The sequence below is a fragment of the Pecten maximus genome, chromosome 3 (assembly GCF_902652985.1).
Source record: "Pecten maximus chromosome 3, xPecMax1.1, whole genome shotgun sequence".
Classification (NCBI taxonomy): domain Eukaryota; kingdom Metazoa; phylum Mollusca; class Bivalvia; order Pectinida; family Pectinidae; genus Pecten; species Pecten maximus.
In genome coordinates, this window is record NC_047017.1 from 12,942,249 (window position 1) to 13,086,427 (window position 144,179).

The 144,179-nt window shown below is 35.2% G+C and overlaps 3 protein-coding genes across 19 annotated transcripts; 1 reads left to right on the forward strand and 2 right to left on the reverse strand.

Moving 5' to 3' along the window:
• Positions 1-287: 287 nt before the first annotated feature.
• LOC117324628 lies at positions 288-1,382 on the reverse strand. Its single transcript, XM_033880551.1, has one exon. The coding sequence runs from the start codon at positions 1,380-1,382 to the stop codon at positions 288-290; it is 1,095 nt and encodes a 364-aa protein (XP_033736442.1).
• Positions 1,383-6,931: 5,549 nt separating this feature from the next.
• LOC117323250 (tubulin polyglutamylase TTLL5-like) lies at positions 6,932-72,215 on the reverse strand. 16 transcript variants are annotated; one of them, XM_033878342.1, is made up of 35 exons: positions 72,127-72,215; positions 70,663-70,959; positions 68,921-68,950; positions 66,124-66,236; positions 65,769-65,851; positions 64,142-64,312; positions 63,515-63,581; positions 63,091-63,173; positions 59,481-59,550; positions 58,863-58,947; positions 57,413-57,514; positions 56,603-56,694; positions 56,172-56,279; positions 55,249-55,330; positions 54,937-54,998; positions 53,912-54,000; positions 49,472-49,504; positions 40,199-40,470; positions 40,000-40,062; positions 37,898-37,927; positions 33,998-34,046; positions 33,202-33,304; positions 32,616-33,054; positions 30,467-30,581; positions 29,970-30,116; positions 28,305-28,325; positions 26,019-26,140; positions 25,239-25,522; positions 18,671-18,859; positions 17,967-18,062; positions 16,672-17,437; positions 15,231-15,319; positions 14,867-14,901; positions 13,446-13,493; positions 11,110-11,160 (listed from the first exon to the last, which is right to left on the reverse strand). In XM_033878342.1, exons 2-33 carry the CDS (start codon positions 70,773-70,775, stop codon positions 14,867-14,869), a joined length of 4,203 nt encoding a protein of 1,400 aa, XP_033734233.1. In that variant the 5' UTR covers positions 70,776-70,959; positions 72,127-72,215; the 3' UTR covers positions 11,110-11,160; positions 13,446-13,493. The 16 variants fall into 16 exon arrangements, 14 of the variants coding, with proteins under 14 accessions (XP_033734236.1, XP_033734227.1, XP_033734234.1 ...); XM_033878336.1 differs by lacking the exon at positions 14,867-14,901 and having other exon boundaries at positions 11,046-11,160; XM_033878343.1 differs by lacking the exon at positions 13,446-13,493 and having other exon boundaries at positions 11,047-11,160.
• Positions 72,216-97,589: 25,374 nt separating this feature from the next.
• Positions 97,590-125,005, forward strand: LOC117323252 (homeobox protein Nkx-2.2a-like). Of its 2 annotated transcripts, none has more exons than XM_033878351.1 (3): positions 97,590-97,663; positions 113,811-114,063; positions 123,863-125,005. In XM_033878351.1, exons 2-3 carry the CDS (start codon positions 113,811-113,813, stop codon positions 124,630-124,632), a joined length of 1,023 nt encoding a protein of 340 aa, XP_033734242.1. In that variant the 5' UTR covers positions 97,590-97,663; the 3' UTR covers positions 124,633-125,005. The 2 variants fall into 2 exon arrangements, with proteins under 2 accessions (XP_033734242.1, XP_033734241.1); XM_033878350.1 differs by lacking the exon at positions 97,590-97,663 and adding an exon at positions 99,857-100,018.
• Positions 125,006-144,179: the final 19,174 nt, after the last annotated feature.

Below are 144,179 nucleotides of genomic sequence, written 5' to 3' on the forward strand. Positions count from 1 at the left end.
TGTCAATTGACGGTGTCTCACTTCCTGATGTGTCCCTTGACGGTGTCTGACTTCTCTATGTGTCCTTTGGCGGTAACTCACTTCCTGATGTATCCCTTGACGCTGTCTCACTTCCTTATGTGTCCCTTGACGGTGTCTCCCTTCCTGATGTGTCCCTTGACGGTTTCTCCCTTCCTGATGTGTCTCTTGACGGTGTCTCCCTTCCTGATGTGTCCCCTGACGGTGTCTCCCTTCCTTATGTGTCCCTTGACGGTGTCTCGCTTCTCAATGTGTCCCTTGACGGTGTCTCACTTCCTTATATGTCCCTTGACGATGTCTCCCTTCCTTATGTGTCCCTTGACGGTGTCAGATTTCCTGATGTGTCCCTTGACGGTGTCTGACTCCCTTATGTGTCCCCTGACGGTATCTGACTTCCTGATGTGTCCCTTGATGGTGTCTGACTTCCTGATGTGTCCCTTGACGGTGTCTGCCTTCCTGATGTGTCCCTTGACTGTGTCTCCATTCCTGATGTGTCCCTTGACGGTGTCTCCCTTCCTGATGTGTCCTTTGACGGTGTTTCCCTTCCTGATGTGTCCTTTGATGGTGTCTGACTTTCTTATGTGTCCCTTGACGGTGTCTGACTTCCATATGTGTCCTTTGACGGTGTCTGACTTCCTTATGTGTCCCTTGACGGTGTCTGACTGCCTTATGTGTCGCTTGACTGTGTCTCGCTTCCTGATGTGTCCCTTGACGGTGTCTGACTTCCTGATGTGTCCCTTGATGGTGTCTGACTTCCTGATGTGTCCCTTGACGGTGTCTGACTTCCCTACGTGTCCATTGACGGTGTCTGACTTCCTGATGTGTCCCTTGACGGTGTCTGACTTTCTGATGTGTCCCTTGACGGTGTCTGACTGCCTTATGTGTCGCCTGACGATGTTTCCCTTCCTGATGTGTCCCTTGACGGTGTCTGACTGCCTTATGTGTCGCTTGACGCTGTCTCCCTTCCTGATGTGTCCCATGACGGTGTCTGACTTTCTGATGTGTCCCTTGACGGTGTCTGACTTTCTGATGTGTCCTTTGATGGTGTCTGACTTTCTGATGTGTCCCTTGACGGTGTCTGACTTTCTGATGTGTCCCTTGATGGTGTCTGACTGCCTTATGTGTCCCTTGACGGTGTCTGACTTCCTGATGTGTCCCTTGACGGTGTCTGACTTTCTGATGTGTCCCTTGACGGTGTCTGACTTCCTTATGTCTGCCTTGACACGTGTCTCGTTTTTGCCTTTTAGTTTAATGTTTGCCGTTTTGAGAAAGGCTTCGTGTTCTGTCGGTAGGTCATACCATACTGACATTCCAAAGTGAGAGTTTTTTAGGAGAGTTCGGAGGAGGAAACATTTAGGAGACATAGCGACTAATTGTAGGTCTTATCCATAGACATTAATATATGTGCCGAGTTTAGATAGAAGCTTGGAAAATGTCAATTAGTATAGCGTAGTTAAGTTGGTATTTTTGTTTTGTTTAGTTTAGACATATTTTATTTGAAAACATTTCAAAAGGAATTTTTGGTATTTTTGTTGTTGTGAAGTTATCTTCGATAGACGACTCTTGACTATGGCGATTCGTTTTGGTTACTTATACATGGAATTTGGTTAATTCTGTCTATATCTACTGGGATTTCTTTGACTTCAGTGGCTTTATATCTACTGGAGTTTCTTTTACACTAGTTGCTTTCTATTTATATCTACTGTGTTTTTGTTTTTACTTTAGTTGCTTTCTACTATTTCTACTGGGTTTTTGTTTTTACTCTAGTTGCTTTCTATTTATATCTACTGGGTTTTTGTTTTTACTTTAGTTGCTTTCTACTATTTCTACTGGGTTTTTGTTTTTACTTTAGTTGCTTTCTATTATTTCTACTTGGTTTTTGTTTTTACTCTAGTTGCTTTCTATTTATATCTACTGGGTTTTTGTTTTTACTTTAGTTGCTTTCTACTATTTCTACTGGGTTTTTGTTTTTACTTTAGTTTCTTTCTATCTATTTCTACTTGGTTTTTGTTTTTACTTTAGTTTCTTTCTATCTATTTCTACTTGGTTTTTGTTTTTACTTTAGTTTCTTTCTATCTATTTCTACTTGGTTTTTGTTTATACTTTATTGCGTTCTATTTATTTCTACTGGGTTTTTGCTTTTACTCTAGTTGTTTTCTATTTACATGTATATCTACTGAGATTTCTTTGACATCAGTTGCTTCCTGTTCATTTAGAAATTATTTGCGCATTTATGACTCCTCATGAGTTATGTCACAGACTGGAATCTAAATTTTAGCAAGAACTTTAAGTTTAGTAGTTGTTTAGATGGATAAATAGATAACCTTAGAACCTGTTTACAAGCAAGTAAGTAAGCTTAGTATAGTTGTTGTTTACAAACAAATGTTCCCAATGACCTACTTGTGAGGTAATTGTAAAAAAACAAAACAGTACGAGACCATAATTCACAACTAGAAATTGTTCAAAAGAGAAGGGCAAAATATAAACAAAAATAAATAATGTACATGAATGTTTCTGAGGATAGTACAAGGAGGGGAAAGGCCACACGCTCTGGAATAGTAAGCGTCTTCAAATCTGTCGACGACACCCGCCATACAAATCTAGGTCAAATCCGGGTTTGTCAAAATTTTAAAATAAGAGTTAGGATTGTGACATGGAACTCCTGGGCATATAAACAAGCATCAAATCCGTCTGACTTCATATCGCAAAAGGAAATAGAATATTTCCAAATAAGAGCATGATGTTGACCACAACATGCTCCCATTGTCTTCATCAACCTACATATCTAGTGTTGTTAATTTCTCCGTCAGTAGTGGATTTCGATTAGCGATAATAGGAACAAGCCCTTGAATATCTTAAGTAGGGGATGCAGGGATGTTGCTATCAAGAAAGGGGAAATTAATGATTGGGAAATTGAACTCATCGTGTAGGTTTGTTGTAAGCTGGTTGTCAGACAAGCCTAGTTCTTTTTGTAAGCACGAAATACATGTATATGAATGTATACAGACGAGGAGTAATGACTAGACATATCAGGCACATCCACAAACCTGCCAAGTAAATCTGGAAATGTGGCATTACAGCCGGGGTCAAAGAATACAGACTTATGTTAAGCTCTTTTTTGGATTTTAAGCTGAATTATTCTTTTATTTTGGACCTAATGGATTAAATCTACTCCGATAGTGAAACAAATTGTTTACAATCTGTATGGTACAGTCTGGTTAATCTTACCTCTACTGTATCTTACTCTCAATTTGTTCTGAAAGATGATAATATCTTTGTCTTTTGTAAATGTGACATATAGATATAGATTGGGTACATATGAGTTCTGTGGTACCCCATGTTTTCTGACTGGAGTGCCCGGATGTTGTGCCACCTGGAGCTAACAATATTATGTTCTACTAGCTTTTCCGAATGACAGACAAGTTAAGGCATCCATGAGATAAAGTTACTTTTCCTTTTAATTTATCATAATAGTATGCAGACGTTATGATGTCGTAGGTTCCTACAGCATAGCCTACTAATGAACGATTCCAATATATCGCCCGTGGTTTCTTACTGACGGAAGTTCCCTCTGAGACATAATGAGTGATGACATCTGTTACAGGAATCGCTTACCCGTCTAGAACACCTGTAACCATCTGTTACAGGAATCGTTTACCCGTCTAGAACACCTGTTACCATCTGTCACAGGAACCGTTTACCCGTCTAGAACACCTGTAACCATCTGTCACAGGAATCGTTTACCCGTCTAGAACACCTGTAACCATCTGTCACAGGAATCGTTTACCCGTCTAGAACACCTGTAACCATCTGTCACAGGAATCGTTTACCCGTCTAGAACACCTGTAACCATCTGTCACAGGAATCGTTTACCCGTCTAGAACACCTGTAACCATCTGTCACAGGAATCGTTTACCCGTCTAGAACACCTGTAACCATCTGTCACAGCAATCGTTTACCCGTCTAGAACACCTGTAACCATCTGTCACAGCAATCGTTTACCCGTCTAGAACACCTGTAACCATCTGTCACAGGAATCGTTTACCCGTCTAGAACACCTGTAACCATCTGTCACAGGAATCGTTTACCCGTCTAGAACACCTGTAACCATCTGTCACAGGAATCGTTTACCCGTCTAGAACACCTGTAACCATCTGTTACAGGAATCGTTTACCCGTCTAGAACACCTGTAACCATCTGTCACAGGAATCGTTTACCCGTCTAGAACACCTGTAACCATCTGTCACAGGAATCGTTTACCCGTCTAGAACACCTGTAACCATCTGTTTGTGATCATGATGCCTTCAGTTTGGTTTTCGTTTCTGCTTTGAAAAATACAAAATAATGCAAATCCTATTATTTATTGCATAAATACATCAATTACATAAGATATGTTTTGTAATCAATCATAATCATATATCGTCGTCGTCGTCATCGTAATCATCATCATCATCATCATCACAAATTTATGAATACACTACACTGTAACGTATTAACACAACAGAACTCATATTACCAATCAATGCATCTATTGGACTAGAACTCCTGGTTTTTAAGACGACCTTGACCTACACCAGTCTGTCCCAGGACCTTTATAGATTTCTCTATATCAATGATTCATTAGTGACATTCCATTCGTTGATTAGTGAAATGTTCCAAGCATTAAGTGACATCAGGAACCTGAACTTTAAACCTACAAACACATGTATTTTCTACTTTCAGTGGTATCATTGAATGTTAAACGTGCCTAGCCACACCATGTAAATGTTTTATGTAGAATAAAATATGGTTAGAACTTGTCGATTGAAAAAAAAATCTTAAATGAGGTAAATGCTAATGTGTCTCCTCCTGTCCGGCAACAGGAAGCCGTTTAAAAACTTGCATTGTTGACGTGACGTTGGTAATTAATTCTAGATATTACGCCACGCGTGCAAACTCCGTGTGGTAATAAATCTACTCAGAAGTCATTTCCGACCAGAGTAAGAGTACCCCAACAACTCGGTGTATCTGGAAGTCTAAATATATCCACATAATTCTAGTTTTTGAACCAAGCTTTCTTCCCCTACATCATTAATAACGATCCTAAAATGATGAAGTGTTTTTAATCACAGAGCTTGATCTAAACTTATAATTGCCTTCGATTTTACACTCTACTGTCGACACATGCACGACACTGTATATGGTTTTAATGCATTAAACATTGCACAACACGGCTGAGAATGAAACACCATGCGCTATAGATATTTCACTGGTGATTAACCACACCAAGTAGAATCATAATCTTGAATGGGTAATACAGGACCAATATGGAACCTCAGACAGAACTAGATCGATTGTCAGGCATATGGTGTTAATCGAGTCGATATCAATGACATATTAGCTTGAAAAGTTGTCGATTTCAATTATCATGGTAAAACATTTTACGTTTTTATAATCGAGTATACTATTTATTTTATGTTTGAGGTAGGCCTAGAAGACTTTAGAAATCAATGCCCTCCACTGGAATTGACATTCTCACTTATCTGTATTCGTTTTATTTATGTACTTCTACAGTGCAGCTCTCGCCGCTTTAGACATTTCTTTGTAAGCATCGTTTCCTGTACTAGAAATAATGAGGAGTAAAAGCGTGCATACTTTGTGCTAAATACGTTTAGGTGTAATTTTCACCATAAGAAAGACGACGAACATATTACACAGTATTAGGTCTTAGGGCATGCTGAACACTTACAAGTCAGGAAGGGGAGAGTTAATTGAACAAGTCTAAAACCATACTCTTAGATCGATACCTATTAAGATATGTTTCAAAAGACGGCACCAGGCGAGCTGACCCTTTCATTGCATTACACAGCATTTTTTCTGAATAATGTTTATATATATTACAATGAGCAAAATTAGAATGTTGCACAGGGTTACAGTGAAATAGTCGAGATTTGGCGACGGTATTCTGCCAGAGAGCGAGATGAAATATATATATTTATCGACTGGCTTATCCTTTGTATAGCATCAGTCAGGCTCAATGGAGACAAAAGTGTCAGTCTGTTGTTATGTTTATATGAGACACACGAAATTCCATTTCAAAACAAAACAAAACATGTTTCATATTTATATAATAATTTATTCACTATTTATTGCTAATTTTCTTTTTTCTGCTTCGAAAAGCAAACCATAAAAACTTGCCATCGATCAGAAAATGTCATCGAATCAAGTACACAAATTAGGTGTCATATAACGGCAATTATGATGAGAAAAAGGACGAACATTGGAATGTGCTACTATACCATTTATCATGATTATTCTGTTAACAATAACTATGATTTGAACCGTCATTATTAACTGTTAAGTTCAATTTCTTTCGTAATGCTGCAAAATGTGAACTCTAGCAATAGCTAACATATTTTACAATCGATAAACATTTCCAAAATTTACATTTGCAGAATTTGAATGCTAAATATATATTTTTTCTTCATTTTTTTCAAATATTGTTAAATCCTGACTTAATTTGTACCAGGGTGTATTACAAAATTAACTGTTAAATCCACAATATTGATTCAAATCTTGGTTATTTCAACAGCTCCTGTTGAGCTGTATTATCCTCTGAAAATGACTGAAATATTCACATATATTTTATCTTGATAGCTTATTAGTGGTGCAGACTGTAAATATGTTTGATATAAATCGATGTTACTGTTTCCTGCATTGCATTTAAAGTACGAGCTTGTCAATTTCTCATTTTGTAAAAAAGTTATACTTAACAATTACAAAAGGTCCAGAGGGCCTGCATTGCTGACCTGGATATTTCAGTAATCATGGTAAAATACTCTGAGTTATATTTCAAATATTTCCTATTTTTTCACTGCCTCTCCCAACAATGGTTCAAACTATAGATGGAACAAATCCTGTATTTCTTAAAAAAGAAAAAGAATTTGAATGTTTCTTTTTTTTTTGCAATATTTCCCCAGTTGGGCTTTCTCCCACCCCATGAGTACCACATCCATAGATTATACAACATTAGACCTCATTTGGTCAATAATGCTCCAGATCATATTTCATTAAAACCAATTCGGTTGTTCAGGACTAGTAGCAATTCAAAATATTTAACTCCGTTTCCCCTATTGGTCCCTCCCCTCTTGTCCCAAGGGAACGACATCCTCCATTTCTACATTAGATTTTCCTTACCCAATAATGCTCCAGACGAATTTCATCAAAATGCATGCAGACGCTCAGGAGTAGTAGAGATTTAAAGGATTTACTTCAATTTCTCCTACACTTTTCTGGACTGATTTAAATATGAAAACTTTCACCAAAATTTATATCCATTCTTTAATGACTGAAATTGGATTTTCCGGATGAACGTAATCAAGATCAATGATTCTTGACAATAAACGTGTTATATAACACTTGTATAAACCAGTGTGTTGTAACTAGTACTACACTGTATCACCAAACACTGTAACCATAAATACCACTTACCCTGACGACTATAAACACAGTCATACTATTACTATATCATTGTAAAGCATTTTGATTTGAGATTCATCATTTCTACAACGAAAAATGGTCAAGTTTAAATCAATTTCTTCTTTTTAAATAATATCACCACTAAAATAGTTTATATATGTGTCTAAACTAAAACAATAAGTACAATGTATTTTTTTAATATGTTTTGACAAGGACAAACCTGGATAGCGACAGGAAAGGCGATCACATGGACTGAGATGACAAGAACAAAAAAACATCAGAAACGACTTGTACTAGGGAAGGGTAAGTGTTCTTAGTAACATATGGATTTCAAGTTAGCAAGCCAATCCAATATTGGTCAGGATACATACAGTACCAACATACACAGTAATATGGACATGTCACATGTACACCACTTAAACAATACTATTATATATCACAGATAAATAAAAACAATACTGGACAGACTACAAATTATTTCAGTTTTTTTTTGGCATTGACTTCCAGATAGTTAAAATTTTGAGAAAAGTAATTTCAATTACAGGTTCCCACAGATTTCATACACATGATTTTTGTTGAAATTTCTACAAAAATAATCTGTACAATAATATGTGTTTGTCTCACAATGCATTGGAAATATTAAACTTTATATTGTCATTAGTTATGTCCAAACAGTCCGATACATGATTTCTGTCAGTCCAAAATAGAAACGTTCATAATATAGAGATTGAAATAAGATTGGATATTGAAGTAATGCATCTTAAACTTGAGCAAGTTTCTTCATCAACATCTGGGTGAAATTTTGTTTGAAGTCAGAAACCAACTGTTGTGGTAGAGACTTCCTGTTTGATTACTCTTCAATGTGAGGGGAATGTTCCACCAAAATATATAGGTAAATATACACATACAGTACCGGATAGTTAAAGATAAAAATCTGACCAGATATACAGTAAATAAAAATAAACACATGTCATCAATATAAATATGTGGACGGATTCTATTTGTAACAAGCCTCGAGGTGACACATCTTCACTAAGGGTTACACTGCACTAAGCAGCTTAAAGCAGAGTGCAACCTTTGGTTAGCAAAGATGGAGGTGACCGTGATCATGATAAACTGGGTGACACGTGTCACTGGAGGTGACAGTGATCATGATAAACTGGGTGACACGTGTCACTGGAGGTGACAGTGATCATGATACACTGGGTGACACGTGTCACTGGAGGTGACAGTGATCATGATACACTGTGTGACATGTGTCACTGGAGGTGACAGTGATCATGATACACTGGGTGACATGTGTCACTGGAGGTGATAAACTGGGAGACACGTGTCACCACGTGGCTGTTTCCTGAACATGTAGACATTAAATGGTATATCATTTGATTCAATAGATACATTTTAGCAAAATAATGGCACCATGACAACATAATGTTTTATACATGTCAAATAAATCTTGTAAACCGACATTTACTAAATAAATAGCTTTAATTGATCCTTACAATAATCATTAAGTCACTGTGACCTTGTGGTCCCTATTGTATGTTTGGATTACAGTTTGTATCACATACATGGTCCCTATTGTATGTTTGGATTACAGTTTGTATCACATACATACTTACTACAAAGTACTAAATATATATAACAAGTTATTTGTGAATGTAGAAGATGTTCCCATACATAAGTAAAAATAGTAATGAGACCATTGTAGGTTTCATATTAACATATAAATACAATATAATGGAAATCATAGTGTACTGTTAACGTCGTGAATTAGGTTTAGAAAACTGAATCAAATGTTTTCATTATCTTATACTGTAATGTACACACTTAGGACAGAAAAGCTTGTGATGACAACTCATTGAATCCTAGGTTTTCACTGTTAATTCACACTCCCAATCATACAATACAAATTTGATCTTGATATTCTAAGACTCACCACCACACAAATTCAAGATGTTAGTCTTTTATTAAGACATATTTGATTAGATACTTCCAGTAACTTAGAATTGCATATATGGTTCATTGTGTCATTATATATTAATAACAATAGGGCATTGTTATCTCTTTCACCATTTAACTTTCTTGTTAAGATGCTTTAAATAATGTTTGAGACTCGATCTCTCTAATAATAGATCAAGTATATTCACTAGCGTCATTTATAGATAATCATGTGCCCAATGTGTATATGTAGCATGCTTACAACATCTGTATAAGGTAACACAAAATATCACAGCTCTAAATCATTATCGTGGTAATGGAATGCATTCTATTGAATAGTGTCACGGTCATCAAAATTAGTGTTTAAATTCAACATGTTTCACAAATCACAGCAATTTCTTTAACATGAAGTTCAATGGCGATAAAAATACCCAACTTTTCCTAAACTACTTAGCGTGAAAACAACAAAGCTGTTGCAGGAAAAATATTTCAATATTTTTTCTTGAGTAACTTTAAATTCAACAGATGATAAAATTTCAGCATGTAAAATAAAAACAAATTACCACTTTGTTTTCAGCAATAATAAAACACCAATAGTCACTCAAAGATTTTGAGCATTGTGGTAGACATATTGCCTAGATCACATGACTACATATAAGGACAAGGCATAGGATTGTATTATGTTTTAAAAACCTGCCAATCAAAATTGTCATATAACAAACATGCATCCTTTCAATAATATTGTTATTAATATATAAAGCTATTTTTGTACTTACACCTAAATATCACAGATATGAAGAGTTATTGAATGTTCCACTAACCACTCGACTCCTTCAGTCAATGTGTACAACATGATGGAGTTCACCTGTGCATTTTAAATACATAAGACAGGCCACAGGGATAGCTCAGTGGTCAACTGTATGACTTTATGATGATTGCCATATTAAACAATATGTAAGCATCTTGGACGATTATGAATTTGAGGACACCGTTCTTCAACCTTATATAACTTCCAAAAAAAGATCGGACAATACTAGAATAATTTTGTGTCTGAATATAAAGGGAAATGAGGCAATTGTGGATGGTACATTTGTGTCTCAAACAGTACCTAGAATTGGTGTAATTGTACCTAGAATTGGTGTAACTGTACTTATAATTGGTGTAATTTTACCTAGTATTGGTGTAATTTTACCTAGAATTGGTGTAATTTTACCTAGAATTGGTGTAATTTTACCTAGAATTGGTGTAATTGTACCTAGAATTGGTGTAACTGTACCTAGAATTGGTGTAATTGTACCTAGAATTGGTGTAATTGTACCTAGAATTGGTGTAATTTGTACCTAGAATTGGTGTAACTGTACCTAGAATTGGTGTAATTGTACCTAGAATTGGTGTAATTTTACCTAGAATTGGTGTAATTGTACCTAGAATTGGGTGTAATTTTACCTAGAATTGGTGTAATTTTACCTAGAATTGGCGTAATTGTACCTAGAATTGGTGTAATTGTACCTAGAATTGGTGTAATATTGTGCACTAATATCTATGTTACTAGCAATAAGCTGATAAAGACTTTATATCACAGCCAGAAGTGTGATAACTTCCTGTTAATTATTATAAGCATTTATGTAGATTAATCCTGTAGACTAGGAATTTCTTGGAAGTCCAAGTAGAGTTCTCTCCCTTTAGATGTGATATCACAGTTGTCAACCATAGCCATCATCATACGGTTGAGATCCTACCATCCTGTAAAACACAATCAACATTACTTATTAATCAAATATCAACCATTATTTATACCAAACCCCATATGATTTTCAAAACTAGCATAATTTTCTTCTACACTCCTACATCAAACAATGAGTGGGTATAGCAGTTTTTCAGACTCCAAAACTAGTGGTCAAAGAAAAGTGGAAATTTAGATTTTTGTATGCTAGAACTGTTATTTCAGATTTCTTTACAAAAAGCGGTGTTCATAATTACAACTGTACAAATGAAATTATGTCAAAAGTAAAACTTTAGATTTGAAATATAGAAAAAAGTATGCTAAGGCTAGAAGTGAAAAAAACTCAATAAACATTGGCACATATCGCTCACCTGATCTAAATATAAAGAAGTGAAGACTTTGTTTGAAGATTTAATGCTTGTATTGTAATTTGATTTATTCAATTTGATTTAATTCTAAGTTGATTTTGTAGGTCACAGATGTGAAGTTCGTAATTTTCTCAGTTGTTGTTCAGTCTCTAATACTGAAACCTTTGGACTTTTGTATCCAGAATCAAATATTTGAGGACTTGACCCCTGTTATCCTGACATAGGTCAAGGTCATTCATTTAAATCAACTTGCCCAATATCGTGACCCTGGATCTGTTAATTAGTTATTAAGAGGTCCTTTTAGTAAACACACTTAATCTGACTATGATATCAGGTGAAGGTCACTCATTTGAACAAACTTGGTAGCAATCCCAGCATGCTATACTGGCCTAATACCATGACCAAGCCCGAGTTTCCTCTCGTACTGACACCATGTTCTCATGTTTACTGAGAATTAAGACTTAAAAGGAAAAGATGATACCATGAAATGACGACGGACACACACACCACGACACTACTACATGTAAATCTTAGTTTTACTCTGACCAGGTAAGCTAATTATAATATCACTTTGAAGTATATGTAATGGCAAGAAAATACAAAATATACCTGTGAACTGAAAGGTTCATTAATCAACAAACACAACAAAACAAAATACATAAAATCATTCTGTTATCCAACCCGTCTAAACAGTGTGTGAGGCATGCATGTATATATCCAGAGTGAAACAAATAAATGTCACAGCATTGACTTAACTTGAGGATAATCTAGAGATAACTAACATACTGATTGGGGCAATGCAGCAGTATTTTTACAATTTGGAAACAATAAGAACTATTTCTGATTTTTTTTTCAAATGATTTAAGCTGAAAAAAATACGGTATTCAGTCAGTCAGACAAGGCTTTAAGATTTGCAAGAAAATTAAAATTACACCACATACAATTTTTTTTAAGAAGATTACCAGTAATTAATATAATAATTCAAATAACTGTGCAAGAGCTGACTACTATATAAGAAGACAACACAAACTATATAGGTAAACATGTAAGATATAAATACTTTAGGTATATAAACATGTAAGATATAAATACTTAAGTTCATTGGGTGTTTTATATTTAATGTACTGATTTCAATGGATAATAACAAAGGAAAATATTTTAAAGTAAGACAAATATTTCCAAATTGTAAAAAAAAAAAAATAATAATTTTGTAAATTGTTATTTTCTTCAACTAAGTAGTAACGGGTAGTAGTCTAAGAGTAAAAGACATAGTTAGTATGGTGGATCAATGGGCCCTTCACCTTTCTGATAAATAGAACATCTAATCAAGGAAGCAATTGATGAAGAGAGGAGCTTAGAGATTCTGATAAAAAAGTATTTCTCAACATGATACATGGAGATTCTGCTAAGAAGAGAAGTTGTAGAACAGTATAGATTGTCTCACAAATGTTTGTCAATAAATAAAAAGCTGAAAAACTCTTCAAAAATGTCTAAGAAACCTTAGAAGGTGCATGTCAATATGACTCATCGACCAATAAAATTGTGATATAGATGGAAGATATTTATATATGCTAAAGGTTATCACAGAGGCTGATGATAGAAGATATCAACGTCATCAGAGTGGAGTTACTTGAGGATCAAGTAAGACTGGAAGCCAGGAAACTAGATTGTAAACTAAAAGAACTTGGGACTACAAGTCATCGACAATACTATGGATGAACAGCACAAAAATGGGACAATTACCTGGTGTTTTAAGTTTTAGAGCATATAAAAAATAACCCTTTGGGATACTGTTTAATTTTAACAAGACGTTTTCATTAATGATTATTGGAATATATATGTGGTTAATTCCTGGAGTGCAGTATTGATAGATTTTAGAGAAAAAAGTCTAGAAAAGAAGCTACTGCTACATGTCATTTCACAAAACCCTGAATTACCTAGCCACTCCTGACGGGGCTGTTTTCGGTACATGATGCTATGACGGTCTGAAATTGATAAATTGTCATGTGAAAGTTTTACTTCTTGAGATGAAAAAAAAAAAGGGGGGGGGGGGGGGGAAAGGGTAATATTCTCATTTTTTTTAAATTTTTTTTTAAATAAGTCCATGCCATATTATCAACTCAAAAAAGAAAAGAAAAAAAAGAAATAGAAAAATAAAAAAAAAAATAATAACACAAAATCACAACTAGTATAAGAATGTTTTTCACAGAAGGCAATGCTTCATTTTAAAACAAACTTTTACTAATATTACATCTTATGCAAAAAAGAAAGAAAGAAAAGAATATCAATCAATACATGGCTTACATTATAACTTCAAACATATTTCTCACTTAGAAATTCTTGACCAATTGCCCTAGCCTATACATCTAGGGAAATTGTTTTTTTTCTAGTTAGTTCTTATAATTCAGTTACCTGCCAAATCATCTAAAATGTAACACTAACAAGAGGCCTAAAGGGCCTGTATGGCTCACATGGATATTTCAGTAATATATTAATATGGCGAAATACTCTAATCTAAGTTATATTTCAAATATTTTCCTAAATTTGAACTGCCTCCTGAAATGGTTTAAACTACAGTGGACCAATTCCTGTCATTTTTGAAAAAGGATTTTAGAGGGTTTATAAAAAAAGAAAACATTTTTTTTGGCTGCCACAAGAGTGCCATGTAGTCACATCCTTTGTTTATATGCATCTGATTTGCCAAATGATGCCCCAGACCAAATTTCATCAAAATCTATTTTGTCGTTTAGAACTAAAAGCAATTTAAATGATTAACCTCTATCTTACCATGTGTTTCTTACCAAATTTTGTTAAAATCTATTCTGTACTTTGACCAGTAGTGAGATAAAATGAAGCCTTTTAAAGTTCATATCAAAATGACATCATACTTAATGTAAATCCTACATAATGACATCATACTTAATGACATCATACATAATGACATCATACATAATGACATCATACTTAATGTAAATACTACATAATGACATCATACATAATGACATCATACTTAATGTAAATCCTACATAATGACATCATACTAAATGTAAATCCTACAAGAAATTCAGAAATATGTACAATTAATAATCTAAATTACTTTTTTGTTAAAACTAAATTACACATTTTACCAGCCAATTGCAGGTGGGAGTGAGTTTGAGGCATTTAATATACATTGTGTTAACTACTTACTAAGTCTAGGTTTTCCTAGTAGTTGGGTGTGATGATATGCAGCATTATTTTTATCACATGTCCATAGGGTTAATCTACATGGTTTCTCTATACGTATTTGTACACAGAAAGTCTCATCAAATCTACATTATTCTTATCAAACAAGCAAGTTTTCTAAAACAAATCTTACTTAATATGTCTTTAATGTTGAAGTTATTTTAAGAGCTGAAAGAACAAATGAAAGTTAATTTATTTCAGTCCTTCAAATGTGTAATGAAATTTACGAACAATCAAATTATGAAAGTTACACTGCAGGGAATATTAAGAAAACACTGTTAATTTTTGTTAAAAATCATAATATCAACAGTAACCGATTTCTTCTAAAAGTCACAAAACATTATAATGAATCACTGATGTATGAGAGTAGTGAGTATGGAATTAACTGAAGGTTAAAGATAATCATTTTCATTGAAAATAGATTTATTTCAATGTTTTGATACGTCGAGACTTGTGTGATGAGGGCGCTGTAGACACTAAGGATGATCTAGGAATACCTGAGGATGGGCTCATCTGTCCTGTGTGTATGTCATACTTGAGACTGTTGTGAAAGTTGAAGTTTAGCGATTCTTCAGGTACAGCACTCCTGTCATACACAAACACGGCCAGATATCAATTTAAAATATCTTTGTCATCAGACAACTTTTTCACAGCCTCCTGTACCCATGGATCTACTAACGATCACTATATTGGTATTGTAACAGTTATATTGCAAACAAAATAAGAAGGCAGCAAGCTAGCTTCAACAAAATGTGGTAGGCAAATAGCAAAATTAAATAAAGAGTATATATTAAATTAAACAATGAAATATCAACTTGGCTAACTAAAGATGCTTTTTTCCCTACCATTTCATGCTTTTTTTTGTAATCTACCAGGTATGACAGGCTACCTTACATACTAGTATGAAATACAATATATAGGATTAATTTGAAGTTATTCAAATGAGTTCTTTTATTTTATTCTTATCAAATTGGGAAAAAGAAACCTGATCATCATCAGTTATGCACATATATGTGTGTGAGATTCTGTTTTAAAGAAGCATTAGGATGATTTACTGTTTGCTGTTTAGTGTTAATGTTGAGGTTTGACTGGAGTAGACTGTTCCACAGTGGTTAAAACCCTTCACACTAGCCATCGTCATTATTGGATATTACGTGCGCGTGTAAGTCTCTATACTGACTGACAGTGACAAAGTTTTGTTGGAGTCTAACAGTAGTATTGGGACAATGCTAGGTTATGGGTTTGTGACGGGAAATAAAGAGTGCACACAAAATTAGGTGGACAGACAATTCTAGTATAGGACATTTCCCTCGCATAACTGTAGGTATAGAGAAAAAAGATTAGTGGACATCATCAAACCCAGGGTTACAACATCTATAAAACGTATAAATCAACTGTTACAATATTTGTAGGTTTCTTAAACTTTAAGGGGAAGAACACCCAGGCATAGTAAAACAGGCTACCTGTAGACTAAGTTGTAGTGTAGCACCTCGATACAATCTTCATCTAAATTTCCCTATAAGACACACAATATATCTATTAGCCACTGAACACATTGCCATGTTGTTTTGCTAGCTGATGTATCACTATATAGCAATGAGGACAGTCAAACATACCAATGTTATTTTTCCTCAGCGCCATTTAGGAGACTTACTGCAGAAATTAGAGGATTATATTTCACTTATGATTTTACATTTAATACACACTATGATTTATGTCAAACTAAGTTTATCTTTATGCAAAAGCAAGTCTACTGTTAACAGAAATCCAGTACAATATAAAGACCTGTACAGAGGTATTGGTAATCTGAGGCAAGACATGGAAAGCTGTACACATTTTACTAATACAGAAATCAAAGTATGGTACCAATCATGCATATTCCTGTTAAATAAACCTGCCAAAAAAGAAACAATTTTTCAATCTTAAACAGCTACTGACCTTTGTACACGATGTATGCCTGCCCTGCGTGTGTGTGAGGGTTGTGTGGGCGGTTTAGGAGCATATTTCTGCATGGCACTTTCTACCTCGACAGGTCCAATATGTCGGTAGTGGGGTTTGGGTGGTGCCTTTTGTACACCACTCTCCATGTCTGTGACCTTGGCTGTCTGTCCCTGTAGTGATTTTTGCATGGCATATGCCTGGGCAACCATGGCTTGGTGCTTGGCTTTACTTTGCTCCAACATGGCTTTGCTCTGCTGCTTCAAAGCCTGGTGTTGCTGCACCAATTGAAACTGTTTACTGGACTGTGAGGCCGCGCTATAGTTGCTAGGCAACACACCGGTCACCTGATTGTAAGCCATGGCAAGGTCCCCTTGGTGTGTGCCATCTGTATCCTCTATAAAGCTATTAAAAGTTGCATTGGCATTTCGATTGCGACCAACTATTCCAGCTGACTGGATACGCTGGGCAGGGGCGGGTGGTGGCCGCGACTTCAGGTAATGATCTTCCAAAGATACATATTTGGGCTGGTCTTTGATCTTGTCAGAGCTACCATTTGGGAAAGACTGAGTAGATTTATAAGTACTACTAATGTCACCTGCTGTCATTGGTCTATATGGCTTTGACACCATCCCTGATGGGGGTCGTGACCCCTGAGCATCTAGTCCTATGGCACTTGTGCTATTGTGTGCTGAATACTGACGCGACTGCTGACGAATGGCCAGCTTCTGTAGGGCGTCCTGTATCGCCTGTTCATTGTACGAATCTGTCAATATCATGTAACATTTTATGTTAATACAATTGGAAATGAATCATATATCTGGAAGAACTAAACATATCTTTAAACATACATACATATTCTTTAGACTGCTTAGACTACTTATTTCACTTATAACTTATATACAGTCTAACAAAAAATTCTACCTCTGACCCTAAAGACATATCAGAAATTTGACATAATGAAACATTTGTTTCACAATTTAATAGCAATGTTAAGACTTAGCATTCTCAATCATTATTTACCAAAATATGGAGCTAAATACAATTTCTAAATACAGTATATCACAGAAAAGGCATACAACATCCCCAGCCATTGTTGGATACCCTACAGCAGAGTTCAATACATATGTGTAATAATGCCAATCTTTTGTTTTTTAACCCCTAGTTTTTATATAATTATCTTTTAAGCACATTGTTGATTACAGTGTGTAAAAGTAGTCATATCACACCTGATTAAACAGTTGTGATAGGAAACAGATGAATATATACAATAAATATACAGAGAATGTCCCTACCAACTGTTGGGTCTGTGGTAGAGTAAGCACTCGCTGATGAAGGACGATTCTGTAGTACAGCAGACATCGGTCGTTGACGTGGCCCACTGGATGAGGCTACAATATGATAATATAAAGTTTTAACTCTTACAAAAAATTAATCATCCTTTATCTTTTAATCTTCACTTTTCATTATGATGCAGATAATTATCATTATCTTGTATCTTATCGATGCTAAACAATATTATGACTCGAACAATTTGAATAAAGATCACTTTATATGATATTATTTTTCATATTTTATCAATCTCAAGGAAATTATTATCATGTATAAATTAAATATGCTATTTATATTGATGTCTTATTTAGGAAATATACACTAAATGCAATAAATCTGTAATCTGTGTGGCATTCATATCCACATGAAAATCACCTAAATACAGCTATTATACATAATTATGTTATTTCTTCATCAAACAAATTCCTGACTGTTCCGTTATTCAGAAAGAGAAAATATCATGCTTAGTAAGAAATGAAAATATTTTGAAGTATACTAACTAAAGTTGTAACTTGCATAGTGTCTAAAAATTACATTGTGCATTATATAAAATGTTTGTGATGTATAAAATTTAGCTGTAAACTGAATTCACTAAGTAGAGGCTTTAAGCTGTAAGCACAGACCATAAAAGCTCCCGAGGAGATTGTTGATTTAGCCTCTACTATACCTGGACGCTGACTGGAAGCAGACCGGGGCCTATTTGATGCTCCAAGTTTCTGAGTGTATATCTGGACAGCATTTGCGTAAGACGACTGTGTGGGGGTGTGGTACGTAGATGTACCATTGTGCCCCACGGTGGAGCCTGAGGTGTACGAGGTGCCAGACTTGCTGTCGCCTACATGAGAGGTGCCGCTAACTAAGGAAGCAGATAAAGAAATACTACAGAAACTACAACATTCAGCAAGTTCCCAGATATAACAAAAATTAACCAAGTTCCCAGATATAACAACAAGAGATCCCAGAGGGATCTTGGCGCCCACCATTGAATGATCTTTATAGGTTCCATGTCAGATTGATCTTTTCCCTACTTTTCCCTTCCTCTAAGTCTTACTTATCTGTGTAAATTCAGAAACAGCCCTCTAGTACTTTTCAAACAAGGGGAACCTATATACAGAATTTAAGATTTAGCTATAATGGCTGTCTGTCGGCCATGTTGTTTTCGTATTGGTCCAAATATGCAAAACTAAGCACTGAGGGGAACCTACATATGAAATTTAAAAAAGATCCCTTCAGTACTTTCACAGAAATAGCGATAACAAACTTCAATTGTCAAAATCCGAGATGGCTGCCTGTCGGCCATGTTGTTTTCTGATTAGTCTCAAAATGCAATATGCATAACTAGGCACCGACGGGAACATGCATATGAAATTTTAGAAAGATCCCTTCATTACTTTCTGAGAAATAGCGATAACAAACTTCAATTGTCAAAATCCAAGATGGCTGCCTGTCGGCCATGTTGTTTTCTGATTGGTCTCAAAATGCAATATGCATAACTAGGCACTAAGGGGAACATGCATATGAAATTTCAGAAAGATCTTTATTACTTTTTGAGAAATAGCGATAACAAATTTTAATTGTCAAAATCCAAGATGGCTGCCTGTCAGCAATGTTGTTTTCCTATTGGTCTCAAAATGCAATATGCATAACTAGGCACTGAGGGGAACCTGCATATGAAATTTCAGAAAGATCCCTTCATTACTTTCACAGAAATAGCGATAACAAACTTTAATTGTCAGAATCCAAGATGGCTGCCTGTCGGCCATATTGTTTTCTGATTAGTCTCAAAATGCAATATGCATAACTAGGCACAAAGAGGAACCTGCATATGAAATTTGAGAAAGATCCCTTCAGTACTTTCACAGAAATAGCGATAACAAACTTCAATTGTCAAAATCCAAGATGGCTGCCTGTCGGCCATTTTGTTTTCCGATTGGTCCCAAAATGCAATATGCATAACTAGGCACCAAAGGGAACCTACATATAAAATTTAATAAGAAAGATCCCTTCAGTACTTCCTCAGAAATAGCGATAACAAGCTCCAATTGTCAAAATCCAAGATGGCTGCCTGTCGGCCATGTTGTTTTCCGATTGGTCCCAAAATGCAATATGCATAACTAGGCACCAAAGGGAACCTACATATGAAATTTAATAAGAAAGATCCCTTCAGTACTTCCTCAGAAATAGCGATAACAAGCTCCAATTGTCAAAATCCAAGATGGCTGCCTGTCGGCCATGTTGTTTTCCGATTGGTCCCAAAATGCAATATGCATAACTAGGCACCAAAGGGAACCTACATATGAAATTTGAGAAAGATCCCTTCAGTACTTCCTCAGAAATAGCGATAACAAACTCCAATTGTCAAAATCCAAGATGGCTGCCTGTCGGCCATGTTGTTTTCTGATCGGTCCCAAAATGCAATATGCATAACTAGGCACCAAGGGGAGCCTACATATGAAATTTGAGAAAGATCCCTTCAATACTTTCTCAGAAATAGAGATAACAAACTTCAATTGTCAAAATCCAAGATGGCTGCCTGTCGGCCATGTTGTTTTCCGATCGGTCCCAAAATGCAATATGCACAACTAGGCACCAAGGGGAGCCTACATATGAAATTTGAGAAAGATCCCATCAGTACTTTCTCAGAAATAGCGATAACAAGAATTGTTTACGGACGGAGGGACGGACGGAGGGACGGCCGGACGGACCACGGACCACGGACGCAGGGCGATTTGAATAGCCCACCATCTGATGATGGTGGGCTAAAAATTAACCAAGTTCCCAGATATAACAAAAATTAACTAAAGTTACGTCCAAAAAATTACATTTTGTAATAAACCTGTGTTTACCTATGATTTCACAAGTAATAATTAACTCCCTAAGACATAATATTACATCACTTTTTCCACTTGATATGGGATTATCATTAGGATAATTTACAGGTTAAACTCTTTTGGAATGGAAGAACATGCAGCAAACAATATCAACACTGTCACATTGATCTCGACTCTAACAGAACTGTGGGACAGTCAAGTATCTAACCATACACTGTGACATTAATCTAGACTCTAACAGAACTGTGGGACAGTCAAGTATCTAACCATACACTGTCATATTGATCTACACTCGAACAGAACTGTGGGACAGTCAAGTATCTAACCATACACTGACACATTGATCTAGACTCTAACAGAACTGTGGGACAGTCAAGTATCTAACCATACACCGTGACATTGATCTAGACTCTAACAGAACTGTGGGACAGTCAAGTATCTAACCATACACTGTGACATTGATCTAGACTCTAACAGAACTGTGGGACAGTCAAGTATCTAACCATACACTGTGACATTGATCTAGACTCTAACCGAACTGTGGGACAGTCAAGTATCTAACCATACACTGACACATTGGTCTAGACTCTAACAGAACTGTGGGACAGTCAAGTATCTAACCATACACTGACACATTGATCTAGACTCTAACAGAACTGTGGGACAGTCAAGTATCTAACCATACACTGTGACATTAATCTAGACTCTAACAGAACTGTGGGACAGTCAAGTATCTAACCATACACTGACACATTGGTCTAGACTCTAACAGAACTGTGGGACAGTCAAGTATCTAACCATACACTGTGACATTAATCTAGACTCTAACAGAACTGTGGGACAGTCAAGTATCCAACCATACACGGTGACATTAATCTAGACTCTAACAGAACTGTGGGACAGTCAAGTATCTAACCATACACTGACATTAATCTAGACTCTAACAGAACTGTGGGACAGTCAAGTATCTAACCATACACTGACATTAATCTAGACTCTAACAGAACTGTGGGACAGTCAAGTATCTAACCATACACTGTGACATTGATCTAGACTCTAACAGAACTGTGGGACAGTCATCAAGTATCTAACCATACACTGACATTAATCTAGACTCTAACAGAACTGTGGGACAGTCAAGTATCTAACCATACACTGACATTAATCTAGACTCTAACAGAACTGTGGGACAGTCAAGTATCTAACCATACACTGACATTAATCTAGACTCTAACAGAACTATGTGACAGTCAATTATCTAACCATACACTGACACATTGTCTAGACTCTAACAGAACAGTGAGACAGTCAAGTATCTAGAACTAACAGGGAAAAACACCTAGGTTCTCCTTTATGTGGACAACTAGTTCATCCACTTTACTTAATGTAACATTTCAGACATTGATGGGCCTGCAGCTGTTGATAGACACATTGAGAGTCAAGGCTTTCCAAAATATGATCACTAGCTAGTTCAGCAGGTAAACAAACTCCTAGGTCAGCATCACGCCAAATAATAGTAATCAGCATCTCATAGTATATCCCATAGTATATCCCATAGTATATCTCATAGTATATCCTATAGTATATCTCATAGTATATCCCATAGTATATCTCATAGTATATCTCATAGCATATCCCATAGCATATCCCATAGTATATCTCATAGCATATCCCATAGTATATCTCATAGTATATCTCATAGTATATCTCATTGCATATCTCATTGCATATCTCATAGCATATCCCATAGTATATCTCATAGTATATCTCATAGCATATCCCATAGTATATCTCATAGCATATCTCATAGCATATCCCATAGTATATCTCATAGTATATCTCATAGCATATCCCATAGTATATCTCATAGTATATCTCATAGTATATCTCATAGCATATCCCATAGTATATCCCATAGTATATCTCATAGTATATCCCATAGTATATCTCATAGTATATCATTCGGATCAGTTGTAAAACTTATCAACCTATATTTCAAAATAACTTAAATAAAACAGTGAAACTTGAAATCGTAATTCACTTAAACAATTATTCTTAGTATTACTACAAATACTTTACATACACTACTGGACAATATAATAATGTAATCACCCCGGAAAGGACGAGACAAGACGGAGCACATACAGCTTAAAAAAAAATAATTAAAAACTGCAAAACAACAACTTCACAAACACAGCTGGAGTAGAAGAAATATGTGTACAAGGATTTGGTGATTTATACTCACAAACAGTTGTACAGGAGGAAAGTATGGTTGGTAGGAGTGGACACACTAAACATAGACCAAACCACTAAATACGACACGAAAAATAACAAGACTTGGTCGGGACGATCTCAAGATCATTTCAGGTCAGTTTGAGTTGAATCTCTCTAATGGAACTTGAGAAGAAGTTTGAAAGGTAAAACGTCTACGCCCAGAGAGCGATGACGGAAGAAGCCTGATAGCTTAAGGTCATTATATATATAAACCTAAAAATGGATTATTGACACAGGGTTCAAACTGTAATTCATTGTGAAAAACTCACATACTAAGTTATTAATTGATGTGATAAAGCAGTGGCAAAAAAATATCAGGAAAAAAGGTTGATGACGTTACAATTTTCAAAGGGCCATAACTCCAGCAAAAATAACAAAATAAAAAGGAATTTTACAAATCCACATACTTATAGCTACAAATTGAAGTGGCGAATGCATCATGATCATCATTATTAGTGTGAGCAATGCATCGCAGCCGACAAAATAAAATCTACCACAGTGACTAAATGTTAATCAAATCTACCACTAGATATAAATCAAATCCATATTTACTAAATATCAACAAAATCTATTGTAAAATATCCACAAAATCTATCGTAAAATATCAACAAAATCTATTGTAAAATATCAATCAAAATCTACCACTAAATATAAAACAAATCTACCACTAAATATCAATCAAATCTACCACTAAATATCAATCAATCTACCACTAAATATCAATCAAATCTACCACTAAATATCAATCGATATTCCACTAAATATAAATCAAATCTATCACTAAATATCAATCAATTTACCACTAAATATAAATCAAATCTATCACTAAATATCAATCAAATCTACCACTAAATATAAATCAATCTACCACTAAATATCAATCAATCTACCACTAAATATAAAACAAATCTACCACTAAATATAAAACAAATCTACCACTAAATATAAATCAATCTACCACTAAATATCAATCAAATCTACCACTAAATATCAATCAAATCTACCACTAAATATCAATCAATCTACCACTAAATATCAATGAATCTACCACTAAATATCAATCAAATCTACCACTAAATATAAAACAAATCTACCACTAAATATCAATCAAATCTACCACTAAATATAAAACAAATCTACCACTAAATATCAATCAATTTACTACCAAATATCAATCAATCTACCACTAAATATAAATCAATCTACCACTAAATATCAATCAAATCTATCACTAAATATCAATCAATCTACCACTAAATATAAACCAAATCTACCACTAAATATAAACCAAATCTATCACTAAATATAAATCAAATCTATCATTTTAATAACGTTAACCAAACATACCACTAAATATAAATCAAATCATTTACTAAATATCAACAAAATCTATCACTAAATATCAACAAAATCTACCACTAAATACAAACCAAATCTATCACTAAATATCAATCAAATCTATCACTTTAAAAACGTTAACCATATCTACCACTAAATATAAACAAAATCTACAACTTTAATTAACTAATAAATGCTATCACTCGACATAAATCAAATCTACCACTAAATGTAGATCAAATCTAGATTATCACTAATATGCAAACCAAATCTACCAATAAGTTTATATCCAAACTAACATTGAAATGTATCAAAAACAAAATCTACCACTAACAAGCTAATTCGTAGAATTTATATCCCTCGCTTGTGTGGGGGTAATCATATTGTAGGGGAACTCTTTTTAGGTTAGGTTGGAACATGTAATTTTGACACAATTAGATCTGACGTACCCAAAGCTATTGAACTTGGTTGAGCCCTTGTATAGTGTTTGAAGTGAATTTGCTGGATAATATTTCCACCATTTATTGAGTGAAAAAGCAGCTTTTTTGCAAAAAAATGACATTTTTCGTTAACCAAGGGGTCATAACTCTGCCAAATAACTTTCGCAAAAAGTGGTGATCAAACCCAGCTGAGCAATTAAGGTATTTAATGTTGTTACCAAGTTTCAAGAAAATCTGATAATATTTGTTTCCATTATTGCATGGAAACTTCCAAAAATGACATTTTTCGTTAATCAAGGGGCCATAACCCCTAACGCCCAACTGTAAGAGCTAGATTCTGCAGAGGACGCACCTTCGTTTGACACGCTGTCTCGTCTGTCTTGTGATGTGCTGTCTCGTCTGTCTTGTGATGTACTGTCTCGTCTCTCTCTGGAAGTGCTATCCCTTCGTTTCTGGAGACCTGTATCTGAGGCTGATGTTCCAGCAGCTCGCGGTTGTGTTACAGTACTGGGGCGAGACGCACTGCTCTCTGTACTAGTACCAGCTTTGTTGTTAGCATCACCTCCACCCAGAAATATGCTGGCTGATTTATTGATGCGTGTGTAGGTTGTCAAGACCTCCTCCAGTTCCCCTTCACTGTTAACAAACCATTGACAGGAATATACATTGTATTCTTTAATACATTCAATACTTCTATCATCACAATGTCTCGACTATATCGCTCACCTGGATATCAGCAATATGACAAAAACTCATGTGTAAGTTCAGTAACACACACTTTTCCAGTGTGGGATCTGCCACAACAGTACGGTATCATGCAGTAATGTAATAATAAATGAAAACATGGCTTTCTCATTCTCGACAAAAGAAAATTAATTGAAATTGGTTCACATAGTTCTAAATACTGATTGCAAACATATACCATAATTATATAACTTCACACTGCTGTCATTGTCACTGGTCTGCATACAACCTGTCGCTACAACACTGTATGGGGCATGTTAGATGTATTTATTTCATTGCGAACTAGAATGGTTTTATAAATAAAAGTACAATTAGTTGAAACATTAAGTAGTTCCTATATATACAGACCGCTTACTCAGGACATCAAAGTTCAATCTTGAATACATACCTGGCAATGTTGACAAATTTTTCAAATCGTTTTTCACACAGTGTTTCTCCTCGGGGATGCACCTCAGCTGTTTTACCCTGTTTCTGCTCAGCCAATTTTTTTAACCGAATTTGTTCTGTTTCCTAAACGCAAAGAAGCCATTATCAAAATCATATTTTCAAAAAGTAACAAAAAAACTTTCTTATATTTCATTTTTTCCCTTAGAAATGTTAAGAAGGATAATTATTAGTATAATTATTTATTGGGCAGAAAATGCTTTTAATTCATTACCTTCCCATCATTGTCTCAATCCCACAAATTAAGATATAATGGATTTATCTAATTCTAGCCTTAGGATGAATGGCATCAAGTGAACCAAAAGACTGACCAACAACCCAGGAAAATCCAATGAGCCCAATCATTGTGACACTTAGGACGGACAGACCTTTATATAACCAAGATCAAATTGCTTCAAGTCAGGCAGGCTTCCTGGCAAAATCTCCAAAATATTCACAAATCAATTTGGTAAAAAAAATTTCAGCAGCTGTTCTGTTGAACGTTGAGGACAATGGTAAGACAATGGTAAGACAATGGTAAGACAATAGTAAGACAATGATAAGACAATGGTAAGACAATGGTAAGACAATGAAGACAATGGTAAGACAATGGTAAGACAATGAAGACAATGATAAGACAATGGTAAGACAATGGCAAGACAATAGTAAGACAATGAAGACAATGGTAAGACAATGGTAAGACAATGAAGACAATGGTAAGACAATGGTAAGACAATGGTAAAACAATAGTAAGACAAAGGTAAGACAACGAAGACAATGGTAAGACAATAGAAAGACAATGAAGACAATGGTAAGACAATAGTAAGACAAAGGTAAGACAATGAAGACAATGGTAAGACAATGGTTTAAGCATTGATGTCATTTTTTTTTAGCTTCATCGGGGTATGAAACAAATTTTGTTTGCAAACTGTATGAATCCGCGTAGCGGATTCTTAAAGAAGTTTGCAAACAAAATTTGTTTCATACCCCGATGAAACTAAAAAATAATTGACATCAACGCTTATAATTAATTTTTGAAAATGATTTTCTAATTTAAAACATGTTTTATGTACAATTTTACTGGTTTTAAATGGGATTCTTTTTCTCAAATCAATACGCAACGTCAATTGTTGTATTGTGACGTCACATTTTTCGCGCCATTCTCGGAATTTCTTTCATAGAAGAATGAAAAGAATTTTTCGATCGATCACATTTGAGTATTTAGCATGAAAACAAAGAAAAATTAATTATAAGACAATGAAGACAATAACATATGTTCACCTGACCTTAGCCAGTTAAATAATACTAGCATGTAACACTCAATCGAAACCTGAAGGTCTAGCACCAAACATATCAACAATAATATCCATGTCAAAGTTATACTCAAATCTTATAACAGATAAGTTTGTTTCTAGCCAATCTACATTGTACATATTAATTAATGCATTTCGAACAGGCATCAACTTGAAATTATTTATTGTTACTTTTTGTGAAGCAGTTTAAATTAGCATGTTGAAACAATTCACAAATATTTTTTGTAAGTTGTTCTACGTAACACTGTCAAAGGTAAATTATATTAGAAATGTACATATATACAGCTAAGTGGTACCTCCATTTTATTGGTGATCATATCTAGCATTAATATTTCAGCACTTTTCATGCTTATTTAAAAGTAAAAATTCCACTAATCACAAATTAATTATCACTGTGTTCCAGGCATGTATATGGCTGAGTAGCACTATTTTGTGTAAAACTTCAAAACTGCTGCAAAAATACAAGTCAGTATGCTTACAGTGTCAAGACAGTTCAGAAACACCATCTGTTAGATTTATATAAAGGGAAGGAATGTCAAAGACAACCGTAGCTCAAGTATGTGTTTGTATATGTGGAAACATCAATGATAATAAAAGCAAACATTGAAGGAAGTTTAATGCTGAATATAGGATTAAATATTGGTTCAATGTAGACCTAATTCCACAACTCATTTTTAGTTTAATCATGCATGTGAAATTAAACTTGACAAGATCTGCATGCTTATTGATTATCAGGTTTTGAAAGGATAGTTATTACATAAACAATGAGAAAATTCTATAAACTAAGATTGATATTACTGATATCAGACTGTTTTAAATTCAAAACACATGACATTCAGCGGCTCTCAACCCTAATCCACTGATATTATAGATGAACAGGGAAATCAGTTGTGAAGGGTTATATACTAGCTCTACAGCATACTCCATGCTACTTATACCTGCTTGCTGTGATGAAGTAACTGTAACAGAGGAGTGCACTTAACAGCTCACCAGGGAATACTGAACAGGGAGAGCTTAGGAGAGAGCTCACAACAAAAGTTAACAGTTCATCAGGGAATACTGTACAGGGAGAGCTTAGGAGTGAGCTCATCAGAGCTCACAACAAAAGTTAACAGTTCATCAGAGCTCACAACAAAAGTTAACAGTTCATCAGGGAATATTGTACAGAGAGAGCTCAACAGAACTCACAACAAAAGTTAACAGTTCATCAGGGAATATTGTAGAGAGAGAGCTTAGGAGAGAGCTCACCAGAGCTCACACCAAAAGTTAACAGCTCATCAGTGAATATTGTACAGAGAGAGCTTAGGAGAGAACTCAACAGAGCTCACAACAAAAGTTAACAGCTCTTAGAGAACATTGTACAGAGAGAGCTTAGGAGAAAGCTCAACAGATCTCACAACAAACGCTAACAGCTCTAAGAGAGCATTGTACAAGAGAGCTTAGGAGAAAGCTCAACAGAACTGGCAACTACAGGTGCACTCTTAACATTTCATCAGAGAACATTGTATAGGAGCTCAGGAGGAGCTTAATCATGGAGATTACACCTAGGGGCAAAGACACTAAACAGGAGAGTAGACAAGTACTAACAGCAGATGTAAGAGCACCAGAGAGTATGTTTGATGTGGGTAAATGGACAGAGAGGTCATCTGATGTGGGTAATTGGTAATAGAGGTCATTTGATGTGGTTAATTGGTAAGAGAGGTCATTTGATGTTGGTATAATTGGACACATTTATACAGGAGTACACAGACCTAGATTTATACTGGAGTACACAGACCCAGACTCATACTGGAGTACATAGACCCAGATTTATACTGGAGTATATATACAAACCCAGATTTATATTGGAGTACACATACCCAGATTTATATTGGAGTACACATACCCAGATTTATACTGGAGTACACAAACCCAGATTTATATTGGAGTACACATACCCAGATTTATATTGGAGTACACAGATCCAGATTTATATTGGAGTACACAGACCCAGATTTATACTGGAGTACACAGACCCAGATTCATACTCGAGTACATAGACCCAGATTTATATTGGAGTACACAGACCCAGATTTATATTGGAGTACACAGATCAAGATTTATATTGGAGTACACAGACCCAGAGCTTTATTGGAGTACACAGACCCAGATTTATATTGGAGTACACAGATCCAGATTTATACTGGAGTACATAGACCCAGATTTATATTGGAGTACACAGACCCAGATTTATATTGGAGTACACAGATCCAGATTTATATTGGAGTACACAGATCCAGATTTATATTGGAGTACACAGACCCAGATTTATACTGGATTACACAGACCCAGATTTATATTGGAGTACACAGACCCAGATTTATACTGGAGTACACAGACCCAGATTTATACTGGAGTACACAGACCCAGATTTATACTGGAGTACACAGACCCAGATTTATATTGGGGTATGAAGACCCAATAATCTAATCCCTGAGGTAATTTACAAACAAACCAGAGTTCTTTTAAATAATTATATTCAATCAAACTGCTTAATTAGTCAGAAATCTCTGTGAAGATATAGATAAGGCTGGAGCTAGTAGATCCATTCATGGTATAAATACCTTGTTGTAAATATGTACAAAGTCACCGAGCTGTTTGGCGAGAATTCGGCGTCGATCGTTCAGTGGTAATTTGCGACTCGGTACAATGACCTTGAACTGCTGTTGTAAATTGACAGCAGCTCTTTTCAGGAATCTTAAAACTAAATCCTGAAAAAGATTAAATGATGTGCCTTGAATTGCTGATCAATTCTATAAGATTGAGATATGACTTAAAATCTCTAAAATAAAAAAAACCCCATTAAAATGTAACTGCCAACCAATATAATGTACCTCATATGTCTCCACTTCATATATGGCAGATATTAAATTTTTAACAATTTATAAAAAACTCAATTTCTGCAGAAATTCTCAGGGAGCATTCAAATTGTATGTTGACAAGCAATACATTGTGCATAATGCATATATAATCCAAAAATGAAATTTTAGCTTCCTTATAATCATTGCCCCAGAATCAATGTCTGATATAAAAGTATTACCGATTAATTAATAAACCTTACCATTTGCTCATTAAGAGCATCAATGTCTTCCTGAGAGGTAGGATTGTGTTCTGACACGAGACGTTGTTGAACTCTCACTAGGTACATAGCAAACGCACTGCGGGCCTGTACTTTACTGTAAACACCAAGGTATCATCATTAATAGTTTTATCATGTGTGATAGTGTACATTTAATCATACATGTATAGAGCAGGTCACTGTGTCACTGAGGGCTAGGTTTACTGTGTCACTGAGGGCTAGGGTTACTGTGTCACTGAGGGCTAGGGTTACTGTGTCACTGAGGGCTAGGGTTACTGTGTCACTGAGGGCTAGGGTTACTGTGTCACTGAGGACTAGGGTTACTGTGTCACTGAGGATAGGGTGTTACTGTGTCACAGAGGACTAGGGTTACTGTGTCACAGAGGATAGGGTTACTGTGTCACTGAGGATAGGGGTTACCGTGTCACTGAGGGCTAGGGTTACTGTGTCACTGAGGACTAGGGTTACTGTGTCACTGATGGCTAGGGTTACTGTGTCACTGAGGACTAGGGTTACGTCACTGATGGCTAGGGTTACTGTGTCACTGAGGATAGGGTTACTGTGTCACAGAGGATAGGGTTTACTGTGTCACTGAGGATAGGGTTACCGGTCACTGAGGGCTAGGGTGTGTAAATGAGGGCTAGGGTTACTGTGTCACTGAGGACTAGGGTTACGTCACTGATGGCTAGGGTTACTGTGTCACTGAGGATAGGGTTACTGTGTCACAGAGGATAGGGTTACTGTGTCACTGAGGATAGGGTTACCGTGTCACTGAGGGCTAGGGTTACCGTGTCACTGAGGACTAGGGTTACTGTGTCACTGAGGACTAGGGTTACTGTGTCACTGAGGATAGGGTTACTGTGTCACTGAGGGCTAGGGTTACTGTGTAAATGAGGGCTAGGGCTACTGTGTCACTGAGGGCTAGGGTTACTGTGTCACTGAGGGCTAGGGTTACTGTGTCACTGAAGATAGGGTTACTGTGTCACTGAGGATAGGGTTACTGGGTCACTGAGGGCTAGGGTTACTGTCACTGAGGGCTAGGGTTAATGTTGTCACTGAGGGCTAGGGTTACTGTGTCACACTATTAGGGAGAGATGTATGTGTTGGAGAGGGGTAGCTAGGGAGGAAGATGTTATAGAGGAGGGGGTGTTAGGGAGGTGGATGTCAGGGAGGGAGGATGTCAGGGAGGGGGATGTCAGGGAGGGAGGATGTCAGGGAGGGTGAATGTCAAGGATGGAGGATGTCAGGGAGGGGGATGTCAGGGAGGGAGGATGTCAGGGAGGGTGAATGTCAAGGATGGAGGATGTCAGGGAGGGGGATTTCAGGGAGGGAGGATGTCAGGGAGGGTGAATGTCAAGGATGGAGGATGTCAGGGAGGGGGATGTCAGGGAGGGTGAATGTCAGGGAGGGAAGTTGTCAGGGAGGGGGTGTCAGGGAGGGAGGATGTCAGGGAGGAGGATGTCAGGGAGGGAGGTTGTCAGGGAGGGAGGATGTCAGGGAGGAGGATGTCAGGGAGGGAGGATGTCAGGGAGGGAGGATGTCAGGGAGGGAGGATGAGATTGTCAGGGAGGGAGGATATCCAGGGAGGAGGATGTCAGGGCAAGGAGGGATAGTCAGGGAGGGAGGATGTCCAGGGAGGGGAGTCAGGGAGGAGGATGTCTGAGGGATGATGGCGGGAGGGAGGATGTCAGAGAGGGGGGATGTCAGGGAGGGAGGATGTCAGGGAGGAGGATGTCGGGGAGGGAGGATGTCGGGGAGGAAGGATGTCGGGGAGGGAGAATGTCGGGGAGGGAGGATGTCGGGGAGGGAGGATGTCGGGGAGGGGGGATGTCGGGAGGGAGGATGTCGGGGAGGGAGGATGTCGGGGAGGGAGAATGTCGGGGAGGGAGGATGTCAGGGAGGGAGGATGTCAGGGAGGGAGGATGTCAGGGAGGGAGGATGTCAGGGAGGGAGAATGTCAGGGAGGGAGAATGTCAGGGAGGGAGAATGTCAGGGAGGGAGGATGTCAGGGAGGGTGAATGTTAGAGAGGGGGAAATAAAACCACCATCATTGATTCATTATGTTATGAAATTAGAAATTGAAATTCTGTATTAAATTTGTACACATCATCACATCAAACAAGAGCTGTACCTGAGAGAGCTGCCTTTATGTAGCATCTCCACGACCTTGAACTTAGGTTCTTGAGGGACAGGTGGTTTAGATAGAGTTACTGTAGACTGTGACTCCCCGTCCTTGTCTGGTCCTCGGGAAGGAGCATCTCCTGAACTGATAATGGTAGTTTGGGGTTTGGGGGGTAATCTATCGACTGTTTTACTGGGTTTTGGAGGAGGGTCATCCGGAGAATGAGACACTTGTTTTTTCGATGTTTCTAATGTCTTTGAGTTTTCAGATTCTCCTTCCACAGGGACTCTGTCTATGTGAGACCCAGATTCATATGATGTTACTGTTGTCCTCTGTTCATCCTTTGGACTAGCGTTGTCTGCACCAGCATCTTCCTCCACACCCTCTCCCTCCTCCTCACCCTCACCCTCCTCTGCCACACCCTGGGCTAACTTTGTTTTTGGTTTAGCTAAAACAATAAAATAATCATGCAAGGCAAATATTACAAAATATTAAATAATTTTGAATATCTTCTACCGAACTTAAGACTAATTCAAATTTTAAAGAAAATATAGAAATTAAAATTTAACAAAACTGTAACACATTATACAAATACCTTTACGGTTTTTCCTTTTCCCTTTTCGCCGACTGCGTCCAGTTCCAAGTTTTCGTTCATAGTGCCTTGTTCTTATTATGGCATCTGCATAACACTCCGCTAACTGGTGAAAACAGCACACAAATGTTTTAAACAATTAGTTATATAAAGTCTGACATCGGTCTGCCACACCTTCCTATATGGAGTACATGCTGTACATATATTTACTAATAATAAATAATTTGTCCAATACTTTTGCATTTATGCATCACACAGATGTTCCTAAAACTTCTCTTTTTTAAATGTTTATTTGATCAAGTTATTGTTAAATGAACTATTATATCTCTGACATAGCAGTGCTAATATGTAGTATTAGATATTCATTTTCATGTACTTTTGATGATGTCATATGAAACTTTCCAATCACATGTTTTTATTTTTAAGTACTTATTAAATAAATACTGGTAAGTACATGTACTTAATTACATGTCACTGAACACATACATTAACTTAGATGAATTGATAGAAAGCATTTACTAGTAGTTAGGGTATTGTTATAATTCTATGCATTTTTACAGTAACAGCTTCCATCCAAGTCTTTGATCGGTGGCATTCATTGATTGATATTGCCTATACATGACTGATGACGACAAATAAAAATGATATCACCAACTGAGTTTTAGATCGTTTCACAGGAATTCATTTTGGAATAGTATTAATACTTTTTAATAATAATGTTTCATTAAATTAGCACTCAATTATAATAATACATTTAGTAATTTATCATTAATATCTGTAGGTTTGTTTTCTCACTCACCTCTGCATCTGACTTTCCAGTTGAAAGACCAAGGTGGGCATATGTATTCCTGTAAGGAAAGAAATGTCACATATTTAACAATACTAATTACAAACTAATTGTTTTAAACCAAACTTGATGGATTGACACAAATCCCCTGATAGTAGCTGGCTTGGGTTGTGGATATGTTTGGAATTCAACAAATTCAACTTTCAAAATAATATGTTCAGTATCTGTTACTGTAAGTGCCAATTTCCTTCTCTTTTATGAAAATAGTTTTGTCCAACCATGCACCTTTTATTTACACAGTACATATATGTCAAAGAAAAAATTACCTATAATTTGACACATGAAATTGTTGATTACCACACTTGATAGTTGTATACCAAGCATTCTTCTGGATGTAGTTATTTAACATTTTTGACTGATTTACAAACAGGAGTATTTTAGTAAAATTATTCATATCAATATCACATTATATAACATGAAAAGGAAGGATCAGTAACATATGGTAGACAACACGACAAATACAATGTCTAAAAATAGCTATACAGGTACAAATGTACGTAGGCAGTATCTACGACAGTGGCTATCAGACAGGTGTGATTCAGCATGCTTTTAGTACAAAGTAGATATGTATGATATTATAACAGGAGTGTACTAACGAAGAAACTGATATTGTCAGAGTAGATAATAAATTAAATACTTAATTATGTGAACAACAATCCTTAACTGAGAATACATACTTTACCTATATATCTAATTCCTGCCTTTTTATCCTCTCCTGGTTGGTATATAGCTTTGCTATATTTAGTTTCATTATTTTTTCTGTTATTTAACATTAGGAAGTATCATAATGATTAAATAATTTGAAATTAAAATCTACCATATTGTTCCTGTCAGATTTAACAGAATTATATCAAGTCTATGTAAGCTATGTAATCAACACAAAAGTAGACCTCCAGAATGTCAGAATGAATATCAACAAATAAAGTGACCAAAATTACTATCACTGACTTCTATCCTCTAAAATGCAGATATTGAACCATGCATGCATAAGCACCTGAACACTGCCACCCAACAATAGAAAAGCATGGCCACATGCAGGCTCTATTTATATAACACCACATGGACGATATAACAACGAGGACTTTTGGACACTTCCTTGTTAGCTGCAGGACTGTTCAAACCCCACATTAACTGCGGGACTGTTCAAACCCCACATTAACTGCGGGACTGTTCAAACCCCATATTAACTGCGGGACTGTTCAAACCCCACATTAACTGCGGGACTGTTCAAACCCCACATTAACTGCGGGACTGCTCAAACCCCACATTAACTGTGAGACAGTTCAAACCCCACATCAAATTCGGGACTGTTCAAAACCCACATTAACTGCGAGACTGTTCAAAACCCACATTAACTGCGGGACTGTTTAAACCACAAATTAACTGCGGGACTGTTTAAACCCGACATTAACTGCGGGACTGTTCAAACCCTACATTAATTGCGGGACTGTTCAAACCCCATATTAAATGCGGGACTGTTCAAACCACACATTAACTGCGAACTGTTCAAACCCCACATTAACTGCGGGATTGCTCAAACCCCACATTAACTGCGGGACTGTTCAAACCCCACATCAAATTCGGGACTGTTCAAACCCCACATTAACTGTGAGACTGTTCAAACCACACATCAAATTCGGGACTGTTCAAACCCCACATTAACTGCGAGACTGTTCAAACCACACATCAAATTCGGGACTGTTCAAACCCCACATTAAATGCGGGACTGTTCAAACCCCACATTAACTGCGGGACTGCTCAAACCCCACATTAACTGCGGGACTGTTCAAACCCCACATTAACTGTGGGACTGTTACAAAATCATATTAATTTAGCTGTGTAAGTGTTCTAACCCCACATTACTGAAGAAGTCCTCAAGCCAAAAATTAACTGAAAAGAACCTCTGCAGCTTACAGTTAATTAATCATAGGAAACTCACATTAACTAAAGGACTGTTCAAAGCCTATGTCTATTGACTGAGGAACTGTTCATTGAACTCTACATCCATTGACTGGGGAACTGTTCATTGAACCCTATGTCCATTGACTGGGGAACTCTTCATTGAACCCTATGTCCATTGACTGGGGAACTCTTCATTGAACCCTATGTCCATTGACTGGGGAACTCTTCATTGAACCCTATGTCCATTGACTGGGGAACTCTTCATTGAACCCTATGTCCATTGACTGAGGAACTCTTCATTGGACTCTACATCCATTGACTGGGGAACTCTTCATTGAACCCTATGTCCATTGACTGGGGAACTCTTCATTGAACCCTATGTCTATTGACTGAGGAACTCTTCATTGAACCCTATGTCCATTGACTGGGGAACTCTTCATTGAACCCTATGTCCATTGACTGAGGAACTCTTCATTGGACTCTACATCCATTGACTGGGGAACTGTTCATTGAACCCTATGTCCATTGACTGGGGAACTGTTCATTGAACCCTTTGTCTACTGACTGAGGAACTGTTCATTGAACTCTACATCCATTGACTGGGGAACTGTTCATTGAACCCTATGTCCATTGACTGGGGAACTGTTCATTGAACCCTATGTCCATTCACTGGGGAACTGTTCATTGAACCCTATGTCTATTGACTGAGAAACTGTTCATTGAACTCTACATCCATTGACTGGGGAACTCTTCATTGAACCCTTTGTCCATTGACTGGGGAACTGTTCATTGAACCCTTTGTCTATTGACTGAGGAACTGTTCATTGAACCCTATGTCCATTGACTGGGGAACTGTTCATTGAACCCTATGTCCATTGACTGGGGAACTGTTCATTGAACCCTATGTCCATTGACTGGGGAACTGTTCATTGAACTCTACATCCATTGACTGGGGAACTGTTCATTGAACCCTATGTCCATTGACTGGGGAACTGTTCATTGAACCCTTTGTCTATTGACTGAGGAACTGTTCATTGAACCCTATGTCCATTGACTGGGGAACTGTTCATTGAACCCTTTGTCCATTGACTGAGGAACTGTTCATTGAACTCTACATCCATTGACTGGGGAACTGTTCATTGAACCCTTTGTCCATTGACTGGGGAACTGTTCATTGAACCCTTTGTCCATTGACTGGGGAACTGTTCATTGAACCCTATGTCCATTGACTGGGGAACTGTTCATTGAACCCTTTGTCCATTGACTGGGGAACTGTTCATTGAACTCTACATCCATTGACTGAGGAACTGTTCATTGAACCCTTTGTCCATTGACTGAGGAACTGTTCATTGAACCCTTTGTCCATTGACTGAGGAACTGTTCATTGAACCCTTTGTCCATTGACTGAGGAACTGTTCATTGAACCCTATGTCCATTGACTGAGGACTTGTCCAATTAAATCATGTCCATCTACAGCAGACTCTTCAAGCCCTATGTCCATTAACTGTGGGACTGTTGAAATGAAAGGACTGAAACCACAATCAGATATGTTTAAAGTGTTTATGATTTGTGGGTTGAGTCCTGCAGCTAGAACAGAAAGGCCATATAGTGCATATTAAAAAATATATGTCAATAAACCAATTATAACCATTTTTACTTTTAGTAATTTGTGTGAATAACGTTTGCTGCCACCAAATAACTTTCACCTGAATGAATTGTTTTCAATCCTGTACATGCATTGAGGTTTATTTTCCTAGAGGTAGACATGTGACAATGGTCACTTGTCCATCTCTATAATCATTCCAATACTACCAGCTGTCCTGTCGAAAATGCATTGATATTGTAAAATGTCCTTATATAAAGGCCACCAGGACTAATCTACATCATAAAGACGTGATTACGAGTGGTAAGTGACTGATACACCAGTCCTACAAATGTACCCGTACTTACTTGCAAGATGACCGTAAAATAGGATTTATTCTGAAACAGTTCAGTATCAATCATTTTTCCTTGTCCTGAACACCTGTTTGCTTATATCATTAAGGCTTACATACATTCATAACTTTATTTAAAAGTTTCTTAAAGTGTCATAATTATGGTTGTTACAGAACTACGACATATTGGGCTTTGATATTCTGTAACTGGTGGAGATATATACCCATTCAGCACCCGACCGATGGATCAGATATATACCCATTCAGCACCACTAGGGTTTTACAGTGTCATAATTTTTCCATAATGAAATTTTTCAGAAACCTTTCATGACCAAAGTTCAACCAAAACTGTAAATTATATCTGGTCCCACCCCAGGGGCCTGAGGGGCGGGGCAAAATTGGGTCGGATGGACTGAAATATCAAAATCTTTTACCTCAAGACCTCGATATAGTGGAATCAAATACTCTATAGAAAGAAAGGTTCTTAAGATGCATGCTTTGAAATAATGGATTATATTACTTTGGGTCTCGTGTAAACATTACACTATATACATACTAACAAGAAATCACATCTTTTGAGGATCGTTTGATAAATTGCCTTTGGAAATAATTCAGACTTGGTTAGAATTGTGAGTATGACAGTAGTTTAATTGTATGCACATATTAATTAATGGCCCCAACTGACCCCAGGGACAGACAGGCTGGCCAAAATGTGTCAAATTGACTGAAATAAATATTAGAAATCAGGTTACTGTTAAAGTTCTTGGGCCTCTTGCTGCTTGTCAAAATGTACATGTTAACGTTTGACCTGTATGGCTCTAGACGCTGTTTTCAGGAGCATCTCAGACTGTCAGTCTGTTCACCAACATCCAGCCATTTGTAATGATGGTAGTATATGACTAATATGTCTTTTATTTCATCCAGATTTAAAAATGGTTATGGGTCAAAACTTAATTGTTTATGGATGAACGATGACAAGCACATAGCCAATGACAATCAGTCTAGTTATGTCTGATATAGCTCAGTAGAAATGCTCATAAATTTTACTGCACTGTCAGTAATAAGCCAATAAGAATTCCGTCCCCTACTTAAATACCAGTCCCACCCCTCTACTTGGACATGAGTTCTAACCCCTCCCCTACTAAATACCAGTCCCACCCCTCTACTTGGACATGAGTTCTAACCCCTCCCCTACTAAATACCAGTCCCACCCCTCTACTTGGACATGAGTTCTACCCCCTCCCCTACTAAATACCAGTCCCACCCCTCTACTTGGACATGAGTTCCACCCCCTCCCCTACTAAATACCAGTCCCACCCCTCTACTTGGACATGAGTTCTACCCCCACCCCTACTAAATACCAGTCCCACCCCTCTACTTGGACATGAGTTCCACCTCCTCCCCTACTAAATACCAGTCCCACCCCTCTACTTGGACATGAGTTCTACCCTCACCCCTACTAAATACCAGTCCCACCCCTCTACTTGGACATGAGTTCCACCCCCTTCCCTACTTTGGACATGAGTTCCACCCCCTTCCCTACTAAATACCAGTCCCACCCCTCTACTTGGACATGAGTTCCACCCCCTCCCCTACTTTGAGCAAAGTTCAACCTACAGACAAGTTTCCAACCCTACTTTGAGATAGGTTCCAGCTTTTGATTACTTGTAAGACAATTTCCTCCCCCTTCATTGAAACAGAATTGAAGCATTGGTCTTAATTATGGGCTTATTACAAGATAAAACAGTAATTAATGTATTGATAAAATCTCTTTTACAGTTAATCACATCTGTGATACACTCCACCTTTATAAATTAAGTGTTCATCCATAGAAAAGGGAAACAATCAATTGCTTTATTAAAATTGAGAATTCAATAGAAAAATTTACTTTTAAACTACAAAACAAATATTCATCTATTAAATTGTCAAAAAATAGTTTTATTATTTCTAATCAACTGCTGATAATGAGTTGGAGGTGTATGTGTGGTAGTTGGGACTGGGACCTAACGAAGAAGTCCCATTTTAACTCATTATTTACCTGACCCAGGATACCAGTGAGGGATGTGGTAGATGGTACTGGGACCTAACAAAGAAGTCCCATTTTAACTCTATATTTACCTGGCTCTGGATCCCAGTGAAGCTGTTCCTACAGTTTTAGACTGGCTGGAATTTGTCTTATGTCTGTGAAACAAAAATGATTCTCAATTATTGATTAGGTACATTATTAAAATAAATCTAACATTTTAATGTCTGTATACATATAACTGGTGTAATTCATTAAGTCATCAGTGAAAGAAGGAAAGTTACATAAATATACCTTTCTGGGTAGAGCCGACTATGTAGCATGAAGTTATTGGTGCTAGAATACTGTAGAAATGAAGAATACAGATCCCAGGTGTCTGGAGTAGGGAAGATCCGCACCCAGCCTCCAGACCGGCTCTCCTCCTCCTTCACTCGACGTAAAATCTTGATCTCATCACTAGTGAGACCAGACATGACACCCAGCTTGTCCGGATTTGAGCCTCGTTCCGAGTTCCGTGATGATGACCGAGTGTTATTTGACGAGCCTGCAGACATTGGCCTTTGTTTCTACAATGTGAGTAAAAAATGATCCGAGTTTGTTTCTAATTATTGTCATCTTTTACATCCAATCAAAACCTTCAATATTTCTATCAACCTTACAAGATGGATTTAACATTGAAGCAAGAAAATTATACATAAACTGGACAACAATCATCATGGTTTGCTGCTCCCTATCCAGTTTAATCCCTAATTGTGTTATCATTATCATGAACAAACAGATATTTAACAAGAGGTCCATGGGCCTTAATGGTCATCTGACTTTAACAGAACCTAGCTATAGGTTAGTAGTATTGTAGTATACATACTCAGTAGTAGTATATATATAGTGGTACACAACAATTAATGACACTGTGCAATACTGTATGTTGGCCATTGCATCATCTTTGATTACTGAGAAACCAAAAAATAATAACACCTGGTCTGGACCATATCAGGATCATTTCAGGAAGGTTAGAACTGAATCCCACGGGTGGAACTTGAGAAGAAGTTTGAAATAGGTGTTTTTCAGGAAAACTATGTTTGTGTAATCATGTTACAAAATGGCCACCGTGGCTATCATGTCGAAGACCCCCACTTCCTTAACACCCCAACTAATTTACAGCTCAATGACACTATAATAGTGGAACTGGTACAAAAAGTTTGAAATAGGTTCTTTCAAGATGGCTGCCATCTTGAATATCAGACCTACCCGAAAAGTAACAACATTTGGTGAGTATCATCTCTGGATCATTTCAGACAAGTTAGAGCCCAGTCCCCCTGGTGGAACTTGAGCAGAAATATGAAATGTGAAAAATGTACGCATGATTGACGGTGCACAGCGGATAGCAACGGATGAAGCACAATGGCTATAGGTCATCCTGACCCTACGAGTCAAATGACCTAAAATCAAATAAATCACTAGTCCTAGAAACAACACCAACAACAAATCTTACAAGCAGATAAACAAGTGCAATCAATGATTGCGAAAGCTCACCGGTGGCAGCAATCACACTATGCGTTCATTTTTTATGTATGTATAAGTATGTCATTTTGAAATTGTACGTCACATAATATCACTCCTAGACCTCTAATGGATGTATCAACCAAATTAGAAGGGTGTGGACTTACAAGCTTTTCAAAACTAACCCCCAAAATCTTAAAGTGAGTTTTTGTGTCAAAAAAAGTATGTCCACTAAATAGTAAAATGCCAAAATGCCAATTTTTTCTGCATGATTTGCCACAGCATCACTCCTGAATCTCTAATGAATGTATAAATCAAATTAGAAGGGTGATAGGTGTATACTTTTGGACTTACCCCCAAAATTTTAAAGTGAGTTTTGGTGCACAAAATGGTAAAATGCGAAAAAATCACAATTTTTGTCTGCATGATTTTGCCATAACATCCTTCCTAGATCTCTAATGAATGTATAAACCAATTTAGAAGGGCATGAGAAGTATACGTTTGGACTTACAAACTTTCCAAAAACTGACCCCAAAAACTTTAAAGTGGGTTTTGGTGCCAAAAAAGTTAAGTCCACAAAATGGTAAAATGCGAAAAAATCATGATTTTTATTCTGCATGATTTTGCCATAACATCACTCCTAGACCTCTAATGAATGTATAAACCAACTTAGAAGGGCATGAGGTGTATACTTTTGGACATACAAGCTTTCCAAAAAACTTACTAAAAAAACTTTAAAGTTTTGGGGTGGGACGCCGACGCCGGGGTGACAGCATTAGCTCTTGGTTACTCGTAACCGGTGAGCTAAAAATTATCATTTTTTGTAGCTATCACGAGAGAGGTAACATTTTTTCATCGAATGACATATTCAGGATTAGATATTAATTGTAATTCATGTAATAAGGATTGCAATGCATACAGACATCATTAAACTTCAACAAATTATATCAACATAATAAAAAATAACTTCTTTGATGTCAAATAATTTTAACTTGAAAGATAGTTTCGTCAAGAAGCCTTTAACAATTTTGTTGTAACTACTGTTGCTTTTCCAGAAACTAATCATAGTGAACAAATCTACAGAAAAAACACAGAATGCTGACAATGGCATCAACATTTCACATCCTTCAATCCCTATCACCCACACTTTCTAATAAAAGGCACCAAACTAACCAAAATGCAACAAAAATCTACAAAAATCACATCAAACAAGTAAAAAACAAAAAAAAAAAACAAAGAATAAAACTCTCCACATTACCATAAATAAAAGGTCAGCCAACAAGCAGAAATTAAAGAACAATCTATTGATACATCGATTAAGCAATAATGATCCCTCAGCCCTACAAACATACTCAAACCTGTAATGGACATTAAAATTGCTTCAGAGATTGACAGTCAAGAAAGATGAGGTTAAATAACTTTAACAAGAGATCCCAGAGGGATCTTGGCGCCCACCATTGAATGATCTTCATAGGTTCCATGTCAGATTGATCTTTTCTCTACTTTTCCCTTCCTCTAAGTCTTACTAATCTGTGTAAATTCAGAAACAGTCCTCTAGTACTTTTCAAACAAGGGGAACCTATATATAAAATTTAAGATTTAGCGATAATGGCTGTCGGCCATGTTGTTTTCGGATTGGTCCCAAAATGCAACATTAGGGACCAAAGGGAATCTACATATGAAATTTGAGAAAGATCCCTTCAGTACCTTCTGTAAAATAGCGATAACAAACTTCAATTGTCTAAATCCAAGATGGCTGCCTGTCGGCCATGTTGTTTTCTGTTTGGTCTCAAAATGCAATATGCATAACTAGGCACCAAGGGGAACCTACATATCAAATTTGAGAAAGATCCCTTCACTACTTTCTGAGAATTAGCGATAACAAACTTCGATTGTCAAAATCCAAGATGGCTGCCTGTCGGCCATGTTGTTTTCTGATTGGTCTCAAAATGCAATATGCATAGCTAGGCACCATGGGGTACCTTAATATGAAATTTGAGAAAGATCCCTTCAGTACCTTCTGTAAAATAGCGATAACAAACTTCAATTGTCAAAATCCAAGATGGCTGCCTGTCGGCCATGTTGTTTTCTGATTGGTCTCAAAATGCAATATGCATAGCTAGGCACCAAGGGGAACCTTAATATGAAATTTGAGAAAGATCCCTTCATTACTTTCTGAGAAATAGCGATAACAAACTTCAATTGTCAAAATCCAAGATGGCTTCCTGTCGGCCATGTTGTTTTCCGATTTGTCTCAAAATGCAATATGCATAACAAGGCACCAAGGGAAACCTATATATGAAATTTGAGAAAGATCCCTTTATTACTTTCTGAGAAATATCAATAACAAACTTCAATTGTCAAAATCCAAGATGGCTGCCTGTCGGCCATGTTGTTTTCCAATTGGTATCAAAATGCAATATGCATAACTAAGCACCAGGGAGAACCTATATATGAAATTTGAGAAAGATCCCTTCAGTGCTTTCTAGGAAATAGCGATAACAAACTTCAATTGTCAAAATCCAAGATGGCTGCCTGTCGGCCATGTTGTTTTCCGATTAGTCTCAAAATGCAATATGCATAACTGGACACCAAGGGGAACCTATGTATGAAATTTGAGAAAGATCCCTTCAGTACTTTCTGAGAAATAGCGATAACAAGAATTGTTTATGGACGGACGGACGACGGACCACAGACGCAGGGCGATTTGAATAGTCCACCATCTGATGATGGTGGGCTAAAAAGGAAAAGTAAGACACTATCCGTGACCCCCCTCCCCCGCTCCCTCGACTTGATTGATTCATTGTCCAGGGACTGTTTTGTCATTTTCAGTTTTTAGTAATGTTGACACATCTGATTGTTAGTTTGGTTTATTTTGTTTAAAGTCCTATAAACAGCCGGGGTTGTTTAAGGACGTGCCAGATTTTGGAGTTGGAGGAAAGCCAAAGTACCCGGAGAAAAACTACCGGCCTACGGTCAGTACCAGGCAACTGCCCAACGTTGGATTCAAACTCACCAGAGGTGGAGCGCTAGTGATAAAGTGTCGGGACACCTTAACAACTTGGCCACCACGGCCCCTCATCCGACTGTTAATCTTTGACTTGAAATACAATTATGAACAAACGAATGTAATGAGGAGCCAGTATCTTAATTTCCCCTAGAATATGTGTTATTGTTCAAAAAAGGAAAACCTGAACCAAAGGATCTGTTCTAGGGAAACCTGAACCAAAGGATCTGTTCTAGGGAAACCTGAACCAAAGGATCTGTTCCAGGGAAACCTGGACCAAAGGATCTGTTCCAGGGAACCTGAACCAAAGGATCTGTTCTAGGGAACCAAAGTATCTGTTCCAGGGAACCTGAACCAAGCGCTCTGTTCTAGGGAAACCTGAACCAAAGGACCTGTTCCAGGGAAACCTGAACCAAAGGATCTGTTCCAGGGAAACCTGAACCAAAGGATTTGTTCAAGGAAAACCTGAACCAAAGGATCTGTTCCAGGTAAACCTGAACCAAAGGATCTGTTCTAGGGAAACCTGAACCAAAGGATCTGTTCTAGGAAAACCTGAACCAAAGGATCTGTTCTAGGAAAACCTGAACCAAAGGATCTGTTCCAGGGAAACCTGGACCAAAGGATCTGTTCCAGGGAAACCTAAACTAAAGGATCTGTTCCAGGGAAACATTAACCAAAGGACCTGTTCAAGGGAAACCTGAACCAAAGGATCTGTTCCAGGGAAACTTGAACTAAAGGATCTGTTCCAGGAAAACCTGAACTAAAGGATTTGTTCCAGGGAAACCTGAACCAAAGGATATGTTCTAGGGAAACCTGAACCAAAGGATTTGTTCTAGGAAACCTGAACCAAAGGATCTGTTCCAGGGAAACCTAAACTAAAGGATCTGTTCCAGGGAAACCTGAACCAAAGGACCTGTTCCAGGGAAACCTGAACCAAAGGCTCTGTTCAAGGGAAACCTGAACCAAAAGATCTGTTCCAGGGAAACCTGAACTAAAGGATTTGTTCCAGGGAAACCTGAACCAAAGTATCTGTTCCAGGGAAACCTGAACCGAAGGATCTGTTCCAGGGAACCTGAACCAAAGGATCTGTTCCAGGGAAACTTGAACTAAAGGATCTGTTCCAGGAAAACCTGAACTAAAGGATTTGTTCCAGGGAAACCTGAACCAAAGGATATGTTCTAGGGAAACCTGAACCAAAGGATTTGTTCTAGGAAACCTGAACCAAAGGATCTGTTCCAGGGAAACCTAAACTAAAGGATCTGTTCCAGGGAAACCTGAACCAAAGGACCTGTTCCAGGGAAACCTGAACCAAAGGCTCTGTTCAAGGGAAACCTGAACCAAAAGATCTGTTCCAGGGAAACCTGAACTAAAGGATTTGTTCCAGGGAAACCTGAACCAAAGTATCTGTTCCAGGGAAACCTGAACCGAAGGATCTGTTCCAGGGAACCTGAACCAAAGGATCTGTTCCAGGGAAACCTGAACCAAAGGATCTGTTCCAGGGAACCTGAACCAAAGGATCTGTTCCAGGGAAATCTGAACCAAAGGATCTGTTCCAGGGAACCTGAACCAAAGGATCTGTTCCAGGGAAACCTGAACCAAAGGATCTGTTCCAGGGAACCGGAACCAATGGATCTGTTCCAGGGAACCTGAACCAAAGGATCTGTTCTAGGGAAACCTGAACCAAAGGACCTGTTCCAGGGAAACCTGAACCAAAGGATCTGTTCCAGGGAAACCTGAACCAAAGGATCTGTTCCACGGAAACCTGAACTAAAGGATCTGTTCCAGGGAAACCTGAACCAAAGGATCTGTTCCAGGGAAACCTGAACCAAAGGATCTGTTCCAGGGAAACCTGAACCAAAGGATCTGTTCCAGGGAAACCTGGACCAAAGGATCTGTTCTAGGGAAATCTGAACCAAAGGATCTGTTCTAGGGAACCGGAACCAATGGATCTGTTCCAGGGAACCTGAACCAAAGGATCTGTTCCAGGGAAACCTGAACCAAAGGACCTGTTCCAGGGAAATCTGAACCAAAGGATCTGTTCTAGGGAAATCTGAACCAAAAGATCTGTTCCAGGGAAACCTGAACTAAAGGATTTGTTCCAGGGAAACCTGAACCAAAGGATCTGTTCCAGGGAAACCTGAACCAAAAGATCTGTTCCAGGGAAACCTGAACTAAAGGATTTGTTCCAGGGAAACCTGAACCAAAGGATCTGTTCCAGGGAAACCTGAACCGAAGGATCTGTTCCAGGGAACCTGAACCAAAGGATCTCTTCCAGGAAAACCTGAACCAAAGGATCTGTTCCAGGAAAACCTGAACCAAAGGATCTGCTCCAGGGAAACCTGAACAAAAGGATCTGTTCCAGGGAACCTGAACCAAAGGATCTGTTCTAGGAAACCTGAACTAAAGGATCTGTTCCAGGGAAACCTGAACCAAAGGATCTGTTCCAGGGAAACCTGAACCAAAGGATCTGTTCCAGAGAAACCTGAACCAAAGGATCTGTTCCAGAGAAACCTGAACCAAAGGATCTGTTCTAGGGAAATCTGAACCAAAGAATCTGTTCCAGGGAAACATGAACTAAAGGATCTGTTCTAGGAAAACCTGGTCCAAAGGATCTGTTCCAGGGAAATCTGAACCAAAGGATCTGTTCTAGGGAAACATGAACCAAAGGATCTGTTCCAGGGAAAGCTGAACCAAAGGATCTGTTCCAGGGAACCTGAACTAAAGGATTTGTTCCAGGGAACTCATAGGGAGAAGAAACAAATTATCTATTAAATGTAACCGTGACATTGACCTTCGGCATTTTGCCAATGAAAAGAAGTCTGAAGCAAGCACTCCCAAAAAGAATGTTGGTCCACTTGTACTCATAATAACGTATTGTCTTGAAATGGTGACAAACAGATGGACAGGCAGCTACATACATTGTCCCCTTCTAATCATATAATAATATTTGACACTAGCTCATCCCATATTTGACAGCAATAAAGCATAGCTGTAACAAAAAGTTACAGTGTGTCCATAACAAAAAACAAAGATACAGTAAGTCTGTAAGAGACAACAGAACTGCAGAATCAGGAACATGCATAGCTGTAACAGACAACAATATTACAGCAGGACTGTACAACAGACAACAGAGCGAGATGGCTTGTAAGTACAAACCCGTAAACTCAAAGACGGCTTAGAGTCCTGAAAACAAAAATCATATCACATAAGACAAACTGTAAAGGTTAATGAATACAAAACCAACATCCCAGCAGGCTGAGGTCTGTGTTAATTACTATACAGTATCCCAGCAGGCTGAGGTCTGTGTTAATTGCTATACAGTATCCCAATAGACTGAGGTCTGTGTTAATTACTACTATACAGTATCCCAATAGACTGGTCGAGGCCTGTGTTAATTACTATACAGTATCCCAGTAGACTGAGGTCTGTGTTAATTACTATACAGTATCCCAATAGACTGAGGCCTGTGTTAATTACTATACAGTATCCCAGTAGACTGAGGTCTGTGTTAATTACTATACAGTATCCCAGTAGACTGAGGCCTGTGTTAATTACTATACAGTATCCCAGTAGACTGAGGCCTGTGTTAATTACTATACAGTATCCCAGTAGACTGAGGTCTGTGTTAATTACTATACAGTATCCCAGTAGACTGAGGTCTGTGTTAATTACTATACAGTATCCCAGTAGACTGAGGTCTGTGTTAATTACTATACAGTATCCCAGTAGACTGAGGTCTGTGTTAATTACTATACAGTATCCCAATAGACTGAGGCCTGTGTTAATTACTATACAGTATCCCAGTAGACTGAGGCCTGTGTTAATAACTATACAGTATCCCAGTAGACTGAGGTCTGTGTTATTTACTATACAGTATCACAGTAGACTGAGGTCTGTGTTAATTACTATACAGTATCCCAGTAGACTGAGGCCTGTGTTAATTACTATACAGTATCCCAGCAGGCTGAGGTCTGTGTTAATTACTATACAGTATCCCAGTAGACTGAGGTCTGTGTTAATTGCTATACAGTATATATATCCCAGTAGACTGAGGCCTGTGTTAATTACTATACAGTATCCCAATAGACTGAGGCCTGTGTTAATTACTATACAGTATCCTAGTAGACTGAGGCCTGTGTTAACTACTATACAGTATCCCAATAGACTGAGGCCTGTGTTAATTACTATACAGTATCCCAATAGACTGAGGCCTGTGTTAATTACTATACAGTATCCCAATAGACTGAGGCCTGTGTTAATTACTATACAGTATCCCAATAGACTGAGGCCTGTGTTAATTACTATACAGTATCCCAGTAGACTGAGGTCTGTGTTAATTACTATACAGTATCCCAGTAGACTGAGTTCTGTGTTAATTACTATACAGTATCCCAGTAGACTGAGGCCTGTGTTAATTACTATACAGTATCCCAGTAGACTGAGGCCTGTGTTAATTCCTTGTGTGGTAGGATGATAACCAATGGATATCTGAGTTATCCCTGTGTGGTAGGATGATAACCAATGGATATCTGAGTTATCTTTGTGTGGTAGGATGATAACCAATGGATATCTAGGTAATGTATTACCTCGGGAAGGTTATTAGAGAACATGATACATCGAGGAAGAGAGTGAGTGTTTGAACTTTCATTTATAAAAAAGTTACATTCTAGTAGATTTAGCAAAGAAATTGCTAATTTTAAGACATTTGAATGTCATTGCTTCAATGTTAACTAGTCTACATACGAGGGTTGATTGATATGTTGTGAGCCTCATAAACAATGCTGGCAAAAGTGCATAGATAGTGAAGGGGACAATTTTGAAAAATAATACAATATATCTGGCAAAATTCAAATCCTTCAATATGAAGCTCACAATTTATCAATTAGCCCTCGTATCTTATGTGAGGAAGATTTATCTGAGTAGGTTTCACACTATTTAAAAGATCAATAGATATTGTTTACATTTGTATTCATTGCGGAATATTTTGTAACATGTACAAAATACCTTTCAATTTAATTAATGAGCATGCATACATTCACACTGGGCCATGACAGACTTACCGTAGAAGCAGAAGAAGGTCGGAATCGAGCAGACTGGAAAAAAGGCAGGAGGTGAGAAGTGTAATCTACATGCTTACTAAAGATGATCGTGGGGTACAACCTGGTCAGTGGAAAACCTCTCTAGGATGTTATAAAAGTTGTCACGTTAATTAGGATAGCTAGCTGTATATATATCAGATAAAATTCTTTGTCAAATTAGAATTGTTCTGGACATTAGTATTGGATACAAAACATCCAAATTGTATGTTTCCTGGCTGAACTTTTTTAGGAATTATTCTAAAATTTAATTTTGAATTTGCATTACCTTCATTATGACCTGGATCTACCTGTATCACCAGCTTTAATGTACTGAAGGTCATAACTTTGGGTGGTAAACCACACATGACTGATATTGGATTTTAGTAGTCGACTTGCAGAACTTTTGAAGTATGTGGACACAACAGAGAGGGTTTCCACTGAATTTGTAGATATTTTAGTATGATTGTGAGAAATCTAAATCCGGAATTTTAATGTTACAGAAATAGTTAATAATGTCACGTGAAATTTTGTGAGGTATGAGATAAGAAAACATTGAGACAAGAACATAGTTAGTTACAAATTGTGTATTGGGGTACCAGAGTTAAACAGATTTCCCACAATCTGTACTAATATAGTGAACTCATGCATCAACTACATGCAGCAATATATACGCACAGACATATCTAAATTCTAATATACATTATATACAATTACTACACTGATACAGAATCATGCTCTCAGATATATTGGTCCAGCAGGTCATGCTATGATTGTGTTCATCTGCTTTTATATTTTAGATTTACATTAAAAAGAAATGTCCACATTAGAAATATAAGCTAAGGTCTAAGAACACTTTTCCAGTAATAAATCTACCCCATCCCCAGACTACAGAGAAATACCTCTCTATCAATGATAGGGTTATCACAAATGTCACTTCTACTGGTGGTAGATGTTGTTAAAAATATGTTTTAGATTTATGTGTGGTCCTTTATAGCTGTGTGCAGCTAGCCCTTATCCAGAGAAAAGGTTACCCAAGCGACCTTGCAGTTGAAGTTAAACATAAAAAAACCTCCAAAAAAATTTGTTTCTTCATTTTTTTTCTCTGAAAATGAACGTACCTGAGCACTATAATTTACGGTATATGGATTTTTTTTAAATGTATATAGTAATGATTTATGAACTCTGATAACAAAGAAGACTGCTGATTTATTCTGGAATGTTTCTTTAAACTTCATGCAACAGTTTTCAAATACATTACCCTTAGGAATTATATCTCAGCTGCTACATATGTATAACTGTTGGGCAGAATCTTATATAATCATGGTCACGAAACAATATAGGAGAGAACTTCTAATGACAAAAAAGGGATGTTCTCCAGAGTGAAGAGATCGGACCACTTGTTAAGAACAATCAGTGGGGGTTCATACTAAATAATGATTGATACATGTACTCATAGACACAGCTATCTCCACTGTATCCTTCCCATACATGTCAGATACAGTTAAAACACATAGATATTAATTTGTGGAATACAATAAATAATTCAGTGTGCTTTCTAAAGACATACCGCATTCTCTGAAACCATTTTGCTACATACATACTGACAAGGCGAAGCTGAACTGCTAATGAACTGCTAGTCTGATATTGGCATGCTAACCAGTGTAGATGATTGGGTAAAGAACAGACAGTTATATGCACATTTTAAAGGGAGTAAGATGTTAAGGTTTTCTGGACTATGTGTTTAATACCTTTGCTCGGGATGCTATTTTGGCAGTGACTTCCTGATTTCTTCTGCTTTGCTGAAGTGTCCTCATCATGGGATCGTGACATATGATGCCTGTAATAGTATTACAAATAACCCTACGACTTGTAATATTATTACAAATAATACCTGCAATATCATAATAAACTCATCATGAATCAAACTTTACCAATACTGGTGGTTTGGTAGAACATTTTGAAAGAAAAGCAATCTCTGAAAATTGAACGCATTTAAACAAGAATTAATAGGATTGTTTAAGGAATATACATCTCTCCATTCTTATAAGTTGTATTGTTGTATTTTTATACGAGACTTAGTGAATACAACATGGATACCAAAAACATAATAGGCAGCAAACCGGTAAACCAACAAAACATCCTCTGAGTTAATGAGATGTAACGGAGGTTTTTTACAGCCTGTCCTCACATCTATAACTAGAAATGTCTATAAGACACAAATGCCCCCAACAAATAAGAGGACAGGACTGACACACATGGAGGTATGTCCCAATACCTGTTTCCAGTATATACAGGAGGTATGTCTCAATACCTATTTTCAGTATATACTAGGGGGTATGTCTCAATACCTGTTTTCAGTTTATACAGGAGGTATGTCTCAATACATGTTTTCAGTTTATACAGGGAGGTATGTCTCAATACCTGTTTTCAGTACATACAGAGAGGTATGTCTTAATACCTGTTTTCAGTACATACAGGGAGGTATGTCTCAATACCTGTTTTCAGTACATACAGGGAGGTATGTCTCAATACCTGTTTTCAGTACATACAGGGAGGTATGTCTCAATACCTGTTTTCAGTATATACAGGGAGGTATGTCTTAATACCTGTTTTCAGTACATACAGGGAGGTATGTCTCAATACCTGTTTTCAGTATATACAGGGAGGTATGTCTCAATACATGTTTTCAGTATATACAGGAGGTATTTTAGGTTAATTCTTTCTGCTGTAAGATTAACAGACTTAATTACCTGTAACAGATTCAGTTTTACTCACCTGAAAGACTAAACAGATCACAGATTAAGTTTGTTTTTATCTTCAAATCCAGTGGAGCATCACTGCAAGAGATAAAAACATGAATATAGTATTGTGTAATTAAAGGTCGTCACAGTCAAAGTAAATTACAATTTTCTGATTACTCAGGTATGAAGGAGGAGTCACCATCTTAAAGCAAAGTTAAATGATTTCCTTCCCCATATAATTCAGACCAAATAACATTGAAATCCACTTTGGTGGGAATGAAATCTACCAGAACTTGTAGGCCCTTTAATCTTATATAAGATGTCCTGTACATTAGTCTGAACCTACCAGGCTAAGGATGGAGACAAGTTGACCTCTAGCACCCATGGTTTCATGTTTTCATCGATGAGGACATCAAAACCATATAATTCTGTAACAGACAAAGTAAACAACATACTAAACGTACACCAATGTAACTGTTTATCATTATGTTACAACAATATAACTGTTTATCATTATGTTACAACGAATAGTTACAATATAACTGTTTATCATTATGTTACAACAATATAACTGTTTATCATTATGTAACAACAATATAACTGTTTATCAATATGTTACAACAATATAACTGTTTATCAATATGTTACAACAATATAACTGTTTATCATTATGTTTCCCCCCGGGGACTTCGGATAAATTCAATTTGGTTTAAGCCTTTAGCCATATCGAAACTTTGACAGTTTTTAGCCCCGCCCCTCAGGCCCCTGGGGGGTGGGGACCATATAATTTACAATTTTGGTTTACCTTTAGCCATAGAAGCTTCTTGCCAAATTTCATGGAATTTGGTTTAGGGGTTTTGGAGAAGAAGTTGAAAATGTAAATTGTTTACGGACGCACGACGGACGACGGACGACGCACGACGGACGACGCACGACGCACGACGACGGACAAAGGGGATTAGAATAGGTCACTTGAGACTTTGTCTCAGGTGACCTAAAAAACCTCCAAAAAAATTTGTTTGTTCATTTTTTTCTCTGAAAATGAACGTACCTGAGCACTATAATTTACGGTATATGGATTTTTTTTAAATGTATATAGTAATGATTTATGAACTCTGATAACAAAGAAGACTGCTGATTTATTCTGGAATGTTTCTTTAAACTTCATGCAACAGTTTTCAAATACATTACCCTTAGGAATTATATCTCAGCTGCTACATATGTATAACTGTTGGGCAGAATCTTATATAATCATGGTCACGAAACAATATAGGAGAGAACTTCTAATGACAAAAAAGGGATGTTCTCCAGAGTGAAGAGATCAGACCACTTGTTAAGAACAATCAGTGGGGGTTCATACTAAATAATGATTGATACATGTACTCATAGACACAGCTATCTCCACTGTATCCTTCCCATACATGTCAGATACAGTTAAAACACATAGATATTAATTTGTGGAATACAATAAATAATTCAGTGTGCTTTCTAAAGACATACCGCATTCTCTGAAACCATTTTGCTACATACATACTGACAAGGCGAAGCTGAACTGCTAATGAACTGCTAGTCTGATATTGGCATGCTAACCAGTGTAGATGATTGGGTAAAGAACAGACAGCTATATGCACATTTTAAAGGGAGTAAGATGTTAAGGTTTTCTGGACTATGTGTTTAATACCTTTGCTCGGGATGCTATTTTGGCAGTGACTTCCTGATTTCTTCTGCTTTGCTGAAGTGTCCTCATCATGGGATCGTGACATATGATGCCTGTAATAGTATTACAAATAACCCTACGACTTGTAATATTATTACAAATAATACCTGCAATATCATAATAAACTCATCATGAATCAAACTTTACCAATACTGGTGGTTTGGTAGAACATTTTGAAAGAAAAGCAATCTCTGAAAATTGAACGCATTTAAACAAGAATTAATAGGATTGTTTAAGGAATATACATCTCTCCATTCTTATAAGTTGTATTGTTGTATTTTTATACGAGACTTAGTGAATACAACATGGATACCAAAAACATAATAGGCAGCAAACCGGTAAACCAACAAAACATCCTCTGAGTTAATGAGATGTAACGGAGGTTTTTTACAGCCTGTCCTCACATCTATAACTAGAAATGTCTATAAGACACAAATGCCCCCAACAAATAAGAGGACAGGACTGATACACATGGAGGTATGTCCCAATACCTGTTTCCAGTATACAGGAGGTATGTCTCAATACCTATTTTCAGTATATACTAGGGGGTATGTCTCAATACCTGTTTTCAGTTTATACAGGAGGTATGTCTCAATACATGTTTTCAGTTTATACAGGGAGGTATGTCTCAATACCTGTTTTCAGTACATACAGAGAGGTATGTCTTAATACCTGTTTTCAGTACATACAGGGAGGTATGTCTCAATACCTGTTTTCAGTACATACAGGGAGGTATGTCTCAATACCTGTTTTCAGTACATACAGGGAGGTATGTCTCAATACCTGTTTTCAGTATATACAGGGAGGTATGTCTTAATACCTGTTTTCAGTACATACAGGGAGGTATGTCTCAATACCTGTTTTCAGTATATACAGGGAGGTATGTCTCAATACATGTTTTCAGTATATACAGGAGGTATTTTAGGTTAATTCTTTCTGCTGTAAGATTAACAGACTTAATTACCTGTAACAGATTCAGTTTTACTCACCTGAAAGACTAAACAGATCACAGATTAAGTTTGTTTTTATCTTCAAATCCAGTGGAGCATCACTGCAAGAGATAAAAACATGAATATAGTATTGTGTAATTAAAGGTCGTCACAGTCAAAGTAAATTACAATTTTCTGATTACTCAGGTATGAAGGAGGAGTCACCATCTTAAAGCAAAGTTAAATGATTTCCTTCCCCATATAATTCAGACCAAATAACATTGAAATCCACTTTGGTGGGAATGAAATCTACCAGAACTTGTAGGCCCTTTAATCTTATATAAGATGTCCTGTACATTAGTCTGAACCTACCAGGCTAAGGATGGAGACAAGTTGACCTCTAGCACCCATGGTTTCATGTTTTCATCGATGAGGACATCAAAACCATATAATTCTGTAACAGACAAAGTAAACAACATACTAAACGTACACCAATGTAACTGTTTATCATTATGTTACAACAATATAACTGTTTATCATTATGTTACAACGAATAGTTACAATATAACTGTTTATCATTATGTTACAACAATATAACTGTTTATCATTATGTAACAACAATATAACTGTTTATCAATATGTTACAACAATATAACTGTTTATCAATATGTTACAACAATATAACTGTTTATCATTATGTTACAACAATATAACTGTTTATCAATATGTTACAACAATATAACTGTTTATCAATATGTTACAACAATATAACTGTTTATCATTATGTAACAACAATATAACTGTTTATCAATATGTTACAACAATATAACTGTTTATCAATATGTTACAACAATATAACTGTTTATCATTATGTTACAACAATATAACTGTTTATCAATATGTTACAACAATATAACTGTTTATCAATATGTTACAACAATATAACTGTTTATCATTATGTTACAACAATATAACTGTTTATCAATATGTTACAACAATATAACTGTTTATCAATATGTTACAACAATATAACTGTTTATCATTATGTTACAACAATATAACTGTTTATCATTATGTTAACTTTTAATGTCGATGATATTTGTTAGATGTATCATATTAATGCTATTACTGACTTCATTAAATGTTAATGACTTCTTTGGTTTTTTTTTTACCTTTTCATTACATTTATTTTATCATTAATAGCCTACCAGTCAATAACTAATGTTACCTGTACTTTGTGCAAAACCTTTAAATTTGATATCCAGTGACTTTACAATACGAGCAATAAATCTCACCAAAACAGTTTCCTCTGAACGGCATAAACATCTTACACGCTGTGGCAATGGGTAGTTCTACAGAGAGGATCGCCTTAATGATCACATCTTCTATCCTCATCATTAAAGCTACGGATACAAAATGTACAATGGTTTACATACCTGGACAATTAGGATGATGCAATTTTATTTGGCAAAACAAACATTTTCTATGTATGTACTTAGTAAGATTATCATAATGTAATTCCATTTTTCTCAGACCTGTCTGGTCGTATTTAAAACTTGTCATACAATGTACTGCCGACTTTAGCTAATAATGTAATACCCTGACCAGAAATCAGAGCATGCCAGCAGAAAATACTGAGACATGCATGTTGGACAGAATTTCTGTACAAGGCTGTGACTAAGTGTCAACATAAAGACTTACCTGTAGTGTCATCATAAAGACTTACCTGTTGTGTCACGACCGTGAGATCTGAGGTATCGTAACAAAGCCCCTAGTGACCATTTGTTGCCGTAGTCTTCAACGTCAGGGTCATCATTTCTAACAAATTAACAAAAAGTTGATTCAGTTGATCATTCAAGCAATTGGATTTGACAAAGTCAATTTAATTTGTAACAAAATACGAAATCAACTGGATAACAGAGCTTTCAATTTACTGTAACCTAGTCTTACAGGGACACAACACAAAAACATTAAAACATAATAGAGTACACACTGGAAGTCTTGTTCAGGAAACAATACATCCGTTTTCTTCAGGGAATACTTACCGGACATAATCATCACTTATCTCCAGGGAATACTTACCGGACATAATCATCACTTATCTCCAGACATAATCATCACTTATCTCCAGAGAATAATCATCACTCTTCTCCAGACATAATCATCACTTATCTCCAGACATAATCGTCACTTATCTCCAGACATAATCATCACTTATCTCCAGAGAATAATCATCACTCTTCTCCAGACATAATCATCACTTATCTCCAGACATAATCGTCACTTATCTCCAGACATAATCATCACTTATCTCCAGACATAATCGTCACTTATCTCCAGGGAATACTTACCGGACAGAATCATCATTTTTCTCCGGGGAATACTTACCGGACAGAATCATCGTTTTTCTCCAGGGAATACTTACTGGACAGAATCATCATTTTTCTCCAGGGAATACTTACCGGACATAATCATCACTTTTCTCCAGGGAATACTTACTGGACGTAGGTGTCACTTTTCTCCAAGGAATACTTACCGGACATAATCGTCACTTTTCTTGTTGACACTGTAGTTAGTTAGATGCATACACTGGTTACGTATGTGTCGACCACTCTTCTCGTACTTCACAGTGGCGAACCTTCAAGTAAATCCATCTCACTTTTATAATATTTACAGCATTCCTCAAATTATCATCAGTACTGAATCCAACAATTAACTGATCTGTATAAGATGTTTTTTGGCCCCAAACATATAAGACCATTAACTAATTTGTGCTATAATCTTTGACTAACCCAACAACCATATTTTCCCTGATTTTTAGCTAAACTACAAAATATGATAGCTCGATCAGAAGCCTATATTGTCTGCTTAATGAATCAGTTTCAATCCTTGTTTGTCCAGTCATTGTTTGTCCAGTGTAAAACTCAGTAGTCATTGTTTGTCCAGTGTAAAACTCAAAAGTCATTGTTTGTCCAGTGTAAAACTCAGAAGTCATTGTTTGTCCAGTGTAAAACTCAAAAGTCATTGTTTGTCCAGTGTAAAACTCACCAGTAATTGTTTGTCCAGTGTAAAACTCAAAAGTCATTGTTTGTCCAGTGTAAAACTCAGAAGTCATTGTTTGTCCAGTGTAAAACTCAGTAGTCATTAATGTTTGTCCAGTGTAAAACTCAGTAGTCATTGTTAGTCCAGTGTAAAACTCAAAAGTCATTGTTTGTCCAGTGTAAAACTCACCAGTCATTGTTTGTCCAGTGTAAAACTCACCAGTCATTGTTTGTCCAGTGTAAAACTCACCAGTCATTGTTTGTCCAGTGTAAAACTCAAAAGTCATTGTTTGTCCAGTGTAAAACTCAGAAGTCATTGTTTGTCCAGTGTAAAACTCACCAGTCATTGTTTGTCCAGTGTAAAACTCAGAAGTCAGTGTTTGTCCAGTATAAAACTCAGTAGTCATTGTTTGTCCAGTGTAAAACTCAGAAGTCATTGTTTGTCCAGTATAAAACTCAGTAGTCATTGTTTGTCCAGTGTAAAATGCAGAAGTCATTGTTTGTCCAGTGTAAAACTCAGTCATTGTTTGTCCAGTGTAAAACTCAGAAGTCATTGTTTGTCCAGTGTAAAACTCAGAAGTCATTGTTTGTCCAGTGTAAAACTCAGAAGTCATTGTTTGTCCAGTGTAAAACTCACCAGTAATTGTTTGTCCAGTGTAAAACTCAGTAGTCATTGTTTGTCCAGTGTAAAACTCAGTCATTGTTTGTCCAGTGTAAAACTCAGTAGTCATTGTTTGTCCAGTGTAAAACTCAAAAGTCATTGTTTGTCCAGTGTAAAACTCAAAAGTCATTGTTTTTCCAGTGTAAAACACCAAAGTCATTGTTTGTCCAGTATAAAACACCAAAGTCATTGTTTGTCCAGTGTAAAACACAAAAGTCATTGTTTGCCGAATTTTGTCATCATGTTGTTATATTTCCCATGGTACCGATTGTCAAAGGACTTACCTCGTGAGACCCTCCTCAAATAGGTAGATGACTAGTGGATCATAAGAGGTAACACACACGTACAGTCGTACATCAAACTTAAAACCTGTCAAATCATCAACAAATTTTCAAGTTTTAGAAATATTTTCCGGAGGAACTTACATTATATAATTCTTTCATAATTCCAAACTATGAAATTGAACATTAAAGAAAATATGCCCCTTCATCTTTATATTTTTGAAAAATGTTAACAATTCATCTTTATTTTTTTCAAAAATTTTAACATCTGTTTTTATTATAAATTAGCATACAATGTTTTGATTGGTTGAGTTTCCGTATAAACAAAGTGTATCCACAAAATTTTTTAATAAACCAATATGATAATTTAAATTTAATAGCATGTTAATTAATTATCATATTTTATATATTTAATAAAATGTTAACTACATTTACTACGCAGTAATGATTTTTATGTAACTTTGGCAATAACTTTACACAGACAAAAACAAAGTTCAAATTTGATCAAATCCCCCTTGTCATTTATATAAATATGTACATCAGACATTATTTGTCTTTGATTTACTTACCATCTATATAAATATGTAACATAGACATTATTTGTCTGTTTAATTTACTTACCATCTATAAGAAGAGGCTGATTTAAGTAGCGACACACAATGAGATTCTCATCCAATGGCACCTGGTCCGGCTACAAATCAAAATGATTTGGAGTTGACAAGATGTATTAATTAAGAAGTATATAATCAGATGGCTGTACTGTCAACAAACCTATTGGAGAACGGCACATCTGTAAATTTCCTACCAACCACCGAGTCGTATCTCAGAGCTAAAATTCCTATCAACCATCGAGTCGTATCTCAGAGCTAAAATTCCTACCAACAATTGAGTGGTATCTCAGAGCTAAAATTCCTATCAACCACCGAGTCGTTTCTCAGAGCTAAAATTCCTACCAACCACCGAGTTGTATCTCAGAGCTAAAATTCCTACCAACAGTCGAGTGGTATCTCAGAGCTAAAATTCCTACCAACCACCGAGTCGTATCTCAGAGCTAAAATTCCTACCAACAATTGAGTGGTATCTCTGAGCTAAAATTCCTACCAACAATTGAGTGGTATCTCAGAGCTAAAATTCCTACCAACCACCGAGTCATATCTCAGATCTAAAATTCCTACCAACCATCGAGTCGTATCTCAGAGCTAAAATTCCTACCAACAGTTGAGTGGTATCTCAGAGCTATAATTCCTATCAACCATCGAGTCGTATCTCAGAGCTAAAATTCCTACCAACCACCGAGTGGTATCTCAGAGCTAAAATTCCTACCAACCATCGAGTGGTATCCAAGAGCTAAAATTCCTATCAACCACCGAGTGGTATCTCAGAGCTAAAATTCCTACCAACCATCGAGTCGTATCTCAGAGCTAAAATTCCTACCAACCATCGAGTCGTATCTCAGAGCTGAAATTCCTTCCAACAGTTGAGTGGTATCCTGGAGCTGAAATTCCTACCAACAGTTGAGTGGTATCTCAGAGCTGAAATTCCTACCAACAGTTGAGTGGTATATATATATCTCGGAGCTGAAATTCCTACCAACAGTTGAGTGGTATCTCGGAGCTGAAATTCCTACCAACAGTTGAGTGGTATCTCAGAGCTGAAATTCCTACCAACCATCGAGTGGTATCTCAGAGCTGAAATTCCTACCAACAGTTGAGTGGTATCTCAGAGCTGAAATTCCTACCAACCATCGAGTCGTATCTCAGAGCTAAAATTCCTACCAACAGTTGAGTGGTATCTCAGAGCTGAAATTCCTACCAACCATCGAGTGGTATCTCAGAGCTGAAATTCCTACCAACAGTTGAGTGGTATCTCAGAGCTGAAATTCCTACCAACCACCGAGTGGTATCTCAGAGCTGAAATTCCTACCAACAGTTGAGTGGTATCTCGGAGCTGAAATTCCTACCGACAGTTGAGTGGTATCTCAGAGCTGAAATTCCTACCAACAATTGAGTGGTATCTCAGAGCTGAAATTCCCACCAACAGTTGAGTGGTATCTCGGAGCTGAAATTCCTACCAACAGTTGAGTGGTATCTCAGAGCTGAAATTCCTACCAACAGTTGAGTGGTATCTCAGAGCTGAAATTCCTACCAACAGTTGAGTGGTATCTCGGAGCTGAAATTCCTACCAACAGTTGAGTGGTATCTCAGAGCTGAAATTCCTACCAACAGTTGAGTGGTATCTCAGAGCTGAAATTCCTACCAACAGTTGAGTCGTATCTCAGAGCTGAAATTCCTACCAACCATCGAGTGGTATCTCAGAGCTTAAATTCCTACCAACAGTTGAGTGGTATCTCAGAGCTGAAATTCCTACCAACAGTTGAGTGGTATCTCAGAGCTGAAATTCCTACCAACAGTTGAGTGGTATCTCAGAGCTGAAATTCCTACCAACCGTCGAGTCGTATCTCAGAGCTGAAATTCCTACCAACCATCGAGTGGTATCTCAGAGCTTAAATTCCTACCAACCATCGAGTGGTATCTCAGAGCTAAAATTCCTATCAACCATCGAGTCGTATCTCAGAGCTAAAATTCCTATCAACAATTGAGTGGTATCTCAGAGCTAAAATTCCTACCAACCATCGAGTCGTATCTCAGAGCTGAAATTCCTTCCAACAGTTGAGTGGTATCCTGGAGCTGAAATTCCTACCAACAGTTGAGTGGTATCTCAGAGCTGAAATTCCTACCAACCATCGAGTCGTATCTCAGAGCTGAAATTCCTACCAACAGTTGAGTGGTATATATATATCTCGGAGCTGAAATTCCTACCAACAGTTGAGTGGTATCTCAGAGCTGAAATTCCTACCAACCATCGAGTGGTATCTCAGAGCTGAAATTCCTACCAACAGTTGAGTGGTATCTCAGAGCTGAAATTCCTACCAACCATCGAGTCGTATCTCAGAGCTAAAATTCCTACCAACAGTTGAGTGGTATATATATATCTCGGAGCTGAAATTCCTACCAACAGTTGAGTGGTATCTCAGAGCTGAAATTCCTACCAACCATCGAGTCGTATCTCAGAGCTGAAATTCCTACCAACCATCGAGTGGTATCTCAGAGCTGAAATTCCTACCAACAGTTGAGTGGTATCTCAGAGCTGAAATTCCTACCAACCATCGAGTCGTATCTCAGAGCTGAAATTCCTACCAACAGTTGAGTGGTATCTCGGAGCTGAAATTCCTACCGACAGTTGAGTGGTATCTCAGAGCTGAAATTCCTACCAACAATTGAGTGGTATCTCAGAGCTGAAATTCCTACCAACAGTTGAGTGGTATCTCGGAGCTGAAATTCCTACCAACAGTTGAGTGGTATCTCAGAGCTGAAATTCCTACCAACAGTTGAGTGGTATCTCAGAGCTGAAATTCCTACCAACCATCGAGTCGTATCTCAGAGCTGAAATTCCTACCAACCATCGAGTGGTATCTCAGAGCTTAAATTCCTACCAACAGTTGAGTGGTATCTCAGAGCTGAAATTCCTACCAACAGTTGAGTGGTATCTCAGAGCTGAAATTCCTACCAACAGTTGAGTGGTATCTCAGAGCTGAAATTCCTACCAACCATCGAGTCGTATCTCAGAGCTGAAATTCCTACCAACCATCGAGTGGTATCTCAGAGCTTAAATTCCTACCAACAGTTGAGTGGTATCTCAGAGCTTAAATTCCTACCAACAGTTGAGTGGTATCTCAGAGCTGAAATTCCTACCAACCATCGAGTCGTATCTCAGAGCTGAAATTCCTACCAACCATCGAGTGGTATCTCAGAGCTTAAATTCCTACCAACCATCGAGTGGTATCTCAGAGCTAAAATTCCTATCAACCATCGAGTCGTATCTCAGAGCTAAAATTCCTATCAACAATTGAGTGGTATCTCAGAGCTAAAATTCCTACCAACCACCGAGTCGTATCTCAGAGCTAAAATTTCTATCAACAGTTGAGTGGTATCTCAGAGCTGAAATTCCTATCAACCATTGAGTCGTATCTCAGAGCTGAAATTCCTACCAACAGTTGAGTGGTATCTCAGAGCTAAAATTCCTACCGACAGTTGAGTGGTATCTCAGAGCTGAAATTCCTACCAACAGTTAAGTGGTATCTCAGAGCAGAGCCATACTAACCGGTGTTATAGATAAAGAAGGGAATGTCAACAGATGCGAGCTAGGAGGCACACAAAAGTCAACAACTTACGTGGTTACAAAGAAATACTCCTCTTCCTCTAGAAGATGCTACTGGTTTCACGATCCAGGTACCTTTCTCTCGAAGAAAGGCGGCTAGAATAAACAAAACAAGCTTTGAATGATTGGGCACTAAAAATCTCCATTACTTTTGCATGACCAACTTTTAACATATATTTATGTAGTGTATGAGTACCTGTATGTATACTGGAGTAACGAGAAAAATCTTCAGACACTTATCACAACACATCTCTCCAAAAATGAAATTATTAATACATACTTTGTTACCCCCCTTTATTTTATCTCATTACCTATGAGAAGATACTTGTTAAAACCATCACAGAAATCATAGGACACTTACCACAACAATCTTCAGCTATTTGTATTTCTAATACTTACCACAACAATCTTAAGATATTTATATTTCTAATACTTACCACAAAAATCTTGGTATTCACTTGGCAGTATAAAACTTGATGGCAAAATATCGAAATGTTTCATTCCCTGAAAAGATCAATAAGATATTTAAGATGTTGAGTCCTATTTTAAATTTTTAACCATCTTGATGTTGATTTTGACGGAGATATATTTTCACATTTTAAACATTTACATATTTCTCTTCAAAATGAAAACATTCCTGATATGCTGAGAGTAATCTTGATAAGTAGCATACTGTGTTTTGATATTGAAGGAAACACTTGAAACACTAGATTTGTCACCAGCTGTGTTTTGATATTGAAGGAAACACCTCCCTAAATGTTACTCAATGAACGTAAATCCTCCTTGTAGGAAATCTTTGACTGTAGGTGATTTTCTCTATGCAAATTACAACTATGTACAAACAAAATGTACTTTTTTTCAGAATTTTCATAATATTTTATTATGTTAAATAATTTTACTTCATGTATGAATAAGTTTTATAATGTGAACATTATTTCCTACATATACCAGGTTTGTAAAAGCTTTTTACTTCGGTTAAGTTTTACATAATTTAATGTGAACATTATTTTCTAGATACCCGTAAAAAAGCATTTCAATTGGCTAAGATTTACAGAGTTATCTACCTTTATCTGCTGCATCCGCTGTACATTTTTGTAGAGACGATCTTTTCGTGTCAGTTCATATGAGCGAGGAAAGTGGTTGATTTTCTGAAACTCTGTAAGACTGCGTAGCGTGAAGGGCTTTAGATGACCCCCTGTCCAAATGAAGTTATAGTCAGAGCTGTTGGGGTGTACCTGAAATGACATAGGCATGAATCAAGTCATTACACAATACACAAGATGACCACCTCTGGAATGAAATTATCAAGATTAATTTTAATGCCAAACTCACCATTTTTTGTCCTTTTGGAATAGTTAGGTTGATTACGGTTAAAATTTACATTATTTTCCCTTTTTCTTTTTACTTTTCTTTCATATTTCTTACTTTTTCATACTACATTTGTAATGAAACTTTTGACCTTCGAGTTCTACAATAAAACCTCTCTATCGAGACCAACCAATACATACTAAAGTCTTATATTTTTGACATAGTAATTAGATAGCCATAAAATTGCCAACGACAATTCATAAATTATTCATGTTTAGATAAACATTGACTGCGTCTTATGGAATACAAGAAAATGCTCTCACAGCTAAATATTTAGATCACATTTAAATACAGTGTTTTATAATCTACATCAAATATCTGTGTAATTTCTGTATTCTCTTCATAAACTATGTTTAAATTTCGTACCTTAATCAATGATGGACGCACAAAAATACTTACAATGTTTGATTAGTCAGTAAACAGGTAGCATGATAGAAAGACTGCTTCACTGGTATCAAAGCATATCATTAACCAAAGACTATACACACAGACTGAATGACAAACGTATTTATCGTAACATCACTTAGAAAACTATATATCAACCTCTTTTTACTATAAATGGACGCAAAATGATCAAGCCAATGTGATGTATTGGTCGAAAAATAACAAGAATGAATATACAAGACAAATATTCAATGCTGTAATAAAGTAACAAAAGAATGAGTCGTTTTTTGAGTCTGCACTGGGGAAGGAAAGAAAAACAGGGTATCAAAGTGGTCAACAATAGGCTGAATTCTGATCTGTTAAATCCCTGATCAATAAACAAAAGATCGATAATACCAACCTTCCCTTCCAGGTAGACCAGGTAGATAATTTGTTTATTTGCTCAAATAAACAAACAATCAAACGCTTGACATCAGCAAGCTTTTCATGGCTCGCTGCACACCAGGTAAGTATGACCAAAGGTGACCGGTTGCAAGTATATATGATGTCAATTAACGTTAATTATTGGTATTTTGGACTGTCAAAAGTGGTGATAATATGGAATGGTGAACTGGTCATATTTTTGAAGCGACCAATACAAAGACATATAAAGAAAACATACGGGACTGAAAAAAGTGCCCGTAATAGCGGGGTGGTCGTAATTGTGAGGTGGTCGTCAAGGGAGGTTTTACTGTAGTAATATATGTTACATGCAATTTGTTGGTAGTAAACTATATAATTTTAACAACCCATATAAAACTAGGGAAGGAGAGGATTGCTTTAAAACTAAACTGTAGATTTTACCTACAGAAATAATGCTAATGATAAACTTGAGAACTTTATCTTTCTGAATAATCAAAATAAATATGTGAACATGATCAGAAATAAAGGTAAACTCACCTCATGGAATCCATGGAAGTTAAGGATGGTTCTCACAACTTTACATTCTGAGTTCCCAAATTTATAGGCAAGATGATATCTCTCTGAAGTCAAGATGGATAACGATTAGATGATTTATTTACAGTATCCAGGATCAGGGGACATACTAGACAGTACTTACAGAGACTGAGAGTGGATAAAATTACAGACAGACGACATACATACTGACAGTACTTACAGAGTAGATAAAATTACAATGTATTTACATCAACAATACTTGATGTAATAATAAAATGTAATTAGATGCCAGGTACATCACTACTTGTTAGTGTTAACGTTCCATTTGGACAAATTAAGACATGTACATTGTATTTACCTCCAACTGTTTTCAGGTTGCCTTTCTTGGCTAGCACCATCTCAGGATTAAAGGTGACAACAGGTGTCTTCTTTCCATAGCCTGTCCATTGGATGTTCAACATCTCCTGGTGTCTAAAATTGGAAAGAATTGAAGTTTATATATACAATGTACTTGTGCTTATCTTTCAGGTGCATAGTACATTAATGTGAAAATTATATTCACTTGTTAAAAAGAACCCCTAAAAGTTTGAAAATTAAAACATATCCTATTTTAACAACTGAAGTGGTTATTCTGTTGACAGAAGTACACATTTACTGATACATCCTCATTAAACCAGATAGAATGTTTTTGTCATTAACAAGGCGTCATAATCAACAAGATAGAATGTTTTTTGTCATTAACAAGGCCTCATAATCAACCAGATAGAATGTTTTTGTCATAATCAACCAGATAGAATGTTTTTGTCATTATCAACCAGATAGAATGTTTTTGTCATTATCAACCAGATAGAATGTTTTTGTCATTAACAAGGCCTTATAATTAACAAGATAGAATGTTTTTGTCATAATCAACCAGATAGAATGTTTTTGTCATAATCAACCAGATAGAATGTTTTTGTCATTATCAACCAGATAAAATGTTTTTGTCATTATCAACCAGATAGAATGTTTTTGTCATTAACAAGGCCTCATAATTAACAAGATAGAATGTTTTTTTGTCATTAACAAGGCCTCATAATTAACAAGATATTTATCCTATGGCCAAATATTGTACCCGGATACTAATCCTATGGCATGTTTAGTATCCGGGTACTTATCTTATGGCCTGTTTAGTATCTGGATACTAATCATATGACCTGTTTAGTATCTGGATACTAATCCTATGACCTGTTTAGTATCTGGATACTAATCCTATGACCTGTTTAGTATCTGGATACTAATCACATGGCCTGTTTAGTATCTGGGTACTTATCCTATGGCCTGTTTAGTATCCGGATACTAATCCTATGGCCTGTTTAGTATCTGGATATTTATCCTTTGGCCTGTTTAGTATCCGGGTACTTATCCTTTGGCCTGTTTAGTATCCGGGTACTTATCCTATGGCCTGTTTAGTATCCGGGTACTTATCCTATGGCCTGTTTAGTATCCGGGTACTTATCCTATGGCCTGTTTAGTATCCAGGTACTTATCCTATGGCCTGTTTAGTATCCGGGTACTAATCCTATGGCCTGTTTAGTATCTGGATACTAATCATATGGCCTGTTTAGTATCTGGGTATTTATCCTATGGCCTGTTTAGTATCCGGGTACTTATCCCATGGCCTGTTTAGTATCCCAATACTAATCCTATGGCCCGTTTAGTATCCAGATAATAATCCTATGGCCTGTTTAGTATCCGGGTACTTATACTATGGCATGTTTAGTATCCGGGTACTTATCCCATGGCCTGTTTAGTATCTGGATACTAATCATATGACCTGTTTAGTATCCAGGTACTTATCCTATGGGGGATACAAATCCCACATGACACCTATCTGTACCACTTTGACCGAGATGTCCTGGCATATACTATATCTGTACCACTCTGATGGATGATAGCAATCTAGGTTTGATTGACTACCATTCAAGGGTAGCTCCCCTAAAGGAACAGCCTCCCATTAGTCAAAATTCCCCTCTGAATCTATAAAAGTCCCATTTTGGAGCAAAAAATAACTCTTTTTTTAAACAAAATTTTCCCCTTTATGATTTTCTTACTGCCAATTTTGATGGTTGTAGATACTTAATTTTTTACAATACATGTAGCTATAGTTTATAATATCTGTATACATGTATTTCAATTCAATTATCAAAAATCAAAAATTTTGCTTAAAAATCATGTTAACTGGAATTTACTGTTAGTACTTTTTTTTAAACAAAATAAATATTTGTGAATATATTACTGCATATCACTTACAAATTGGAATAAAAGTATAGAAAAACTGGTAAAAAAGTACCATCATTATATGGAATATGTATTACATGGAGAGGAATTGTTGTCTATATGTGGATGAAACTGAAACAACACTGTCAGCTACACACTAGGAAAGTTGTGATGTTAAGATTTTGTAAAGGATCAATGATACTGAGTTCCGTGACCAGACAATTTATATGTAGTGCTCATAAGGTCAGATATAAGGCAACAGCTATATATGTTATTTTTAACTTTACAACATTTTTTTTGTATCTTAAATTTATTGCTTTTATAAAGATATTACCTGATACATACCATATTTAACCTGTTATTAAGCCCAAGGGGCTAACACATGAATGTTGACTCAAAGAAAGGGAGTAAGCTACAGGACAATGAAATAAGTTTCCTTAACTTTAATATACATGTGTGGACTTATTGTCAGACATGCAGGAGCTTAACAATGAATAAATATGGTGATAGATATAATTAAGATTAGGCATGTGAAAATGATTTGAGATGAACAATTCAATTTTGCTCATGGAACAAAGATCTGATCTAAAATTTGACCCAGTAAGTTTAAATGTATTATTTCATGTCAAGAAAGTGAAATATTGTGTATTATTATACAAAATAAACCGAGTGTTCTTAAACTAGCAAACATGCTACAGAAATACCAAACAATGGAAAATGGTATAGTAGCTACAGCTAGTCTAAATATAGGTCTGCATCACAACAGTATGGGACATTAATATTGTGAAAGAAAGTGGTATACATTGGGTATCTTGAGTCACTCAGAAACAATTCAATCAGAAGACAGATATTGTGTGTCTGAATACAGGTTAATAGTACTAATACATTTAGTATACCTTCCATATCTTAACCGACGGCGATGTCGTCTAGAAAGAAATATTTCATTAGAACACCTTTGAAAAATTAACAATTGAATTGTTGAATTCAGAAAATAATATTCTTCTGATTTAAAAGCAGATCATATTCTTATACATAAGTGAATTAGTATAGATCTAGAATGACACAAAATAATTCATTCATATTAGCATAATGATCATATTACAAAACTTTATCATCACAAGACAAGTTTGTTTTTCTTCCAAGATATCCAATTTAGCAATTTGAATAGTAAGGTGACTGAAAATACCATCCACTGACATGAACTGAATAACAACACCTAGAATTTGGTAACAGGTTGATGTAGAACAGTAATTAATCTATGCTAATTATGTAACTGCCATTTTTTGTGTCTACCACTTCGTACAGACACAGGCTAAATGAATTTTCAGTATAACGCTTATCAATTAAAAGCCCTTAAAATTTATATTTCAGCGAAATGAAACCTGCTCATACCCCATCATTGTTGTCATTTATTATATATATTATTAACAATGATAATTTTGATAATTCAGTGATCCATCTACAACTTATTTTGACTCTCTGAATAGATCTCATGTAGATTTCTCAATGACAGGGAACTCTCATGTAGATTTCTCAATAACAGGGAACTCTCATGTAGATTTCTCACTGACTGGGAACTCTCATGTAGATTTCTCACTGACTAGTACTGGAAACTCTCATGTAGATTTCTCAATGACAGGGAACTCTCATGTAGATTTCTCACTGACTAGTACTGGGAACTCTCATGTAGATTTCTCAATGACAGGGAACTCTCATGTAGATTTCTTACTGACTGGGAACTCTCATGTAGATTTCTCACTGACTAGTACTGGGAACTCTCATGTAGATTTCTCAATGACAGGGAACTCTCATGTAGATTTCTTACTGACTGGGAACTCTCATGTAGATTTCTCACTGACTGGGAACTCTCATGTAGATTTCTCACTGACTGGGAACTATCATGTAGATTTCTCACCGACAGGGAACTCTCATGTAGATTTCTCAATGACAGGGAACTCTCATGTAGATTTCTTACTGACTGGGAACTCTCATGTAGATTTCTCACTGACTGGGAACTCTCATGTAGATTTCTTACTGACAGGGAACTCTCATGTAGATTTCTCACTGACTAGTACTGAAAACTCTCATGTAGATTTCTCACTGACAGGGAACTCTTATGTAGATTTCTCACTGACAGGGAACTCTCATGTAGATTTCTCACTGACAGGGAACTCTCATGTAGATTTCTCACTGACAGGGAAATCTCATGTAGATTTCTCACAGATAATTTGATATGTCACAAGCCTTTAAGCAAGTGGCCTATCAAATCATTGAAAAAGTTTGTCACCAGTAAAAAATCTGTTGATAACAAAACTTTAAAATTATTTTCTGCATCAGACAGTATTTGTTTTCCTGACATGTAATTATCATAAAACATCATAATAGTAATAATTGTGACATCATATATAACTGATGATGTCATAATAGTGTTACAACACATGGTGTTACAATAATTATGACATATCTGTATTTCATTGTATTACATAGAACAGATCAGTTAATAGTAAGATAACTAAGGCATTGGTCCAGTTTAACAATCAAAATTTGTTATCAAATTCATATGACCAAAAACAGTTGGTCATCTTACATGTATATTCTTAAAATGTTCAATTTGCAAAAGTAACACAAGTAAACTTACTCCTCTTCATCAGTTTCATAATCAGAATCTCTTTCACTCCTCTCTTCTCCATCACTTGCTTCTGAGGGAGTCATTGAGCCTCCCCCATCTGGCTCCGGCGGCTTTCCAGGCATTGTTTTTGTTTCACTTTCTGATAAATTTAATATTGTACTGTGCACTAATGCACATTGGAGTCTGCAGGATGAAGACTATGCTGGCCATCTAGAGTACCCTAAGTTAGGTACTTTACTAAATATACTGTAATATTTCTGTATGTATCTCCATTACAGCTTCACATTTTCTCCAGTGGACTTTCAACTGAAAACACAAAACTGTAGCACATGAATATAAGTAATGTTCAAGAGAGTTGAAGTGTAGGGATATACAACATATATTATTAAAGACTATATTAAATAGCATAAATAGTCAAACACACAATTTCTAATGTTTCCAGTTTTTGTGCTATCCCTATTCTTACTAACTACTAGTATTAGTATGTATACTGTACTTACTACTAGTAATAGTATTATAGTATGTACACTGTATGTATTTTCATCAGTTTTATTTTGTAATTTCATGTTTTAATAACTTTATTTATCTTTTTAACAATAACTGATGCTTCCTAATTTAGTGTTTACTAGTAATACAACCTTTTATTTTGATAGGCATTTAATACTTATTAAAAGAACTGGCAGATTTAGATCGATTATAAAAATTTCGGTTTTTCAAAATCTGATTGGAAGACCTGAAAAAAAGCAAAAATATGAAATTGTGCACAATAACACATTTCAATTTGCAATTTAAGAGTCAATTTCAAACATAATTGACATCTCAAACTAATATACACTGATTTTATCAAACAAAACAAACACGAAAAGAGATCCAGACCATTTTTTACGTTTTTCAGTTGTTATGTAATGTGTAATGTACTTTATTATCGCGGGGGGGGGGGGGGGGGGGTTACCGTTTGTACCAACGAAAGAGATTTATTTGTCATTCCAGTCTAGCGTATATTTTTCATTAAGTCTGTCGCAGATGTGCCCTTCAAAAATTCCATAACACCAGACATAAAACACTATCTAAAGCACAAATCCACGCATTTACTGATTTAGTTTACAGTATCCATGGTTTCGCGTCAACTTTTTCTTAACCGGAAATCAATGTAGGGTACTTCCGTTCCGCCAAAACCAAAATATACAAAATAAAGACAGCAGTTCTACATTTGATGCTATTAATGTCATGTGTTTAGGCTACTTCGTCAATCAGACGTCTTTAAACTACACATTTATGAATCGCAAACATAATGAAAATATAGGAATCTGATAAAAAAACATACAATATTCAACATAAGAAACGAGCACCGAGCACTTGCCGACTCCCAACTTTGGTGTCAATGAAAAACTTAAATCTTTGTCTCTAATCACTCTAAATGCAATGGAAACTAAATCTTAAATATAGTATTTACTCAACGGTTCTGAATCATACCTCTTTCAGTAATTCCCCAATCTAATATCTCCTCCGTTATATTTTCAGGTCAGCGAGTTAAGACAGGCGCTGGAAGTAAACTATGGAACTCTGGGTAATGAGAACCGGACATGCCTAAAGAAAAAAACGTACATGATGACTATTCCGGAATATTGGAAATATTATGACGTTGTAGGAGATTGACATCCTGATATCAGATGTGTACCAATTGAACCACATATTCACCTCTATAAGCAAACTGCGATGAAATGGCGATAATATGACCCCTCTTTTTTTTTTTAGAAATACGTTTAAAAAAACTATTTTAATATTATATTCTATACAACAATTTAAACACTGATTGATGATATACACAGATAGCAAATGACTCAAATATGTGTACAGCAATGCAAAAATAGTCTATTTATTTGATAATTCATACATCTTTTTTGAGCAAAAAAATTGAATCGAATTATTTAAGAATTATGGTAAAGAGATATCAAGTTTACATCTTGTGTATTTATCAATACAAGTATAGTCGACTCTGTTCATCCTTTTATTTGGAAGCTTTTATGAAAAATAAGAAAGGCTTTAGAGAAATGTACGACATTTTTGTTTCTAGACTCAAGTTTAATACAAAGTACAATGGTCCAATATATCAAAAAAACTAGTGAAACTGAGCTAATTTTTTTGTTTTTTTTTTTTTTTTTTTTTTACAAATAACAGTGTTTAAAGCAACAATTAAATGATGTCTTGTTGAGATGGCTTCAGTACAGGCTTATACATACAATATTGACAACAAATGACTATATTACACAATATTGGCAACAAATGACTATATTACTAAAATAGATATATTTGGTGATCGTTCTTGAACCTTTTGAAGAAGAAGTTGAAATACTTTTATGTTTGTGAACACGTTAAGAGGCTGTGGATATTACTTGAAATTCGGATATTAAAAAAACTCCATACATGTTTATCTAAATCTGTCAAAAAAGCACATATTGTTTGGAAAATTGTATTTAATATTAATTCAAAATAATATTGGCTGCGGTTCTTATATGATATATTGCACAAGAGGAATTAAAACTCTATCAATATTGGATTTGTAGTGGAGTTTTTTTAATCATTATTTTTTTTAAAAACGATTTCATTATAGTGTAAAATTAAGGTTTATCTTCATGATTTCAAAATTTGGATGTTTTTCATTTATTTTTTTAGATGTAATTAGTATACATTTTATATTAATGATTAATTCTACATTAGGCCTTGATGACTGTAGATTTTTTTCTCAAGTACACTATAATTATGTACATATATTTTAATATTTATTATTTTATCAGACAAAAATGATTTTTAAATTCTATGTATTGTTACTACACTAATATCTGTTAATTTAACCATGAACTCGTTTCATAGTACATAATCAAGAATCAAGAATCAGAAGTTTCGTTTATTCTCATTTATGTTCTGTAAGAGACATATACTATCTACACAACAAGTTATTACATGTACCTGTATGTATAATTGGTACTCTCAGGACATGCCTGTTGTCATGGCCACCTGGGCCGCAAGGCCAAACCCCACCTCACCACCACCTTATGGACCTCCATAACACCTTATCTTGCGAATCATCAAAAAATAATTAATTTTTATATACATTTTTCTTCACCATAACGATATTCAATAAATATAGTTTATATGCTGATTTTCTTTAATTACAAGAAGAGGTAAAACCCCCATTAGTTACACATTTTAAGGTAAAGAACAATTAATCATTTTCTTAATGCAATAGGGAAACACTTAAATGCTGATCAAAATTTATCCCATAATTTTGTTTTTAAACAATATTGAAAAAAAAACTTGTTGGTGTAGAAACTGTAAAAATAAACTTTGGCTTAAGGTCCACATGATCCACATGTGTATATGATATATTTGTTAGCAGGTAACTTTATAGAAGAAAATTACGAAATTACAAATACAAGTGTTGTATAATTCAAGTGTTGTACGACAAGTACAGCTCCAGATACATGAACATGTATACGTGTTATATAAGCTTAAAACTGTTGCCCTCCCTCTCCCCAAGTTTGCCAGTATTTCATAACAAAAATGACATTAATTGTTCCCTCAAGCTATTATCTCATTCTGTGTTACCTGTAACTGATACATGTACCTGGAATCAGATCCAATATGTACCTGCACACGGGTACATGTACTGTTATGATCACTTAATTACCAGTACATTCAAAGGATCTCTTTCTTTACATGCTAGATCAATGTTTAATTAATTTCTTTATGTGTTCAGGTTTCTGACTTTAAACATTGGATGTATACACATAGAATGTACAACATATATTATGGGCTGAATTAAGTTTTAATAAGCATAATATTACATCAAAAATGAAATTATGAATATGCTGCTTAATTTAATCTGAAATTAAACTACAATATAAATCAAATGTATCAAAATGAAAATGTTCAAGTAACGATAATTGTTTTCAAATGTTTTATTATATACTTTCATGTGATGAAAACAAAATTACTAGAATTAAACACGTGAGATATATAACTGATCAATCAATACAAAATATAAAGTACCAAAAGATAAATGAAACTTGGTTTGAACAATTTAACTTAGTTAAATGATTTATAAAGTAAATCATTAACAAGAATAGAAAGGTTGAAATATAACATCAAACTAAACTTCAAAAACCTTTTTAATAACTCTTGAATATAACTGCTAGATAGCCTTATATATACAGTAAAGGTAAAAAAAATCACAGGTAGCCTTGGGTACTGCCCATTACATGTATGGGGATTTTGCTGTTCATCACCTCTTAGGGTGTAGTGCACTACTAGTTTACCTGTAGTTTTAAATGTAGTGCACTACTAGTTTAAACGTAGTGCACTACTAGTTTAAACGTAGTGCACTAGGTGTAAAGGTTAGCTTACACTCAACTGTAGGTATGATTTACATAACCTTATTATACTTACAGTGTGTTAAAGGGGAACAACTCCTGTTTCAAAGTGTAAAGAGAAAACTTGAGGACTATTACAACATGAAAACATATACATCAAAAATAAATATAAGTACACTCTATTCATTCGTAAATGGAGGCCTTTTCAAAATAATTTTGATCAATAGACAGAAAAGTGTCTATAGGTCTCTGCTAACAATGTGTATCTTTATTTTCTCTCTCTATACAATATATGTTAATAGTTCAAGCTTGAAAAAAAACTATATATAGATAAAGCAACACTTAATTTAACAACATCTTTATTCAGAGAAAAATGAATATGAATAAATCCTAAACATCAACATAAGTTTTAAACGGAAATTGTTCTTATTTTCAAAATGTTGTGTTGATAGGAATATCATTGTATCATGTAAAAAGACTTAAATACAAAATGCTTTTGTACATATATGTCTGTGTTACATTCATAACGAACTATGATATTTTATACTTATGTTGTATTTGTTATCCATTCTGTAAGTGGACCCCCGGGTCTGTTGAATTGGAAATAAATAAATAAATAAATAAATAAATAAATCATCAGCCCGCACCTAGGCACCTTCCTCAATCTGTATGGCGTGGGACCAACTTTGGCCGCGGAATATAGCGTTTATAAATATAGTTTGGCTGATGATTTTTATGTTGATGCTTTCCAGCTTCTTTAGTATAGTTTGAAATACACATCGCTTAATTATTTCTGTTTTATCACTAGCCCAAGTTTCCACTGGCCCCGAACCAGATTTCGACAGTTGGACAGAAAAATCACATTTAGTCAACTCCATACATGGTATTAGTGGAGTGTAACATATAATCAGAAGACTTGGAAAAGAGAGTCTGTGACAATGCGAGTTATCTCCCTTTATACATACACAAGTGTAGACAGAAAAATAAAAGTAAAAGGCATAATGGAGTGAGAAACTTATGTAAAATCAGAGATGTATTAAATATACACGTCTGTGATACGTCTATGTTTTGAATATACACCTCTCTGATAAAATCAGGGATATATATACATAATTGGTCATGTAGTAATAACGACAGTACAGACATTTTCGAGGCAATTCTGATCCTTTATCAAGGTACCATATTATATATAACTGTATACGTCTCTGATAAAATCAGTGATGTTTTATACATGTCTGATAACATCTATGCGTATACAACAATCTGAGGGACTGTTGAATGATGGCGTCGTTTCACACCTGTACAACCTGTGGAATCTCTCCTGCTGCTATCTATTATTAGATCGACTAGTTATCATCGACAGCGAACCTTTAAACATTGAGTAATCCTCCACGGCCTTTCATTCGTCAATTGCCAATTCTCATCCCTCCACTAATTGTCACAAAAGGTAAGTTAATTACTACAGAACAGGTATCTTTTTTGTAAACTTGCTCTTTGCTCGCTTCACAAATTAAAAACTGCATCACGCTGAGGAGAGCAGTATACGAGGGACCAGCGCGAACTATGTGTTTAGGTTGGTATGAATGATTAAACTAACAAGTACTACCAATTAATGAAGAGGTGTCAGTTTAGGAGGAAAGGGCACAACCTTAGGACGTCAGGTCTAGCCCTAATGAGAGGGGTCATTTCACCAAGCAACTGACGAGGAAGTTAACAAAATAACCTTATACAAACAATTTAAACAGATCGTAAAATTATTCAAATGCCTTGTTAAAATGGGCGGAGAAATTATACAGCTCCGAGCGACAAACGGCAGGTATAGCGACTAATTTCGTACAGATCCATTCTTCTGGTTTCCAACATCTGTTTATTTTCGAGAGGTTTTCAAGAGTTTTAGAGAAATGTTGAAGTGACGCTCGCGTTAATGTCATTGTTGACTGTTTAACGACCCGGTCTGCCCATATGACCGGTGTTTGCGGCTAACACAACTCAGCTGGAAGCGTTCGGTTCTAGTATGATAAGCTTGCACATAATTTATCAAGTCTAATTATTGAAACACGTTATATCAGAATCGCGCGTAAACAGACGAGTTTAGCTCTAACAGAATCCACAATTTGGTAGGTTCCTTGTTTGTATAATTTTAGATCATTTTAGATACAATGTTTTTGATAAAATTTCACATAATATTTTTCATTACTTGTTACAGTGTCCAATGAACAAGCTTGACATACTTTGGGTAAACGACGGCTTTACTGATAAATTATCAATGGAAATGTATCACGGCAGTCAAATGAATGCTTGAAACGTTTTCAAAAACAGAGTGAAACATATTTCGGAATAGAATATCTTTCAATGCAATTTGGTGTGAAATTGATTACTGTTTAATTTGGGAACTGCAAAGGTCAGGGTGTGTTTTTTTCTGACACCAATGAAAATGTTGTCGGAGAAAAACGGTGATAGGATGAGGGAGTGATGATACGAGTCATTATCACTGCTACACACGTGCATGCAGTCAATACAATGCAAGGAAAATATCTTTCTTTGAATTAAATGAAGTGTAAAAATGTTTACAAAGTATTTGCACCTATTTTCTCGAGTGACTGAGCATGTTTGGACTAAAATGAACATCATTTATAAATCTATTTTTCAAATATCTATCATTGTCATCGATTTCCTCTCATCAATTATCTGAGGCACTTTACTCGATGTGCTCGTAGCGCAAACAAAACGTTGTTCGTCACCGAATACCGATCGTTATTTTACTGAAGAAAACAATATCTCCATGAAACAGTTAACATGGTAACATTTCACGTAAACTATTAATTGGCTAAGAAACAGTTTATATGGTAACATTTCAGGTAAACTATTGATTGGCGAAGAAACAGTTTATATGGTAACATTTCACGTAAACTATTAATTGGCTAAGAAACAGTTTATATGGTAACATTTCACGTAAACTATTGATTGGCTAAGAAACAGTTTACATGGTAACATTTCACATAACCTATTGATTGGCGAAGAAACAGTTTGCATGGTAACATTTCACATAAACTGTTGATTGGCTAAGAAGCAGTTAGCATGGTAACATTTCACGTAAACTATTGATTGGCGAAGAAACAGCTTGCATGGTAACATTTCACATAAACTGTTGATTGGCTAAGAAACAGTTTACATGGTAACATTTCACGTAAACTATTGATTGGTGTATTGTGTGGCCTGACGTTAACAAATAAAATTACGACAATATAGCAAACGTTATTTGGCAAAAAAAAAACAAAAAAAAAAACACGCCAATTGTTGAAATTATGAAGTGAAATTTGGAAAATAGAAATATATTTTGCAAGGTAAAACTTAACTAAATCATATATTTTATTTAAATGAAGAATCTGTACGTAAGAAGAACCCTTTAAACGTAACAAACGTAAAATGAATTGAGCATAACAGTTTTATATGATAAAACATTTATTGTATATATGTAAAAAAAAGTTGAAGTTATCTATTTTAAACCAATGAAACGTAGGGAACATAATGTAAAATTCTCTGATATCAAATGAGTTCATTATTAATTTTGAAAGATTTCATATCTTGTGTTATATTTGAAATTATACTTGATCAATTCTAAATGGATTTGAATGTTAGGTTTTGCACAAAATTGGTTTATTATATAACAACCCTGTTATACACCTGTATAGTCTACCTCTCTATTGTTTTGGTATATTATTTAACAACTCTGTTATACACCTGTATAGTCTACCTCTCTATTGTTTTGGTATATTATTTAACAACTCTGTTATACACCTGTATAGTCTACCTCTCTATTGTTTTGGTATATTATTTAACAACACTGTTATACACCCGTATAGTCTACCTCTCTATTGTTTTGGTATATCATATAACAACCCTGTTTTAGACATGTTTAATCCACGCCTCTATTGTTTTGGTATATTATTTAACAACTCTGTTATACACCTGTATAGTCTACCTCTATATTGTTTTGGTACATTATTTAATAACTCTGTTATACAACTGATTTTTATTTAAACATATTTTATTTGCAAATATTCATTTTTTTAAAAATCTTATAATAGTCCGTCTTCTCATAAATGATTAAATGTACATATGACTGCAAATCAAAAAAAAAAATATAAATAAAAAAAAGATAAAAAGTCACTATGCCCGCACGCATGTCTGTGTAAAATGTATGTTCATATGCAATAGTATTATATACAAAGTATATTGTATAATTAGAATGAAATTCATTAATATTTAACATAGGGAGTTTAAGAAACGAACATGTTTTCAGTCACGACATGTTATGACAGAAATAACCAAGGTATTAGTTAGCATTAAGATAACTAGCTGACATAGTAGAACACATACCGCGTTCCACACATAGGGACTCTCTACACTAGTAGCAGCCCACCATGTAATGTCTATTCTTTCTTTAGTTATGAAAAACACCACTGTTCCTGATTCTGTTATTCCGAGCGTTGGACTCCCTGCTTTTACGGAGGCAGTCCACGGTGTCAACCTAGTACAACAATGCCAAGAATAAATGACTGATTTGATACAAAACATATTAGATAAAACGTTTAGTATGGCTAATAAAGTCTTGGACAGTTTTCGTTATAAGAAAGTGCTTCAGAGCCAAACAATAGCAAATCTGCAGATAATTCAGTTGAATTTAAAACATTCGGTACAAGTTTGTTTCAAGGCATTTCTAGAAACATCAGATAATTGTTTTGGTATATAATTTAACAACCTGGTATATACCTGTACATTCTGCGCCTCTGTTGTTCAGTATAGTTCATATCTTTATTATCTTTTAATCAATTATTTATATGCTGTGTGTATTCTCAATGTATATTCCTTTGGTTAACTACATTATCTTTGTTACAACATGTACAGGCGTCTGCATCTGGTAAGTATTTATAGACAAATTGGTTAGTCTCTACTCTACAAGGTGAAATACTCGAATATCGGACGTTGTATCGACTGTGGAACGGAAGTAGGGTATCTATCTTAGAGCTGTTTTAAAGGGACAGTCTGATTGGTCGACATTTATTGTCGGTATTGTTTTCAGAACTGTCGACCAATCAGATTGCCTGTTGCAAAACTGGTCTAAATAGATAGCCTACTTCCGTTCCACAATCGATACATCGTCTGCTAGCCCGACTCTTTTGGTCCATTATCCCAGTTTTAAATAATTGTGACACGACAAAAGAATAACATTCGTTGATATTCTTAACCAAGGTATGTTACTGAAGTAATATAACGCGTGTAGTTAGTGTTAAAACTAACAGAGGAACACGGTATCTACTGCCGGTATTCTTGTCGTTCGATACTTACCTATCCTACAGTGTAGCGTCATTTCCTACAGTATTTATCTAACAAAATCAAATTATAGCAATAACAAATAGATGCAGTTTATTAAAAACAAAAAACAAAACAAAAACAAAACTGCACCATACAGTTGTTCTGGGTTCCTCGGGATTTTAGGGGACATAGTCGCGAGAAACAATGTTTAAGAAAATTTAAATCGACACGAACATTATACTAAAATTTGGAATGGGATGTACTTATCTCATGATTTAACTTAGTTTATATTTTATATTTATGGACCGATTCTAAAGTATTCTAAAAAATAAGTAAGTTGCATTCAGAATTGAATTAGATAACATTGAACAAAAGCTATGAAACAGTGGCCGACATACACATGTAAGAGGAAATGAAGCCTTACACAATCCTAATGATAAGTGTAGGTTCACTTGAATCGAAAGCGAATCCTGCACCACTTGTGGAAGAAGTTCTTATGGAATAGAGATGGCTTTTTACCACTTGTTGATATCCTGGTTGTTTACAAGTGTAGTATGTAACTGTTTACATAGGTCACCATACCTGTATAGCATAACGTATTTCGTAATGACGGAATTCAACCTATGTCCACTGTTCATTGCAGACCACTAACACTGGTGTGGAAACTTAATGTATAATATATTTAGTTGCATGATAAAATGTCTGAAATTAAGGGCATGCGTTATTGCTTATTTTAAAGTTTTATATTTAATGTTCGACCAATATGTTATAATTAATGTTCGACCAATATGTTATAATTAATGTTCGACCAATATGTTATATTTAATGTTCGACCAATATGTTATAATTAATATTCGACCAATATGTTATAATTAATGTTCGACCAATATGTTATATTTAATGTTCGACCAATATGTTATAATTAATGTTCGACCAATATGCTATAATTAATTTTCGACCAATATGTTATAATTAATGTTCGACCAATATGTTATAATTAATGTTGATTATATTCATTGTCTTTTGTACAATCATTTAAACAAATGCATGTTTATTCGGAATACAAGTTTAATTGTTACTTTTTTATTTTAAGTTCGTATATTAGGTTCTGTTCCTCAGATCTGTATTCTCGTATTTTACTGATATTATAGTGCACTTCTACTATCTCGATAGTGTGATTTATTTCTATAGGTTAATGATGCCTATGAATTAATAATCGTTATCATCAAAGGCATCTTAAAATATGTAAGCCTTTTTATACACACATCTTTTATTTTATGTTATTCCCTGTTTTATAATTTGTATATACTCCATTCATTATTTTGATTCCATATAATCGCGGATCTATGTTCACTGTACGTTATAATTAGGAGTTAAATCCGAAAACAAGTTTTCATTGCATTCAATAGGACTAGTGCTATAAACCATGTGTTATTTTTACGTTGTTTGTCTGTTATTTTTTATGTTAAAAATAACACCTTTATAACATTTCCATTAATCATTTCTAAATATAGGATTTCTCATTTTGCTTTGATTTCATGAAAGTTTCTTTAACTTCTGGTGGAAATATTAAATGAAAGTGTTCCATATGAATAGAATCATATATTTCCTATAAACTTGTTTCAGTGATGTATTTGAAACAAACAAAAATCCATTAATATAGTGGAATATATTTGCTAGGCCGTGGTATTGTTGTCCTTTATTTGCAATGATAGCAACATTTAACATATATTATCACTGTACTGATCAAGTTAAAAAAACACCTGTCTGTATGATATGGATATGTTGATATGGAATAAAATTTGGTAGATGTCATCCAAGAAAAGTTTATTATGACACTCATATGTAACCAGTAGTTAGTAGTTAAATAGTATGATTTTTCAGGTCATTTAATTTAAGTTTATTCTAAAAGATACCAACTGAATCATTATATCATATTAGTTGAGAACACATTAAGTCTTTTAAAATAGTAATCGAATGATTTGTTTAATACCTAATGTTTAAGAGATTATTGAAAAAAAAAAATTAAAAATAAAAAAGCCTAATGAATTGTATTATTGGACAGTAGTTTGAATGTTACTGAAAGCATAGCTATGATCGTGAAATATGTCATATATGACGTTATTCTCTGCACAAGTTTAACTTCTGTAACAAATTGTCTTTACTTCAGAGTATATTTTATTGTTATAATGATTCCATGATTAATGATTTGCTGATGACCAGTGTTTACGTGAATCTTCCGACGTTTTATCTTCGATGTATACAAAACAGTAGTGTGTCACCAGAATAAAGGCGTCAAAACAAATTTTACAGGAAGCAGACATTTCCCAGTATTTCATTTCACTGATAATAACACCATCTATTTATATTAGAACGATATCAAATCGACAAAAAATATTATTCCTTCTAAAAATATCCCCGACATACTATAATGACCATACAACAATAGAAACAATCTTACACAGTTAACAATTATAATAAAACATCTACAGACAACCAATTAACTCACAATTAAGTGGAGTAAAGTCAAGCGTGCATCAAGGCACGTAAATTCTGGCCCAACAAGATATCGGTACAGTGTTAATCCGAGCCGTAGACGTGCTGACGACCCGTATGTAATAAAATACTGTGATGAGTGAAAAACGGTGTACTTTCCATCTTAAAATCGACTGTGCAAATAGTACAGTCAGCCATGATAAATTATCCATGTCATTTTAATAGAACATGTCTATGCTTTTTAACGATAAAGAAGATTTCCTTTTTCTTTCTATCTAATATTTAATCTTAAATATGATATACGTAATCCAGGACAGGTTTCCTCTCCAGTCGCCACTGAACCAACACAGACGAGGATTAAGAAGTTAAGAGCAAGTATTTAACTTGAAGTTGTGAATTTTTGAAAACTTGTTGACACTGTAAATATTGACCAGACGGATGTCGTGGACACGTTTGTTTAGTGTGACCATCAATTTAGTGCGACAGACAACAGCGGGTTAACACTTCTGTTGGAGTCGCGGAGGGATCTCGTACAGAGACATCATGAGTGTGCATCTATTATAGGTCTGATCATCACTCGACAATACCATTACTGATAACCCCTATCCTTAAGGCGTGTGCAATATGTTCTTTAATCAAATAACGCTCAACAAATATGAAATTTCTCCATAAAACTATCAGTTGTACTTCTTTGAAAGGCACCGTGATGACAAGGAGTTATCTTTGTTACGTTTTCCTGTCATTGTTTTCTATTTGTCGTTACAACATTCTTACATTGTTTTAATCCTGACGAATTAGATCACATCACACTGACTTAAGAGATCATTAATTTTCGTCTGGTAGCAACACGAGTCTCTGGGCATTACTGGATGATACGATATCTGTATAATAGTAAGATTATTTCTTTGTTATTAGATTAGTAAACAGGACGGTTTAAAGACAAAAAGACGACTCAATGTATAATATGTTCAAGCTATTTCCTTTCCGTGCAAACAGCACCATCCATTGGATTCTACATTTTGTTAGAAAACTTCCTTTCCACCAGATACTAGTACTAAGTATCTAAACAATGTTTCAACTTCTTTTGATTTTAGGTCAGTGTATGATGATGGGTTCACCCTGTATAATAAAATGTATAGCAAAATAATTGATACATCAAGGGGACAACAGGAGTACCAGGGAAGATAACCAATAATGGGAAAACAGGAGTACCAGGGGAGATAACAATCAAAGGGACAACAACAGTACCAGGGGAGATAACCAATCAAAGGGACAACATGAGTACAAGGGAGATAACAATCAAAGGGACAACAACAGTACAAGGGGAGATAACCAATCAAAGGGACAACAGGAGTACAAGGGAGATAACAATCAAAGGGACAACAGGAGTACCAGGGGAGATAACCAATCAAAGGGGCAACAGCAGTACCAGGGGAGATAACCAATCAAAGGGACAGCAGCAGTACCAGGGGAGATAACAATCAAAGAGACAACAGCAGTACAAGGGGAGATAACCAATCAAAGAGACAACATCAGTACCAGGGGAGATAACCAATCAAAGGGACAATAGGAGTACCAGGGGAGATAACCAATAAGGGGACAACAGCAGTACCAGGGGAGATAATAATCAAAGGGACAACAGCAGTACCAGTGGAGATATCCAATCAAAGAGACAACATCAGTACCAGGGGAGATAACCAATCAAAGGGACAATAGGAGTACCAGGGGAGATAACCAATAAGGGGACAACAGCAGTACCAGGGGAGATAATAATCAAAGGGACAACAACAGTACCAGGGGAGATAACCAATAAGGGGACAACAGCAGTACCAGGGGAGATTATAATCAAAGGGACAACAGCAGTACCAGTGGAGATATCCAATAAGGGGACAACAGGAGTACCAGGGGAGATAACAATCAAAGGGACAACAGCAGTACACGGGGAGATAACCAATCAAAGGGACAACAACAGTACCAGGGGAGATAACAATCAAAGGGATAACAACAGTACACGGGGAGATAACCAATCAAAGGGACAACAGCAGTACCAGGGGAGATAACAATCAAAGGGACAACAGCAGTACCAGTGGAGATAACCAATCAAAGGGACAACAGCAGTACCAGGGGAGATAACCAATAAGGGGACAACAGCAGTACCAGGGGAGATAACCAATCAAAGGGACAACAACAGTACAAGGGGTGATAACCAATCAAAGGGACAACAGCAGTACAAGGGGAGATAACCAATCAAAGGGACAACAGCAGTACCAGGGGAGATAACCAATCAAAGGGACAACAACAGTACCAGGGGAGATAACCAATCAAAGGGACAACAGCAGTTCAAGGGGAAATAACCGCTCAAAGGGACAACATAAGTACAAGGGGAGATAACCAATCAAAGGGACAACAGCAGTACAAGGGGAGATAACCAATTATGGGGCAACATCATTACAAAGGGAGATAACCAATTATGGGGCAACATCATTACAAGGGAAGATTACATGGCCTGAAATTTTAAGTTAATTCTACCTAAACGACAGATTATGAGTGACATAAAGAACGTTCTGTGAGAATTTATAGATTTTATGTCAAAATGATAAGGAGGGTATCACTCAACCATCGGCTATATATCGACCGATGTTCTCGATAGGGCAAATACGTCATTACATACACATATCATTAATTTAGGAGCGTTCGAGTAGGCTGTTTGCTTTTAGCACTTATGGAAATTCAAACATATTGTCTGTTTTAGTGTAAGGAACAATATTAGTCCATTTCCAATACCCGGTTTAAACATTTCTAACCGAAATTACAACAATATAAATGTATTTACACAGACACGCGCCAGTGTTTGCTCGTCCTAACGTTTAAATTTAAATCCATTTTGTCTATAAAACACAGAAACAAACAAATGTATGTAGCGATGCGCGCGCACCATGCATTTAGCTTTACATTAACTAACTAGAAGACACCGATATAATTGGAGCGACACGCTGCTACACTTTTGAGGACAATGAAAGAACTATATACACAAATCAGATTTATTGGAAAAAAATTGGAACAATCAAAATTAACATTTTCATAAAAAATGTAATTAATTGCTTTCATGTAACAATATTGGACGTTACCTAACACTCTACTCAGCTTTTGTTAAATAACACAACTTTATTGACTAACACTTCTCATTATCGACATTAACATCAACAAAGAGGTAGCAGCTTAAAACATGGAAAGGATATCCCAAAAAAATTACCATGGACAGAATATCCTACAAAAAATAACATGGACAGAATATCCCATAAAAAATAACATGGACAGAATATCCCACAAAAAATAACATGGACAGAATATCCAACAAAAAATAACATGGACAGAATATCCTACAAAAAATAACATGGACAGAATATCCTACAAAAAATAACATGGACAGAATATTCTACAAAAAATAACATGGACAGAATATCCTACAAAAATTACCATGCAAAGGATATCCTACAAAAATTAACATGGAAAGGATATACTACAAAAATTACCATGGACAGAATATCCTACAAAAATTACCATGGAAAGGATATACTACAAAAATTACCATGCAAAGGATATCCTACAAAAATTAACATGGAAAGGATATACTACAAAAATTACCATGGACAGAATATCCTACAAAAATTACCATGGAAAGGATATACTACAAAAATTAACATGCAAAGGATATCCTTCAAAAATTAACATGGAAAGGATATACTACAAAAATTACCATGGAAAGGATATCCTACAAAAATTAACATGGAAAGGATATACTACAAAAATTAACATGGACAGAATATTCTACAAAAAATAACATGGACAGAATATCATACAAAAAATAACGTGGACAGAATATCCTACAAAAATTACCATGCAAAGGACATCCTACAAATTAACATGGAAAGGATATACTACAAAAATTACCATGGACAGAATATCCTACAAAAATTACCATGGAAAGGATATACTACAAAAATTACCATGCAAAGGATGTCCTACAAAAATTAACATGGAAAGGATATACTACAAAAATTACCATGGACAGAATATCCTACAAAAATTACCATGGAAAGGATATACTACAAAAATTACCATGCAAAGGATATCCTACAAAAATTAACATGGAAAGGATATACTACAAAAATTACCATGGACAGAATATCCTACAAAAATTACCATGGAAAGGATATACTACAAAGATTAACATGCAAAGGATATCCTTCAAAAATTAACATGGAAAGGATATACTACAAAAATTACCATGGAAAGGATATCCTACAAAAACTAACATGGACAGAATATCCTACAAAAATTAACATGGACAGAATATCCTACAAAAATAACATGGACAGAATATCCTATAAAAAATAACATGGACAGAATATCCTATAAAAAATAACATGGAAAGGATATCCTACAAAAATTAACATGGACAGAATATCCTACAAAAATTACCATGGAAAGGATATCCTACAAACAATTAACATGGACAGAATATCCTACAAAAATTACCATGGAAAGGATATCCTACAAACAATTAACATGGACAGAATATCCTATAAAAATTATCATGGAAAGGATATCCTACAGACAATTAACATGGACAGAATATCCTATAAAAATTAACATGGAAAGGATATCCTACAAAAATTATCTATGGTAAACTTCAAAGTCAGGTAACATTTTATAACGGGGGACCAAATCCTACAAAATATAACGATCACCTTCACAGTCAGGTAACATTTTATAACGGGGGGACCAAATCCTACAAAATATAACGATAGTAACCTTCACAGTCAGGTAACATTTTATAACGGGGGACCAAATCCTACAAAATCTAACGATAGTAACCTTCACAGTCAGGTAACATTTTATAACAGGGGATCATATACTACAAAATCTAACGATCGTAACCTTCACAGTCAGGTAACATTTTATAACGGGGGATCATATACTACAAAATCTAACGATCGTAACCTTCACAGTCAGGTAACATTTTATAACGGGGGACCAAATCCTACAAAATCTAACGATCGTAACCTTCACAGTCAGGTAACATTTTATAACAGGGGATCATATCCTACAAAATCTAACGATCGTAACCTTCACAGTCAGGTAACAGTCTACACCAGAGTAGGGATATTAATCATTAAAGTACATAAATAGACTTTTAAGCTGTGTTTTTATTGACATGGATATTATACCAATTGTAATAGTGCATGTAATACGTAATATAAAATGTACAAGTGTATGTTTATACACATAATTTATTATGATTATGTACATACTAGAATACAAAAATACAATCAAGTAATATGCCTCAATTAAGGAAGTGGTTTTCAATCAACGTGTATACAAGTCACCCGAAGCTAACAACTGGATGCGATTATCTAAGATATAAAGGATAGGTAGCTGGTCTGTTTAACTAGTCATTTATTCAGTTATAAATTCAGCATCCACAATTCTATTGCTTACCGAACCGTACTGACATGTTTCAGAATCAACTAAACAAATTCCAGACTGTTGCAATAAAGAAATTGACAAATCGTCATTTCTATAGAGACCATTGGACATCCCGGGTATATTAGTACATCATAGATGGGCAGTAAACTTAGACTGGCGATAAAATATGTACATTTATGTTGTTACTACCCTGTCTCTCAAATATTATTTATTCAGAACCGCTGTTTATATATCAAAGGGACAACTAATAATGGGGAAAACAAACGGACGTGTATAGTAAAGGGCAACAACTGCATTCCTTTTCCGCTTGATAAAATAATTTGTTAAAAATCAAAATGTAAATTAGCAAGTAAAGACTTTGACATTTTTATGAAAAAGTGGGGTCCTGAATCGATTCAAATTTGGTTTATTTCAATGTTCACATCACTGTCAGCACACAAAAGCAGTCAATTTTGCATTTACAAGACTTTGGGTGAAACTAATCCGACATTGACGGCTTATTTTGAAAATAGAGGGAAATGAGGAACGTATGTTGAATGTTAAAGGACTTGTTTGAATAGTTCTGGAGTAAAACTTTTAAATATTCTCTGTACAAGGTTTTAATCATTAGTTTCCCCTCTGTTCCATTATCAATCCCATTGGACATTCTTATTGTAGCATGGGCCTTATTGTACCAAACCAGATGGCTTTAAAACGTCACATGACAATGGCGGAGGACTGAACATTGACGTTAAATACTTTTTCTGACAGTGTAGCTGAAGAGGTGTTCCGAGGTATTGCTTGCAGTTAATCTGGATTTATTAAGCCGGGGTCAAAACATTATACTAAAGAAATTGTACCAGGAATAATTAATTTCGCATTCGATTTCAATCACCTCTGAGGTACCGCAATAAGTCGAGATGACTTGGAGAGTGAATACATTAACTATAATATCTACAGAGGGTACAGCCTATTTCAGGCCCATTATGGCGGAAAAATGTTTGCCGAAATAAGAATCTTCCAATTAATGCAGGTTTGTTCCCAGTTACCCTGTTTCATTTGTGTGTTTGTTTCGCTTTGTTTTAGTATTCTAGATACTGACAAATGAGCTTCGACCCCTTCCATATAGTCAATATCGTATAAGTATTCCTGTCATTACCCAATTACATGTTATTTACATATTTGTCTAAATAAAATAATCAGATAGAAACGACAGAATCTAGACACAAATTAACGACGTCAGTGGACTACTCACTCTGATGTTTAATAAAACCAAGGGCGTAGCTGCCATGTAAGCATATAAGCCCGGGCACAATTATTTTCCTAAATTTATGTATCAAGAGATTTTTTAACATTCGACGGTTGTTCGTGATACTTCCACTTTTAGTCGTCAGATGTATAAGATACATCAACTCATCCAGATAATTGTGTCGGTGTCGGAGTCTAGTAAACTTTCTATTAGGATGATAATTATGTTTCCGTGAAAATCATGGATGATTCTTCATTAAAAGAAGCTACCAAAACAAAATCAAAACGGCAGTATATAAACATATAGTATTGCTGTTACGACCTGTTTAACTTTAACCTGACCTAATTACCTGTGGTGTGTCAAAAATATCATATCATTGAAATCATTAAAATATCTCTATATACTATAGGTAACTATATAATACATATACTACCGAAACAGTAGTTGTTTATATATTTTCGGTTTCCGTTGTTAATATATCTGGTAGTTTCCATTGTTGATATATTTGGTAGTTTCCGCTGTTGATATATTTGGTAGTTTCCGTTGTTGATATATTTGGTGTTTTCCGTTGTTGATATATTTGGTAGTTTCCGTTGTTGATATATTTGGTGTTTTCCGTTGTTGATGTATTTGGTGGTTTCCGTTGTTGATATATTCGATGGTTTCCGCTGTTGATGTATTTGGTGGTTTCCGTTGTTGATATATTCGATGGTTTCCGTTGTTGATATATTCGATGGTTTCCACTGTTGATGTATTTGGTGATTTCCGTTGTTGATATTTTGCGGATTGTGGAGGTCAATACAACACATCTCAATTTTTGGGATAAGAATACAACATACCCTTATATTTGTGACAACAATACAACATACCCTTATATTTGTGACAACAATACAACATACCCTAATTGATATGACATACCATATTTCTGGGGATGTCAATACGACATACCTCAATGTTAAGGATAACAATATAACATACCATCATTTTAGGATAACAATATAACATGCCCTTTGTTTTGGGATAACAATATAACATACCGTCATTATTGGGATATCAATATACCATACCATCATTATTGGGATATCAATATAACATACTGTCATTATTGGGATATCAATATACCATACCATAATTATTGGGATAACAATATACCATACCGTCATTATTGGGATAACAATATACCATACCGTCATTATTGGGATATCAATATACCATACCATCATTATTGGGATAACAATATAACATACCATCATTTTAGGATATCAATATAACATACCATCATTTTAGGATAACAATATAACATACCATCATTTTAGGGTAACAATATACCATACCGTCATTATTGGGATAACAATATACCATACCGTCATTATTGGGATATCAATATACCATACCATCATTATTGGGATAACAATATAACATACCGTCATTATTGGGATATCAATATAACATACCATCATTTTAGGATAACAATATACCATACCGTCATTATTGGGATAACAATATACCATACCGTCATTATTGGGATATCAATATACCATACCATCATTATTGGGATAACAATATAACATACCGTCATTATTGGGATATCAATATACCATACCGTCATTATTGGGATAACAATATACCATACCGTCATTATTGGGATAACAATATACCATACCGTCATTATTGGGATAACAATATACCATACCGTCATTATTGGGATATCAATATACCATACCATCATTATTGGGATAACAATATAACATACCGTCATTATTGGGATATCAATATACCATACCGTCATTATTGGGATAACAATATACCATACCGTCATTATTGGGATAACAATATACCATACCGTCATTATTGGGATATCAATATACCATACCATCATTATTGGGATATCAATATAACATACCGTCATTATTGGGATATCAATATACCATACCATAATTATTGGGATAACAATATACCATACCGTCATTATTGGGATATCAATATACCATACCATCATTATTGGGATAACAATATAACATACCATCATTTTAGGATAACAATATACCATACCGTCATTATTGGGATAACAATATACCATACCGTCATTATTGGGATATCAATATACCATACCATCATTATTGGGATAACAATATAACATACCGTCATTATTGGGATATCAATATAACATACCATCATTTTAGGATAACAATATACCATACCGTCATTATTGGGATAACAATATACCATACCGTCATTATTGGGATATCAATATACCATACCATCATTATTGGGATAACAATATAACATACCGTCATTATTGGGATATCAATATACCATACCGTCATTATTGGGATAACAATATACCATACCGTCATTATTGGGATAACAATATACCATACCGTCATTATTGGGATATCAATATACCATACCATCATTATTAGGATAACAATATAACATACCATCATTTTAGGATAACAATATACGATACCATCATTATTGGGATAACAATATACCATACCGTCATTATTGGGATAACAATATACCATACCGTCATTATTGGGATATCAATATACCATACCATCATTATTAGGATAACAATATAACATACCATCATTTTAGGATAACAATATACGATACCATCATTATTGGGATAACAATATACCATACTGTCATTATTGGGATAACAATATACCATACCGTCATTATTGGGATAACAATATACCATACCGTCATTATTAGGATAACAATATACCATACCGTCATTATTAGGATAACAATATAACATACCATCATTTTAGGATAACAATATACCATACCGTCATTATTGGGATAACAATATACCATACCGTCATTATTGGGATAACAATATACCATACCGTCATTATTGGGATATCAATATACCATACCATCATTATTGGGATATCAATATAACATACCATCATTTTAGGATAACAATATACCATACCGTCATTATTGGGATAACAATATACCATACCGTCATTATTGGGATATCAATATACCATACCATCATTTTAGGATAACAATATACCATACCATCATTTTAGGATAACAATATAACATCTAGCATAGTGGTCAAGTCACAACACTGCTTAATCATTTTACAATCTATATAGGTAGTTATATAAAATGTATTAAATTAAAGATCTACATTCACCGAATGAAATGTCAGTAAAAGAACATTGGTGGAACATATATAACGAAAATTAGTTGCATGTTATATTAATATTTTACATTAATACATAACTATCACGTTCATAGCTTCAATTTGATTTGCTACTGGGGTTAACTATGATATCTATTCAGATTGCTTTTAGTCAAAACTTTTAGAATAAAGAATAAAATTCTACACCGCAGCAATAATTGCTTCATTTACTTCGTCAGATAAGTGTCCTGATAACAGTATATGGTGTTTAAGTCCATAAGGATTTTTTTTAAGTTTGTCATTGGAGGGTTATTTCTAATTTCTGGAGGTATGGAGTTCCATAATTATACAGCTGACGGTAAGAAAGATGATTTATAATAATATGTTTTTGACTGGACTGATAAGAGCTGATCAGCTTGTCTGGTTCTATAACCATGAAGATCTGAGTGTAAGGAAGGTACAAGGGAACATAGATAGTTTGGTGTTTTATTGTGAAACATTTTGTGAAATTGAACAATTTTATGCTTTTTCCTTCGTTCTGATCATTTTCCCCAACATAAGTCTTTATATAACAGTTATATGTTAACAATTTTGGTAACACCTGTCACTATTCTACCAGCCTCAATTTGAACTTGCTCTAATTTGTCTATTAGATATTTTGGTAGTGCATCCCAAACAATATCGGCATATTCTGGTCTTATGAAAGATATATATAGAGTCTGTAGAGAGTTTTTATCAATAACGTATTTTAATTTCCTAAGTGTACCTAGACGTTTGGAAGTTTTCTTTAAAATGTATTCAATGTGGTCAACCCAGTCAAAATTAGAGGACTAGTATATACCTAGATGCTTATGGATACGACTGTATTGTTGATAACCCAATCATTTGATTTTGGCTAGATCATTATTTATCAGCCGGTTAGTTATAATAGGATTGTCAGTTACCATATAAATGGTAGTATCATCCGCAAAAAGTTTTATTGTACTGTCAATGTCATTAACAATATCATTGATATAAACAAGGAACAGAAGAGGACCTAAAATTGATTCCAACATATGAATACAACATACCAAAATTTTTGGGAAAATAATTGTTAATGATTTATTTTCTGCCGACACAACTTCATGATTGTTAATTTACAGCTATACTACCCCGATAATATTATTACCAAAGTGGTGGCACAATAAAACCATAAAAGTAGAACAGTGATAGACCCATTGACATCACTACGACAAGATGATTTAAATATTAAACACAATTACTGCCATATACTTTGGTACAGTTTTTTACCCTGCCATCAAAAGCTCCTTAAGGTGTCAAACATCGCACATTCATTAGCCAATCAGAATGAAGTATTACATGTTTGAATTCAAGTAACTTGTAAATCGTTTGATCCTTGGCATACTGTTAGTGCTCCTTACTCGTTACCCTGATATGGTGCATAGGCCTTGACAGGAGATATCAGATATCGTGGTAATTCCACGATTCAACTCCATTTTCACTGCTGCTGTTATAAATATATCCGCATGAGATTTAGGAGATCGATATTATTTAAGTCGAAAGACATCATAGCGAGTCCATTTCACTTTTATTGTACTGAGTTACACAGACGTGTAATTTATACGGCGACGTGATAGCAATTTAACTGTTATGTAACATGACTAGACACTGATATGTACTTGGTAAATATATAGAGAGAATAAACAATTCGAAATTGAATTATTGAAAATAAAAAACCAACAAAGACTATTTGAAGATTTTTCTTGTGTTTACAAAATTAAGTTTTATCAATTCCAAACATAATATCGACGTGAAGATGAAAAAGAAGTTTCATTTTTGAATTAAACTCTGCAACCTTACTTATTTTACTAGAACAGTTTTGTCGTGAAAATCAGGTATCGTGGAGAATTTTGAAAATAAGTCAAACAAGAGTTAAAAAGAAATTAGATAAAAAAAAAAACCTTATTGATAGTTCAAAACAGGAGAGAGGGGTCCATAGAAACCCCTAATAGTACAATATTACATAAGTAGGTGTTCCGAAAGGAAACAAGAGTAAAAAAAGGAATCAAGTAGAAACAAACTTATTGGTACTTTAAAACAGGTAGAGGGTCCATAGAAACTCATAATAGTACCGGATTACAGAAGAAGGTGTTCCGAAAGGAAACAAGAGTAAAAAAGGAATCAAGTAGAAACAAACTTATTGGTACTTTAAAACAGGTAGAGGGTCCATAGAAACTTATAATAGTACCAGATTACAGAAGTAGGTGTTCCGAAAGTGGAGGCGTCTTCTCCTTCATCAACGACAGCCGCCATACAAATCAATTTAACACACGATTTAAGATTAACATAAGAACCAACACTTTAAATAAGGAAACAGGTTAAAATGGTGAATAATATTACATAGACATGGGTAAGTTTAGGAGTTAGGAATGGTGAATAAAATTACATAGAAATGGGTAAGTTTAAGAGTTAGGAATGGTGAATAAAATTACATAGAAATGGATAAGGTTAGGAGTTAGGAATAGATCTAGAACTTAACAAAAAATGTTTTTTTTTTTTTTTTATTTCGATCCAGTTGTTCCCTCATAATGTATGACATTATTTATAAATAAAACTATTTACATAATACTTTGATTATTCGCAACAAATCACTTTGTTAGTTTCTCTTAAACACGTGGATCACGTGACTAACTGAGTGTGGGGTTCATTTTATAATCAATTAATACGGTGTATTTCTAGTCACCAAACAAATAAAATAAGAGGAGGATTCCGTTCTCGGGCGATGTTGTATGTTGTCAAGTGTTGAACCATATGTCTCTGTTTACTTGCTATGCGGGTCGGCTACCAGCTCCAGATAACGTGCAATCTGCCTCATCTGTACGATTATGCTGCTGTAGCTGGGTATTAGCACAAATTGATGACGGAATCAATAAGGGCATGATAAAATATTTGTTACATTAACTAGGGGTGAATGAAGCTTCGCTAATACACAAAACCAGACTTGTTTCTCATCGTCAGCACCTATTAGGCCTACCAGATTATATTTTTTATTTCACTCCATTAGACAAATGTCTTGTCCTTAACACAAAACAACAGTCTACTGCAAATAATTATAATAGTGCCCCATCTTAAGTTCACAAAACAAGACCAGCATCTCATCTTAAGTTCACAAAACAAGACTAGTTTCTCATCTTTAACTTACACAAAAAGGCTAGTTTCTCATATTAAGTTTAAGCAACAAGACCAGCATCTCATCTTAAGTTCACAAAACAAGACTAGTTTCTCATCTTTAGCTTACACAAAAAGGCTAGTTTCTCATATTAAGTTTAAGCAACAAGACTAGCTTCTCATCTTAAGTTCACAAAACAAGACTAGCTTCTCATCTTTAGCTCACACAAAAAACCTGGTTTTCTATCATTAGCTCACACAACAAGACCAGCATCTCATCTCAAGTTCACAAAACAAGACTAGCATCTCATCTCAAGTTCACAAAACAAGACCAGCATCTCATCTCAAGTTGACAAAACAAGACTCTAGCTTCTCATCTTTAGCTTACGAAACAAGACTAGCTTGTCATCTTTCACATAATGAGACCATCTTCTTATCTTTTGCTCACAGAACACGACTAGCTTCTCATTTCTAAACTAACACAACAAGACTGGCTCCTCATCTTCAGTTCAACTACCTGTAATATCTTCTCATCGTTACTGAACATCATCGGATAAGGTTCCCCTCATTACTACACGAAACTGGATTATTTGGCCATCCCAACCACAAGTCAGCAGTACAGATTATCACGATTTAACGCCCCCGACATAAGTTACTAGTATTCAAAGGTAATGGTGTTGTAAGGCTTTCTCGAAATTCAAGTATCTGCTGAATCATTTCGGTAACGAAAAATTGTTTATTTAATTCTTCATAATACTTTGTCAAACACACCATTTTCAGAAAAAAGTTACTCTTTATTAAAACCCTAACACTGACAAAAAAAAAAGAAAAAAAAAAAAGGGTTGGTCTAAATATTACACGAAGCGTTCCATGCAGCAAACTTAAATGAATATAGGAGAATATTCCAGTGTGTAATATAGACTACCCAATCAGGATGTCCATGTAGCTTCGTGAATTAAGGTGAAGGATTCAGCTTGATGATATAGACAATTTGTGTCAATAATGTAACTGTTTTTGTCAACCTCTTATTTTATTCTGTATTTCGCTGTTTAGCATTCACACTATCTGTTAAGCTACTGCTATGGTAATTGAGCAATAAATATTAAAAAATAAACATATCCTATTATTAAACTGAGATATCCTAAAAAAGAAAAGAAAAATAAAACAACAAAAAACAAAAAACAAAAACAAAAACAAAAACGAAAAAACAAATAAAGAGAAACAGAAAAGATATTTTCGGTTTTAAAATTCACGTCCAGACCATTTCATTCAAATCTTGAGTATGATGTAAAACAGCGATTTCATCAGCAACCTTAGTTACACGAAATAATGGCTGGTGTTTTATATACAAATTATAACTACAATTTCTGAAAGTATGTTTAATAATTTCCGTTTGAGAGATGACGTATCTGATATAACGGTGATACTTAGTTTGTCGATTTTGATTTACTGGCAAAACCACACATCACGTACATTATCAACCCTACATAGTGTAATATTTTACACACCATATGGCAATCTTTGTTTTATCGATAGGAATTAATGTACAAATGGGGTTTCATCCAGGTTACGGAAATCCAAAATGATAAATGGCTTGGTTACTAAAGAAACATTTCTGTCATGACTGGGTGGTTGTTTCATTTCTATGGTAACGGTATATAGGGTATCCTGACAGAATTGAGGGCCTCTCATTTAACCGAGAACCTAACAGCACTACGCCCTCAACTATATGAAGCATCTCTTCAACCAACTACTCATTAATTCCAATTGAAACCCAAGAGCTCTTCTACATTGAAGGTAAGTCTAGTTTGCTTTATATAAGTATCTGACCCTTGACAGGACCCTTAAGCGACCCCTTGATTTAAGTGTATCGTTCGGTTGTCCTTGTAGAAATCCTTGTATTAGCCCCTCCATTGAAGTGTATTGCTGGGCATCCTTGAAGCCAGTCAATGGGTGCTTTAGCCTCAAGCCCAGTGCCCAGTGATAGCAAGGTAGAGGAGATCTTCAGGTGTAATTAAATAGGAAAAATGTTTAAGGAACAAATAATGATTTCGTATGCATTACAGTCGTTATAGAATCAGTGTATTTTATAATTCATTGTCTTCATTAATGTTCATAACTTCCTGAAATGTGATATTTATCATTGTGGGTATCATTCCTGTTTGTATCAGTTAATATAGAAATACACAAGTGAAATTCATTTCGACAGGTAATTCATTGTAATATCATCAAGCTTTATAGAACTAAACATTGACAGTTATTATTTTTTGATATATATGTCACCCGTCCTTAAAATGACCTTTATTATGTTCAAGCAATACAAAACTAAAACTATATAGATATATAGAAAATATTGTCCTGACGAGAATCTTTGTGTAAAATGAACAAATCATCAATTTTCTTACTTAATTGATGTCATGTTTGATACAAGTGCATAAATATAAAACTCACAACACCATATCAACATCAGGTAACTCATTACATCATTTAAACAACAGGTAACTCACTACACCATATCAACATAAGGTACTCATTACATCATTTAAACATCAGGAAACTCACTACACCATATCAACATAAGGTACTCATTACATCATTTAAACATCAGGAAACTCACTACATCATATCAACATCAGGTAACGCATTACACCATAACAACATTAGGTAACTCATTACACCATAACAACATAAGGTAACTCACTACACCATAACAACATCAGGTAACTCACTACACCATATCAACATCAGGTAACTCATTACGTCATATTAACATCAGGTAACTCATTACATCATTTAAACATCAGGAAACTCACTACAACATGTCAACATAAGGTACTCACTACACCATAACAACATTAGGTAACTCACTACACCATATCAACATCAGGTAACTCATTACATCATATCAACATCAGGTAACTCATTACGTCATATTAACATCAGGTAACTCACTACACCATAACAAACAACATCAGGTAACTCATTACATCATATCAACATCAGGTAACTCATTACACCATATCAACATAAGGTAACTCACTACACCATATCAACATCAGGTAACTCACTACACCATATCAACATAAGGTAACTCACTACACCATATCAATATCAGGTACTCACTACACCATAACAACATCAGGTAACTCATTACACCATATCAACATCAGGTAATTCATTACATTATATCAACATCAGGTACTCACTACATCATATCAACATCAGGTAACTCATTACATCATATCAACATCAGGTAACTCACTACACCATATCAACATTAGGTAACTCACTACACCATATCAACATCAGGTAACTCATTACACCATATCAACATTAGGTAACTCACTACACCATAACAACATCAGGTAACTCATTACACCATATCAACACCAGGTAACTCATTACATCATATCAACATCAGGTAACTCACTACACCATAACAAACAACATCAGGTAACTCATTACATCATATCAACATCAGGTAACTCATTACACCATATCAACAACAGGTAACTCATTACATCATATCAACATCGGGTAACTCATTACACCATATCAACATGGATATAAATACTTCGTTGTTTTAAACGGGCTGATTTTGTGTCCGCACAACTGGACTGAAGAGTTTTAATTTCGTTCTATATCTGACAAAATGTTATTTTTTATTCTGATAAACACAGTGTTGAATCTAAAAATATTCATAAAGATGGCATTATGGTATTAGTAATCAGCACTAGTGTCTCGCATTGAATCTTTTGAATTCTAAATGACACAGCAATATGCTGCCACTGGGCCCAACGTCACACGAGTTACACCATTCGTATGTGTAGACTTATAGACTATATTACCCATTGTAAATAAACGTTATCATTCAGAGCGCTTTCTCCTTGTAAATCTGTATTTCTCTGTCAACATGCGATACATCAAAATGTCAACTGTATTACGGTCTATCCGGGGTGGATTGGGGCGTGTTCTCTGTGCTATCAGTAGAGGGGACTGAGGATGAAAACATTACACTACCCTTTGTAGGGCAGGACATCAAAGGGGGCTGAATGGTATATCTGTTTCATTGATGATAAGAGAGGAAAACGTGCGAAGCCACGGCTTTATCACATAACTCGTGTCGATTTCATTTCAGCGGAATCTATCAAGGTAGGTGTTAAATGCTCCTCCCGCTTAGTTTGTTGATGCTGTGGAATGAAATCGTCAAGACTTCGTGCAATAGAGATATGTACAGTGACGAACAATTTTGGAATGCTTTCACCTATAGCTAATTGATTATATAAAGTTTCAAAAATTCCTATCAGTTCCAAAATAATTGCTGAATTTTACCCATAATTAATTATATAAAAATCATTCATATATATATATATGTTTTAATTCATTGCGAATTATATTTTGTGGTTTAGATGACATGCTCGTAAGAATGAATCCTGTTGATAAATGTATCAATGCAATCATTGAACAGTTAATTAAATAATTATAGGATGATTAAGGATAAATATTTGTTCATTATCAATCCAATTATTTCTGTTTTTAAAGCCGATATGGTTCATAAGTAATAAGAATGTGATAATTATTATGTAAAAGAAAGTGCTGTTAAAAGTTTTTAGTAAAAGCTGCTCTTTGAATCACAATACCATGTGGATAACGTTAGACACATATGTTCGATAATGGTATTCATTTTTACCGCATCTGTTAATTGTTTATTTTAAGAGGATTTCACGTTATGCATCCCGAGTGAAATAAATTAATATTCTACAGGTGAATATTTTACCATGTCAGTATTTTATCTTTTCCCATAATTTTAATTTTTACAAAACTATTGAGTGAGTGTAAAATTAAATTAGGTTAAATTAAAATCTAATTTCAGATTATAACTAATATATGTAATGATGGCTATTTGGTGTGGTATTATTCGTTTTTGACTTTTTTTTTACCAAAGAACGCCTAACGGCTGGGTAAATATTTATACAGTATATATTAAAACCAGGTATATCAAAAAGGGAAAAGAAAGCTGTGTCTTTTTCTGTGAAAAATATTGTAAATAGGACACAAAAAATATAAGTGTTATTAATGAAATAACACCACAAAACAAAACATTTTGTACTGAGTTGTGATACAGTGCAAATACTCACTGGTATATATATATATATATATATATATATATAAAAGAAAAAAAAGAAAAAGAAAAAAAAATGTTAGATCGATATTAATATATTTGGTATTCTGTATCTATATTAATATATTTGGTATTCTGTATCTATATTAATATATTTGGTATTCTGTATCTATATTAATATATTTGGTATTCTGTATCTATATTAATATATTTGGTATTCTGTATCTATATCAATATATTTGGTATTCTGTATCTATATTAATATATTTGGTATTCTGTATCTATAACTGATATATTTGGTATTCTGTATCTATATTAATATATTTGGTATTCTGTATCTATAACTGATATTTTCAATGAAATATAAACTTTTTAAAATTCTTATAAATTCTTATGGTCGAAATAGATTTTGTCTTAGTACCTGCGTTGGCATTAACACTGATGTAAAATCATGTGTGTTATCTAAGATCGTAATGATCCTTACATCTACAAAGTAAGGGACCGGGGCTTTAAGCCCCACAGGAACTCTGTCGCACCAATAGAATCAATGGCGGTGCCGAAAACAGAAAAAAACAAAAATCCTACAAACGGAGACAGATGTCTTGGAAACTTTCATACCAATAATACAGTCAATATTTTGTACTTCAATAAATAATGTTGGAATGAATTCTCTTCAGTTAAATGTTACGACCAACAACAGGGGATGTTAATTATTGGTTCTCCGATTAATAACGATACAAGTAGCCTGACCAATAGTTATATAATTATCAACTAACCTATACTAACTAACCTATACTAACTAACCATTACTAACTAACCTATACTAACTAACACATACTAACTAACCTATACTAACTAACCTATACTAACTAACCATTACTAACTAACATATACTAACTAACATATACTAACTAACCTATACTAACTAACATATACTAACTAACATTTACTTACCTATACAAGCTAACCCATACTAACTAACCTATACTAACTAACTTATACTAGCTAACCCATGCTAACTAACCTATACTTACTAACCTATACTAACTAACTTTTACTAACCTATACTAACTAACCTATACTAGCTCACCTATATTAACTACCCAATACTTACTATCTTACACTAACTAACTAATTCTAACTAACGTATACTAACTAACCTATCCTACTAACTTATACTAAGTAACCCATACAAACTTACCTGCACTAACCTATACTAACCTATACTAATTAACCTGTACTCGCTAGCTATACTAACTAACCTATACTAATTTACCTATACTAACTAACCTATACTAACTTACCTATACTAATTAACCCATACTAACTAACCCATTCAAACTAATCTATACTAATTAACCCATAATAACTAACACATACTACTAATCTATACTCAGAAACCTATACTAACTAGCCTTCACTAACTTACCTATACTAACTGACCTATGCTAACTAACCTTAACTAACTAACTTTTACTTACTATTCTATACTCATTTACTATTATCTAACATGATGATGGAATACCGGTGAAATATTACATCATAAAATGTTTGTAAAAGTAAATACAGATATCTTTTTAGTAACTAATAGGAACGTCAGTGGTAAAACTCCAGAAAAAAAATCATTAAAGTTTTATTCACAATTTCAGAAAATATACTAAAATCTACCAGGTAATTGTTTATAATATCCTAAACCACCTGGAACGACCAAAGACTTCTTGTTTATAATCAAGAAACAAACTACAAATATTGACGTGACTTTTAAACACAATCATGTGGAGAAGCCGTCCCTTAAGCGGTAAGATATCAGCCCATCAAATAAAGTGACAAATCCCACTAAATCACAAAGGCCAATGATTTGGAGGAGTTTGGAAAACATCTGCTCCTCAAATGGCACACTTGTAATGATTTTAGTGGCGTCTACAATGTGACTACTGTGATAAAACACTAAAGATAAAAGTCTTTACGAAGTAGGGTATATCAGGTCATAGGTCAAGATTAAAGAGCTACAAACTACCCCAGAGTGCAGAAGATCCATGTAGACATGATATGCCGTGTTTTTGTATTGATCTTTGTCGTTGGGGAACTTGGCTTGGTGTCTTGACCTTTGACATGGAACCGTTAAACGATATAGCCACATACATTTGTTTCTAGAACTGCAATGGACGCTGTGGTATTCATTTATATCTACATGTCCAAGTCAGATACCGAAGAATTTGAAATTCGGCTTTGTTTAATGAACAGCGTTAAAATAATGACTGCAGTAACTAATACAATACTACAAATGTTAGGGACAACCGCCATCATGCTAGTCACTGACTATCCTATTGGTATATTCATGTGATTCCCACAGACTTGATATTCAAAAGACATAAACAAACCTCAACCCTAACGCTGCAGGGACTCTAGATGATTAAACATTATTACTATATAACCCGGACTACAATGTCATAATCCTAATATCTATAATTACACTTGCAATGACAATGCTACGAGAAGTGTTATTTAAAGGATAAGTAAAAGACAGTTATCTGCAAATGTTTGGAGCAAAGCAATACAAGCCTTAAATAATACATGGAATAACGCTGTAGTGACGTCATCAATATATGACGTCACACGAGTGTATCCTGAGTGAAAAATAACCGAGGCGAAATTCCATGAGGAAACAGTCTGGGTTTCCATTCATGATTATTAGTTATAAAGTATATACAAACTGACAGATTGTTCTCATAAACATAGTGTTATGTTTGATATGACACCTAAATGCTTTTATCATATCAAAGTGTTGTATTCGTTTAAATGAATCCATTATAATGTATATAGTAATGAAGGTCCTATGTATATTTGGATACTACTGATTACTACAGAAATGACGATAAATTATCTGATGAAAATGAAAATGGATGGATCAATATGGTCCTACATTAAGTAGTATACAGTATCTGTTCATATTTAAAACTAATACTGATAATGTTTGAAATCTGGCTTTGCTTCTCGTGGTCACCAAGTACAATATTCCTCTAACACAATGTTTGATAGCCTGTATATTGCATGTCACCTTATTTGTAAAGGATAAGCGAGCAATACTTTATTTGTTTATAAATGACTCACGAATTACAAGCGTACCTAAACCTGACGGGTGCCCAACTCATGACACACTGAAAAGCACATGTCATTGTAAATTTTCCTTCCGTCTTTTATTGTCAAGGCATAAGCCAATATTGCACAAGAAAAAACACCAGTACAAGATTGACGATCTCAATTTCGCTTTTTTCAAAAGAAAGTATAACTATGATTTAATTCTATTTTACATTCAAATAATGGGTATTTCTTATCTCGGACATGCCGAAACTTGGATTTAGAAAATATTTAGTCTAATAAGAAATCGTGTATAGTGCTAGATCTATTCATATGTCTAAGTAATATAATCGTTCAATAAAAAACATTATTTATTTCCTAATAATTCAACAATAAAAAGCAATACATGGTGTTTGGGTATACTGCTCTGGGAAAAACAAGATCCATCGTGTGTTTCTTTAACCAATGACGTACTATAGTACAGGATTTATGTAGACCAGACTTATGATTGAGACTGGATCCTAAAATCAGAATACTGTTGAGGCATCACATATTCTGTGAACTATATCTTTAAATACATTTTTATTCTAAAAGAGAATTACGAAGTTGCATTTTATTTGGATTGAATTGTATCTCTGCAGCAAATGATATTAATGAAATTCCAGATAGGCCGAGTTTTGAATTTCCAGTTTGTTTTCGAATACTGAAGATTTGAACTTTCTTTCCTGTAGTACTTACAAGCGTATTGACGGTTTACTACCAATGTTAACAATAATTCTTCAGATTGGTTTGTTGTCAGCTAGGGTATTATAAGAGTCAATTTTCTTTTTCATTTTTCTACGGTATCTTCTCGGTTTCTATTATTGTATTTCCTTCTGTTTTTTTTTATTTCCTCGGTTCCTATTATTGTATTTCCTTTTTTTTATATATATATTTCCTCGGTTTCTATTATTGTATTTCCTTTTGTTTTTGTATCTCCTCGGTTTCTATTATTGTATTTCCTTTTATTCTTGTATTTCCTCGGTTCCTTTTATTGTATTTCCTTTTATTCTTGTATCTCCTCGGTTTCTATTATTGTATTTCCTTTTGTTCTTGTATCTCCTCGGTTTCTATTATTGTATTTCCTTTTATTCTTGTATTTCCTCGGTTCCTTTTATTGTATTTCCTTTTATTCTTGTATCTCCTCGGTTCCTATTATTGTATTTCCTTTTATTCTTGTATTTCCTCGGTTCCTATTATTGTATTTCCTTTTGTTCTTGTATTTCCTCGGTTCCTATTATTGTATTTCCTTTTGTTCTTGTATTTCCTCGGTTCCTATTATTGTATTTCCTTTTATTCTTGTATCTCCTCGGTTTCTATTATTGTATTTCCTTTTGTTCTTGTATCTCCTCGGTTTCTATTATTGTATTTCCTTTTGTTCTTGTATCTCCTCGGTTCCTATTATTGTATTTCCTTTTGTTCTTGTATTTCCTCGGTTTCTATTATTGTATTTCCTTTTGTTCTTGTATCTCCTCGGTTTCTATTATTGTATTTCCTTTTATTCTTGTATTTCCTCGGTTCCTATTATTGTATTTCCTTTTATTCTTGTATCTTCTCGGTTTCTATTATTGTATTTCCCTTTGTTCTTGTATTTCCTCGGTTCCTATTATTGTATTTCCTTTTGTTCTTGTATCTCCTCAGTTCCTATTATTGTATTTTCTTTTATTCTTGTATTTCCTCGGTTCCTATTATTGTATTTCCTTTTGTTGTTGGTATCTTCTCGGTTTCTATGATTGTATTTTCTTTTATTCTTGTATTTCCTCGGTTTCTATTATTGTATTTCCTTTTGTTTTGTATCTTCTCAGCTTCTATTATTGTATTTCATTAATGTTATGATAACTCAGTTCCTTTTGTTGTCCTTCCATTTGTTTCGCTTTTTGCTCGGTTTCTATTGCTGTATTTGCTTTCTTTGTGACTCCTCGGTTTCTGTTGTTTTAATCAATATTGAGTTGCTGGTGTCTACACTAGTATAAACCATCAGGAATTGTCTTGTTACCACGAAGAGGGTCTTATACAGCTTACAAACTATATCTGCAGTTTTACAAACAAAAATTTTCTCAAGAAGACATCTCGACATGTGTGTGAAAAGTGTACTGGGAGGGGAAAATATTTGTAGGTGTTTTAGTAAACGTGTCAATAGCAAGGCTGATAAACCAATACCCATTTGATAGCCCCGCGTGTTTGTTCATGGTAAAGGTAAACGTCCCTGCCGAACAGATGGTGTCATATTCCAATTTCGGCGTCGTCTGCCGGTAAAGTTTATAATGAGATATTTGCTAATCATAAAACTATGGCATTATATGGTTGTAAATGGATGATAGATTTATAACAGACTATCACCGCTGGTTAACTGTATCCTGCTTTGTTTGTCCCGTACCTGTAAAGACTATACTGTCCGATAAAAACTTGATGACGGAGCGTGTAGCCATGACCGAAACAAAAAAAGTTACGACATACCTTGGTAACCAACCAAAGAATCAGAGGACACTTCAAAGGGGTGTCTATAGTAATGTAGTAGGTTCGTCATGAAGCTTATCTATAATAGAAACGATTTAAAAGCTTAGTGTGGTTAAACGGGTGTATGAAGAAGATTTCACTGAGTTTGTGACGGATCAGTATGGGGTATATTTGTTAATCTCAGAAAATACAGTAAGGCTTTTATGGATAAGCAATACTTTCTCACCAAAAGGTCGCATACAAGGCTTCCAGGTGAAGACATGATTCTCAATAGCAGGACACGGACTTGATCTAACACTATCTGTCATTTTACTTTTCGTTTTGTTTTTGTACATATATTTATTGAACTATTACTTCACGCTTTTACTCTTCAAATTTTGTACATGCATCTGTATATAAAATATATAGTTTTAGTATAAAATGTCGTTTGGTATTCTGAGTTCATGATAATGTGCATCCATTCGAGGCTAGCAATGTATAATGAAGGATCTCACTTGAAATATGTTTTTCACTAATTCTTGATGGGATTTAATGTTGCATAATGTATTTATATACGGATTTCTTATACATATAAAAATGTGACGATAAATGTACCCATTTCGATACATAGCCTCCATGAAAGTGACAGGCAGTGACAGCCTCTGTACCTACAGGCTATGCCAGTATTACATGTATGTAGAGACCAGTGTGGACTTGTATAAAGCTGTCTCTTAAATGCTTAATTAGTATATTTATCGACACGCTACTAAACGGAGCCGTGTTAGTCATAGTAATCCAGGACCTAAAGCGATAATTTCATTGTTTCTCAACATGACTTTATATAAGTATCATTATAATCCGGGAATCAATCAAAGCGTTATTTGTACCTACTGAGATATTTTTATACGAAGTTGGGTCAATCTGTCATGTCCACATTTTGTGTTAATGTTTAAACATCACAATTTGGTTTCACCATTTTAAATATCAGTTTCGCTGTTAAACATAAACGTTATTATACTTGATAACCTATGACATGGTGAATGAACAAAATACACTTAAATATACAGTTCTTACCCATGTTGTGTTCTTTACCAATAGACATCAAAATATCTTACTTATTATATATACTTATCAGTGTCTGCGTCAATTAAAGACATTCTCCTTGATGTTATTTATTCGTTAATACACATTTTATTTAATTTGACGGACGACGTTGAGACGGCTGTCACATGTGACTTTTACGGACGACGTTGAGACGGCTGTCACGTGTGACTTCGAGGGTCGACGTTGAGACGGCTGTCACATGTCACTTTGACGGACGACGTTGAGACGGCTGTCACGTGTGACTTTGACGGACGACGTTGAGACGGCTGTCACATGTAACTTTGACGGACGACGTTGAGACGGCTGTCACATGTAACTTTGACGGACGACGTTGAGACGGCTGTCACATGTGACTTTTACGGACGACGTTGAGACGGCTGTCACATGTCACTTTGATGGACGACGTTGAGACGGCTGTCACATGTGACTTTTACGGACGACGTTGAGACGGCTCTCATGTGTTACTTTGACGGACGACGTTGAGACAGCTGTCACATGTGACTTTGACGGACGACGTTGAGATCGCTGTCACGTGTGACTTTGACGGACGACGTTGAGACGGTTGTCACGTGTTACTTTGGCGGACGACGTTGAGACGGCTGTCACATGTGACTTTCACGGATGACGTTGAGACAGCTGTCACGTGTGACTTTGACGGACGACGTTGAGACAGCTGTCACGTGTGACTTTCACGGACGACGTTGAGACAGCTGTCACGTGTGGATTTGACGGACGACGTTGAGACAGCTGTCACGTGTGACTGACGGACGACATTGAGACGGGTGTCACGTGTTACTTTGACGGACGACGTTGAGACGGCTGTCACATGTGACTTTGACGGACGACGTTGAGACGGCTGTCACATGTGACTTTGACGGACGACATCTAGACTGGTTTCAGTATTGACCTTTGTTTTGGCTTCAGTTTATAAAACATCTATGCCGCTATTCCTTCTAATTTTAACATTTTCTAATTTTGTTGTTGACTTATTGGTCATTTTAGTGCTACAATGAAAGAAAAAAATTCATATAATTTGGAGAATCCATCACTTCTTGTGACTACGCTTGTATTATATAATGACATCCGTCCATTCCGTCTGATGGATCGATGTATGAGCTAATACAAACCTTTGTAGACTACTTAGTATTTAATTTCAATCGCTTATCTCATTTACTTAATACGAGTGCTATAAAACTCTAGATAATAGTTATTGACCTGTCTCAGGCCAAACAGCGGTAAGATAACGTTTTACCACGCTATTTACACACAGTCAGTTTCCCGTATGATGATAACATGTTAAATTGTGAACTTGTTTCAATAAATAACATAATACTCCTGACCTGTTGGAAGTCGATAGCTACACTCCGACAGGGTGATTTCTGAGCACAACATGAATGAGGAATCTGTATATTGTTATTGATCAGGTTTTCCAGTAATTAAAGGTTCAATGTGGCCTTAGTTCTATGACTGTACAACGTACATTTATTTTGTATCTTCGAATAAGAACAAATATCAATGTTACCTGAAAAAGTACAACTTCAACTGATAAAGATCATTTGCTATACCATTCGCCCATTTATTTGTTAAACTACTATATACAAACATATGCATACACACTGTGTTGAAAAAGAGTGTGCACTTATTTCAAGCATGAAAATATCTGTTATTATTAATCTTCTGTCACGGTTTTCGTATAAACGGTAGCAGTAAATTTGAATCTCCATAAAAAAAACAGGCACATGTTGACCCTATAAACTCCATAATGATTCCTAGATACATGTAAAATACCTACAGTTTATTTATGTAATGTCACCAATATATTATCATTGTCAGTGCATAAATACGATTATATTTATTCAACGCTATAAATCATAATATTTTTACAAATAAGCGTATTGATGAATTTGCGCACTTATAGCGCGGCGTAACACTTTAGACAGAATCGGGGATACACATTACTATAGTATGGGACCTTAGACACAGAATCGGGGATACACATTACTATAGTATGGGACCTTAGACACAGAATCGGGGATACACATTACTATAGTATGGGACCTTAGACACAGAATCGGGGATACACATTACTATAGTATGGGACCTTAGACACAGAATCGGGGATACACATTACTATAGTATGGGACCTTAGACACAGAATCGGGGATACACATTACTATAGTATGGGACCTTAGACACAGAATCGGGGATACACATTACTATAGTATGGGACCTTAGACACAGAATCGGGGATACACATTACTATAGTATGGGACCTTAGACACAGAATCGGGGATACACATTACTATAGTATGGGACCTTAGACACAGAATCGGGGATACACATTACTATAGTATGGGACCTTAGACACAGAATCGGGGATACACATTACTATAGTATGGGACCTTAGACACAGAATCGGGGATACAAATTACTATAGTATGGGACCTTAGACACAGAATCGGGGATACACATTACTATAGTATGGGACCTTAGACACAGATTCGGGGATACAAATTACTATAGTATGGGACCTTAGACACAGAATCGGGGATACAAATTACTATAGTATGGGACCTTAGACACAGAATCGGGGATACACATAACTATAGTATGGGACCTTAGACACAGAATCGGGGATACACATTACTATAGTATGGGACCTTAGACACAGAATCGGGGATACAAATTACTATAGTATGGGACCTTAGACACAGAATCGGGGATACACATAACTATAGTATGGGACCTTAGACACAGAATCGGGGATACACATTACTATAGTATGGGACCTTAGACACAGAATCGGGGATACAAATTACTATAGTATGGGACTTTAAAAACAGAATCGGGGATACACATTACTATAGTATGGGACCTTAGACACAGAATCGGGGATACAAATTACTATAGTATGGGACCTTAGACACAGAATCGGGGATACAAATTACTATAGTATGGGACCTTAAAAACAGAATCGGGGATACACATTACTATAGTATGGGACCTTAGACACAGAATCGGGGATACAAATTACTATAGTATGGGACCTTAGACACAGAATCGGGGATACAAATTACTATAGTATGGGACCTTAAAAACAGAATCGGGGATACACATTACTATAGTATGGGACCTTAGACACAGAATCGGGGATACAAATTACTATAGTATGGGACCTTAGACACAGATTCGGGGATACAAATTACTATAGTATGGGACCTTAGACACAGATTCGGGGATACAAATTACTATAGTATGGGACCTTAGACACAGAATCGGGGATACACATTACTATAGTATGGGACCTTAGACACAGAATCGGGGATACACAGTACTATAGTATGGGACCTTAGACACAGAATCGGGGATACAAATTACTATAGTATGGGACCTTAGACACAGAATCGGGGATACACAGTACTATAGTATGGGACCTTAGACACAGAATCGGGGATACACATTACTATAGTATGGGACCTTAGACACAGAATCGGGGATACACATTACTATAGTATGGGACCTTAAAAACAGAATCGGGGATACAAATTACTATAGTATGGGACCTTAGACACAGAATCGGGGATACACAGTACTATAGTATGGGACCTTAGACACAGAATCGGGGATACAAATTACTATAGTATGGGACCTTAGACACAGAATCGGGGATACACATTACTATAGTGTGGGACCTTAGACACAGAATCGGGGATACACATTACTATAGTATGGGACCTTAGACACAGAATCGGGGATACAAATTACTATAGTATGGGACGTTTTTATTCATGTGTACACCATCGAATTTTATTATACATACATTTTTGTAAAAGTTGTTTACAGAAAACGGAAATGAATATTGATTAAAAAAAAACATGTTTCAAGTCTCAAATATGAAGCATATTTCGTGTTCGAGGAAATCTACAGTATTGGTAATTATATTTGTTTTGTGATATAACATCCATGACAATCACACATACAGTGTTTAATAATTACATATACAGTGTTTAATAATTACATATACAGTGTATAATTACATATACAGTGTTTAATAATTACATATACAGTGTATAATTAAATATAAAGTGTTTAATTACATATACAGTGTTTAATTACATATACAGTGTTTAGTAAATTACATATAAAGTGTTTAATTACATACATTTACAGTGTTTAATTACTTACACATACACTGTATAATTACTTACACATACAGTGTTTAATTACATACATATACAGTGTTTAATTACTTACATATACAGTGTTTAATTACTTACATATACGGTGTTTAATTACTTACATATACAGTGTTTAGTTACATACATACAGTGTTTAATTACTTACATATACAGTTTTTAATTACTTACACATACAGTGTTTTATTACACATACAGTGTTTTATTACACATACACTGTTTAGTTACTTACACATAGAGTGTTTAATTACTTACATATACAGTGTTTAATTACTTACATATACAGTGTTTAATTACTTACATATACAGTGTTTAATTACTTACACATACAGTGTTTTATTACACATACAGTGTTTAATTACTTACATATACAGTGTTTAATTACTTACACATACAGTGTTTAATTACTTACATATACAGTGTTTAATTACTTACATATACAGTGTTTAATTACTTACATATACAGTGTTTAATTACTTACACATACAGTGTTTAATTACTTACATATACAGTGTTTAATTACCTATACATACAGTGTTTAATTACTTATATATACAGTGTTTAATTACATACACATACAGTGTTTAATTACACATACAGTATTTAATTACTTACACATAGAGTGTTTAATTACTTACAAATAGAGTGTTTAATTACTTACATATAAATTGTTTAATTACATACACATAAAGTGTTTAATTACTTACACATACAGTGTTTAATTACATACACATAAAGTGTTTAATTACATACACATACAGTGTTTAATTACTTCCATTTCCGACTTTGATTTCTAGTGTACTTCACTAAATAATGCTAACCTGAGGATTCCGTCACTATTTTATCTCTTAATTGTTTTGTTACTTCTATCTGATATAACAGGCATACTTTATCTGATTCTTTTCTGGCCTCCCGTATATGCATCTCCAACATGACCTTTGTAGTGCTATAATAATATGTGTCCACTCCATTGACTTCATTGATATGACTGTAGATCAGATTCTACAGCCGTATAGCATCTCGTTAACACACATCTCTTCTTCTCTAGTACACAGCCAACTTGTTGTTGACACCCTGTATGTACAAACACTCACAAGTTAGCTAACCTGCCTCTCCACCTGATAGTGATAACTTCCCAATTGCATTGTTTAAATTATCAGCTTGACTGAAAGTAAAGCTGTTCTACTTGAAGCTAAAGGATGGAATATCCACTCGACATAGAGTGTAGTGTACACCCGTTATTCTATGTAATAAGTATCAATCTGTTGGAGTCTTTTAGTGTATTTGATAAGCTTGTTTCATTGCCCCAGTCCTAAGCTAACATTCGAAGTGGTCTTTGAAGTACCCGTGAAGTGGCCATGCCTATCTCAATACATTTGATATTTGTTTTCTTTTCATTTATACAATTCAGAGAGGACATATACACAAGCCTACTAATTATTGGTTTGTCCAGCTTTAAATGTGTCTTTGTGTCATTAAGCCAAGTGGTACCACTGAAAATAATTGTTTGAAAAAGTGCGCTGTTTATCGGAAAATTAGTTGTACATTGATTCTGGTCTAACTCCTTCGCTGTCCTGTCAAGTATGTGTACGATCTCTCATGGACTCCCATCGATTTTACGCTTAGTCTGGACACGCCCCCCTTGTTTACAATGATAACACTGGTAGGCGTGTCCTATCTTAGACCCACCAATCATCTTTGCAGGAGATACGGGTAGTGGATCAAATGTGGTCTCTGCTCTCGATAAAGGCTCACCTTCCCTAATTCTACCTTCTTAATTGTTTTGAAAATAGATCTTTGTGTGAAGATGTCATTCCGAAGTTGACAGCTGAAACCATTACGCTTACACGAGTTCTTAATTCAATGCGAGGATTGCTGAGAGGCAATTTCGAGGCTTTAAGTGGCCAGTTTACATGTTTGAGTGTGCACGGATTTATAATCTTAGCATAAAATCAATTTTCACACTTAGATGGACTCACATCTACAAGAAATGAACGGAGGGGCTAAATCAAGCAGTAGCTTTTCCGTGAAGGACATACTGGATCTACCTAAAGGGAAGTCCGTCCTCAGTACCGGGGGCCCTACTACAGTCAGCAGCGCCACCCTACTGTCCATCCCGACGGTGCCGGAAGTACCGGATCTCCCCTCGGTCACTGGATACTATGACAACGATAACCCATATACACGCTGGCTCCAAACAAATGAACACATGCATTATACTAGTAAGTATGATATTTTAAAGAAGTGATACTGAAATTTCTCATATGATAAAAGTTATGACAAGGGGAAATTGTGCAAAGTAAAACATGTGAATACATATTTCAAGTCACAGATAACGACACGGAAATTGTTCAAATATTAAATCCTCAGAAATCATTCGCGCTAAAAAAAAACAAACAAACAAACAAACAAACAAAAAACAAACAAAAAAAGTTGTTATTAATTTATTGAAAATAAGTAAATTTGTTTCGAAACGATGAAAGCAAACAATAAAATGTAATTTATTAAGTATGTTCTTTTCATTGCTGAAACAATGCACCTTTTCGATTATCTATGGGATTGTCTAGAACTCATGAGTTAATAAAATATAATCATATATATAAAAGCCACCAGCAACATCTTTGCTGCTTCCTAGTTAAAATTTGAGCAAAACATGAAAGCAGCGTTGAACAACACAACAATAAAATTAACCGGGTCCGACTATCTATAGAACAATGTCCTTTCTCACTGAAATATTCTGTTAAACGTACTCCACTTGTCATTTCTTGTAGTGACCCTCCAGTGATATATAACCTAGTATTAGATCGGAAGATTACCCCAGACACTAATAACTCTATACAATATAGTTAATAAAACGAATTGATTAAATATCACCTTGTTAAGTGATGTTTTACATAATCAAGTGCTATGAGGGCTAATGATGCTGTAGTTGTGTGTATGGATTATAGAAATATCACAAAAAAATTAGGGTATGCTTATATCACCTATACACATTTTAGGCCAAGAAGCGTTCATAATGTCAAAAGTGAAATAGTTGTATACTTCATCTGAAAAGTTTGTAGTATGCTCCTCAAGGACAAGGTAAAGTGTTTAAGAATCAAGACATGACTTTGTTTGTCGAAGATTTATTTGGAGTCTATCGCCATTAATCAGGATCTGATATCACAGGATTTATAATCGCCTAGTATTTACTGTAGGATTGGGCGCTATCTCAGGGAGGCAAGAAAGTAAATACCACAGTGTCATACAATATATGTATTGGTAACATTATCTGTTTTCTCGAATCTTTCATGAAAATGTAAGTATACAATACATTAAAATGTCATTAATTAACTTTTTGTTTAATGATATTGATGATAGATGTTATTTCATTTGAGTTGATAAACGAGCGAAAATAAAAGCACATGGATACATTTCCCTGTCTTTAATTGACAAGAAGTCGTAGGTATATTTTAGGTTCTATCAGTAATACACAAGTAGGATAATACTGAGAGCCTGTTATAACTGTGTAAGTGTAATTAACTTAGCTAGTGTTGACTTAGACCATTTGTAAACAATACCGATGTGTTTACGAGACTGTTTGTAGATTTATACCTGTAGCGACCTCAAGATACCTTTTCTGTCCTTCTGAGCTTGAGCATGTTTAACCTAGTTTTCTAAATGTGATATTTCAAAGTCACAAAAATATTCATGGTAGTTATATGACATCAGTATTGTACCTTATTATTGCAGAAATGATCTTATTTAGTCAATTAGTTTTCTCATAGAAATGGTTTTGTTAGGGTAACATTCCTTAAACAAGCGAAAATGACTTAAAAGATATAAAAAGATAACTTTCGAAAACGATTATTTTGTCTATTTCAAAAGAGGGTATTTTACAACATCTGATTAATGATTATATTTATTTACAATATCTTAATAGTGAATATATGTTTGAAAATAAATGTAAGGAAGGGTATTGGTATCAAACGAAGACCTCGACATTAGAAGAAAACAACACTTACATTATAGTTTACAAGCTAAGGCCTATTAGTATTTTGTTAGTGAAGACCAATGAAGAAACGATGTATGACAGTCGTCTATTTCATTTACATTTTTTATTTAACAAATAAACTTCACAAAATATTTTATAGGACGACTTTCACGGGAACTTCATTATCAAAACTAGTATGGTCCATTTCCGACTATCAGTTGATAATGCTGCTGACTTAAATACTTTATATATTTGTACGTTTGCCTAAAACAATTTTATGAATGATGCTCTATTATCTAAATTGGCTATAGATCTGTATCTTTGTGTTAAATAACACACCGAAAATGTCGTGTTCACAGAATGATTCTGCATGTAAAGAAATTATCACTTATTATATGTCTACTAGTATGTATTTTGTTAACCCTCTCTGACATAATAAAAATTATATAAATGATTAATACTGTAGATTCCTGTTGATACAATAAAAAAAAATCTTTTTATATACTAAAACTTCACTCAAGCGTAAAATATCACGTATCGCGTTATAATTATGTAATCAACACCTTTGTTGATTGTTTTCCCTTTATGACTCCAATTTTTACTTATGCCAAACCAGATTCTATTGTTTACCCCTTATCATGAATGAGTTAAAGATTTAATTTAAATGTTACTGAAGATAAAGAAACACAATTTAAATATGGTATACACACGTCTTCAATCAATACATTTCAACATTATAAAATAAAAATGTATATGAATATATAGAAGATAAGAAAACTTCACTAAATCAAAAAAAAAAAATAAAAGTGAAGTTCAAGAAATTATAAAAACTCGAGTTAGCATCAGCTTTACAATGTGTATAAATACATATGATATACAATAAAATCAATAATAGATTAAAAGTACATTACAAATTTTCAAGTAACAAAGACAAAGAACAGTAGATAAGTCGATACCTTGTACATATTTTCTAGTGTGACAGTGGTTTTAACATACGTGTGTAATTAGGCCATATTATATTATCAATATACTGGTATATAGTTATCATATGTCTAGCCTCCTCAGGAGGGGAAGTGTTTCACCGCCACGAGGAGCAATGCTGATATCGGTACTTGTCACCCATTACAAATGTATGTCTCTAATTGGGCAATGAATTAGGGATTTAATTCAAATAAAGGAGTTATATTTCACGCATATAAAATATTTGCATTTCATGTTTTCACAAAGGAAAGAAATAGGCGGAGTACATGAGAAGGGAACATCGCTGTTTGATAAGAGCATATTTCGACATTGAGAGACCACCCATATTATATGATCGGTAAACAGACATGTAGTATGAGCGGACAACCTCTATTTAAAAGAGGTCATTTTAAACTTCTTTATTTTTAGCGACGAAACAATTTGAAATCTCAACTGCAAATATTTGAAAACATTGAGGGATTGTTGGTCTCAAAGATTGGCAAACAATTCCCTTCCATGAAATATGTTTACACTACTGTTAAAATTGCATAGATAATTTAAACTGAGCTGTTAAATTGTTTTTAATATCATTTAAGTTATTTATCGAAAAAAAGTATTTCGTGAAATAAATCATATATATTTCAATACAGAAACAAGTTTTAAATGATATATAAAATGTTAATAATTCAGAAACGTTTCTTTAAAGTGTGTTAAATGGTTACGTTTTCCTTTTGAAGTACTTGATGGTATTGTTGGTGATTTACACAGTGATATAACCATCACTTTATTCAGTACATTTATAGATTTTATATAAATTGTATTTGCTTTTACTCTCACATCACCGATAAGACATGATGATGTAGTTTTTATATACTGATCGTACCTTCATTCTATGATATCTTTGTCAATGTATATCTTTGTGTGATTTGATCAAAGCCAGCTGTCTCATCATATGTTCATGTAACTTACAACCAAACCAACATAATCAAATACCCAATTATGATAATACAGACATATATAGTTATTCATTATACAGACACATGATCTTATGATTATACATATGTATATAGCATATTATGATAATATATATGTATATAGTATATTATGATTATATATATGTATATAGTATATTATGATTATATATATGTATATAGTATATTATGATTATACATATGTATATAGTATATTATGATTATACATATGTATATAGTATATTATGATTTTATATATGTATAGAGTATGTATTATACAAAAGAACAGTGTATATAGTATGTGTTATACATATATGTATATACTATTATACAGACGTTTATAGTTTATAATAAAAATAAGTACATATACAGAGTATATATGGTATACAAATACATATATATATATCGTATATAGATATACAGATATATGTCGTATATTATTATACCGATTTATCTATTATATAATTATACAGATAGATATATATCATATTATTATACAGATGAATACGATAATATAGTATATAATTATTAAGAAGGATATAGTATATGCTACCTGTCATCTTCTACAACAAAACTTTGAAAAATATTGGCCGCTGAATAAATAAGTGAAAGAAATATGATAAAATGTTTTGAAATTCAAAATGAGTAAAACTCCTGATACGAATTTTAATGATAATGAAATTTAAACACCCGTTAAAATGTTCGAGTAAAAGGATTTGCCAAGTATTGCTGTTCTGTGTGGGAATTATAAACAGTATTTACTAGATAATCGGTCACATAGTTTTACCATGCTGGGTTAATAAGCTTTCCTCGCGTGACCTTCGTATTAGCGCTTAACTGTCGACTCTTTATGTTAGAGGACGGATTACTCCCCGAGGGAGGTATTGTAATCAAGAAAAGGATTTCTATTGTTTGTATGCTAATTTGCAAACATCATACATTTTAAGAATAATTAATTTATAATAATTAGAATGAGTAGTTTCTTAAAATTATCATGACATCATTCCTTTTATTTCTATAAAACATATACATTCAGGTATCACTTTTGAAGATAATTTAGTTATTTGTCGAATCACAACCCAAAATCGTATTTCTATAAAACAAATATATATTTATGTATCACCTTTAAAGATTATCTAGATATTGTATGTCGAATAACAACCAAATTGTATGATACATCTGTTGAGAATCAGTGAATCTAAGGACCTAATGTTTATAGGTCGAGAAAGGGACAACTAGGGAAAGTTAGGATGTTTTGATAATGTCAGAAGAATATAATGGTATACTAAGTCTCTGAATGATCAAAAGACTTATTAAAAAACAACTTAACATATATGTAATGAATTGTCTAGCTTCGGATGTCTATGGAAATACAAAGTTTACCACGTAAAGCCAAAATAGAAATCGCCCTATTAGAACTGTCCATCCACATGAAACTTCAAAGTTGTTTTTTATTTAAAGTGTTGAATAATTTGGGTTGTATGGTATTTGTTGAGCAGTATGCCTATATAAGGGGGAACGGTGTACCAACATTGTACTGAGACCGATTACATTACCGCCGATTAAATCACAATGAACACTTCGTAATAAAACTTCTCATCAGGGTTGAATCTTGTAGTAATCATTTCAAGTATGAACAATTCGTTCATTCCTGTATAACACTTAATTCTGAACAAAATGAAACTCCTCGTAATCAATTTTTGTACTTTTGTTATCTTGAAATTTAGTTTCCACATGTGTATCGCTACAATCTGTTACATCGTATTACTTTCATGCTCATATTTTACTCTTTATATATTTTCTATCATTATTTGCTTTTCTATTTTCCATTTCCGTTTTTTTTCTATAATTTCCCTTCCTTTGTTTTCAATTCCTTCTCACAAATCCGCTGTTATTTACAATAATCTTGTTTGTTTTTTAATTATCTTTTCCGTTCCCCCGTTATTTGTCATCCTTACTTTTTCTCTTCATTCAATTCTTTCGTTTATTTTTTTTCTACCCTATTTTTACTCTTCTTTCCATTCCTTCGTTTATTTTTACTGTTTTTTTCTCTTCTTTCCTTTCCCTCGTTTATTTCTTACTGCCTTTTTACCCTTTTTCTATTCCCTCTGTTTTCTATGCTTATTTGTTCCTCTATCTTTCATTCCCTCGTTACTTTCTATACTCACATTTACTCTTCTTTCCATTTCCTTCGTTTTCTAAACTTGTTTTTTTCTCTCTCCATTTTTTTCATTTTAACCATTATTTTTCTCTGTAGTTATTTTTCCTCTCCCCCCTCCCATTGCTTTGTTAATTTCTATACTTTGTTTTCCCCTTTTTTTCTACATTCCCCTACTTCCTATATTTATTTTCCTTTTTTTCCCCATTCCAATTTTTTGTCGATGTTAATTTTGTTTCTACTGTTTTTATCTCAACTTCATTTTCAGTTATTTTTTTCTCTATTTTCCATTCCCTTGTTATTCCTAACCATTTTATCCCTCTACTTTCCATCTTTCGTTATTTTCTGTGTTTATTTTCCCCTCTAATCGCATTCCCCTTTATTTTCTATCTTTTTCCCTCTAATATCCTTTATCTTATTTATTTTCCTCTAATTTCCATTCTCTCAGTAATTTTCTGTTTATTTTCTCCCATTACTCGCATTCCTCTTTTATTTTCTATCCTTTTTTCCCTTTTAATTTCATGATCTCGTTAATTTTCCTTTTGTTTCCATTCCCCCTATATTTTCTGTTTTTCATTCCTCTAATTTCCATTATCTCGTTAGTTTTCCTCTAATTTCCATTCTCCCTATATTTTCTATCCTTTTTTTCCCTCTAATTTCCATTCTCCCTATATTTTCTATCTTTTTTTCCCTCTAATTTCCATTCCCCCTTTATTTTCTATCCTTTTCCCTCTTATTACCATTCTCTCGTTAGTTTTCCTCTTGTTTCCATTCCCCCTTTATTTTCTATCCTTTTCCCTCTTATTACCATTCTCTCGTTAGTTTTCCTCTTGTTTCCATTCCCCCTTTATTCTATATGCTTTATTCTATATGCTTTATTTTATATGCTTTATTTTATATGCTTTATTTTCTTCTTTCTTCATTGATACTTTGTTCTTCATGTGGCATTGCATTTTCTATCGAGTTTGTTCCATTTTTTTCATTTTGTATTTTCATGACGATAGCGTTGTTAATCACATGGTATAAGATAAGATCATTATACTAATTAATAATTAACATAATTCGATCATTTTGTTTTGTTTCCCTAACTACTTCATGCGGACTATATAACGAACAGAAATAACAAAGATAATATGTGCCATATCATTTTTAATTAACTTAATGTTTGTTTTCTTCATCCATTGTATCAGACCCAGTGTTCTGCTCCCTGTCTAACTATACCAACACAGGGTCGCCTCTAGTCGTCAGAATCACGTTTTTCAATACGTCGACATTTATGATGCCCGAGTTAGACCTGAATAATTCGGTTTTAATTGATCTGTCACTTTCGTAAGACTTCCCGGTGCGAGATAAATTTACCTCATGATAAGAAAATGAAAACATGCACTTATCAGTCCAATATCTAATAGAATTTTTATAAATATTTTCTCGGCAATGGTTAAAATCAAAGTTAGTTGACGACACAAACTACTGATAAAGCCAACTTGTATGCTTTAGACGATCAAACAGAACGTGGAAACTGATTTCAAATGACGTTACGGTACTGATCAACGGATGTGTGATGATTTTACGGGCAATTATGTTCGCCAAAGAGAAAACCTTGAGTTCCCTGATGGTCATCTCTAATATGAATTCATATTAACAGCCATACTTTATGTGAGCGCACTTTCAAGCTGCTATCGTTGCTAATGGGAAAGCTGTGAGAGGTTTTCCGTTAAATGATCAAGATGTTTTCAGAATGATATTTGACGTCCACACTGATCGGAACGGAAACCATTATAAAGCGAACCATGAAATCAATTAACCGTGAAATGTGAATAATTTAAATTCATTTTCTGATAAAATCCCAACTTTAATCATACTTGTTACTCAATAACGTAATTTGATGAATGTGATACCTGTGATGTCAATAGTATTGTTTGAAGTTAGTTTTCCAACATCCTCAGTATTTACATGTGTTAATGACTGTGACCTGTAGCGTCATTTGTGATAATGGCGAAAAAAAATCCAGCATGTAGTCACGTGTTGGTTTGTAGAAATGATTTGGGTTATGACATAAAAAAAAAAGGGTTAAAGAATAAGACTGGCCACGGAGATCGAGATCTAAAGGGTATTTTTGAAAGACGTTTGGAGATAAATATGGTATTATTAGACACATATTTCCTGATAAAGATATGCAGCAGACTCCAGGCGGACGGAGAGAATTCGAGATATGCGGGGTTTACAATACATTACTATCCTATGATTTTATAATTCTAATTAGTGATATCGTTTGGTATAAACTTAATTAATGATATCGTTTGGTATATACTAATTAATGATATCGTTTGGTATATACTAATTAATGATATCGTTTGGTATATACTGAATTAGTGATATCATTTGGTATATACTGAATTAGTGATATCATTTGGTATATACTGAATTAGTGATATCGTTTGGTATATACTGAATTAGTGATATCGTTTGGTATATACTGAATTAGTGATATCGTTTGGTATATACTGAATTAGTGATATCAATTGGTATATACTGAATTAGTTATACTAATTAATGATATCGTTTGGTATATACTGAATTAGTGATATCGTTTGGTATATACTGAATTAGTGATATCATTTGGTATATACTGAATTAGTGATATCGTTTGGTATGTACTGAATTAGTGATATCGTCTGGTATATACTGAATTAGTGATATCGTTTGGTATATACTGAATTAGTGATATCGTTTGGTATATACTGAATTAGTGATATCGTTTGGTATATACTGAATTAGTGATATCGTTTGGTACATACTGAATTAGTGATATCGTTTGGTATATACTGAATTAGTGATATCGTTTGGTATATACTGAATTAGTGATATCGTTTGGTATATACTGAATTAGTGATATCGTTTGGTATAAACTGAATTAGTGATATCGTTTGGTATATACTGAATTAGTGATATCGTTTGGTATATACTGAATTAGTGATATCGTTTGGTATAAACTGAATTAGTGATATCGTTTGGTATATACTGAATTAGTTATACTAATTAGTGATATCGTTTGGTATGTACTGAATTAGTTATACTTATTAGTGATATCGTCGGTATATACTGAATTAGTGATATCGTTTGGGATATAATGAATTAGTGATATCGTTTGGTATATACTGAATTAGTGATATCATTTGGTATATACTGAATTAGTGATATCGTCTGGCATATACTGAATTAGTGATATCATTTGGTATATACTGAATTAGTGATATCGTCTGGTATATACTGAATTAGTGATATCGTTTGATACGCTGTACATGCTAACATTAAATTGGGGGAAATTGTAACAAATATTTGACACACAAGAGCATTAATCAAAATCTCATGAAAATATCTAATGCTATATATTGGAGTAGGACATTTATGACAGTACTAAAGTGTTGAATGCAGATGCAAACACCGACTTTCCCCCTGGCGATGATTACTATATGAACAATCCTCTATATAACCTTTCATATTTTTCGCTATCAATAATTTTTTACTCTATATTCTCTTAGAATAAATACCTGTAGTACTCCTATACAATACTGATGTCATTATCGAAAATGACAGACAGCAACACTTGTGTCCAGGGTTGTACCTGTTCCCATTAGTACTGGAATCTCCAGTCAAAGTCTATCGTTAATGTGTACGACACATTTTGATGAAGTAAGAAAACATTAATATCTAACAGAGAAAGTGGTGTTAGGTGGTCGAATTCACCAATTTAATTAAACTGACCGTCTGTAAATACGAACCGTGGCCAAAGGTCTAAGTGTGATCGTTCTTCTATTGTCGACTGACCGCCATAGGTTAGAGGAGTCGGTGTTGTGTGAGGTTTGAAGATAGAAGTGTGTCCATGTCATGACTTGATTAACTTATACAGCCCCTGGGCGGTATTATCTTTACTGATCTGTGTTGATTTCCATCACCAGGTTTACCTCACATGAATTCGCCCAGCGACTCGAATCACTCCAGCGATGTGTCCACGACAGAGAACCATTCTACTGTACATAATGACATTACAGCCGTGAAATCGGAATTAAACAGTTCTGAGGACTGCGACAAACTTAGTGACAATGATGGTGATGATTCGCCAGGTTCCCATAACAATGATGGCCAAAAGAAGAGGAAACGAAGGGTGCTATTTTCTAAGGCTCAGACTTATGAACTAGAAAGGAGATTTCGTCAACAGAGGTACCTGAGCGCACCAGAGCGGGAACATTTAGCTAGTATAATTAGGCTAACGCCAGTTCAGGTAAAAATATGGTTTCAGAATCACAGGTACAAGCTGAAGAGATCTCGACAAGAAAAAGGTTTAGATCTGAATCCATTACCGTCCCCGAGACGTGTGGCTGTTCCCGTGCTCGTGCGGGACGGCAAACCCTGCCAACCTGGAATGAACAGTATTGTTAAGTCCCAGGAACCCCTTCCAATGCAACCTAACATGAACTCTCCCGTGAACATGAACAGCAGTTTGAGTAACATGAACATGAACCCCATGGGCTCGTTAACGATGAACAATTCCATGAACTCAAGTTTACCCACATCGATGAACAGTATGAACATGAGCTGTTCATATAACACAATGGGATCTATGAACGCAATGAATTTGAACATGAATATGAATATGAACATGAACAACATGAACGTGTTACCGAGTTACAGTCACCCTCTAATGCAGCCTCAGACTCGGTGGTGGTAACCTTGGTGACACTAATGTGGATTTATGCTTCATCAGAAATTGTGAATTTCAAACTAAATCTCAAAGAATGCTGTAGAATTATCAGAAAAAAATGGCACAAAGTGCTATTTCGCTTTATATTTTGACACATTATAATTCGCCTTTAACACTCGTCAGAAATGTGTTTTACGTGACAGGTTTTAATAGTGCAGAACTTTAATTTATTGATTTAAACAAAAGTGCTTTATAGAATATGGTCACCACCATTTTATAGATTTGTCCGTCAAACATCGTTTATCACGCACATCAATTCCATTTCTGTGTTTACGTATGACGTCATTGTGTTAGTCATATCATATTTATATTAATTCAGAATGAAATATCATGACATGTTTGTCCTGTATTCTTGTTTTAATTCTAATTAATTTGCTATACAATATAAACAATCTGTATTGGTACCGGTATTTGTAAAACAACCAACAATAAACTACAACAGTACACACCTGTAAAACAATCAACAATAAACTACAACAGTACACACCTGTAAAACAATCAACAATAAACTACAACAGTACACACCTGTAAAACAATCAACAATAAACTACAACAGTACACACCTGTATTGGTATCGATACCTGTCAAACAATCAACAATAAACTACAACAGTACACACCTGTAAAACAATCAACAATAAACTACAACAGTACACACCTGTATTGGTATCGATACCTGTCAAACAATCAACAATAAACTACAACAGTACACACCTGTAAAACAATCAACAATAAACTACAACAGTACACACCTGTAAAACAATCAACAATAAACTACAACAGTACACACCTGTAAAACAATCAAAAATAAACTAGAACAGTACACACCTGTATTGGTATCGATACCTGTCAAACAATCAACAATAAACTACAACAGTACACACCTGTAAAACAATCAAAAATAAACTAGAACAGTACACACCTGTATTGGTATCGATACCTGTCAAACAATCAACAATAAACTACAACAGTACACACCTGTATTGATATCGATACCTGTCAAACAATCAACAATAAACTACAACAGTACACACCTGTAAAACAATCAACATTAAACTACAACAGTAATTACCTGGAAAACAATCAACAATAAACTACAACAGTACACACCTGTATTGGTACCGATACCTGTAAAACAACCAACAATAAACTACAACAGTACACACCTGTAAAACAACCAACAATAAACTACAACAGTACACACCTGTAAAACAACAAACAATAAACTACAACAGTACACACCTGTAAAACAATCAACAATAAACTACAACAGTACACACCTGTAAAACAACCAACAATAAACTACAACAGTACACACCTGTAAAACAATAAACAATAAACTACAACGGTACACACCTGTAGGGATATCGATACCTGTAAAACAATCAACAATAAACTACAACAGTACACACCTGTATTGATATCGATACCTGTAAAACAATCAACAATAAACTACAACAGTACACACCTGTATTGCTATCGATACCTGTAAAACAACCAACAATAAACTACAATAGTACACACCTGTAAAACAATCAACAATAAACTACAACAGTACACACCTGTAAAACAATCAACAATAAACTACAACAGTACACACCTGTATTGGTATCGATACCTGTAAAACAATAAACTACAACAGTACACGATGTATGATATATATAATACAGTTGTTAGGTGACATAACACAGTAGATATGTGACATAATACGGTAGATATGTGACATAATACAGTAGATATGTGACATAATACAGTAGATATGTGACATAACACAGTAGATATGTGACATAACACAGTAGATACGTGACATAATACAGTAGATATGTGACATAATACAGTAGATATGTGACATAACACAGTAGATATGTGACATAACACAGTAGATATGTGACATAATACGGTAGATTAGTGCCATAATACAGTAGATTTGTGCCATAATACAGTAGATATGTGACCTAACACAGTAGATATGTGACATAATACAGTAGATATGTGACATAACACAGTAGATATGTGACATAATACAGTAGATATGTGACATAACACAGTAGATATGTGACATTATACAGTAGATATGTGACATAACACAGTAGATATGTGACATAATACGGTAGATTAGTGCCATAATACAGTAGATTTGTGACATAATACAGTAGATATGTGACCTAACACAGTAGATATGTGACATAATACAGTAGATATGTGACATAACACAGTAGATATGTGACATAATACAGTAGATATGTGACATAACACAATAGATATGTGACATAACACAGTAGATATGTGACATAATACAGTAGATATGTAACATAACACAGTAGATATGTGATATAACACAGTAGATATGTGACATAATACAGTAGATATGTGACATAACACAGTAGATATGTGACATAACACAGTAGATATGTGACATAATACAGTAGATATGTGACATAATACAGTAGATATGTGACATAATAAAGTAGATATGTGACATTATACAATTATTGCCCTTGTTCCGGGTTGACATGAATATTTGACCACCCGAGAGGTGTCATGTCACCCGAGGGCGTAGCCCGAGGGTGACATGACACCTCAAGGGTGGGCAAATATTCATGTCAACTCGGAACAAGGGCAGTAATTGTTTTATTATACCGAAAAAAACATAAGTGAATTAATTTTGGTATCAATAAGTTTATTTATTACTATCAACAGTTTTTAAGAAAAGTTTTTAAGAGGTACCCCATCGTCTTTCTGGACCCGGCATAAAATTCTCCCAGTTGAACTTTCAATGTATGGACGTCGAAGTTTTCACAATCCTTTGGTCTAGGCCTACCTGTTGCAGATAGGAAATGTCTAAAGGAATCCACGGCCACATTGATGACCCTTTTGGTGTTTTTAGAGTCCTTTTCTTGCAATAATTTCGCCAATTCCTCCTCTGTTGGCAGACGATAGCGTCCGCCGGCAGCCATTGTTGTTGTCAAGCAGAATACTCGGAACTTCTCTGATTCGACTACTTTTGAAGACGTTACGGAAGAGAGTTCCGAGTTGGGGCTCACGAGAGGGTGACATAACGATTTTGGAGGGCTCACGAGAGGGTGACATAACGAATGTTTTTAATCACGTGACATGGTTTTCACTAATCAGAAGCTGTGATACAAGTCTGAGGTATAATAAAATACAGTAGATATGTGACATAACACAGTAGATATGTGACATAACACAGTAGATATGGGACAATACGGTAGATATATGACATAATACAGAAGATATTTGACATAATACAGAAGATATTTGACATAATACAGTAGAAATGTGACATAATACAGTAGAAATGTGACATAATACAGTAGATATGTGACATAATACAGTAGATATGTGACATAACACAGTAGATATGTGACATAACACATTAGATATGTGACATAATACGGTAGATTAGTGCCATAATACAGTAGATTTGTGACATAATACAGTAGATATGTGACCTAACACAGTAGATATGTGACATAATACAGTAGATATGAGACATAACACAGTAGATATGTGACATAATACAGTAGATATGTGACATAATACAGTAGATATGTGACATAACACAGTGGATATGTGACCTAACACAGTAGATATGTGACAATACACAGTAGATATGTGACATAATACAGTAGATATGTGACATAATACAGTGGATATGTGACATAATTCAGTAGATATGTGACATAATTCAGTAGATATGTGACATAATACAGTAGATATTTGACATAATACGGTAGATATGTGACATAATATGTAGATATGTGACATAATACAGTAGATATGTGACATAATACAGTAGATATTTGACATAACACAGTAGATATGTGACATAACACAGTAGATATGTGACATAACACAGTAGATTTGTGACATAATACAGTAGATAGGTGACACAATACGGTAGATATGTGACATTATACAATTATTGCCCTTGTTCCGGGTTGACATGAATATTTGACCACCCGAGAGGTGTCATGTCACCCGAGGGCGTAGCCCGAGGGTGACATGACACCTCAAGGGTGGGCAAATATTCATGTCAACTCGGAACAAGGGCAGTAATTGTTTTATTATACCGAAAAAAACATAAGTGAATTAATTTTGGTATCCATAAGTTTATTTATTACTATCAACAGTTTTTAAGAAAAGTTTTTAAGAGGTACCCCATCGTCTTTCTGGACTCGGCATAAAATTCTCCCAGTTGAACTTTCAATGTATGGACGTCGAAGTTTTCACAATCCTTGGTCTAGGCCTACCTGTTGCAGATAGGAAATGTCTAAAGGAATCCACGGCCACATTGATGACCCTTTTGGTGTTTTTAGAATCCTTTTCTTGCAATAATTTCGCCAATTCCTCCTCTGTTGGCAGACGATAGCGTCCGCCGGCAGCCATTGTTGTTGTCAAGCAGAATACTCGGAACTTCTCTGATTCGACTACTTTTGAAGACGTTACGGAAGAGAGTTCCGAGTTGGGGCTCACGAGAGGGTGACATAACGATTTTGGAGGGCTCACGAGAGGGTGACATTACGATATTCAGAGGGTGACATGATGTTTCGAAAGCGACAGCAAGTCAATAATGAATTATTTGGAAAGTTGTGGTTGACATAACGAATGTTTTTAATCACGTGACATGGTTTTCACTAATCAGAAGCTGTGATACAAGTCTGAGGTATAATAAAAGATGTAGATATGTGACATAATACAGTAGATATTTGACATAACACAGTAGATATGTGACATAATACAGTAGATATGTGACATAACACAGTAGATATGTGACATAATACAGTAGATATGTGACATAACACAGTAGATATTTGACATAATACAGTAGATATGTGACATAATACAGTAGATATGTGACATAATACAGTAGATATGTGACATAATAAAGTAGATATTTGACATAATACAGTAGATATGTGACATAATACAGTAGAAATGTGACATAATACAGTAGATATGTGACATAATACAGTAGATATGTGACATAACACAGTAGATATGTGACATAACACAGTAGATATGTGACATAATACGGTAGATATGTGACATAACACAGTATTTATGTGACATAATACAGTAGATATGTGACATAACACAGTAGATATGTGACATAATACAGTAGATATGTGACATAACACAGTAGATATGTGATATAACACAGTAGATATGTGACATAATACAGTAGATATGTGACATAACACAGTAGATATTTGACAAAATACAGAAGATATTTGACATAATACAGGAGAAATGTGACATAACATAGTAGATATGTGACATAACACAGTAGAAATGTGACATAATACAGTAGATATGTGACATAATACAGTAGATATGTGACATAACACAGTAGATATGTGACATAACACAGTAGATATGTGACATAATACGGTAGATTAGTGCCATAATACAGTAGATTTGTGACATAATACGGTAGATATGTGACCTAACACAGTAGATATGTGACATAACACAGTAGATATGTGACATAATACAGTAGATATGTGACATAACACAGTAGATATTTGACAAAATACAGAAGATATTTGACATAATACAGGAGAAATGTGACATAACATAGTAGATATGTGACATAACACAGTAGAAATGTGACATAATACAGTAGATATGTGACATAATACAGTAGATATGTGACATAACACAGTAGATATGTGACATAACACAGTAGATATGTGACATAATACGGTAGATTAGTGCCATAATACAGTAGATTTGTGACATAATACGGTAGATATGTGACCTAACACAGTAGATATGTGACATAACACAGTAGATATGTGACATAATACAGTAGATATGTGACATAATACAGTAGATTTGTGACATAACACAGTAGATATGTGACATAATACAGTAGATATGTGACATAATACAGTAGATTTGTGACATAATACAGTAGATATGTGACATAATACAGTAGATATGTGACAAAATACGGTAGATATGTGACATAACACAGTGGATATGTGACCTAACACAGTAGATATGTGACATAACACAGTAGATATGTGACATAACACAGTAGATATGTGACATAATACAGTAGATATGTGACATAATACAGTGGATATGTGACATAACACAGTAGATATGTGACATAATACAGTAGATATGTGACATAATACAGTAGATATGTGACATAACACAGTAGATATGTGACATAACACAGTAGATATGTGACATAACACAGTAGATATGTGACATAACACAGTAGATATGTGACATAACACAGTAGATATGTGACATAACACAGTAGATATGTGACATAACACAGTAGATATGTGACATAATACAGTAGATATGTGACATAACATAGTAGATATGTGACATAACACAGTAGATATGTGACATAACACAGTAGATATGTGACATAATACAGTAGATATGTGACATAACACAGTAGATATGTGACATAACACAGTAGATATGTGACATAATACAGTAGATATGTGACATAACACAGTAGATATGTGACATAACACAGTAGATATGTGACATAACACAGTAGATATGTGACATAATACAGTAGATATGTGACATAACACATTAGATATGTGACATAATACAGCAGATATGTGACATAATACGGTAGATTGGTGACATAACACAGTAGATATGTGACATAATACAGTAGATATGTGATATAATACAGAAGATTTGTGACATAATACGGTAGATTTGTGACATAACACAGTAGATATGTGACATAACACTGTAGTTCGTGAACAAAAATAAAAGAACACAGACGTAATAACAAACCCGTAATTTTAAAACATTGTAGACAAAACGAAGGTCAAATATGAATAAAAATGGAGATTTGAATGGAAATTCTGTGAAAACAAACAAAAAAGGATCAGATGATCTGGATGAGAAAGCATTGTCTGCTTCACCGACGACAAGTGCCTTTCAAATCTAGGTCACGACGACACCTGTAATTCAAATCTAGGTCACGACGACACTCGCCATACTGATCTCCGTCACGACGACACCTGCTATCAGAATCTAGGTCAAGAAGACACCGCAATACAAATCTAGGTCACAACTACGCTTATCATACAAATCTCGGTCACAATGACACCCGCCATACAAATCTAGGTCAAGTCAAGACGACACCCGCCATACAAATCTCGGACATAGCGACATCCGCTATACAAATCTAGGTCACGACGACAGCCGCCATACAGATCTAGGTCAAATCCAGATTTAGTTACATCCTCAACGGGAGAACGAGGTTGGTGACAACGAAGCCACTAGGCATCTAGCGAACATCGATCAAGTCTGACGTCTAATCTCATGATGTAACGTCTGACATCTAACCTCATGATGTAATATCTGACATCTAACCTCATGATGTAACGTCTGACATCTAACCTCATGATGTAACATCTGACATCTAACCTCATGATGTAACGTCTGACATCTAACCTCATGATGTAACTTCTGACATCTAACCTCATGATGTGACACGTCTGACATCTAACCTCATGATGTAACTTCTGACATCTAACCTCATGATGTAACGTCTGACATCTAACCTCATGATGTAATATCTGACATCTAACCTCATGATGTAATATCTTACATCTAACCTCATGATGTAACGTCTGACATCTAACTTCATGATGTAACGTCTGACATCTAACCTCATGATGTAACGTCTGACATCTAACCTCATGATGTAACGTCTGACATCTAACCTCATGATGTAACCTGTGACATCTAACCTCATGATGTAACGTCTGACATCTAACCTCATGATGTAACCTGTGACATCTAACCTCATGATGTAACGTGCGACATCTAACCTCATGATGTAACGTCTGACATCTAACCTCATGATGTAACGTCTGACATCTAACCTCATGATGTAACGAGTGACATCTAACCTCATGATGTAACGCCTGACATCTAACCTCATGATGTAACGTCTGACATCTAACCTCATAATGTTACTTGTGACATCTAACCTCATGATGTAACGTGTGACATCTAACCTCATGGTGTAACATCTGACATCTAACCTCATGATGTAACCTGTGACATCTAACCTCATGATGTAACGTGTGACATCTAACCTCATGATGTAACTTCTGACATCTAATCTCATGATGTAACATCTGACATCTAACCTCATGATGTAACCTGTGACATCTAACGTCATGATGTAACGTCTGACATCTAACCTCATGATGTAACGTGTGACATCTAACCTCATGATGTAACGTCTGACATCTAACCTCATGATGTAACTTCTGACATCTAACCTCATGATGTAACTTCTGACATCTAATCTCATGATGTAACTTCTGACATCTAACCTCATGATGTTACGTCTGACATCTATCCTCCGTAAGGAGATTTTCGAAAACAATACAAGCAGAATGTTCCGAATGGTAACCGTCTTATATCTCAGAGAGGATACCCGAAATCAGTATGTTGATAAACTATAGGTTATGCCACATCCTAAAAATGCGAAGAATGAGTTTGGTTCCATGCATATCCGAATAGTATTTCCTATTTAACAATCTCACGATTTTGTTCTCTTCACATAACTGCTTTATCTTTTACGAAATACGCTCAAGTATAGTCCACAAACAGAAGGTTAATGTCTTTAGAACAAGAGAACAAACCTGCTTGTTTTAAAAATATGGGTTTGAACTAGTAGCTAATCAAACAAAACTAAAATCCTCCTGCTTTTTACTTTTATATCTACTGATAATGCATTGATATGTACGTGACGACATCAAAAAGACTTCCGGAGAGATGTCGGTTGAGGAAGTTTTATGGTAGACGTCAGGAGAGATGTCGGTTGGGGGAGTTTTATGGTAGACGTCAGGAGAGATGTCGGTTGGGGAAGTTTTATGGTAGACGTCACGAGAGATGTCGGTTGGGGAAGTTTTATGGTAGACGTCAGGAGAGATGTCAGTTGAGGAAGTTTTATGGTAGACGTCAGGAGAGATGTCGGTTGGGGAAGTTTTATGGTAGACGTCAGGAGAGATGTCGGTTGGGGAAGTTTTATGGTAGACGTCAGGAGAGATGTCGGTTGGGGAAATTTTATGGTAGACGTCACGAGAGATGTCGGTTGAGGAAGTTTTATGGTAGACGTCACGAGAGATGTCGGTTGAGGAAGTTTTATGGTAGACGTCACGAGAGATGTCGGTTGAGGAAGTTTTATGGTAGACGTCACGAAAGATGTCGGTTGGGGAAGTTTTATGGTAGACGTCAGGAGAGATGTCGGTTGGGGAAATTTTATGGTAGACGTCACGAGAGATGTCGGTTGGGGAAATTTTATGGTAGACGTCACGAGAGATGTCGGTTGGGGAAGTTTTATGGTGGACGTCAGGAGAGATGTCGGTTGGGGAAGTTTTATGGTAGACGTCAGGAGAGATGTCGGTTGGTGAAGTGTTATGGTAGACGTCAGGAGAGGTGTCGGTTGGGGAAGTTTTATGGTAGACGTCAGGAGAGTTGTCGGTTGGGGAAGTTTTATGGTAGATGTCACTAGAGATGTCGGTTGGGGAAGTTTTATGGTAGACGTCAGGAGAGATGTCGGTTGGGGAAGTTTTATGGTAGACGTCACGAGAGATGTCAGTTGAGGAAGTTTTATTGTAGACGTCAGGAGAGATGTCGGTGGAGTACGTTTTATGGTAGACGTCAGCAGAGATGTCGGTTGGAGAAGTTTTATGGTAGACGTCAGGAGATATGTCGGTTGGAGAAGTTTTATGGTAGACGTCAGGAGAGTTGTCGATTGGGGAAGTTATATGGTAGACGTCAGGAGAGATGTCGGTTGGGGAAGTTATATGGTAGACGTCACGAGAGATGTCGGTTGGGGAAGTTTTATGGTGGACGTCACGTGATATGTTGGTTGGGGAGTTTTATGGTAGACGTCAGGAGAGATGTCGGTTGGGGAAATTTCATGGTAGAGGTCAGGAGAGATGTCGGTTGGGGAAGTTATATGGTAGACGTCACGAGAGATGTCGGTTGGGGAAGGTTTATGGTAGACGTCACGAGAGATGTCGGTTGGGGAAGTTTTATGGTAGACGTCACGTGATATGTCGGTTGAGGAAGTTTTATGGTAGACGTCAGGAGAGATGTCGGTTGGGGAAGTTTTATGGTAGACGTCAGGAGAGATGTCGGTTGGGGAAGTTTTATGGTAGACGTCAGGAGAGATGTCGGTTGGGGAAGTTTTATGGTGGACGTCACGTGATATGTTGGTTGGGGAGTTTTATGGTAGACGTCAGGAGAGATGTCGGTTGGGGAAATTTCATGGTAGAGGTCAGGAGAGATGTCGGTTGGGGAAGTTTTATGGTGGACGTCAGGAGAGATGTCGGTTGGGGAAGTTTTATGGTGGACGTCAGGAGAGATGTCGGTTGGGGAAATTTCATGGTAGACGTCAGGAGAGATGTCGGTTGGGGAAGTTTTATGGTAGACGTCAGGAGAGATGTCGGTTGGAGAAGTTTTATGGTAGACGTCAGGAGAGATGTCGGTTGGGGAAGTTTTATGGTAGACGTCACGAGAGATGTCGGTTGGTGAAGTGTTATGGTAGACGTCAGGAGAGATGTCGGTTGAGGGAAGTGTTATGGTAGACGTCAGGAGAGATGTCGGTTGGGGAAGTTTTATGGTAGACGTCAGGAGAGATGTCGGTTGGGGAAGTTTTATGGTAGACGTCAGGAGAGATGTCGGTGAGGGGAGTTTTATGGTAGACGTCAGGAGAGATGTCGGTTGGGGAAGTTTTATGGTAGACGTCAGGAGAGATGTCGGTTGGGGAAGTTTTATGGTAGACGTCAGGAGAGATGTCGGTTGGGGAAGTGTTATGGTAGACGTCAGGAGAGATGTCGGTTGAGGAAGTTTTATGGTAGACGTCAGGAGAGATGTCGGTTGGGGAAGTTTTATGGTAGACGTCAGGAGAGATGTCGGTTGGAGAAGTTTTATGGTGGACGTCAGGAGAGATGTCGGTTGGGGAAGTTTTATGGTAGACGTCAGGAGAGATGTCGGTTGGGGAAATTTCATGGTAGACGTCAGGAGAGATGTTGGTTGAGGAAGTTTTATGGTAGACGTCAGGAGAGATGTCGGTTGGAGAAGTTTTATGGTAGACGTCACGTGATATGTCGGTTGAGGAAGTTTTATGGTAGACGTCACGTGATATGTCGGTTGAGGAAGTTTTATGGTAGACGTCACGTGATATGTCGGTTGAGGAAGTTTTATGGCAGATACAAAAGTTATTCTATATCATTGTCTAATATGAAATAAGTCGCTTTCGATGAATAGGAGGGTAGGAGACAGTGATCGTTTTGACATTAGAAAAAGGGTTAGGTAGATATGAGGGAACAGACAGGGATAAGGTGGATATGAAGGATCAGACAGGGATTAGGTGGATATTAAGGAACAGACAGGGATTAGGTGGATATGAGAGAACAGACAGGGATAAGGTAGATATGAGGGAACAGACAGGGATTAGGTGGAAATGAGGGAACAGACAGGGATTAGGTAGATATGAGAGAACAGACAGGGATTAGGTAGGTATGAGAGAACAGACAGGGATTAGGTAGATATGAGAGAACAGACAGGGAATAGGTAGATATGAGGGAACAGACAAGGATTAGGTAGATATGAGAGAGCAGACAGGGATTATGTAGATATGAGAGAACAGATATGGATCAGGTGGATATGAAGGAACAGACAGGGATTAGATAGATATGAGAGAACAGACAGGGATTAGGTAGATATGAGAGAACAGACAGGGATTAGGTAGATATGAGGGAACAGACAGGGATTAGATAGATATGAGGGAACAGACAGGGATTAGGTAGATATGAGAGAACAGACAGGGATTAGGTAGATATGAGAGAACAGACAGGGATTAGATAGATATGAGGGAACAGACCGGGATTAGGTGGATATGAGGAAACAGACCGAGATTAGGTGGATATTAAGGAACAGACAGGTATTAGGTAGATATGAGGAAACAGACAGGGATTATGTAGATATGAGAGAACAGACAGGGATAAGGTAGATATGAGAGAACAGACAGAGAGTAGGAGGATATGAGGGAACAGACAGGGATTAGGTAGATATGAGAGAACAGACAGGGATTAGGTAGATGTGAGGGAACAGACAGGGATTAGGTAGATATGAGAGAACAGACAGGATTAGGTAGATATGAGAGAACAGACAGGGATTAGGTAGATATGAGAGAACAGACAGGATTAGGTAGATATGAGAGAACAGACATATACTAGTATTAGGGTGACATTGTGAATTTTCCAATATAAGCCTTTATATAAACATTTATTAACTGACGACGATGATTAATAACGATACGTAAATATTGAATGGTTTAAATGGTGTTATCGATACTCGAAACAATATACGTGTATGTGTTAGCATATTGCAGGAATAATGACATTGTAGATTAATAGTAATATGATTTGGATACAACATTTAATTAACTCTAAAACAGTAATCTATGTACAATTTGTAAGGACATTGATCGATTGCTTTAAGGAAGGCATTCGATTAAATGCTTAGTCAAGGATAAAATTAGGATACCCCTTATCATGTGAATATTGATGGGGTTTTTATTCAAAGATTGATAATTTATGGATTTGAATTGTTTATCGTCGAATATAATAGCTATAACGGTATTATTTACGACTCTAAGAATGATTCACAAATATTAAGACCAACATTCGAGTCAACTCAATTACTGGATATTATCGGAAGAATATATCATTTTTTTTAATCTTTGGGTTAATATTCCATATCTAATTAGTAAACCGTTCAATCATAAGCATTATATATGGCGTGTACACAATACATCACGTGACATGTGAGCCGACTTATTTATTATTTTACAAAAAATACGCAACAAGTTATTGGTCTGGATGGAAGAACGTAAGGTATCTTACTGTGGAAGGAAAGCGGAGTACCTGAAAAACCCAACTTTGTCGGGCAAGTGACTCCATACCTTTTCGTATCCGATTGGGGAATCGAACCACGGCCGCCTAAGTGAATGGCAAGCGAGTTATCACTTCAATCTTTATATATCAAGTGAACGTGGTACATCACTGGGCATTAGAATCTTTATATATCACGTACATATATAAATGTACCTATGGTACACCACGTGACACTACAAACATTATGTCACGTGCCTATGGTACACTACGTGATACTACAAACGTTATGTCACGTGCCTATGGTACACCACGTGACACTACAAACATTATGTCACGTGCCTATGGTACACCACGTGACACTACAAACATTATGTCACGTGTCTATGGTACACCACGTGACACTACAAACGCTATGTCACGTGCCTACGGTACACCACGTGACACTGAAAAGTTCATATTCACGTGTATGTGGTAACCATGTGACACTAGAATATCTATACAACACGTGTATGTGATACATCACGTGACACTAGAATATCTATACAACACGTGTATGTGATACATCACGTGACACTAGAATATCTATACAACACGTGTATGTGATACATCATGTGGGACTAGAATATATATACAACACGTGTATGTGATACATCACGTGACACTAGAAGATCTATATATCACGTGTATCTTCTACACCACGTGACACTAGAATAGCTTTATAGCACCTACATGTGGAAAGCCGCGTGACATAAGAATATATGAAAGTTTATTTAGAATTCATTTGTTGGTGACACATTTTTTTCTTAGAAAATTCTGTAAAAATACCTGCCAACCAGTTCTTATATGATGTTAACCGAAACTCAATGGCATTCAGAATTTATCTCCGTTAGATCTTTAAAAAAATTCATTTTGATGTTTCCCTGAGTAAATGGAGCTTGTTACGGTATGATTAAGGTATCTGGTGTAGGAACTTTGTCAGGTTAAGATCAATCATCTTTTTTTTAATATCTACACTGAAAATTTAACATATACCTTCTGGAATTTGAAATGATCTTCTCCATAAAAACAATGATATTTCTGGAAATATTTTGAATATGAAATTAAAATTTGAAACTGACTTTACAAAGCAGTATGCTAATAAATCAGTGTTGAGAGAGATTGACAACACCTCTGATAAAATTGCCTTCCTCAAAACCCGTAATAAGGGGCACTAACCATTACTGACAAGTTCGGGAAGCAACATTACAGAATAAAACAATTCCACGGCTATCTCCGAGCTCCGTTATTATCAATGGATGTAATAATATTTTCATTTGTTAGCTTGACATGAATAAACACAGAGCTTTTATGTTACACATGGTTTACCGGGTCAGCTCCGTGTGTCTGACTGATCCCACGTAAACCGTGCATTCTGTACGGGCTACATATTCCTATGCCGACCTGCGATATTTAGCTCACATGTTCCTTGTGATACAAAATAAAACATGAAAAATAAGCGGGAAAAGTTATCTAAGTGGTATATTTTATGATAAATAAGCTAACTAGACCTAGATACGAGATGCGTGCTCGTGTTTAACGATTTCTGTTTCATCGATTGCTGGTTTTAGCGCCGATAATCTCTCCACCATTAACACTACGGGTAGACCTCATCACTTTGTTTGCCATCCCCGCCATGCACGTGCGTGTTACGTCGCTGTATCGGAATCGGTTAATTACAAGATACTATTAGCTATTAAAGCTACTCCGACTATATTCATATTATCTTTTTCTCATGGTTTTATATCCTTAATTTCACAAACCGGGTGAAAGTAATTGTCATTCTATGGCGGGATGACAACCTCAAACGTCACACTACCGTGATGGGTCCGGTTCTCCGTCATCGGTTCCGAATTTAGAACCTGGTCGACATTGCTTCCTATTAAAGCGACACAGGACAAATTAAAAGCGCTTCATGTAGGAGCATCGCGTGCTTAGGAGCCGACGATTTAGTCTAATCAACATCTAACTACCAGGAGGAATATTATACGATCCTCTAATAGCTTAATTGAATGTCGGATAACTTTGGAACGAAAGCTTTGGCGGCTTTTAACGATTCTATAAGAGTCCTGGTGAAAATGAGAATTTTGAATAGAGCAGAATAGAAATGGAAAAAGAGAGGCAAGCCACACAGATACCTTTTTAATGAGTACCTGTCGCGATCTTGTGACGTAAAATGACCCCTTTGGGTCCCTACAATTGACATCCCAGTGGGAACCCATACAGGCCAGGTGTTGATAACTTGGAACTTCCCTTTCAGAGCGCGCTAAAGCAATTTTCCACCACGTTAACAATAGTTCGGGATGCCATAGTTGAATAATATACGGAATTAAATGGCATAACATCGGATTTAGTGACCCGTGCTAAATTTCTACACAAAACATCCCATTCAATTTAGATAGAAAAATATTAAATAGATACCGATTATCTTCATGCACTGCTCAGTAAGGCAATCGAACATGTTACTTTATCCTGCCAAACGACCGATTGATAACTCCCACCTGATAGACGTCGTCAAAAATAGCTTTACCTACACCGTGTTACGTGCCAAGTATAGGTACGTGTTAACCATTAAGGTGGGACCTTTTACCATCCTCACGCACTGTAGGCTCTAGAATGCAGGCAAATTCCGTGAAAATATATCATAATTTAAAGTTTATGGAATATGCCGCCCTTAAAAAAAGACACGAATATTTTGTCGTATCTGTAAAATGTAAAGAAAATCCATTAATAATAGTTATCAGAAGAATAACATTACACGTTTGTTCCTCAAAACAATGCATATGTAGATATACCTGAATTCAATCCACTTGTGTTTTCTCATTAAATTTGTTGTTATACATTATAATACAAGTAAAATCTTCAGAAAAATAAGTCTGAACAGGGAGACAATTCTGGTTGCATCCCGGCACAGAGAACCTTAATTATTCTATTATACCGAACGAAACGTAAAACAATATCAATTAATCCCTGAAAAAGAAAAAAAAAAAAGAAAAAAGTTTCTACCAGTTGATTACATTATCAAGCAGTTTATTTTGTATGATGAAACGATTTTGGTCCTCTGTTGTATAGTACGGGGTCTGTATATGATATGTATTATTGGTTTATAGTACGGGGTCTGTATATGATATGTATTATTGGTATATAGTACGGGGTCTGTATATATATGTATTATCGGTATATAGTACGGGGTCTGTATATATATATATTATCGGTATATAGTACGGGGTCTGTATATATATATTATTGGTATATAGTACGGGGTCTGTATATGATATGTATTATCGGTATATAGTACGGGGTCTGTATATATATATATTATTGGTATATAGTACGGGTCTGTATATATATATATTATTGGTATATAGTACGGGGTCTGTATATATATATTATTGGTATATAGTACGGGGTCTGTATATGTATTATCGGTATATAGTACGGGGTCTGTATATGATATGTATTATTGGTATATAGTACGGGGTCTGTATATGTATTATCGGTATATAGTACGGGGTCTGTATATATATGTATTATCGGTATATAGTACGGGGTCTGTATATAATATATATTATTGGTATATAGTACGGGGTCTGTATATGATATGTATTATTGGTATATAGTACGGGGTCTGTATATGATATGTATTATCGGTATATAGTACGGGGTCTGTATATATATATATTATCGGTATATAGTACGGGGTCTGTATATGATATGTATTATTGGTATATAGTACGGGGTCTGTATATGATATACATTATTGGTATATAGTACGGGGTCTGTATATGATATACATTATTGGTATATAGTACGGGGTCTGTATATGATATACATTATTGGTATATAGTACGGGGTCTGTATATGTATTATCGGTATATAGTACGGGGTCTGTATATGTATTATCGGTATATAGTACGGGGTCTGTATATGATATGTATTATCGGTATATAGTACGGGGTCTGTATATATATATATTATCGGTATATAGTACGGGGTCTGTATATATATATTATTGGTATATAGTACGGGGTCTGTATATGATATGTATTATCGGTATATAGTACGGGGTCTGTATATGATATATATTATTGGTATATAGTACGGGGTCTGTATATGATATGTATTATTGGTATATAGTACGGGGTCTGTATATGTATTATCGGTATATAGTACGGGGTCTGTATATGATATGTATTATTGGTATATAGTACGGGGTCTGTATATGATATGTATTATTGGTATATAGTACGGGGTCTGTATATGATATGTATTATTGGTATATAGTACGGGTCTGTATATGATATGTATTATTGGTATATAGTACGGGTCTGTATATGATATGTATTATTGGTATATAGTACGGGGTCTGTATATGATATGTATTATTGGTATATAGTACGGGGTCTGTATATGTATTATCGGTATATAGTACGGGGTCTGTATATGTATTATCGGTATATAGTACGGGGTCTGTATATATATATTATTGGTATATAGTACGGGGTCTGTATATGATATGTATTATCGGTATATAGTACGGGGTCTGTATATATATATTATTGGTATATAGTACGGGGTCTGTATATGATATGTATTATCGGTATATAGTACGGGGTCTGTATATGATATATATTATTGGTATATAGTACGGGGTCTGTATATGATATGTATTATTGGTATATAGTACGGGGTCTGTATATGTATTATCGGTATATAGTACGGGGTCTGTATATGATATGTATTATTGGTATATAGTACGGGGTCTGTATATGTATTATCGGTATATAGTACGGGGTCTGTATATGATATGTATTATTGGTATATAGTACGGGGTCTGTATATGTATTATCGGTATATAGTACGGGGTCTGTATATGATATGTATTATTGGTATATAGTACGGGGTCTGTATATGTATTATTGGTATATAGTACGGGGTCTGTATATGATATGTATTATTGGTATATAGTACGGGTCTGTATATGATATGTATTATCGGTATATAGTGCGGGGTCTGTATATGATATATATTATTGGTATATAGTACGGGGTCTGTATATGATATGTATTATTGGTATATAGTACGGGGTCTGTATATGATATATATTATTGGTATATAGTACGGGGTCTGTATATGATATGTATTATTGGTATATAGTACGGGGTCTGTATATATATATTATTGGTATATAGTACGGGGTCTGTATATGATATGTATTATCGGTATATAGTACGGGGTCTGTATATGATATATATTATTGGTATATAGTACGGGGTCTGTATATGATATATATTATTGGTATATAGTACGGGGTCTGTATATGATATATATTATTGGTGTATAGTACGGGGTCTGTATATATATATATATTATTGGTATATAGTACGGGGTCTGTATATGATATTTATTATTGGTATATAGTACGGGGTCTGTATATGATATGTATTATCGGTATATAGTACGGGGTCTGTATATATATATATTATTGGTATATAGTACGGGGTCTGTATATATATATTATTGGTATATAGTACGGGGTCTGTATATATATATTATCGGTATATAGTACGGGGTCTGTATATATATATTATTGGTATATCGTACGGGGTCTGTATATGTATATATTATTGGTATATAGTACGGGGTCTGTATATATATATTATTGGTATATAGTACGGGGTCTGTATCGGATATGTATTATTGGTATATAGTACGGGGTCTGTATACGATATACATTATTGGTGTATAGTACGGGGTCTGTATATGGTATATATTATTGGTATATAGTACGGGGTCTGTATATGATATGTATTATTGGTATATAGTACGGAGTCTGTATATATATATTATTGGTATATAGTACGGGGTCTGTATATATATATATTATTGGTATATAGTACGGGGTCTGTATCGGATATGTATTATTGGTATATAGTACGGGGTCTGTATATATATATTATTGGTATATAGTACGGGGTCTGTATATGGTATGTATTATTGGTATATAGTACGGGGTCTGTATATATATATTATCGGTATATAGTACGGGGTCTGTATATATATATTATTGGTATATAGTACGGGGTCTGTATATATATATATTATTGGTATATAGTACGGGGTCTGTATATGATATGTATTATTGGTATATAGTACGGGGTCTGTATATATATATTATTGGTATATAGTACGGGGTCTGTATCGGATATGTATTATTGGTATATAGTACGGGGTCTGTATATGATATACATTATTGGTGTATAGTACGGGGTCTGTATATGGTATATATTATTGGTATATAGTACGGGGTCTGTATATGTATATTATTGGTATATAGTACGGGGTCTGTATATGTATTATCGGTATATAGTACGGGGTCTGTATATGATATGTATTATCGGTATATAGTACGGGGTCTGTATATGATATGTATTATCGGTATATAGTACGGGGTCTGTATATGATATATATTATTGGTATATAGTAAGGGGTCTGTATATGATATGTATTATGGTATATAGTAAGGGGTCTGTATATG

Coding starts and splice junctions, on each gene's coding strand:
- LOC117323252 (XM_033878351.1), top strand. CDS start 113,811: ATGGACTCACATCTACAAGAAATGAACGGAGGGGCTAAATCAAGCAGT. Junction 114,064..123,862: donor TGAACACATGCATTATACTA/GTAAGTATGATA, acceptor TTCCATCACCAG/GTTTACCTCACATGAATTCG.
- LOC117324628 (XM_033880551.1), bottom strand. CDS start 1,382: ATGTCTCCTAAATGTTTCCTCCTCCGAACTCTCCTAAAAAACTCTCAC.
- LOC117323250 (XM_033878334.1), bottom strand. CDS start 70,775: ATGCCTGGAAAGCCGCCGGAGCCAGATGGGGGAGGCTCAATGACTCCC. Junction 68,951..70,662: donor TATGAAACTGATGAAGAGGA/GTAAGTTTACTT, acceptor ATTTCTTTCTAG/ACGACATCGCCGTCGGTTAA. Junction 59,551..63,090: donor GAGTATTTCTTTGTAACCAC/GTAAGTTGTTGA, acceptor TTTGATTTGTAG/CCGGACCAGGTGCCATTGGA.